This window comes from Tinamus guttatus, unplaced genomic scaffold, assembly GCF_059628265.1.
Source record: "Tinamus guttatus ecotype Peru unplaced genomic scaffold, ASM5962826v1 Tinamus_guttatus_pri_ptg000150l, whole genome shotgun sequence".
NCBI classification, from domain to species: Eukaryota; Metazoa; Chordata; class Aves; order Tinamiformes; family Tinamidae; genus Tinamus; species Tinamus guttatus.
In genome coordinates this window covers 1487107-1631285 of record NW_028288684.1, presented here as the reverse complement: position 1 = coordinate 1631285, position 144179 = coordinate 1487107, and the positions used below count along the sequence as shown (strand labels likewise).

General features: G+C 43.4%; 1 protein-coding gene across 1 annotated transcript; it reads right to left on the bottom strand.

The window, feature by feature from the left end:
• Positions 1–67376: 67376 nt before the first annotated feature.
• On the bottom strand, positions 67377–129107 carry FOXO1 (forkhead box O1). Its single transcript, XM_088522252.1, has 3 exons — positions 128442–129107; positions 71963–73319; positions 67377–71600 (listed from the first exon to the last, which is right to left on the bottom strand). The coding sequence occupies exons 1-2, from the start codon at positions 129030–129032 to the stop codon at positions 71976–71978; spliced, it is 1935 nt and encodes a 644-aa protein (XP_088378378.1). The 5' UTR covers positions 129033–129107; the 3' UTR covers positions 67377–71600; positions 71963–71975.
• Positions 129108–144179: the final 15072 nt, after the last annotated feature.

Here is a 144179-nt window from a genome sequence, read left to right as displayed (position 1 = left end):
CAAATTCTGCTCTAGACTTTACATAAATGAGATGAAAAAAGACTGCCCACACTGGCTCTTTTTCTGATTTATTCTTGTTCCTGATTCAGTCAGATATAAGTGAGATGAAACGCAGAGTCTGCACAACCCACATTTTGGGGAAGTTTAATTCAGTACCCAGTGTCTTTTTCACTGAAGTCATAGCACTGATCTTAAAAAATGTTAAAGAAGTGCAAGGCTGGCATGAAGGAAAGACATTGGAAAGCTAGGGGGTTTTCTCTTGTATTTTAAGGCTCACTTGCTGTATATGAGCATGTGAATCTGCTCCGTGTGTTGTATTGCATAATCCTGATGGTGTTTCTGTCACTTCCTACACTTGGGAAGCCCTGCGCTCACAGTCATGTAAGGGTCAGCCATGAAGCCCCCATTATCCGTATACCATTATGTGTTAATCTGTACCTTACACAATCTATACACTTCCATACTCCGAAAGATGGGGATCCTTGCACAACCTCCTCCAGCACTTCACTATCCTATTGTTGAACTAATATGTAATACCTTATTACTGTTTAAACCCAACCTACCTACCACTATTGATGTGGAAAGCAAGTGACTACATTATGCAGCTGTCTTTTAGGTATCTGAGGTTTGATAGCATCCCCTCTGAACCCCAATGCTCCTTTCTTTCCAATAAGCCACACTAGTCAGTCAGCCTTTTTTTCACAGCACATTTTCTGGGCCACCTATCACTTAACATGCTCCTCCTCTTACTAGCCCAAAGTGTTCAAAACCAGGGATATCTTACAGCTGAGGACTCACTAGTGCTGGGCAGAGCTGATGGTGTGTGTCAGGCCAGACATCTGTGCGCACATCACAACATGCCACTAGATCTCCTTCATAACTACATGCAACTTGCCCTGAGGTCTGCGCTGTTACTACGGCTCTTACAGCCCTGTCAGGCCGTAATGGCAGAAATCAAGTAATATTAAAACAGAGGTACTCAGCTGAGCCTGCCCAGCTGACAAGGGAAACCAGACATGCCATTCAGGAGGGAATGAAGCTTGCAGGCAGTGTGCATCTATTGCAGTGCCATCACAAGGAGCTGGCTAACAGTCTGCAAGGTGAGTTAGGATTAAGTGGGCGGAAGGAATTCATTTTTCACATCACAGTATGTAGAGTGATTTGCCCAGTGAATACCACTGAGGCCTCCTCTGGAAACTGGTTATCCATAGCCATCATCACATCAATGACCCCAGTTACATCCCTGCATTTGGGCCATAATCTATAAATACATAAAACCATGTAGAAGGGGAAATTGCCACTTTTGGCACTTCTGGGGTACTAGCATACTTGATGTTGCTATATTTACTGGTTTTCAGCTTCAATCCTTTCCTCACACCATCCTCCCAACCACAAGGTCTGGCCTAGCTCTGCTTCTGCTTATATAATACTCCCCCAAACAGCTTTCACATTCTCTCTGAACCGCACACAAAACCTTTGCCTTAGAGCAAAACACTTCAGCAGTGAGGAACTAGAGCAGATGCTGAGGTTACACGACCAGGGGCGATTGCCAGGCTCCCGGCTCCGCGAGTGCCCCACGTCCCCGGCGGGGGTTAGCAAGGGACACCAGCGGAAGCAGCTTTTCCCAAACACCTGCTGCTCACCAAAACTCCCCCGCCTCACCTCGGTATACATATAAATTGTTGCAACTATGTCAAAAGACCAGGAATGCATCATGGAAACCCTTTCCCTGTAACCGTAGCTGGGTGTAACATTTGCAAGTGTTAAGAGCTTATGTTTGTGCAATGACGCTTCCGTACACTGTGTTCCACCTGGACTGCAGAAAGAGGAGCTCTCCGTGACCCTTTCACAGCATCATATTTAGACACAATCACGCTCTCCTTCCATGAAGGGGATGAGAGAGGGAGCGGGGAGTTGAAATCTCCTATTTATTGCCAGCTTAAGCCGTAAGTTAAAAAGTGACAAAATTCAGGTTCCCACCCACTTTCTTCTAAATTTGACACTTTGTTGCTATCATTTTCCACAATTTATCTAAGGAAAGTGTACTCATAGCAGCATGAGTCTAATCCATAAAACTCAAATTAAATAAATTATTTTTTTTCTATTGATAGGCGTGCCCAAGCCGCAGCACAAACAGCTCACAGCAGATAACAACAGTTGTGACTTCTGCATCCAGGGCACGACAGAGCTTGGTGTGATACAATTGCAGGAGGTAACAGACAGTGACTTCTGACTGTCAATGAAAACACTCAGGCTGACCTTAAATTTCCTTTGCCCAAGGGAGAATCCACTATTATCCCAATAGGCTATAAATGTGGGGTAAACTCTACTTAAGTAAGGAGTGAGTGTGCAACTATTTAATCAGCACCTAAGCAGAGATAGACAATACTTTTATTAGGTCAACAGTCTCTTAAGTATAGCTATGATGGCAAAAACAAACGGAGGAGAGATCAGGCAGCAAACAAGGCTGGCCACATACCTACCATTTGTATCTATTGTGAGACAACTGTGAGGCAATAGGGATCGTTTTTAAACTGATAAAATACACTGTCTGTATCTGCCCCTTCAGAAATGAGCTCCATAGTGTGAAGACCTGCCATGACCCTACTGTAGTTAAAGCCTGGACACTCACTTCAGTCTTTGGCTGCCTTCAGTTGCTGCTGCTTCTTTGGAGGATCATGTGAGTTTTTTACGCCAGAAAAACAAAACTCACTTTATATTACATCAGTTACCTATTGACATGGAACAGCGCAGTAAGCTTTCTTGCTCATAAATAAAAATCATTAACCTAACTGGCTATTGTATATTCATCATTCTTGATACCTGGCAAGCGTTCTGGTTGTCAAGCAGGTAATATCTGACACATCTGTCCTGTTGTTTATCTCTCCAGATAAACTAAGTTAAGCACTCAGTCCTTGTATTCGCTCCTTGCCTGCTCTCCCAAGAGGTCTGACCAAAAAAGTATAGTTATATCTGGATATCTTTATACACGGTTTTAAACTCTGACAGTACTAGGCTGATGGCAGACTAATACTAATAGCATAAAAGTGCAGCTCATATTTAATCCTGTGATTAATCCCAGCTATTTACTCACTGCTATGCTAAGATAATAAACACTTAGGGCTATAGTTGGACTACCTAAATAGCGCCAAACACTCCTACTTGAGAGCCTAAGCTCAAGGGAACAGGAGCGGTTTGGATTGGCTCACTGTGGAGCTTTCGGAGGTGACAATGTTCACATAAGGCACTTTTAAGCACCTAAAAGGCAGCCAGGATACTGCTTGGAAGGTCACATTCAGATAAAGTAGAATTTAAGATAATTTTGTGTCCAGAATCAATAAAGACAGACAAACACATACAAACTCTCAAGGTGTAAGTAACATCTTGTTATGCTACTGGTATGGATTCAGAACATAAACAGGCTTTCCTCAGGGAAAAAAAAAAGATAATTTCTGCTCAGTTAAACTGAGGTCTAGATCTAAATATAAATGTGAAGTACCTCTGATCCCAGATTTCATCTTTCACCCTAAACCAAGGCAAATATATGGTTCTTCACCCCTCCACCACGTGTTTTAAGAGTTAATAAAATTGCTTTTCAAGTATTAAAAACAAGAACAGCATCTGAAATTCAACCTTAGAATAAAGTTGTTTTATTCCCCAAGTTACTTCAGCAACAACTGAAAAGACCACATGCAACACTAGAGAAGAGCTTCAGTGCTGGGCCTCACTTAGGACTGGATCTAATAATCCCAATACACATGCAATGGCACTTTGTGTGAAACAAACCCTGCACAGCAATGTAGCCCCAAAGACAACAGCATATGTCATATGGGTAAGAAAGTGTCCTTATGTGCTCGGATGGAATGATTCGTCCTTAACGGCCTCTCTAAGCAAGTGGAAGACAAGAAGGTGATCAGGAGTAGTCAGCATGCATTCACCAAGGGGAAATCATGCTTCATCCATCTGAAAGTCTTCTATAATGAAATGACTGGCTGGGTAGATGAAGGGAGAGCCGTGGATGTGGTTTCACTTTACATCAGCAAGGCTTTCAATGCTGTTTTCCATAGCATACTCATGGGCAAGCTCAGGGAGTATGGGTTAGTGAACTGGGGTCTGCTCAGCTGGAGAAGAGACGACTGAGAAGGGATCTTATCAGTTTGTACAAATGTCTTAAGGGAGGGTGTCAAGAGGATGGGACAAGATTCTTCAGTGGTGCCCAGCAACAGGGCAAGAGGCAACGGACACAAACTGAAGCAGAGGAAGTTCCACTTGGATCTGAAGAACCTTTTGACTTGGTGGGTGACAGGGCATAGGCTCAAGCTGCTCAGAGAGGATGTGGAGTTCCCTTCTCTGGAGATATTCAAAATCTGTCTGGATACCTTCCTGAGCAACATGCCTTAGATGATCCTGCTCATGCAAGGGGCTTGGACTAGATGATCTCAAAAGGTCCCTTCCGACCTTAATCATTCTGTGTGATTCTGTGCACTTCTCTAAGGTGGTCATGTGGGGACAGGCCTCATGCTCACTCCCTCTGACCGGACACCTGTCACTCATGAATCACCACTGGCATTTGTGGGTTACAGTGGCCTGGGCGCTGATATCAATGGGCCAGGTTCCACATCTCCTTGGGTGGTTGAGGAGGTGGAAGGTGCCAAGGGCGTCTGCTTTGCAGCTTCACCTAGTGGACTGCAGTAGCGCATTTCACACCTTCGTCTCTCTGATGGTGGTGACAGCTCAAAGTCGGTGGCTTTGAGCCTTGCCCTAGCCATGTCCCACCAGGAAGGAATGATCCACAACCCTGCCAAGACGATCCACTTCCAGCTGCCTGAGAGGCACTGGAGGGTCGAGATGGAGCTGGAGAGGCGACAGGAGGCTGCTGCTCGCTGGGCAGTAGTGTTTCCCTGGAGCTTCTCCAGGTGGGTGGTGGGGCTGCCCGAGCACGTGGACCTGGACTGGGTGCCGGGCAAGACACCAGCCCAGCCGCTCAGGAGTGCCTGGCGGAGGGGCCTGACTGGCGGCCTGCGGGACCTGGGCAGATCGTGCGTGGGTAAGAAAGTGTCCCCGGCCGCAGAACCTGCGAGCGAGCGCAGCTTGTGCTGGGCAGGCGGCACCGTGCTCATGCTGGGCCTCGGGCATTCCTTGCAGTGCCAGCTTTCCGGTCCTGCTCCGGCAGGAGGAGGTGCCAGGACACCCAGGCACCCAAGGACACCCTGGAGGATGTGGTCCTCGAGCAGGCGCAGGAGGAGAGCGGCACCACCGCCTCTGGCCCAGACGGCGCCTGGGACCTGGTGAGCGAGGGCAGCCCCCGGCAAACAGCTCTTCGTGGCCATGGCCAGGACACCCTCCCAGAGCCGCCATCCAGATCCCTTCCCTCCACAGCTGCTCTTGGCCTCTCTCAGACATTCTCTTTCCCACCCTGTCCCCAAAGGTTGAGGAGAGCCTCAACAAGGAGGTTCCCAGCATGGAGGTATCCGAGGTGCCTCCTGATGTGGAAGAGGATACAGTGATGGGTGAGCGTTGAATTGCCTGGGTGTGCAGGGCATGGGGGTGGCAGGATGAGGACATGCTGGGTGCTGGGCTGAGCACTCAGTCGTTCTCCCCTCTTTCCCCATCTTGCTCCCGGTTGCCGTGGCACAGAGGAGCCGCTTGCAGCAGAAGGGCAGCCCACCGAGCCCAGCTGCGACAACGTCATCGACACGGTCGTCCGCTACATGTGCAAATATGTGAAGGACCTGGCCGCTTACATGGACCTGGCCATCTCTCGGGGTAGGCAGCCCAGGCGGGAGAGTGAGGGCTGGAGCCCAGCAGGAGGGGACCAAGCAACAGGGGGCTATGGAGAAGAAAGAGGGACTGGCAAGAGCAGGACTCATGTCTGTGCCCTTCCTGCTCCCCTCAAGGGCTGTGTCAGAGGCTCCCCAATCAGCAGGGTAGTCCTGGGCAGGTTGAGCTCTCTTTCCACCTTCTGCCTTTTCCTTCCAGAAATAGAGCTCGCCGAGGAGCTCCAAGCAATGGCTAGTCGGTTCAAGAAAACAAGCATCAGGAGGGGTAAGCTGCTGGAGACTTTTGGGGAGCCCCAAAGCTCTGGTCTTGCTGGGTCATGTCCAGTCTCAGAAGTGGATGGTTTCTCATCTTCAGCCATCCGAGCTGCCCCAGGAGACTCCTCTGCAGGAGGTTGGGGTAGCTATGAAGGAAGGCCCTCAACCAAAGTATGATGTGCAGCAGGAATGCCTTGAGGTAGGAGAGCCGCCCAGGCAGCCTCTCGCCCACACCCACACAGCGCTGCTCCTGCTCATGCACAGGCAGCTCAGGCCTCACCCCGGTGCCTGGGGCAGTGCAGCGCTGGGCAGCAGCAGTAGAGGGTCCTCAAGCAAACGCTGCTGGTGGGCCCGAAGCTGCTGGCACAGATGGAGCAGCAGTGTGATGAGGCCAAAAGGCAGCTAGTAAAGACCAAGGATTCTCCATGTTTCCTGCCTGGGCACTCCCCAGGATCCCAGTGATTCTTTCCCTAGTTCTCCTTGCTCTTCCTGAGGGATGCTCACTCAGCTCCTCATTCTTCTGCTTTGACAGCAAAAGGAAAAGGCCGAGCTCTTCTTCCTGCCCTGTGAGGAGGAGGAAGAGCCAGCAGAGCCCAAGGCCTCTGGCCCCGCATGCCCTGAAGGCAGCTGGAGGACAGAGCGGAACGGACGGTGAGGGCAGAGCTGCTCTGCACGGGCGCTGCGCAGCTCTCACGGGACCAGGGCTGTCCTGTCATGGCAGCGAGGGCCGGGGCAGATGCCCTGCTGTTTGCAGGGCAGAGGAGGGGGGAGCACAGGGAGGTAGGTGCATGGGCAGAGAGCTCCTCCTTCTGCCCTCTGAGCTCTTCTCCTCTCCTCCTCTCCCTTCTCGCAGCCTGCAAAGCAAGAGGCAGTGTCTGCAGCTGGCAGCCAGGAGGAGGTTTCCTGCCAGGCAGCAGGAACCAAACACATAAGTTTATTGAGCTCAGGAAGAGTGAGAAGGTGGGATGGGCAGCGGCTGCGCTGGCTGCACGTTCAACACCAAGACATGGAGCAAATGGACAGCCTTTTCCAGAGCGGCCGAAGGGGAAGATTCCCCAGCTCTGAGCAACGCTTGGCTCCATCCTTACAGCCAGATTGTAGAAGGTGACTGGTCCTATCTTGGTGTCAGGATGGCCATGAGCCTCACATTGTGCTGGGGAACCCCCTGAGCAATGAATAAAGAAATGAAGCTTACCAGTCAACCAAGGGCCCTGTGTCTCTGTGTTTGTGTGTTAGTGTGTTCTTTAACAAACAGCCCCTGCCCATACACACGCAAACACTCCTGTCTCTGAAATGGACGCTAGGGACAGCAAAGTGTAAAGGTCTGTTGATGATTTATTTGCAAGAGTGAACTCTTGGGTGTGCCACTGGGCTGAGCACCTTACTGCTTTTGGTGGCATTTGTGGTGCATCCCCATCCTCCTCTGTCACTCCATGCTGCGCTCTGTGCAAGCTAAGACCCATGTAGCAGACTGAAAGGAGTCTCCAGAGCAATTAGCTTTCAACTTTGCCTCACTCTGGTTCTCATAGAAGCACAACATCTCATACCACTGACCCCTTCCAGTCACATCTGCAGGCCTCCCACCCATTCCTGACACCTTTCTGACTTCTTGCAAGTTGGAAGGTTTCTCCTTCCGATGCATAGATTGCATCCCCTCCTGCAGCAGGAAAGCTCTTTGGAGATGGAGAAAGGAATCTGAAAGCTACAGGCCAGTCAGCCTCGCCTCCATCCCTGGAAAGGTGACACAACAACTCATCCTGAATGCCATCTCTACGCATGGAGGAGAAGAGGCGATCAGGAGTAGTTAGCATGGATTCACCAAGGGGATATCGTGCTTAACCCACCTGAAAGCCTTCTGTAGGGAAATGACTGACAGGGTAGATGAAGGGAGAGCAGTGGATATTCTCCATCTTGACTTCAGCAAGGCTTTTCACACTGTCTCCCCTAATATCCTCAAAGGCAAGCTCAAGAATTGGGGTTAGATGAGTGGACAGTGAGGAGTGAGAACTGGCTGAATGGCAGAGCTCGAAGGGTTGTGATTGATGATGTATAGTCTTGTTGGAGGCCTGTAGCTAGCAGTGTCCCTCTGGAGTCAGTACTGGGTCCAATCCAATCCTGTTCAAGCTGTTAATCAGTGACATGGATGAAGGAACATGGATTGAATTAACATCCTCAGCAAGTCTGCTGATGAAATCAAACTAGGAGGAGTGGCTGATACTCCAAAGGGCTATGCTGCTCTTCAGAGGGACCTGAACAGGGTGGAGAGTTGGGCAGAGAGGAACCTCAAGAGGTTCAAGAAACAATCTCCTAACAACCAGGTTAGGGGTTTACTTGGTGGAAGGCAGCCCCATCTGCCCCTTTCCCTTTTGAATGGACTCATGATGGGCACCTATTACACAGATTTCATAAACTTCTCAGACTACCAGGATCCAGTGCCATTGCTTTGAGCTTACCCATATGTGTGGAAATCATAGGCAATCTAGTGAACAGAACTATGATTAAGTAAGTAAGTCATGTGCATGGCGAGAGTCCAGCTTTTCTTGAGTAAAGGGAATGACAGACTTTGTAACTACACCTATTTTCTCCATCTTTAAAATCCCTGTTCTTTCCTTTGCAAGGATTTATGGAATGCTTCCATGTCTTGAAGACTGAGATGAACAAGACTGGGGGACATAAATGGAAAGTGTAAAAAAAAATAGAAGGTACAACTGATAGCCAAAGAACAACAAAAAGTCTGAGAATGGACAAAAAGCTTCGGAGAACCTCTCACTTTCCATCATTGAATATGAAAGCGATTAATGAGAGAAAGATAAAGGACAGGAGAACTGAGGTGAACTGAGCAGACTGACACAGGTGCAGGACATTGATATTGGACATACAGCCCCAGAGGGAGACTAAGCCATGGAATTAAGCCAAATAAACATCAAGAAAGAAAAATGGAAACAGAGAATGAATGAATGAATAAATAAATAAATAAATAAATAAATAAGATGACACTGGTGGCAAGAAGAAAGTGCAAACAGGAATGACACCTTACAGTCAAAGCCAGGTGGGGAATTTGCAATGGGAAGTCAATGGAGCACTTGTTGGGTGAGGAAATAATGACTTTGGATAGGAGAGCTGAAGATGAGAGAATGAGGCTGGCTAGGAATGAAAAAATGAACGGGAACAATTAGCCAATTTTTACAAAAGGCAAAGAAAAAGGATATGTTGATCTTGTACACTGAATTAAGCAGTGCCTCTGAGCCAGCTATAAGGAAGCTAAATAGACACAGATACCAGGGAGGACCGTAACTTATAGTTGAATTAAAAAGGCAGCAGAACCTTCATTCTCCGTCTAATTTTGATAAGCTAAATTTTGCAGCCTCGGCATTCTTCTTATATGCTCTGTATGCTTTTTGGTCACAGCAACCCCATGCAAAACTGCATGGTTGGGGCAGAGTGGCTGGAGAGCTGTATGGCAGAAAAGGATCTGGGAGTGCTGGTTCACAGCCAGCTGAACATGAGCCAGCAGTGTGCCCAGGTGGCCAAGAGGGTCAATGGTCTCCTGGCTTGTATCAGGAGCAGTGCAGCCAGCAGGAGCAGGGAAGTGACTGCCCCCCTGTACTTGGCACTGGTGAAGCTGCACCTTGAATACCGTGTTAAGTTTTGGGCCCCTCACTACAAGAAGGACATTGAGGTGCTGGAGCATATCCAAAGAAGGGCAACAAAGCTGGTGAAGGGGCTGGAGCACAGTCCTTATGAGGAGTTGCTGAGGGAGCTGGAGTTATTTAGTCAGAGAAGAGGAGGCTCAGAGGAGATCTTATCATCTCTATAACTACCTGAAAGGAAGTTGCAATGAGGCAGGGGTTGATCGCTTCTCCAAAACCAATAGGACAAGAGGAAATGGCCTCAAGTTGCACCAGGGAGGTTCAGGTTAGACATTGTGAAGAATTTCTACATGGAAGGAGTGGTGAAGCGTTGGAACAGGCTGTCCAGGGAAGTGGTGGAGTCACCATCCCTGGCAGTGTTCAAGAAACGTGGATATGAGGCACTTAGGGACATGGTTTAACAGGCATGGTGGTGATGGGTTTACAGTTGGACTAGATGATCTTGAAGGTCTTTTCGAACCATAATGATTCTATGATTCTATGTGTGCATGCACATCTGTACTTCACCTAGTCCATTCTATGCTCAAAACCAAGAATACAATATCAGCACTTCCCTTCTTTGCGATTTACTGTTTCTGACTCTTCGGCCAAAAACGTTCAGTTGGCCTGTTTTGCTTGTGCTACAGATTACAGCTCCTAATCTCATGTCTGATCAGTTGTCAGGCAAGGCTCACGAGGGCCATCTTACCTCTATTACACATCCTACCTTTTCAAGCTTACTGCTCCACCAGTTTCTCTTTTCTGTGGGAGGAGTCCTTACATTACCTCTAGAGGACTGACTTATTTTTACCTACATTGAATTTCATTGTGCTGTGTTTTCCACACATTTGAAACAATAATGTTTTTCTCTTTTATTGTTTCTGTCATCAGAGGGACTCAAATCTGTTCCGGGTTTAGTTTCCTTTGCAGGTGTCACTCTCAGGCTGTGAGCCACCATTCAACAGTGCCCTAAGCAAGCTACTCAGGTGCACCAATCTCACATAACACAGGATAGCCCGAGACTACTGAAGCAGCAGGAGGAGAGTGGATATGGTGGCAAGACTAGGAAGAGGGCAATAGTACACACATCCCAGCTTTCCAGGCCTAATGCACAAGCTATGCCAAGCTCCTTGAGCAACATCCATTTGTGTGCATAGGCAGACACATCTCAGCTCAGGCTCACTTTCAGTGAGCTCCAAGCAATTCTACACAGATTTAGCTATAGGTTACTGGTTAGCCAATGGTTGTGCCTCACCCTCTCTGCTCCCTACCCCCTTGGAGCCCCAATCCCTCTTCTTGCCCTATCTCATTCTACAAATGCCACCTGGTCAGCCCAGGGTCCCAAGCCATATGTAAGAAGATGACTGCTACTCTCATTCACCAAACACTAGTGCTCCAAAAAAGCCTTAGTTGCTTGATTCCTGCTTGATTCTCAGCTCCTCTTCCAATTACTCCACAGAAGAAGCATTGACTCTCCGCCTCATATCTCTGTGTCCACAGCTCTATTTTCCTACCTTCTGAGCCCATCCAACTCCAATCTCTTCAGATGAAAGATGAAAAATCCAGATGAAATGTCTCCATCATTAGCTGAATTCCTCCTCAGAGTGCTACAGACCAAGCTACAGGGCAGGACCACCTTCCCCAAGACAAAGTTACCATGTGTGAGTTGATCCTTGCTCAGCAATAACAGATCCTACACCCACTCACAGCATTGCTGCACAGAAGTGTCTTCTCTACCATAATGTTAATACTGCTAAGGTCATGAGATCCCAAAAGAGTAGGCAAGAGTAGCTGATATCTGTTGGCCATCTCCAAATGAAGACATACGGAGAGAATCACTAAGAATTTTGAGTTGTAGTGTGTGACAGGTGCTTTTGTCTCTGGGTGTCTGGAATGAGGGGGAAGAGGTGGAGAGGGTCTCAGATGGATCATATGTAAGCTTTCTAGTGGGGCTTTAAATATGCCTAGTCATGACTCATTCTTGTCTATGCTGACCACAGAACATCACATCTGTTGTTTTTATGGTCAAAATAAAGAAAAAAAAAGAAAGTGACTAATACATCCTTGCATAGACAAGTCACTCAAGTCAGGCCTGAAGCAGAGCCTACTAATTGGACAAAACTATGTCTCATAATTGCATTTTAACATTTCTTCTGCTTAATGTTTGTGCCTGGGTTAGTTACAGAAAGGTGTTAACCTGCAAGCGGTCACCACAAGGGTTTGAAGCTACTGTAACACCCCATTAAAAAGGACATGGCAAATTAAGTTCCCACCTGGCTTGCCAGTGGTAGCATTTCATACTCAGGAGGCTGCCAGCCAAGCCAAACAGTGGCACAGGGATCCATGCAATGATTGACAGTTTTACAGCCAGGAAAGCAAGCAACTTTCTCCCATATGTTAAAGAAAGCATGGGGGGATTCGGGCAAAGACTGTAAATCAGCCAGATTTGTATTTGCAGCCCTTCCCTATGAGCACTCGTTGTACAGATACATGTCTGCATGCTCCAAAGCGGTCAAAGGTACCTCTTGCACGTGACAATGGCAGTGGGTAGATGGTCTGCAAACACTGCTTGGATTCAAGTAATACCAAAAGGTGACTCTGAGGTGATAAAAGTATACGGAACACTTAAATTGCAGAAATAGGCAAAATTATAATGTTGGCTTTTAGAATTTGTCCTCTCCTTTCTTTGCCATTGCTGAGGTGGAGCCTATGAGAGTTCATTCATGCCCTAGGAAATGCTTCTGCAACTCCATAAGGCTCATTGTGACTGAGTCCAAGGTTTCCAGCCCTCCTTGCCCTTCTTCCCTCCTAAGATGATGAATAGATTACATCATTGTGGCCTTACTGATAAACCGGTAAGCATAAAACGAAGGGGAAAAATACCTTTCTGTATTCTTGTAGTTCCCTGGGCTTATCTCCAGAAGCCCTCTGAAATAAAGCCAGCTACTTTACATAGACTCTATTCATGTTTTTACTTATGTATGAAAATTTATTTAACCTGAAGGGTGGGGTTTGCTTCTTGTCCACAGAATGGTGCCACCTTGAAATATGCAAACTTGATCCGCTTGCAGCATCCGAAATAGAATTTCACTCTAACAATAATTAGATCAGAGTTTAGAAGGATCAGATCCTCATTAAAGCTTTTCCTCAAAGACTTTACAAGCTTAGAGCTTGAAGCTGATCTTCAGTGTCAGCTGAAAGGGAAGTCGGGGGCTGACAGAGGAAAACAACAACCATATCTTGCATTCATTGAATCAGAGAAAAGAAATAAGGATTTGATGCTGCAAATAGTTAAATCCATCAGGTCCTTGAGGAGGAGATGCAGACTTGATTCTCTGTTAAGTGTCCCTGCTTTTGACAAGAGTTTAGAGTGTTGTAAAGCAAAAGTCTAACTTTGCTCAGTGTCCTCTCTTTCTCACCCTCTGTTTTCTCAAAACAGCAGTCCCTGCAAGTCAGTCACACTGAGCATGAGGAAAATCTTTGGAGGAAAAATCTGTTACAAGCATGCAGAAACAGCTAGTTTTCTCCTGGTCTGACTTAAGCCAGTGTTTCCAAAGCTTCATCCTCTTTTTTTTTTCTCTCTCTCTGTTCTGTCCTGGTTGTTTCTTTCTTTCCTCCAGCCGCATGGGAGCTGTATCTTCACCAACTCATTTCCTAATAGCAAGAACTAGCTACAAAGCATTCTGATGAATCAATAAGGTGTTATCATCCCTATTTATAGATAGGAAACTGAGGCACAAAAAGATTAGGTACCTGACCTAACCAGCTCTATTAACTTTATAGCAGGACAGGGACCCAACCTTGGTCTTAGATACAAAACCATCTTCCTATTTCTGTCCACTAGCGCACGTATATCCCTTGCACAGGCTTTACTTTTCTTTCCTTGTAGTCATTCTAAGTGTGATTTTAGATCTTCTGCTCTAAATCTTTAGTTACTTTTTCCCCTCATTTCTTATTTCCTTCTTGAACTTTTGCTATCGACCTCATTCCCACGTGTTTTTATCAGTATCATAACATCCCTTTACACAGGTTCAGTAGATCTTTGTGTCAAAGCTTTACATACTCCAGGAAAGCATTAAGTTCAAAACATTTGAAAGGCAGCAAGAAACTAACAGAGGCTGACAGATTTACTGCAACCCATAGGGATGATTTTGAGACAAAAGTGAATCTTAGGGGATAGCATTTAATATATAAGAAGAGCTGGAGGAAGTAATGCAACTGATCTAAACTTTAAATATAGTCCAGATCTGCTTGCTAATTGAAAGCAATAATTATGCATAATCTATAAAGGCATTTGGATTCATTTCAATGGCCTTTGCAAATTGCTTTCCTTGATCAGCAGCTTACAGGAGCAACAGATTGTAAAACAAATCTATCACCCATTACCATATTTATTACAACAATTACAGTAAGTTATGCAGGACAAAAAAATGAGTACAATCACATCCATCTCTTTATCATGCTGATCTTCAAATTTCCTTCATAGACAAAGAATATCAATTTCCTCTTTAATCCTGAAAACACGCCCGATCTAAGTCTCACAGTATTAACAACAGTATTTGCAACATATGAATGATTAAGCAAGCTGGTCCACAGGCACACTGATTACAAAAATAAATGATCCAAAGTGCAGTCAATAGATCAGGATCAGAATACCCTGCCCATGAGACACTGAGAACACAGATTGTTACCCCTCGTGTCTTCACATGCCTCTGCTAAGAGGGACACATCTAAAATGCTTTTCTTCCAGTATTGCAACAGTGCTTCCTAGCATTAAACTTCATTTCCATTTCTTAAGATGGGTTATCCACTTAATGCCAAACCCTGGCCTTTTTAGCTGCTAATCAGCTAAATTCCCATCAGACTTCCTGCTCCATGGTTTTGAGCTTTGTGGAGTCATTTAGGCCTGCCCTTATCAGAGTGGTTTCATTGTACAATCAGTCCTCAAAGGTGTAAAAGCATATGAAAGGAAAAATTAAAGTGTTGGCTCACATTGATTTCAATGAGTCCATGGTAGGTCTGAATAAGGGCCAAGTAAGAACCAGGGAAAGAAGCTTAGGCATTAGCTCAACAGAGATGACACTGGCAGTCTGTAGAAACATTTTTTTTCCAATAAAATGAAAAGAGGGCCACTGACACCCTGGGAGAAATATTTTAAGTGCCTCCATCTTAAAACAGACAAATAATGAGAGATTATGCATACTGTCAGTCTAAATACCATTTGTACAAGAAAGTCAAGGATCTTAGATGTCAAAGCAAAACAACCACCACAGGAAAGGAGTTTCTTTTGTAAAGGTCCTCACAATGATGAAGGAGAGGAAGAGCAGTCAGGAGCAGTCCCTCCAGGCTTCATTTTCTGTCCCCCTTTTTCCTCTCCAACAGTCCCCTAAAGAGCATGAAGATTTTGAGGAGCTGCAGGGAGCTAGCAGAACCAAGGATGGCAGATGGCATGGGCAGCCTGGGAAGTCCCAGTGATATCCAGAACATGGGGTATCAGAGATGGGACCTTCAGAATGCTCCAGCAGTGGAGTCAGGGAGTGGGTAAAAGGAGCTGTCCTTGTAGGCAGCAAGTACAAGGAGCCCCAGTGGAAGTCAGGGCAGCTGCATCCAAACAGGGATTTTCCAGAACAGCAATTCAGAGATCACTGCAGGGAGAAAAAGCTGCACACAGGGAAAGGCAGTAAGTTTGGATCAGAGCCTGCCAGCCTTGTGGATCCATGCAGCTTTCCTCCACACAGCAGTGAGCCAGCATAGGGCTCTTTGGGCGAGCGGCTATGGGACTGCGCTGGCTGCTCTAGAGTGCCATGGTGCTCCTGTGCTTGATGCCCATGCGCGCTAGGAAACCTCAGGCTATAGTGATAACTGTGTAAGACACTAAAGATTGCAACAATTCCAAAAGAAGCTCCTCACACTGTTTCCCAGCAGCGATGGCTGCAGCGTCTGCAGTACACCACTCTGGACACGCTCACGTATGTGGGGAAGGGAGAACAGCAGACTCCCGTTCTTCCTCATCTCCCCAAAACATGGTGATAAGCTTTCTATACACCAAGAAATGGACAGTGCTGCATTTATGCAGCTTTCAAAGATCTGGGACAGAAGTCTGGTCTCACAGGTCTGCAAGTCTTCATTAGAGTATTTTCTGTTGAGAAATAGCTATCTTTTGGACAGCCCTGTAAGAAAGTAAAAGGTTTACTTCTGGGGAAACTGAGTCATGGAGCTCAAGCTATTTTGCAGACTTACTATTCTAATAAGAGAAGACATGAATTTCCTATCATGAAGTGAAAGAGATTGAATATAAATGATTTCAAATACACTTTGTTCTATTTTAATGACTTTTAAAAATTACTTGGAGATTGCAAAGCATGGGATATCAGCTGTCTGCAATACAAAGGCACTAATCTAGGAAGACTTTTACGGTCTATACAACTAATCAATTCTGACTGTAGGATTAGTGCAATGGTGAAAGTATATTGTTAAGAATACTGTTTATAAACACAATATCCTGGAAAAATACCTGATATATTCCTGAGTTAACTTTAAACCCACTTTAAACTGGGACACATTGCACAGTGAGGCTTGAAACTATGGTGTCACTGGATGAAGGCAAAAACGAGCCAATGCACTGAGATAAGGAGAGGACAATACTTTAGCACAAGAGGCCCAATGATTTTCTGTATGAGGTGAATTTTATCTCATCTGCCATCGAATTAGTCTTAACATCTGTATTTCAGTGTCACATTTGGGTGCCTCTAAGTTGGTGTAGTGTTTTGGTATGCAAAATGATTTAATTCCTTCTATATGTCTTAAACATGATCCTCATATATAGAAGACCATGAAATAAATTTGTCTTGATCATGCTGTCTTAAATGGGGGCTCTGCAACTCATGAGCATTTGGTCCACTATATCCAAACACTTTGGATTTAAGGTGCAGGGCAGGTATCCCCACGTAACTTAAATATAGCTTAATAGGACATCTCATAAAACTGCATAACTCCCCTTAAGCCCTTTAGGTGAAGTTTCCAGGAAGTATTAGGCTTTCTCCAATTTGCTAGGGGTAGAAGATGTTTCTCATATTTATGCCTAACTTCCTAAGTATGTACCTGCATAGATGCCTCTTTCCATAGTGATTCAGATTTTTTTTTAATGAAACAAACAAAGTATAGTCTAATTTTTTACTTTCTTCCAGTTGTCTAATTGTTGTCTGTTATTGATCAGTTCATGGTTCAGCTCTGGGTTCAGTGATCAGAAAAATCAAAGAGCCTTCAAGAGGTCACCTATCGCTGCCCAAAGGCAAAGCTGACTATATATCAACCATTCCTGACAGCCTCTTGTCTAACCTGTTCTTAAGTCCTCCAGTGATGGAGATTTCATCACTTCCTTAGGCAACTGATGCCAGGGCATAACTAACCTTATCATTAGAAACAGTTTCTTCAAAATATGTAGAATCATCTACTCTGAGATAGAGCAGCTACTCGAAAATGCTTTGAGATAACACTGTGCTGTCATACAAATCCACCAGGAGCGTATTTAACCCTAACATTGGTCAGGATGATGCCATCCTTGAAAGACTTAAGAATCTTTCTGGGCCACTCCCAAGGCAATAGGTGATAGTAACTGACTCAGATTCAGTTAGCTGTTGGCTCCTTAGAGGCAGTAAATATCTTGGCAACTGTCCCGGAGTATCTTCCACAGAATGAGTAAGAATGAAAGGGAATCAGCACATCTGCAAAATACTTAATTCTTAAAGAATAGCCATTAAGAACAAAAATGTGTCTGGATCAAATATTGAATGCAACCAGCCCCCAATGAGATCCAGATGGCAATATGAAACAGATCAGATTAGACTGGATTAGGCCAAATATATATTCCAAGTTTTTACTGCTAATGAGCAAAAACAGCAACTTCCAAGAAAGCTGAGTTTGCAGTTTAAACTGGCTCTCCCTGCAACATAATCACATCACTTTAGTGACAGGCAGGTTAGTGAATGAGAGCTTATTTTGTGTATTACTCTTCTAATATCCCTACAAAAAAAAAAAAGAGCAGCTGTTTAATGGAACTAAAGAAAAAGCTTTTCCAGAGGTGGTCTGACCAGCAGCTCTTGGTGTGCATATTTCACAGTGCAGGGAAACGAAGGCTGGGAGGAACCAACCACTCAATCCATTTTGGATAATTCGATTTTACATGCTCGAGATTCCTGTCTCTAAAAAGAGAGAGAGATGCATCTCATTTCTTCATTAACTTTTGTGAGAAAAATATTGAAGCTGTTACCCTATTCTATTCAAAGAGCTTCCATGGAAACCAGAAAATGAGTTATAAAAGAAAAAAGAAACCCCAAGTCTCGGTCACATTTCCTCCATTAATTTTTTTATGCTATTCAGGTCCAGTACTCGCTCATTTCTCATCCAAATGATGGCTTAGAGTTCCCACTGAGCCACCAATTTTTGCTCCCATTATCCAGCAAGCCTTGTGCTTGTGTGAAGGCTCAAATATGCACAGAGATGTTATGATGTACAGGAAAGTCATTCAACTCCAAGACAGAACCGGTTGTTACATGAAGCAAACTACATACAAAAAGAGCTGAATATGGCAGTGATTTTCAGCATTTCCACTCAGACTTCCAGGGGACTTGTGCCTGCATTCATCCCCTCTAGCTCAGGCACATAACTGAGTTCCCTCATTGCTTCTCAGCAGTCAGTGGTGAGAAACAGAAATTTCCAGCCCACCCAGGATCTTCACCCCTCTCACACGTCTCAGTCTTCAGCTACAGAAAAATCTTGACAAAGAAAGCTTGAAGGTTCCAGACGCTTAACTCAGACCCATCTGTTAAGCGTCCAAAATCAAACAGGAAGCAGTCAGGGCTCACTACGCATTGGGATGCAGACAGAGAATTTTAGTGAGGCACCTTAATTCGATGTACATTGCATGGAGCTCCGCTTCTACTCTGGTGAGGCCGCATGTGGAATATTGGGCGCAGTTCTGGGCTCCCCAGGACAAGAGGAACATGGAACTTCTGGAGAGGGTTCAGCATAGAGTAACAAAGATGATTAAGGGACTGGAGAATCTATCATATGAGGAAAGGCTAAGTGAGCTGGGCCTGTTTAGCCTGGAGAACAGAAGATTGAGAGGGGATCTGATCAGTGTGTATAAATACGTGAGGGGAGAATGAAAAGAAAATGGGGTCATGCTCTTCTCAGTGGTGGCCAGTGACAGGACAAGGGGTAAGGGGTAGAAATTAAAACACAGGAAGTTCCATCTCCATGTGAGGAAGAACTACTTTCCTGTGAGGGTGACAGAGCCCTGGAACAGGCTGCCCAGAGAGGTTGTGGAGTCTCCTTCTCTGGAAATCTTCCAAACCCGCCTGGATGCCACCCTGTGCCATGTGCTCTAGGTGTCCCTGCTGGAGCAGGAAGGTTGGGCTAGAAGATCTCTAGAGGTCCCTTCCAACCTCAACCCTTCTGTGATTCTGTGATTCCGTGAAGTTAATTAGGGGACACAGCAACCCATGAAAAAGTGGGAAGACCCATAAGATGTTCTATAAAATAATCTCTAAAATAATTTAGAGCTTGACTCCTGAATAGAGAAAGGACTTTTTGTCCTTTCAGGATTCCTCAGCATATGGACAATACGGCAATCCTACAAGACTGAGCTAATACCTAACTAGGTGTCTACTTTCTGTCTCTTGCATGTGTGTGTACACTCATGTGTGGTACTCTTGTGTGTGTGGACATATATACATGTCTGCAAGCGACATATCCTGCAGATTACTCTCCAGGACCTAAAAAATGCAAAGGCAAGACTATCCCAAAATGATGCATCCCATGTTTTAGGCTAAACCTCTTGTATTCTGTCGGTAGGACCTTAGCCGTCTGGTAGTGTTCACACATTGAAGACACAATCATTCAGAAAGACCAATGGTTGCCTGCAGTCAGGACTCCATGCCAGACTCCTTCATTTTGCAGCACTGGGGCTGTGGCCGGGAGAGGCTGCGGCAGCACCCCCTAATCCACTCCTGTGCTACAGAGGATGAACTATCACAGATCAGCTTGGGATTCTCTTACTTGAGTACTAGACTAACTTTATTTTTTGCTGCCCTCCTGAAAGTCAACTTTTGAGGCTGCAGTGTGTTTACCTCACAGAGGGCTGCCAAGAGGTCAGCTGCTCATGTGTCCTGGGGGTATCCAGCCTGGGAGGAAACACGGCTCTGAGGTGCTGGGAGAGCTGCTCTCTGGACAAAGGTGCTCCCTGCAGCGCTGGGGCTGACATGTCCATGCAGGTCTGGGTGCTTCTCTTCTGTCATCCTCATCCTTCATCCTCAACCACCTCTTTTTAATCACAAAAAGAGAATAGACCAGAATGTAGGGTAAGTAAAGAGTCCTCAAATCTTCAAACATTTTATTTTGCCCAAATTACAAGGCCATAAAAAGGAAAAATTGGAAATGATTGTTATTTAATTTCAGGTTGTGTATGACTAGTGATTCAGAGAAGCTCTGCTATTACCACTGTGTAAGTTGTCATAAAGGTCTATTTCTCAGTGATAAATGGAACTAGGAATTACAGCCAGACATTTTATTGATTAAAAACATAACTAAAGGTAAGTAAGTCAAGGACTTCTAACTGTCCTGTCTTCCTTGTAGCTGAACAGTAAAAACTGTCCTGGCACCGACAGCCAGGAAAAGATGAAAAAGAAACATGATTGAATTACTTCTGCTTGTTCCTTCCCACCATGAGGTCATCCAGAGTCCATTTGTAATAAGGGCTAGTTAATAACTCATTTTACAAGAAATAAGCATGCACAGTTTTATCTTGCATGCTGGTTACATGCTAAAAATAAAGATAACCCAGTAATCTTTATCCTTGGTGAAAAACAGCCCAGCTGCAGGTCTGACAGTGCTAGGTGGGTGAGCCCCCCTTATTTCTGCCACATGAAAGTTAGAAAAGGAACATTCAAAGGGAAGCCAGTCAAGAGAGAATTCAAAGATTAATTAACAGCACTGATAACTCTCAGGTCCCTTATCCATTGCTAGGCTCCTTTCCTGCTTATCCTTCTAGATACCACATTGATACAAGAAAAAAAAAAAAAAAGCTTCTGTATTCCCTTCTGCTCTTTATTCCTCACTGAAGACCTGAAGACCTGTTCTACATGAAGCTACTTCCCTTGTTTGATGCAAGGTGCTTATTTGAGTACCATTGAAGCAGGAATTAATATTAATCATCCATTGCCACCACACTCTTGACTCATCCAAAACAGGGATGTTTGGCAAGTTTTCTTTACAGCTCCAATTAAAAACAAAGGTGGCCTAATCCTCGAGGAAAGGAACTGTCAGCAGTGAAATACAAGTGACAGATACTTTGATGCCTCAGGATCTTCCACCATTCTCTGCTGTGAAGTTTTAAAGACCAGCAGGTTCTTGTCAAAAGCATATTCAAAAATACATCTACTAAGATTAAGTTTTAGCTACTATAAAAGTTAATGTATTTTTCAGAGATCAAATTGTTGGTCTGATTGGCTGGAATTTGTATGTTTCCAAAATAGACAACTGGCTACATGAAGTGCTCCAGTGGGCAACGGCTGGTATGAGAAAGAAAGACCATTTTTAAATAAAACTATATATTTGTAATCACCTTTTGTCTTCACTTCCAAACCCTGCGGAGGCAGGGAGGGTCTGAGCTGCCGTAGATGCTGCAGCTTGTGCAATATTGCCTGGCAGGAAAACTGAAACGCACGTGTCCCACACTGACGCGGCAAACCGGGGTTGCAGGGCTGTGGTCGGGTTAGACCAGCTCTCATACGAGCTCCCATCACCGTTTCCCCACCGCTTGCCTCACTCCTCCCAGGCGAACGCCAGCTCCTGTGGGTGCTGGGTAGCAGCGGGGACACCAACGCGTGTGAATCATTTTCTCTCTCTGCTTCCTTATTTCCCGCCTCCGAAACCACGGCACCCCTTCCCGCTGCCCCTGCCAGGCCCACATGCAGCATGGCCCTGCTGAGCCCTTTCTAGGGGCCCCGCTTCCTATGAGCGGTGAGCGCCCGGGCTATTACGTGTGAGCACTAACTTTGGCATTTCTCGTGCGTTATGGACACGCGCACCTCTCTTCCTGCACTTGATCTCAAAGCCCAGCTGCTGGGGACAGCTGCCGCCTTTCTTTTTTCCTTTTTGGTTGCTTGAGGAGGGACCACCCTCCACTTCTGACTCACCCCCCTGCAGCCGGGCTCGGAAGGAGTTAACTTCCTTGCGGCCCTCCCTTGAGGTTTCCTGCTTTGATGCTGCAAACACTGTTGGTGTAGCGAAGGAAAAGGGGGGGAAGAAGGCCCTCCTGGTTGTAACACCTGGTCACGATCTGCTTGCGTGAATAAAACTCAAGCTCTCCTTTTTCTCGCACTGGCAACAGTCAGGACTGCTCGCCTGCAACCACAATCAAGTAAGCACAAAGGCAGACCATGTGGAGAACCCGGATCAGCAGTGTCTGAGCTAACAGCAGCTACCTTAGCTGCTGTTGACTTCAGGGGATCTGTCTATATTGCTGCCTAGGAAAGCGCCCAAATAGCACAGACACTGTCATTAGCCCCTCTACTGCAAATAGGCTGTGCTTATACTGCGCACTACAGGACCCTGGATCTCCACCACCGTAGCTCCCCTATGGCAGTGGTAGTATTTTGCACGCTTTTCTTAATCCAAAATACCTGAAATAAAGTGGGGGTGTTGTTTCCCTTCAGAGGAGCAGTGCTTTCAGAGCACGGCCCCAAAAGTCCATGCTGCACATTTCTGGCATGGCATGAGGGCATGTTTGAGGATACAGAGCTCTCTGAGCTAGTGCTGGAGGTGGCATGGCATGAAGGCACCCACAGCTGGTGCACTCCCAGCGGGCAGTATTTGCTCTTGCCTCAGCTCTGCCAAGGCTGTATCTTGGAGACTGATGGCTGAAGCAGTCCAGAGGAGGGCCAGAGAATGACTTAAACAGCACAGTCAATCATGGGTCCAGCATTCAATCTTATTTCCTGGGCCTATGAGTATTTCCTATAAGGCAGAGGGTGCTGAGCGCTGTGCAGACGCACACCTTCCTCTGCAGTGTCCACACCTGCAGCTCTGCAAGACTGCTTGTAAGCAGGAAGCGAGGCAAGAAAGTGAGGGCCAAGATGCATGATCCCCTCAGCCCAATCAAGCTGATCCACTGCAACTATTCATGAGCCTGTTTCCTATCTATAGTAAATGCAAAAAAGACTCAGCCAAACCACAGTGATAGGGGGTTAAGTTGGGTCAGGTTTCCTCACATGTGCCATAGCCTAGGAGCATGCACTCAATTACTGTGCCACAGCTGATGCTCGATATATTCATTGTGCCACAATATGCTGATCATATATCTGAGCCTAAAGAAATGATTACCATTTCTGGTTTGATTAAGTGAAGATCCCTTTTGAAGCTGCAAATGATGCTGCTACAATCTATCAAGCAAATATGTATTTATGAATATTTTAAAATGCTAGTTATGCAAATACGCACTTAGGGAATTTTAAAATACACGTAATTAACTTCTTTGGGGTTGCTGTGATCTGCTGAGTGAATACATATCCAATGAGAATAATCAAGCCAATAAGCCAACAATAACTAGTGCAGATGGATACTCAGTTTTATCTCCCTTTTCCCCAGGTGATGGTAACAGACAGAGGTTCTTGAGTAGACAGTTATCTTATTTTTTCAATCATTTATCTATGAGGCTGCAATAGCTGAGGCTGGCTGAGGCTGGCTGATGATTCCCTGCCACAGCCACACCTAACCAGGGCATTAAGACTCATCATGAAATCATTGCTAAAAAAAAAAAAAAAAAAAGATTTTGTGGCTTCTCTTCTAAATCAAGTGTTTACATTCACATCTTTCACATCTTTCCAGCCTACTGTTCGCTTTAGACTATGTCTTCAAAGATATCCCACACTTATCTTTGTAATGTCTCACTTGTAGGCACACTGCTTTCTAGCAGAATCCTCATTCACAAGCACGTGCAGTGCCCATGTTGTATGTACTGTCTAAAGAAAGGAGTCCTGGAAACCAGCTAAGCTGGAATTTACTTAATTTACTTAAGCTAGTGAAGAGAGACAGAGAGAAGAATGATTTTGTGTTTCAGGTATGTAACAGCTGTCTCCATTATTTAATAATTTAGTTGCTGTGCTCAACAATAATAAACTCCTGGATCTTGGTCCCCCTGCCAGTCATATTACATCTTAATTCACACCTGGGATCTGTTGTCTGTTGGTTTTCTAGAAGGGCATGGCAGTAGCAATGCAGACATGGCCTAAGAAGCCAAATGGATCAGTAATGCATGTATGACTGCCTAACTAGTGCTCAGGTACTCTGGCTGTCCAAATGCTGTCTCTTGACTTGCAGCAAAGCCTCTTAAACTCTGCTCTTGGAGCAAAAAAAAAGGGCTGCAAAAGCCATACTGGGTATCTAGGCTATACACTGTAAAGGTCCACTGAAGGAATTTGCATCTTTGAGACTTCTTTCCCTTTGCTGAATTTGGTTGAAATTAGCTAATGGATTTTAAAGCTATCAGAGCATGGGGGAGAAGGCTGCTTAGCACATACACATAGAGCATGACTGTATATTCTCAGAAGACTTTCATATAATTTTTGCAGAAGGCAGTGTTTAAAATTTATCTTTGCATAGACATCACCTTGGTTACTTACCTGGTGATTTGTGAGAAATTCTTCACCTGCCTAAGCTGGAGTAAACTATATCTCCGCTTAGGCTTTCGGGCATTCTGGAGTGGGCTTCCAGTTAGAGTATTTCACCTCTTTTTCCATCATTGTACGTCTGTTTGGAGACTGCTGTATAACCTGCTGAAGAGGGCTCTCATCTGAGACATAAGAGATTGAAGTTCAGATCCTCCACATAAGTCATATTTGTACAGAATTCAATACTAAAGATAAAGAAAGCCTCACCCTATGAAGCTCCACTTCTTGCTTTAAAACCGTGAGAGGGAATTTGAATCCAATAGGAGGACTTTTAACTTCCAGATTTCCATTCGTCCTGCCTGCCTGATACTTACTCTATACAAAAGACATACTCTGAGGACACATGTAAGGTTTGTTGACTTGGCAAAATACCTACAAGGAGACGTAAACTGCAGGTTCTGCTCAAGAATTTCCACCCCAGGAAGGAGCCAGCTCAGCAGCAGGGGGATAAGGAACCTCCATTCCCCTTCCTGTGTGCTTGCCTAGGGCTGTAATTTTCAGGGTCAGTAGCCATGGCTTTGAAGGCGGCAACACAACTTTATTGGTTAAGTACTTTTAGAGCTCAGGCCTTATGCATAATTGCAGTTTTGGTGGGAAAGGCACCAGGAGAATATTGTTCTGTTATCCCTGTGCATTTTGTGCCACGACTGCTTATGTTATGGTAGAACTTTGGTCCAAATTGGTCCAAACTGATCCCTTGCTGCGATCGAGGTCTATTGAAAAATCCAGATTCATGTTCACAGGATTTCTTCCTCATTCTGGAGTTAGAAAAGTGGGTTTTTCTTGTCACAAAGCTTGCAGAGGATCAGCCTATGGAAGGCCATCATCCCCCTGAGTTACTGGGTTACCACCACAGGCCAGTCCTTGGAGTCCGTCAGTCCATATTGCCAACACACTTAAGTTGTTAAGGTTCCAGCACAGCAACCCAAGTAAATGAACAACCATTTAGGTAGCATTGACTCATACACAGTGTAACATAATGACCCAAATATTATACACTGTCAGCTCTGTAAAAGCACCATAGCTAAACTTTTTTTTCCCCCCCCAACATATCAACATTAAGACAAACATCTTATTTCCAGCTCCCAGATTGTCAGATCTTGTTGGAGACAACACTGAAAAATGAAATGAATCCAGGTAAATTTTCAGTGACAAACCTGAGAATACAGTGCAGGCACTTAAGAAATATCTGCTTTGAAAGCATGAGAGTTGAGTATGTTCTTTCTGGGAAAATAAAAAGGAAGTATATCACAATCCTCCAAAGGACATTTGAACTGGCTATAGACTGGGGAGTCAGAGAGTAGGGGCAAAATTCATCCTCATGCAGATATCCAAAACAAGTTTGCACTCTGCATCGGGCAGGCAATATGAAAGATACCCAAACTGACACAAATACTGGGTGACCCTACATCGCACACATCCTAACGCTAACACTCTGTGGGTGTTGTAGTCACCCCATGCAGGTGCCAGGCTCTCTGTGCCCTTTAAGCTAGTCCAGGCCAGTCCCACATCTGAGATGCAGGAAATGAAAGGGCAGCTGGGTACCAACATGATGCAGCAGATGGTGGTGTGGATTGCTACATTCAGTTAGCAATTCCTTTCCGAAACCAAGTAATGACAGCAAAGCTTTTCACAAAACGATGATATGTGAACTTAGTGCCAGTCTTTTGCTCAAAGGTGAATTTCAGTCTTCAGGCAACATGCACTAACTTCATAAATACCTTTAGTAGCCATTGCTGAATTCACCGTGACCATGCTTATGATGGCAGGAGTAGCATAGGCACCTCTAAACCATGCCTGGAAATGTGGTCAGTGTGAAAGGGGCCAGCGAATCTCAAAATAGTTCAAGAGAACTGGCTAGGGCTTGGGAAATGGCAGACTGCTGCTAATTTCAGACTTCTGTGAGAAAAGGCAAAATCAAGAGCATTATGCTCAGTGGCAAGCTGACTGACATTTTCATATGCTAAGTTTCAGTCACAAAACCACTTATCTCTAATGGAAATATTGACACGGATATGAACAGCAACGTTAAATACTTTTAGAAAACCATTTTATTCCTGAGCTTAAGACCTCCTGTTTCAAGTGGCCACAACTAGCAGTTCTCTTAAGTAAATTAAGTAAATTATCTGGTGTCTAAATTATAATCCTATCCCTCCTCAGCTCCATTTGCAGCAATTTTTAGCACAAGAGCAATAACAGTTATGCACACTTGCCTAATTATAGATAATGATCTTTATAAAGAGCTGCTAGAATATGCTAAGTATCTTTGCATAAACATACTCATTCATTCCTGGAGTAAGAGTATGGTAAAGCTTAGTGATCACGGCAAAACAGTACAGCCAGGGATGCAATCCGTTCAGTACAAAACACTACCTTAGTCAAATGACCTACCTCCTCCCTTTCATCCAACACACCAGTTGCAGGTGTAGGTTCCCAGTTTGGAAAAAAAACATCTCAGACACAAAAATCACATCAAAAATCTTCAAGGAAAGCGTCCTTTTCTGCCTCTGTTTTTGGTGTTCTTTTCCTCCTCACTGTCATGAGGCACACCTGACACAATTGCTTGCCCTCCTATCCTGTTTTGTGCTTTCTTTCAGGTGGAATTGTCACTACCTTGAGATGAAAGTTTAACAGAATGGAGCTAGAAAGGGACAGGTAGTTAGTTTTGGCCTGTTTTGTTCCAGACTCTTCAGCAGTCTGTGACAGTCTACTGTACTATGTCCATGTTAAAGACATAAAATTAATTACCAAATTCTTCTACCACGGCACACTGAAGTCGCCCCTAAATACAAAAAGGCCAAATTTCCTCAATATAGTTGGCATGGTGTATTAGAGTCTCCAGTTCTATCTGCTGCTATTCCTTCACTCTCTTGATCTGTGAAGTCCAATGCTAGACACTGGCATAACATAACAATTAAAAAGTGAACGAACACATCCTTTTAGTGCCCAAGGATGGTGGGTGAAGCTCTACCTGCGCCATCCTCCGTATGTTGAAGTTTACCCTGCATATTGATGCCAAGATCTTTCACAGCCTGTTAGACCTGGTAAAGCCTCAGCTCATGAAGGGCAGTTACCCAAAAGACAAGCCCTGCTCTTGCCACCGTGCGCTCCCATTAGCAAATCTCTGGGAAAAATAGCTATACCATTAACAGCAAGGAGCTGAGGGACAGACCCTGCATATGCAGGAGTAACCACCCAGAGGTGAGGGGGGCTTCTCTGGCAATCTTTGGCAGGACCCAGCCCCTAACGTGCTGTTTCGAGCACACATGTTTTCTCGTATCTGAGGAGCAGCTCTGCAAACTCCGGAGAGGCAGGCTGAGCAGCAAGTGTGTTTCCTCCCCACACTGCCAGCAACCTGATAAACCACAAACCACAGGGCAGGGAGGGGCTGTGGGAGCAACCTCTTCACAACAGAGTGGTCCAGCATTTATGTCTAATGAGAGAGCCTTCAGAGGTAGATTATCTTCTGCTAGAAAAGTTTCTGTCAAAGATGTCTGTGCTCTTGCACTGCTGAGAGCAATAGGCTCAACTTTGTGCATAATTATCCCTGCTGTGCATCCCTGTGAAACACTAGGAGGGAGGAAGGGTAGGGTAGATCCCAGTTCCCAGTTCTGTGCTCCAGACCACCAAATTGTCAGCTACTGTGTGAGGCTTTCAGGCAATGCGGGGATGAAAACACACCAAATTTTGATACCCTCATCATCTGTTAGGAACAGAAACTCCTAGGTAGGACATTGTGAGAACCATCACACTGTAAAAGACGTATCTCCACAAGCTGCTGAACATCTATGCCTTTTGAGCATAAGAATAAGTTCTTTCTATCAAGGGAAACACAGGAGAGGAATACCTTTTTGTGCAATCTGGAGCAAGTAAAGAATCAACTATGAGAGAAAATGGGGGCCAAACTCTTCTCCGTGGTGGCCAGTGATAGGACAACGGGTAATAGGTGCAAGTTGAAACACAGGAAGTTCCATCTCCATGTGAGGAAGAACTTTTTTCCTGTGAGGGTGACGGAGCTCTGGAACAGGCTGCCCAGAGAGGTTGTGGAGTCTCCTTCTCTGGAGATCTTCCAAACCCGCCTGGATGCCACCCTGTGCCACGTGCTCTAGGTGACCCTGCTGGAGCAGGAAGGTTGGACTGCAGGATCTCTAGAGGTCCCCTCCAACCTAACCATTCTGTGATTCTATGAAAATTAGAAAACGGCCACATTATGGTCCTAGCTCTTTGATTGTGCTAGATTAGAAGGTCTAGTCAGAGGAAGGCGTGATGCTGAAACAAAATTACTTTGAGATGCCAATCCCGTGCTTGGGAAAAGCAGCAGATACCAGGTTGTTACAAAAGAAGTACATGTCTGGTGAAAGATCTACTTTATGTGTGGTACACTATCTGTGTGAATATCAGCTCAGACACAAACTCATTTGACAAGTTACTGTACAAAATCTTTCGTAAGTTAGAGGTGAGGTTGCAAGACTGCTAACCTCACCAGTGCAAACCTCAGCATCACAGGCAAACCCATCTTGCTGCTGCTGCTTGCAGTCTGTGACCAAACCTCATACTCCATCCCCCTGCCCGTGCCTCAGCACGAAACAACTGTACAGCATGTGCGTTTTTAGGAGTCACACTAATAACGTGCAGAACGGATGAACGTGAAGCTAGCACTCTTGGTTATGAAGACTTCCTGCCTCCTACCCAGGAAGGGCATGGTCTGCAGGTGTCATACGAGGTGAAAAATAAAATGCAACTCCCAGTGACTTAATCTTAGTGCCTGCTTTGATTTTTCAAGGTTTGTGTTAGAGAGAGAAGCCCTTTCACCATATTATATTTATATTAATATATATATGTGTCTAGAGAACACATGTGGCAGTAGGAAAAAGATGCACAGTATTATCTGGGACAGGCAGAAGATAATTAAAGCTACATGGACACATCCACCCCTACAAACCCCATCTCTTGCAGCAGCAGAGGAACACATGGACTTGTTTCCAGCCGTGCTAGAAACAACTCCTAAAGGACAGCCTACCATGACTGTAGTACCACAACGAGTCTATCATGCCTTCAATGACTTTATAAACAGCCTTTGCCTATGACTAACTCAAAACCCTTTCCTGAAAACTGGGGTCCCCTGTGTGCATATCCTTTTAAAGACCTTTCACTCATAAAGCGCACCAAAGTTTCCCTCCCGTTTCCTGCTGGTATGAGCAATAGTACTTACTCTCTACTAAACAGAAACGTATTGTCAGGGACAACAGGAAGGACTTCTATAAATACAGCAGCAGCAAGAGGAAGCCTAGGGAAAATGTTAGTCTGCTGCTGAATGGGGAGGGTGCCTTAGTGGCAGGGGATGTAGAGAAGGCAGAGTTACTAAATGCCCCGCCTTTGCTTCTGTCTTTACTGCTCAGGCTAGTCCCCATGAACTACTGAGCCTGAGCACCAGAGAGCAAACCAGGAGAGAGGGGGACTTTCCAATGGTCGAGGAGGATTGGGTTAGGGATTATTTAGGGAAACTGGACACCCATAAATCTATGGGCCTGGATGGGCTGCACCCGAGAGTGCTGAGGGAACTGGCAGGGGTTATTGCTCAGCCGCTTCCCACCATCTTCAAGAGGTCATGGAGGGTGGGAGAGGTGCCGGAGGACTGGAAGAAACCAACGTTGCTCCAGTCTTCAAAAAGGGCAAGAGGGAGGACTCGGGAAACTACAGGCCGGTCAGCCTCACCTCCACCCCTGGAAAGGTGATGGAGCACTCATCCTAGAGACCATCTATAGGTATGTCAAGGAAAAGAAGGTGATTAGGAGTAGTCAGCATGGATTCACCAAGGGAAAGTCATATTTGGCCAACCTGATAGCTTTCTATGATGAGATGACTGGGTGGATGGATGATGGGAAAGCTATGGATGTTGTCTACCTTGACTTCAGCAAGGCTTTTGACACAGTCTCCCATAACATTCTCATAGGAAAGCTCCGGGAGTGTGGTTAGATGAGTGGACAGTGAGGTGGTTTGAGCCCTGGTTGAATGGCAGAGCTCAGAGGGTTGTGATAAATGGGGTCGAGTCTAGTTGGAGGCCTATGGCCAGTGGTGTCCTGCAGGGATCAGTACTGGGCCCGGTACTGTTCAACTTGTTCATCAGTGACTTGGACGAGGGCACAGAGTGCACCCTCAGCAAGTTTGCGGACGATACCAAACTGGGAGGAGTAGCCGACACTCCCGAGGGCTGTGCTGCCATTCAGAGAGACCTAGACAGGATGGAGAATTGGGCAGAGAGGAACCTCATGAGGTTCAACAAGGCCAAGTGCAGGGTCCTACCCCTAGGGAGGAATAAGACATCAGCACAGATTAGGGGTCGACCTGCTAGAAAGCAGCTCCGCAGAGAGGGATTTGGGAGTCCTGGTTGACAACAAGTTAACCATGAGGCAGCAATGTGCCCTCGTGGCCAAGGGGCCAATGGGATCCTGGCCTGCATCAGGAGGAGCGTTGCCAGCAGGTCAAGGGAGGGGATCCTGCCTCTCTCGTCAGTTGTGGTGAGGCCACATCTGGAATATTGGGTGCAGTTCTGAGCTCCCCATTATATGAGGGACATGGAACCTCTAGAGAGGATCCAGCTGATAACAAAGATGTTAAAGGACTGGAGCATCTATTGTGTGAGGAAAGACTAAGCAAGTTGGGCCTGTTTAGCCTAGAGAAGAGAAGACTGAGAGGAGATCTAATCCATATGTATAAGTACCTGAGGGGCGATTATAGGGAGGATGGAGGATGTAGGGAGGATTGTAGGGAGGATGCCTGGGAAGAGGCAGACTCTTCTCTGTGGTGGCCAGTGATAGAACAATGGGTAAGGGGTAAAAATTGAAACACAGGAAGTTCCATCTCCATGTGAGGAAGAACTTTCCTGTGAGGGTGACAGCCCTGGAATGGGCTTCCCAGAGAGGTTGTGGAGTCTCCTTCTCTGGAGATCTTCCAAACCTGCCTGGATGCCACCCTGTGCCACGTGCTCTAGGTGACCCTGCTGGAGCAGGGGGTTGGACTAGATGATCTCCGGAGGTCCCTTCCAGCCTCAACCATTCTGTGATTCTGATCATTTTGCAGATTTAGAAACAAAGCCATGGAAAGAAAAGATGTGATTTGCCTAACCTGAAGTCAGGCCTAGCAGTCAGGTCTTGGTCAGTCAAGAGCTTGCACTGTCCACTCCTGCAGTCCAAGACCTTCTCTTCAAGGAATACAGCAGCAGTCAATTTTAATGGTGTAAAATACCCAGGTAAATGCAGAGACATATATTTCGCAGTACCTGAAACCAGGAAGATTTTCTAACAATAGGCTCTGCAAAATTATCAGAAATGCCTGATTAATCAATTTTTTTATTAAATTTATCTTTCAAAAAATAGTTCTTTTTTAGGACGAAGACATATGAAGAATATATTCTCTTCTGGAGATACAGGCCTCTTGCTGCATAGGTTCTATTGGCATTAATGATTCTAGTGTTTACAATGATTTACCATAGACCTAACTTAGAAAAATAACTCTTAGAAGGACCTTGAGTAGCTTCAGCTGATTTACCATAGAGCTAATTATTTACTTTCAGTTACTAAATCTGTTTTTTCCCTAGTTTATAATATGTTTTGCAGAAAAGATGGTATGCCTAATTAGTGTTATTACTCTAAGTATTTATGCAAATGGCACTTTAATGAGAGCAAGATATTTTAGGCACTGTAGACCAGGTCCCCATCTCCAAAGTCAGGACCGTAGAGCACAAATCTCATTAACAGTAACATCTGTTTTACTAAGCAAAATCTAAGCTGTTAAGATATGTTGACTGCATTGTGCATGGGCATGATACATTTTCCTCCTCTTATCTTGAATTTTTTCAAAGGTAAAGCAAATTCAGTATGCTCTTCTAACTAGCAGAAAGAATTAGGAAGTTGTTTAATAGAGGACATATCAGTAGCTACTATATTTCACCCAAGAGCATCAAGGAACATGACATCATTACATCATGATCAGTGGAGAGGATTAAATCTTTTTATCTACTTCTAAGCATGGTTTTCAACTAACTTATTTAGCAAGCGGATTAAATGGAAGAGAAGGAGTAGCACCTGCAGTGATTTACAAATTGCTCATTGATATCAAGTGACATTGATCAGATGATTGATCAGCAGAAGTCAGTGCTGGCTGTGCTGCACTGACTTATTGACACTCCTGGTAAGCACCCTCAAGGCCATGTTTGGTGACCATCACCTACTCTGTCCAGACTATGGGGACTCCTTAGCCTACCAAGGGAGCATGTCCCTTGCTGCACCAAATGGGAAAGTTCCCATTAAAAAAAAAGCATTTTTTTTGAGCTCTCTGGGCACATCTGCTCTTGTACAGATACCTCCAGTTGGAATGTTTTATGTATATCAGCCAATAAAGATCCTGCAAAGACGTGCAGCATAGCCTACCTGCATAATCATGAAATATTTGCTGACCCATTCAAGTGCTCCTTAGCACAGGCTGAACACATGCTCATGGTGCTATTGCTATATTTTGAATGCTCCAGCATATTTAGGCCTTTCCATCTCAAAAAAAAAAAAAAAAAAAGATACAGTAGAACTGGAAAGCGTAAAGTGGGCCACAAGGTGAATATGAGGCAAAGACAGGAAGCAACAACTGTATGAGCAGTGGTTGGAGACAAGTACACTTCATCCTGGAAAGACAGAGACTGTGGGGAGGAGGCAACATGCAATCACATCATATGTAATCACATAAATATCAAATGGTTCATATGGAGAAAACGGGACATTTCTTCATTTTCCCCTTATATACAAAGAACTAATGCACATTATACAAAACTAGCAGATGGCAGATTCAAAACAAGCAAATGGAAACACATACACAGAGTTCAACTGTGTACTCCCCACAAAAGGCTATTGTGGATACTTAAAAAGACAATGGAGCAAATTCAAAAAAAAATTGCAAAAACTTTGAAAACCTGGGGAAAAAGAAAATATCTATTAGGCAAGCTAAAATCTATATAGTAGTTGCATAGACAGATAGTCACTGAAAGCTGGGAAACTTTTCCATGAAAGTATTACCACACACTGCCCTACTTTTCCCCTTTTTAAGGTGTCCACTATGAGCCTGCTGAAGAGAAGCTACCTTTGGTCTCAACATTACACCCATTCTTAAGGACTTTCTTATAACACCAGCTCTGCTTTGGCATCAGACCCTTAGTGAGCTGTATAGCAGAGACAGACCATCCATAGGCGATAGATATGGGACATTGGATACCCTCTTCTTCATCTGGAAGAGACAAGACATTTTTGGGAAGGCCATTCACAGTGTTGTGAAGAGATTATCCACATATCACAGGAGGCCATAGAGGGAAGAGAGGACTGACTCAGATAGAAAGAAATGCTGAAGGACACTTACAAGGCAAAATCCAGAGAAGGGACCCCTACTAACAAGTAGGCTCCCAAGCATCCTCTTGCCTTCAGCTTTGTCTCCACTTGGCTAGCAGGATGAGTTTCATGCTCAGACTTGCTCCACACTGTTTAGATGCACCTGGAGTACACCAAAGGTGGAACAGACCTGGGTAAGATGAGCACAAAGGAGCACTCTAGCCTGGAGTATACTTCACGGAGCAGCCCTTGAGAACAACTTCACAAGTCTGTGTAGATATGGTCATTATTTCTCTAATTACAGCTTAAGCACATTGATTAACTGCATTAATTCCTCAAGTTCTCCATTTATTTCTGAGTTGTCTTAATGTGTAAAACATATATTACTTAAGACTTAGTTTTACCAAAGAAACTCAAAACTTGTTTCCGTCAGATATTGCTGGGAGATAGGTAAGAACAAAAAAAATTGAGTAGGTGATATCTTGAGCTCCATCCACTTTAATTCATTTAGAAGGAGTGAACTGGGGTACACAATAAGCTAGAGGTGATGGCAAGTGCAAAAAAGAAAAAGGAAGAATGTATTTTATTTTCTGCATGAGTCACTTGACTTTGCTAGACCTCTATCAGCCTAATTAACAGAAGTGTAAATATTTACTGTCTTTGGAGATCTACAAATACAAAAGCATGAGATAGGTGTTAAGTATGGTCTAAGGGATTGTAACACTTCTAACAGACCCCTGCACCATGGAGAAACATCCTTTCCTTTTGTAGTGAGGAAAAGCCATTACCATGAGTAGGTGAGGAAAACATAATTCTTTCTCAGTCACTCAATTCAGTCACTCAAAATATAATTGGAAATCACCCTTGGCCAGATGGCATGAGAGGAAGAAATGCTGCTTCTGACACTGTTTCAAAATCATTTTCACTAGTTCTAATTTTAAAACTGAGGAGAGAAATATAACAGTCCTCACCATGAACATCAGTAAGAATAGGTAATATAACTAAATGCCTTCTACTATACTCCCATAAATGCAATGCAAGTGATCGCAAAAGGCTGGATTTGTATTCAATCAGTGAATGCTCACAGTGAGCATAGGCAGTAGAAAAAAAATCCCTTCTCTAAAGGCAGAATGATTTAAGTTATAGACCCCATACTGCTACCTGAACGTGCACATCCCTAAACTCGTGGTTTCTTGCCCATTTATGCCAATGGAAAGTCTATCCAGTTATAATCATTGTTCAAGTCTCTGTAAAACACAAACACAAATATCACAGACTGAAGGAAATTGCAGGTGAGTCATTATAGTGATTAAGTAACTGAGCAACCTTTCGATAAATTCCAAGTAATTTAGTTTTCCCTACAGCCATGCTGTTGAACCGACTGGTTAGCAGCACAGGTAATTCTGGGTAAGAGAGCAGCTCTTTGGTGGCTTCACTCACACATACAAACAACATTTCTACACCATTTGCCTCCTTAACTGCACTTCTGCTGTGCTCACTTCTTAAAGCTACAATTATTTTAAACGTTCTTGCCAAAAAAACAGCTGATACATGGAAAAAAATTAAAGATTTCTATTTGTTACCTGACCACAGCACTGTTGCCAATGTTGCTGTAAAATTCAATTTTTGTTTGGCCACTGTTTGTAGTAAGGATTTCGGGGGTGGGAACATGGCTGTAGGCTCCAGATCAGCCAATTCTCTCTTAAAATTCTACTTGTCAAGAAATGGAGAACATCCTATTAAGATAAAGAGCAACAGTGGCTCTTCTTTATACTGAAGATGCTTCTTACTCCTCTTCTGTAGATCATGAAACAGGATCTTAAAGGTAGGCTGCAATTTAGCTAAGAACGACCTGGCAGGAGAGGCATAATAGAGCATCCATCTCAAATGTCTACGCTACCACTTGCGCCATATGCCTCATGCAGAACCCTGAAATGCCGGTGCCTGAGGACCAGCACAGAATTTCTGCGTGCACAGAAATAACAGCACAGGGCTCGGCTGCACAGGTGACTTAGACATTTTGAAATGTCTCCTAAGAAGCAGAAAAGTACCCAAAAGATTAGAAGGAAGAGAACAGTGTTCAAAGCTCAGAGGCATCCTTTTCTCACTGAAGTCAGCTCAGGTCCCTGGAACCATCATCACATGCCTTGTCCATCTTCACATGATAAATACTTCCACAACTCTGACCCAAAGTGATCATCTAGGGATGACACCCTCACAAGTTCTGTCTTCATCTTCATCTGCACATATAATCAGGTATTACTGACTATTTTCTAAGAGGTGTCTCCTCCTTAAAAATGTTTCTTAACTTGGAATATAGCATCTTGGAATACTTGGAATAAATGTTTCTTAACAGGAATATAGCAGCATCTCTGTAATTTGCCTCATATTACATATACCATAGCAATGAGATTGCAAAGCCTGCAGGCTTTAACCACAGCCTACCAATTAACACTGTATAGGTAAATGTACTTGAGAAGGAAATACTTCGAAGTTAAGTTTTGATTGGAAGTTATCGATGCCACTCTGTCATTTTTCTAAATGAAAGCGGAGCAAACCCCATAATTTGGTTCTCTTGTTAATTTCCATGCTTTTTGATGAAAGAAAACAAATATTTGGTTTTCAAAAAAGACCCGACTGGCATTTTTCTGATATTCATGCTAGTGCATCACCACCACCACCACTGGAGTCAAGGACATGGGAAGACAGCTGTTGAAAAATCTGTCCCAGAAGGCCTTGTCCTTGAATTTCACATTCCCAGGGTGCTCAAAACCAGAGCCCAGATAGCAGAACTTCAAAGTGGGAAGGAAGTAGGTAAAGAAGAGACAGCAATGAGTTAGACAAAAGGGGAAGTATTAGTCTGTACAGAAACTTCTAATAGATTCACCCAAAGAGCAGCCTTGACCCAGTCTTGTTTAATGTTCCCCTAAATGACCTTTACACACAAAGCTACTTTGCAGGTCATCTTTGCCCATCACATGAAGTAGAAATATCCCATTCTTTTCAGGGGGGCTTGCAAACTCAAGAACTGGTGGAGCACTGTGACCACAGCAACAGATGGAATGAAATTCAAAGCTCCTGAAAACAGGATCATGTATTTATGGAGTAACAGTGAGAACTGCTACCATAAGATGAGAACTCATTAACTAGAGATGACTGAAGAGGAGAAGAGGCAAGGGAATATTAATTAATTATAGGATCACTTAAGCTACTGGGTGATGCAACTATGAGAAAAGCAAATGTGATCCTAGGATATGTCTGTCAAGGTATTTCTAGAGGAGACAGGTAATGCTTGTCTTGGCATAAAACAGTGATGCAACATGGAGTAGTAAAAACATAAAAATGGCCATACTTATTCAAACCTAGGGTCCTCCTCGGCCATTATTCAGTCTCGAACAGAGCAGGAACAGGAAGAATAAGAATAAGACAAGCACATATAAGACTTCCCTTTGATAGACTCACAGCCTCAGAACATTTTCATCTGAGGGGATTTCCTTAGCTAGTTGTGGTTTGACTGTTAAGTAGCCCACAATGGATGTCTCTTCCAAATGATTCAGTCCACCCCTGAATCCACAGTGCCTTTCAGCAAAGTTTCTCATGTTTATTGCTCATCTCATAAAGAACTACTGCCATTTTTTTGTTTCAAATCCAGTTCCAGACTGTTTCATTTGCTGGTCCCTAATTCTTGTGCTGGATGAAACAGGGAACAGTCCCATCCAACTTCTCCATGCCACTGAAGTACCCACTGTAGAGCCCTGTTGTATCTTCCCAGGTAGCCTCCCTTGCAGGCTAAGCAGGCCCCTTGTTTAAAGTTACTCCATATCCATGATCGTCCCTACTGCCTTTTGATGAACCTTATCCAGTTTCAGCATACCATTTCTAAGCTAAGGAGAGCAGGATTGCACTGACATGCACTCAACTCATTGCGAAGCCATAGATTTATACAGTGGCATAAACATGTTTTGTTCTCTGTTCCTTTCCAGATAGTTCCCACATTTGATTTATGTTATTTATGTTGCTTTTTTTTTGATTGTTGATGAGTATCAAGCTGACATTTGCAGGTTATTCTTGAATTCATGGCCAAGAAATATTAGCTTCATAGTGAGGAGGTTCCAAATCAGGCTAAGATAAAGAGAGAAATAGACAGTCTGTCCTATGAGTTGAGGTTAAAAGAAAGCTTTGGATTCCTCTCTGTATGCATCCCTGAAGACACCAGACAAGGAGGAGAGTTATATAGGCTAAAAGATACTGTTAGGTAAAAGAGGTAAATGGATTGAAGTTAGGCTTGGATAAATTCAGATTGGTAGTTAGAAGAAAACCAGGGATTTAGTTATTCTGGAATAGCTTTCCAGCTAGAAATGGGACTAAAAAACAGATTAGTTCCAAGATAGGCCATAATCAGTTTATAACAGGACGGTTGTCTACCATCCTGCAGCAAGAGATTCCTCCAGGTATAGATTCAGCAACATCTCAGTGCCTCATACTAGCTCTTTCTATGCCTCCATGTAAGCCATGCTTGGGCAACTTTGCTTCTTTTTCTTTTAAGATGGAGCAAGTTCCTTTAAAAATAGTCATTCAGTGACATACTGGAAGCATACACAAAGAAGTAAAGAGAGAGAAAGAAGGCAGATTGGAAAGTTTGCTCTTATTTAGGCAGGGAGGTTTCCCTGCTTAAACAAGCCATTACCAGACTGAGAATTATCTTGGGTAGGTCCATGGGAGGAGGAAATGCATGTTAATCCTTCCTTCTCAGTGCAAAAGAAACAGTGGGAGGGGCAGGTAATATAATTCCTAGCTCCTTAAAGAATTCAATGCTTACAAAATCCTTAAATCATTTAAGCAATTATTTATGCATTGACTAATCTCCTCATCTATTACTCCTAATGTGGACAAACCCTGAGTGACCATTACTGCAAATACTCCTGTCAGACAACAGGAATGTGGAATTAAGTACTGGATGGATAAATGAAGAGTTTTGGTTTAGGATGAACAGTTTTTGTTGGATTTGGCGGGGGGGAGGGGGTTGTTTGTTTGTTTATTTTTCCAATCTCAATATTTATGAATAACTACCACCACATGAAAAAGAAAAAAATAACCTCCGCAAGTCTTCAGGTCCATCAGATTCACAGTTTTTCTTATCACTTGATATACAAGCAAAACGCTAAGGATATATGCTGAAGAATTAGCAAGTAAAAGCTATTACTATCAATACTGGCATAATGTAAGCAACTTTGAGGCAATTCTTTTCTATTGGGAGGTCAGAAAATTGGGAGGAGACATTTCCATATGTTCAAAGAGAGCCTGTATCACAGGCAAGAGCAGTAAAAAGGTATGGTCTTTCTTACCAAATTGCCAGTAGAGATGGCAATTCTGGTGGTAGTTTCCTCAATGAGTACGTAAGAAGTCATTCAGAAGGCTAAGATCAACCTTGCAAAACTTGCTTTACATCAGCTGTCAAACAGATGCCATTTTTTTATGTCACTGACAATCTCAGAGGTTTCATACTACTAATGTGGGTTAAAAAGCTGTTTTCTGGTGCCAGTCTCCATAGTTGTCCAGCTAATCCCATAGGTCTGGATAAATAAACTTAATGCATAGAACTATTATGTAATACTAAATGCTGTCCCCAATATTTTGTTTATATAGACAGCGATAAAGAAAAACATTTTATAATTACCATTTTTACGTCAACTTTTTGTTGGAAACAAGAATAGGTAAGGATTTTTGCTAATAAGTTGCATGGGAAGAGGTCCAAAAGGACTGCATAAAATTCTTTATGAGATTACTTCGTGAGTATGCACAGTGCTTATATCCATTTTTTTTCCTCAACAAAATGGTAGCCATTTATGTTTTGGCAGCCAAATGCTAGTTCCCTCTCTCATTTCCTTCAAGAATTGCTGCAGACGGATCACAAAGAAGGCTAAAGAGTTTCAAAGGTCTCCCTTCACACCACCGAGACACCTCACTGTGAAGCCTCAGCTTCCAGACAGTGAAAAGATATCAGCACAGAGCAATGTAGCCTATCCAAAATACAGTTCTAGTAAATTAAAATCCTTGAAATCTTATGAGAGAAAACAAAAACAAAAGCAAAAAAAGGAAGAAAAAGAACAACGAAAACCGCCTCAAGTTCTGTTCTGTTCCCACTGGGCCAGTGTCGTCTCATCATCAAGAATAACAATAAAATCAATTCATTATGTTCCATTGAAAGCAGCCTCAGGAGAGAGATCAAAGCATGGAAGGAAATGAAAGCTGACCGACTTTATCACCTTTGGAGTCAGTCCCAAAGATCTCAAATTAATTTAGATTGGTGAGGCAGCGCATAAAAGCTGGCAAGTTCTTTACCAGTGTGGAGCCTTTATACAAATTAGTGAAGCTCTGTGGTCTCCAGGGTTTTTCAGCACGCCAAACTTTTTTGTGAGCGCTAAGTACTTCTTCCTTTGGTCATTTAAGGTTTATTATAGGAGGCGGGGGAAATATTTTCATATTTTCCTCTTGATTCTGTAGGGAGCTATCTCTTTCTCTTGAAAGTACCAGTAGTGACATTTTTGCATGCAAACCACTCCTCGTGGGAGTATGCCAGCCTTTGGCTTTTCCCAGCCTCAACATCAACCCTTACTGGACAACCACCCCATAACAAAGTCCCGAGCCAGAATCCCGGTCTGCCTTCAGCCACTACTATTCACTAAATACAGAAAAACGGTCTCCCAAAGATGCAGGACAGAAGAGTTTGCTGGTGTTGTGGTAGGCCAGAAGCTCTCAGGGAAGGTCCTGCAGAGCTCCATCACCCTTCTGATTATTTTTCCCTGCTTTCCTAGGGATTTGACTTCAGATGTTTGAGAACCACTTACTGGTTTCCCTCCTCCGTCCTTGCAATACTTTGTCATGCTTCATTTTAAAGCCAGATCACTATTTCCTTCTCGGTCTTCGTTTTAATACCCAAGTGCCGGTCTTTCAGACTCAAGATAAGCTCTGGGCAACTGCCCTGACTTATCTGAAGTCAAATTTCACAGCGTCCACGATACCACATGCCAGACAACTTTCTGCTAGACACTTTCCTTACCTTGCTTTAGTGCCAAGTGGCTGCCTGCTGTGACTTACCCAATTAGTCAGTGGATGCCATTAGTCCCTGTGATTCAAAGCTGTGTCATCTGCAGCTGCAGACATACACTGTTGGCTTCCCCTCATCTGCATGCAACCGCCTGGATGGTGTGAAGATATTAAGCATAACTGGCCTGATTTCTTAGCAACCAGTGATGTGAAGCCTGAGCCAACACAGTGGGGGAATTTCCCATGAAATGAGACACACCTGCTACCATGACACCCTCTGTGTGATCCATAGGATATTTTGAACTCCCTATTTCAGACAGGAGGCAGGCTTTAAGGACACTGCTGTTCAGCTGGGCATTCCTCATGACAGAAGTGCCTCATAATCAAAACCCCACCACCGAAACCAAGGCCTATGAAAGGACTCTTCATAACTACTCTGTGAACATCCAAAAAAAAATTGAATTGCCCCGTTCATCCCCAATCCTACATTCATTAAGAGGTGAAACCTTATGAAAAATCAGATTTTTTGGAACAGTTTCTGATCTTCCAAACTAACTTACTGGCTGGGGACTCCCACAGGAAGTCCCACAGGGATAGCTGGCATACTACTGCATTAGCCAATTTCGAAGACTCAGCTCTGAAAGGAAACCAAGCTGAAGAATTAAGAAAAGATGCATTTATCGCCATCAAAGTATAGACTCTTTACAAGCAGCTTAAAAAAATACCACTTGTATTTTCTCATCTTCTCACCACAATGGCTCATTGCAAGGCAGCTAACATTTGCAAAGGGTCTTCCTGCCTGCTATTTCCAAAGCACGGTGGAGATGCATTGTGAATCCACTTAGGCATGAAATGTGTGAGCTAAAAAAAGAAACCCTGTCCCCCTGCCCATCTCCTGATCCACAGGCATTTACATTTACATGCAAATAAAATTAAAAAAATACTCTGTGTGTTGTTTTTAACCATCTGACAGCTGTTCCTGGACTTGCGAGGAGTCATTTGTCTCGGCATAGCTCTTGATGGAAAGATCCACGTGATCTCAACTACTTCCATAAGTAACATGTAGTCAAGCTGCTGGCAATCTCAGAGGACAGGAAAGAGAGACAGAAGGACTTTTCAACTGTTTTTCTCGGTAGTCAGTGCAGCTCAGTGTCAAAGAACTCTGAATTTTAGATACTAAATAAAAGAAAGTTTAAAGAAGAGATGCTGATTCTGGCACATGCTAACCTAGCCTATAAATTGATAAAGGCATCATTTTCTTCGGCTATGAATCTGGCACCTTTCAGCAACACTAAATTGATTTAAAACCTTCCAAAGGAAAAGCCTCAAAGTTTAATTTCTCTGGCTGTCCTGAGATTCTTGGCCCTAATTTTATTTTCCATAATATCCAGCTTATTTTTTTAACACTTGTTATCCTTCAAAAATACTATTGTAATTAGATCATGACACTCCACAACTATCTCCAAACTGAAATATTCCCTTTCATTTAAGACACTTTATGTGTAAATTTCCTAAGATTCTTAACAATGTTATCTTGGAAGTACACAGTATTCAGAACCAGGGTGGAAGGAGAAACCTCACAGAATATAAAAATAATTCAAACTTCTGCCCCCAATTTTCTGTGAAACTCATTTAATGTTCCAAAAAACTTACTTGATTTTATTTATTTTCTCCTTCTTCTCTGCTTCATCTCGTCAGACCAGGAGGGAAATACTGAAATACCACAAGAAAAATATTTTTACTTTATTTCCAGATCAGAGAGAACTGAAAAATTTAAAAAGATGGCACTGTGACCTAAAAGTCATCTCAGTTCATTTATCTCAGGAAAGCTCTCTGGTTAAAGATAGTTTGGGGATGTGTTATCTAAAAGGTGGATCTGTTCATTACAGTCTGATACATAGCCATAAATTCACCAAGAATCAATCAATACTGAAGCCAATTGCATTCTTCATAAAATTTATTTGATTTCAGCCTCAGCACCATCAAGTATTTCTCTTCCCCCTATTTTTTGTAGAGTGTTTCTAGCCTGGAATCAGGCAGATTTGCCTTCTTTTCTTGGTTTAGTTCATTCACTAAGGTAACCTCCCCAAATGCACATGAAACAGGAACTGGCTTTTAAAGACAATATCTCCATGCTCAACCCTTGTCCATTCCTATGTATCTGCCACTGCTCTGGAGACACTGGGATTGGGTGTCATCTCTCTCTAACTGCTGGCTTGACCTTGAGGGTCCCTTTCCAGTACCAAAGATCTTGGTGTGCATCCTTACAATGGCCAACGCTTACCCTCACCTTACATACGGGCCAAAGAGCCCCAGAAATTGTCTTGAGAAAGCTACATGCCCAAGTCATCACAAACAAAACTCATCTCTCTGGACATGGGAGCAAATAAATATGGAAGGAGAATCTCAGAGCTGATGTTGAGCTCCGTAAAAGAAAGAAGTGTCAGAAAAAGAGTATATATATAGGAAAAGATACTGGAACCAGCTCCAATAAAGTTCCAATTGCCTTCGCATACTACAGGCAGCAACATCAAACCTCTGTAAGTCAAGGATGATGTGACGAATAGTGTTATACGGAAGTCCCAAGACAGCAAGACAAACAGCTGAATCCTAGAAGTGGTTCCATTGACCACACTGATTTTACTGGGGTCCAACCAAGATGCCCAACAGACTAAGTGACCTGCATACTCCAAACAGCCCACAGGAACAAAGCCAGCCTGGAAAGGTATTGTGTAGCATGTGTTATGGGCCATACATTTACTGTGCAGTATGAGTTATGTGCCATACGTTGCATAGGGAACTACTTATTGAGGTATATCCATTCTGGGTAGAACTCAGAGTTTTGATTCATGTGCTGGGCATTTAATCTCCACCTAACCTGCTCAAATTGGCCTCAAAGTCATAGACTTACAAGGTGGGCTCCATTTCCTGAAGATTCAGATTTTATACCCATGTTCCCAGTTCACCCATTCCCACATCTCAGTCAACCCACCTCCCAGCAAGTCCTATATAAGTCAGTATCACAGGAGTCCAGAAGGACACTGGGGACTTTTTAAACATGTAAAGGAGCAAGCATCACTAAAATAAGTATCTGTTTTCTTTTCACCTGACTGTGAAGTCATGTCCTTCCCATCCAAAGCAGACTGTCTCTAACACCACGCACCAGGGTTCATTTCCCAAACGAAGAGCTGCCTTGCTGAATCCTCTTCCTCTCTCCTGGCTACTATATCCTCACAGAGCAAGAGGCTTGCCCTGGAGAGCAGCCTGGGACAGTGGTCTTCACTGGCTCTGATGCAACAGTATAAAGAGCTACTGGGTCAACGCCTTGTTACCAGACATGCTACCTCGTGCATATGTTCTGCATTTCTTAAAAACATGGAAAGTGTTGTTTCAGCCCATGCCTGACGTTAAAAACCTTTAAGCATCAAAAACACGAAATGAAATACCCCAGTATGCTATCCAAACACTAAGGAAAATAAATAGTTCAATTTCAGGCAACTTTGGGGCCCTTTTCTGTAAGACCATGGTCACCTGAGGGCCAGCTGGCATCAGAAAAGAAGACTGCTCAAAATTTCACTGGATCACTTTCCTGAACAATTACAATCATCCTTAGGATAAAGCTACATCTGAAACCCCCACCTGTTTCAACTCAGGGGTCAAAAGGAGAGGCCATTTCAGGGCATCTTTGGAGGTCCCATCTTAAAGCCCACTTTTTCTAGACCAGTTCAACCTCTGGAAGCAAACACACACTAAAGCACTAATCCCCTCATATGTTGAACAGGCTTGTTTCCTTCCTTCACTGACACATAACTCCGAATTGCCAACACACCATTGCCAGGAAAAGCTATGTATAAATGGCAGTACCAGGACTACATCTGTTCTCACCTTTAAGGACACTGGGGTACTCTTTAAGCCCTAGGCTGGATATCCTTCAGAGTGAATCCTATAGGGTTTCCTCTTCTGAGAAACCATTTCACGCTGGGAAGGAACAGGTCAGGGCTAAACTCTCCCAGGGTGAAACTTGGTAGTACTCTTGCTTGTTTATGAGAAGACCAGAGTGGGTAAATATATGTGTGGCACCATTCAACTAAACCAAAAACTGTGTGGGAAAAAAAATGAGGATATAAAGTCCTCAGGGATTAAACTGGCTTCTTGCTTCTAGAGTTAGAAGAGTTAAAAGGGATGTTCTTTTTCATTTAAGATGATAATACACCCAGTGTGTCCTAGGGCCAAAATACTCCTTCAGTTCCCGCAAATACAAGATGGAAAGAATTTCAAGAGACATTATCAGAAAGAATTTAGAGTGAGATAAACATTTACTTCTTCCATTTGTTTTTATTCAGACTTGACTTGTCACTAATAATTATGGCAGAGGACGTGATAAATGTCCGCTGAACATTTGTAAGAACAATATACTTTACCCAAACATGACAATACACAGGAAAAAAGGCTAATCATAAACTAATTATTTCTTTCACTAATCATTACTGCTCTGAGTCACTGTTGCTATGAATTGCCTCACACACTTTTTCCTTCGGGAGAAAAGCAAAGGAATATTTCAACTTTGTTTTGTTCCTTACTTTGCATCTTTTTGTTTTTGGGTTTTTAATGCATCTCATTTCTCCCTTTTAAAATTATGTTGATGTTCCAAGCTGTGTTTGAATGTTCCAACCTTTATAAATCTAGTTAATGGTTAAGATCAGCTAAAATACCAAAATAATGAAGCTGACTGTGATTTCATACATATAGAACATAGTCCCATGAAGTTACTTTCTTTTCAAGGAGTTACTTGAGTGGAGTTTGAACAAAAAATCAGACTCATGCCTTTCTCCTCATTCACCTACCATCTTTTCTGTGGACACTGCTCTTCATTCTGCCACAAAGACAACAGATTCTTATTCTTATGAGCCTGTGCTTCACTTTTTCATGCCTCACTGTCGTGTAAAATGTCCTGAACAGAGCACTCTCCCACCATTCCTCAATGAAAAATGAATATGGTGGCTTCAGAGTCTTGCCATTTCCTCCTTCCAGAAGAATTAGCAATGCAGGATAGTCCCGGAGAGCAGGTACTACAGGTTAAGAGAGAAAAGTGGGGAAGGAAAAACCCAAAGGCATGCAATTGAAATTGAAACAATTGTTGATTCCAATACATTTTAAAAAGTCAACTTTCCACTGAGTCAAACTTGACTGGAGAATACGAAGGCTCCTCCATGAACTCTCAAAGTTTCTTCATCAATGGAGCTGCGCAAAACAGCAAAGCTGGGTGTCTTTTAATTACCAGGAGAGTGTCAGATTCAGAATATCTACATTTCTCCTGCATACTTTCCATAGAGCAATGTGGACTTACAAACCCACTTCTAAGCAGTCCAGAAATGGGATTGTAAATCATGCTGGGCACCTTCAGGTTTTCATGCTGACAAGCAGGACTTCTGCCTATCTCAGGGATTCATCTGAACAGCTCAAGAGCTAATTTGTCTTAAAAGACAAATTCCAGATCTTGCAACTAACTTTAACTCCTGTAGTACTCAGCTTTCTCAGCTTCTGTGGGCTTGCTAAAAAGTACAGAATTCTCAGTGCTTTACAGTAGAATCATGGAGTATTTTTAGTACTTAACAGTAGGATCTGAGCAACCTGCATTTAGCCCTTGATAGAAACATAAGTATACTGTTTCTTAGGTAGGAAAGCCAGGTCTGTCATTTACTTAGCACTGAAAAGGGGAAAATGTGAGAAGTTTTGGATATTGCACCATCTCTGGGGAAAAAACAACAAATGAGCAGGGGTAAATTTAACAAATTGCTCTTTAGAAGCTGTACAATCTGACAGTTACAGAGCAATTTGGAGTTATTATCAACAACCCTATCTCCTTGGAGACTGGCTGACGCTGCAGAGAAATATTAGATGGGAAATTAAGGTTAACAAAGGGTTTCCTACTGTTGTTCCTAGTAATATAAGCACTTTACACATCAGTTCTAATTCTGTTGAACTGAGAAAAAAAAGGAAATGGGCAGGAAAAAAATAAATCAGAGACCCTCAGATTCAGCTAACAGAAATCCTCATTAAAATTGGAGGTACCCCATTCTGCATAGACTGATAATCATACCAGTGAACTACGGCTGCATACTGTTGTCTTGCCTGGCTTGCTTAGAGTCAATCTTTTGAATATAATTACTTTAAAGTTCCATGTTTTTGCCATTAACCCATGTTCGATAACTGTTTTCAGTGAGGTGTTGCTTCCATATAGGTAGAAATGTGGCACAGCGGTCTCCTCAGAAGTGGCCTTCCCCAAATGTATCTATCTCAGACCTTACACTAAGAGGCAGTGGGCATGCATGACAAGAGCTACCGTTGACGCAAGGCTTGCTCAGTATGGTTCAGCACCATTTAAGCCAAACGTTTCAACTGAGTACAAATTTAAGTCTTTCCTAGTAACAGCCGTGCTGTGCTCTAACGCGAGTCAAGTGGAAGACACAAGTTCCTGTATCTCTTAAATCAATATGTATCAGCAGTAATGGAAACGTTTCAAGAGGCGTAGGGATTCATTCCCAATCATAGCCAATCTTTTCAGCTGTTTTTGCAATGAATTGCAAAATTGCCATCGTGCATACAGTTGTTCAGAGGCTGTATTGCCAAAGCCACACTACCACAAGTGGTTATAATTCGTCAAGTTCTCACGTGCTTGGAGAAACCTGGTGGCTGTTTCAAAGCAGAAGCCGCACAGCTAGCCTGCTCAGTCATTCTCTCATCAGGATGATGAGGTGGAACAGTCAACACTTCCCAGGTTATGCACACGAGCTGAAGAGAAAGGGTGCACACCCTTCTCCTGATGCACACAGGGAAGAACACATGCAATCTGGGACACTGAATGTCTACTGCACCAACCACATGAACCTCAAGTTTCAAATTCTGCTCTGATTCTAAAAATCATGGCTATCCTGGGAGTTCCCTTCACCTCACAGGGATAAAGAGGTTTACAGAAACTCAGAGGGTGGAAACAAAAAGATATTTGCTTATCTCTTAATTGGCAGGAAGTACGTTGGTGCAAGCTCTGCTTTCACTATACGTGTAGCCATTGCTGCCATGCACTTTCCTGATCCACTTACTGCACTAACCTTTCACTTCACTTTGGTTTTGGACTAAAAGAGTTTGGAGAAGACCCATCTATCTATAGTATTTACTATACACTGGGTGGAGAATTACACACTATGCACTTTCAGATAACAATATTAGCATTTAGCTCTCCAAGGTCAGAAGTCTAAAATTGTCTTGAACTTTTTTCCTTTTTGAACAGTCGGTTTAAACAGAATTGTGATACAGGAGAGATGAAATTTTCTTCAGTCACATATCTGACCTCTCTGCTCCCTGCCACTTACCTCCCTCTTTGCTAATTCACTTGTCCATCAGAACTGATACTACCCTGTTCTGTCTTTGACAGTACATCGCTCCCCATTTGTATCCTTGCAACCGTTACCTCTGTCTTCTGAGGTCTTTATTTTACCCTGCCATGGCTGGAGAAGACTTTTTTTTTTTTTCTCCATACTGCTAGGGTGCCAGGAAAAGATCTTGAATTGAACAGGGGAGCAGACTTCCCGTTCTCACTTCCAGGGCCTGCTGCCAGCTCAGCCCATGGGCAGCTCAGGACACAGCCATGGGGAAATATTTTTCAGCCTGCCATGGACTCAGATGCCCTGGGTGGGGATGAGGTGTGCACGTGAGGACACTGGAGAACAGCTGGAGCACAGCAAGGGAGAGAGATTTCAACTATTAAGAGACCTACAGGTTTTTTCATCGAATTTCTGCAAAATGCAGATTCCAAGTGGCTTCAAGCTTGATCAAGCCCAGATTTTCACAGAGATGGGAAAGATATGTCTCTGCTGCAAAAGCAACCAATTTCTATAGCAGTTTGGATCCCTGCTATGAATGGTCACATGGAAAAGACAGCATTCCAAAAAGAAAACAAAATCACCAAAATACTAACATAATGAAAAAAGAAAAATCTTCTTTTTCACAATGAACTCATTTGGAAAGGGGGGTAAAAACCCATTCTGGCTGCATTTGCCTGCAGAGTTACCTAAAGGCAGCAGGCACATAGCATGAAAAATTTCAGCCCACATAGACAAGTTTTGAGAATGTGCGTAGTAATTAAAAAGTCCTGAACTGCCAAGTATCACATGACTTTAATGCTAATCAAAGCTATTTGCCTCACCTATAATCACATCTTTACAGAACAGAAATGAAGCAGGCATTTCAGATCTCTTTATATTCCTTATTGCTTCACGTTTCTTTTATTTTTTTCCCTTGGTCTGCCACTCTTCTGCAGCTCCTCCCAGTACGTGGTTAAAAGACCAAGGGCAGACCTGGGGTTGTGCTTGTTTTTTAGGACGTGGACACAGAAGATTTCACTACATCTGGTAGTTAAATGCTAATGCACACTGTACAGTAACATGACATTATTTTCAAGCAACTATGTAGTGCTCTTTCTGAATCCGCCAAGAGTTTCTTTATCTAAATCCGTGTGAGAACACAGGAAACTGTGTTTCCCCAACTCCTGAAATATCTGCCTCAGGAAGGAAGGTATATTGTCTTTCTGATGCCTCTGTTTTGCTTGTGAGGTGGTTCTGTGTGCCTGTTTTGCAACGGCACTACAAAAGCAAACCAATTCAAATCTGCTATGGAAATGCCATGTTTGCAAGACAATGTTTGCATCCTTTTAACTCAAGAATGACTGAGTCTTCTATATCTCTAACATTATCAGGACCTTCATGATCTGAGGAGCTGCAAAGTGTGATTTGTTTGGAGTTGCAGTGGGAAATGAACACTATGAAAATGATTCCCTGAATTTCAAATCACAGCATGTCTTTGTTTCGAGAAAGGGAAATATACTTCCTGAAAGTCTTTCACTAAGTCCAGGACAAAAAAAGAAAACCTACTCTAATCTTTTTTTTTTTTAGTGTGTGAAAAATAATATCTGCAACAAGGGGTGATTTTTATGACCTTCAAAGCCATGAAAGCAAAGCTGAAATAATAGTGATTATCCAGACTTCAATCTTCCACATTCTTCACCTTCTTGAATCCTATTCCAGGCACCAGGAATTTGGTCTGACTAATAAAACTTTGAGATTAAGCACAGTTAGAAAAGTAATACTGAGCAAGTGAAAGTCTCTGACATGATAAATCTCATTACGCAAATGTAAATCATCAAAATATCCCTGTGAAGTTTAACTTCTTGGAGTTACTTCAAAATAGTTTCTGCAAATTCTGCTCTTCTTTCTCCTCCTCCTCCTCTACAAACATGGAAGACACAGCCCAGTGAAGTTTCTTTACTACCATGCTTGAAAGTGAGCTTGAACACTCCTCTTTCACACACTGCTTCAGTCACTGAGGGCACAGCAAAGCACCCAAGGAGCAGGGCAGACTAAGCAACCAAGTCCACCAAGGAGACATCTCCCGCATGGCTGCTAAGAGCTTATGTTTTCAAAGCGGGATGTAATCAGGAAAAAAAAAAAAAGTCAGTGGTCAGAGCCAGTCTTTATACAACAGCAGTGAGCACGAGGGGTCCTGAGCCACGTGTTCCATCTGCCAGGCAGACTGGCATTTATCCCTGTAGAGAAAACACGAGGCAGCTGGAAGCAACAGCTCAGCTTTGTGCTGGCCAGTAATCCAGGAAATTTTATCCTGACTGTGTCTACAGCTCTCATATTTATCAGACTGGGAGATTTGGCGTGTTCTAGCAAAGGTGATGGGAAAAGGTAATACTTCAGAAAGGTGACAAAGAGATTCCTCTTCCTGAGCTCATGAGCAAATGCTTTCAGAATGGAAGAAGTTCTTACAGGATACCTTCTGCCCTACTTCTGCATTTTAAACCAGAGAGATACTTCCCAGCAACAAAACTAAACTTACAGTTATCCCCGGTGAGCTCTGATATTCCACAGCATTAATTATTCTCTCTCTCTCAGCTTCTAACTAGGCAACTGAATTTTTGACTACACATATGCATTTTTATACATAGACAGCACTGGCCCACTGTTAGAAAATGGAAAAATTCTCTAAAACATTCAAAGTCGTGCTCTGGGGCCATGTATCAGCTGAGAAATCCCCTCCACATCAATTTACAATAAGAACAAAAAACTCTCTTAAAAGGCTGCCGAGTAAGGTAGCCAGGTCACTCATTCTGGAGTCCTTAATGCGTTTTTTATATTTCCCCATGGATACATTTGTATTTTATAATTCAGTTTCCCTGCTGTCCAATTATCTACAGATAATTTAGTCTTAGATGGATTATAGTAGGTTTTGCTGCAGTTCAGTCAAGACAGACTCATAGATGATACTAGGGCAGTAGCAAAGGAGTGGCAGATTGCTGAAGTATTTTCAGACTTAGTTTTTCTTCTGAGCTTCCTACAGTACATCCAAATATATTGTAACCTTAGCTTCTTATGTTCTGTGCATAAGCAAGCCAGAGGTAGAAATACTTCCAGGCTTATTTCAAATCCCTTTGAGATATCAACTAGCTCATCCTTTGTGTAGTGTGCATAAATCTCCTACTTTCTCACTTTCAGTCCTCTTAGCATCATGGTTTCTCTCAGTTTTTCATGATCATCAGCTAAAGACAATGCTCTCTACCAACCACATTATTTGCCACACAAGAGCTGGGTTTTGATTACTTTATTTTTACCTTTTTTGCTCAGCAAGACCCTAAGTTAAGGAAAATTTTCTTTAAGTGCTTTTTAAAAGACAAGTCTACACTGCACGATTCAGCCAGTGTGATATTGCACGCACCTGGAAATACACGGAAAAAAAAATACAAATTGAATGTGTCGAGAGTTCAGTTATTACAGTGCATTAATACCACAGACCTTAACTTCTCGACAATTCTCACATGCAGCTTCCTGAAGTATTATAAAGTCCCTATTGTCTTCTACAGAACAGAATCTGGTACTTTCCTCCTTTTTTAAAATATACTTGACATTTATAATACCATCAAAAGCTTTGAGGTTTTCTGACAAAAGCTCTCAAAGTTTTGCTTCCTGTTCTGATCTACAGGCAGGCACAGAATTCACAACTGAGCCGCATGGGCATCACTGAGTCCTCAGCTTCCGAAAGGTTTGTGTGTTTGGGGGGTTTTGTTGTTGCTTTTTGCCTCTCCTAACATGCTTCATCAGCCTCTACCCAGGCTAAAAATAACCACCAAAGTGGTCTTATCCCCCTCTCAGCGTGGAGGAAAGCTTTCAGATTACTGTCTGCCAAACTTTTATACAGTGCTTGAATCAGATTCTCCAAGCCTGTGGCCTGTGGCCTGTGAAGCCACACATGACCTCTCTCTGCATCTGAGGTAAGATCTAAGATCTGCTGCCTTGGGGTGCCAATGTCACACTAAACACTGAACATACACAGGTCTCATCCAGGTGATGAGGGTCCTTATCCTGGAGCTCCCTGTCTGCCCCTCTAGTTCTTCCAAATTGCAGGAGTGGAACACCAAAACAGGCTCTGATTCTCCCTTAAAACTCAGGATCAGATTCAGGTGATACCTCCACACATGAAGACCCCAGCTGGTGAGAGCACCCTGGTTCCTAGGTGTGCAGCGTGACGGTAGCTTTGAGGTCTGCCAGCAGAGCCGTGCCTGGAGCCTACCACGAACAGGGACCAACCAAGCCGTCCACAAACAGATATCTTGGAGAGCAAATATTCCACTCCATCCACAGGTTTCTCTACATTTCTGATTTTCCTATTGTTCCCAAGAAATATCTCTTGAATTATAGCCCTGTTTGCTGGAGTACCTCTCTCTAGAGCTATGAATATGTTGATTCTATGAATAATGGAAGGATCTTGGCAATAGCTTCCACCGGATAATATCCATTTCCTTCCACTAAACAACTCAATTTCCATCATAGAATATCCTTAGAAGGATATTTTTCATTTGGATAGTTTTGCTGCCTCCACGATCAACCAGTCAGACAGGTCTACAGGTTTCTTTGTCTCCTAAATCTTTTTAGCCTGATACACCCTTATAACCTAAAGGTACGACTAAAAATCCAATATCCACAACAACATTACATCCTTTACAAAGGTTTTGACTTCGAGAGTAAATTAATGAAGTCAGTGGGCTAACATCAGCTATGTTGGCTTTCACTTTCTGGCTCTGGCAGTGACTCTGCCTGCATTAGTGGGACTGTTTACATCATAGATGGCCTCTTAATTACTTCTCAGCAAAAACTCTACCTTGATCCACACCCGTATTTTCCAGCAAAGTGCAATGCTTTTCAATGTCTCTAAGTGACTGTTCTGGGACAATTACACTTGTTTTGCAGAAGTCTATGGGCTGCAAAGAGCTAATGATACTCAACTCATTCCTCTTCACAGTTTATCCCTATGTTCCATGGCAACCAACAAGCAGCTCTTCAACACATCTGGTTCCCAGAGACTTTTTCCCCATGGACCATCTGAGAGGTGTATAGGTGTGTAGTAGCAAAGCCCAGCCTGTGTGGTGCTTTGGGCTGTGAGTCAGACAAGACATCACATTGCAGCTAACAAATGCAGCATACCAGTGAGTGATACACAGACAACTTAGAGTGGCTTCAAGGACATTTAGTGATCCACACGCTACAATTTAGGAACTCTAAAGTAGGTGTTAATAATACTAAGAGCCCTTACACAGCTTAAATTATTGTCAAAGCTATTTACCTTTATGGATTTGCAAGTGAGCAACTTTCATAAAATCACTGTTTCCATTCTAATGCCTTGCTTCCAAACTTCTGATCAAACATTCGCAAGTTACTAGATGAAGAAAGATCCAAACCTCTTATTATCAAAACTGTTAAGCAACATGATGCTTGAAGAGTAAGATAATCAAGAAATGCCAAATGCTTAGACTTTTCAGTCCTACATGCCTTAACTTCTATGGGACTGTATAGCAGTTGCTACTGTTCTAGAGCATGGTCTTGACTTCTATGTGACTTCTTAGAATATTAGCACCTTTCTGTACAACCATAACAAATACTGAACATCCAGTTCCTGGGTATGTTAATGACAGAGTCACATCAGGACTTCAAACCCCGTGAGCACTCAAAACTGGAAGAAAACTGGAAAAGAGGAAGAGCTTTAACAAATGGGAATGTCATACTGGCACTCATCTAAAAGATAAGTAGGTCAACCCCATTCTGCCAGTCTGACACTGACCTTCATAGGATAACAACTTGACTGATGAAAGCGTAGACAGTTGCATAGCTAATGACAAGCAAAATGAATTTATGGAAAATAAATCTCATTGAATTGATATTCTAATGTAACACATTTTTCATAGAGGTAATAAGGGCACTGGAGCTGCTTAACCCTGTATGAACTATTTTGCTTGATGCTATAAGGCTACTTGGTGCTATTTGGATCAAGAAAGTGAAATATCCAATGCATGATAAGTGTAATCAAAACTGGTAGTACTAAAATGAAATGGGGGATGATCTTAGGGACTCTTAGCAGGGATCCATAGGCAGGGTCCATAAGCAGGGAATCCCCTAAGGCACCCATGACCCTGACAGATCACAGGTCATGATGGACAGCAAACTTCCAGGCCTGCACTTTGACCTGTATAATATCTATATGGGGAACCATAAGCTACTGATGATTCACCATGTCCAATTCAGATGTCGAGTGACATCGAGAGATCAGACAAGAACTCCAAGAAAGACAAATGTATTTTACAAATGCACTTTTCCTGGAGATCACTGCAATTTTCTTCATAAAGAAAATAAGGAGAGAAAGCTATCCCCTCAGGGAACAGAAATTTGTTTAATCTATAATATTCGGATAAGATTCAATGGCTGAAATAAAAGTTCAGACAACTGGTGTAGCGCCTGCATGTGAAATGGTCACTTCAGACTCATCCTGCTCTTGCAGGATGCAGTTCACCTAACCCCTCTTCAGATGTCTAACTAACTTAGGATGTCATAACCTAAGACCTCCTTCAGTGACCAAAAGGAGAATGTGGGGGGAAGCAAGCTTGAATCTAGGTACCTATGTTGTAGAGGCCTGAAGCTGGGAGAGATGAAACCCGTCTGGGCTAACTGAAAATCAGGAGCATTTTTAACAGCTATTAAGCACTGAGACAAGGTACCAAAAGGCAGAGTAGATTTTTCTTCAGCAAAAGCATTTAAATCAAGGATCAGAAGGTGCATTGCCGTTGTGACAATGGCCGTTGTGGCCTGCAATGTGCAAGTGATCAGTGCATCAGTCTTCGCTTGGCTACACTGTGAGGCATCTTTAATTCTTCACATGAACAAGTCCCTTCATTCACTGTCTATTGCGTTGTGACAATGTCTGTGTAATACAAGCCTAAATAAACACTATGTGTGTGTGTGTGCACGCACTCATGTCTGTGTGCACATGAGTGTTTTCACACTTACTCTTGCAATGACCAAACCAGAGCCACCTGCTCATGCCAGTACATTCAGAGCTAGATTCTTGGTGTCTGTCTTTTGCAGTTCCTTGCTTCTGAACAGTGGCAGCTTCCACCTAGAAACCTGCAGAAGGGAAGATGCCACCAGTTTTTGTGGCATACATTGTTAGAAGAAGAGACAGGGCTCATTGATTACTTGGCCCCTGTGAAGGGGTTTCCCTTGACCTAGAGAGGTAAGAGCAACAGAAAAATCATAACCAAAAAAAAAAAAAAAAGCTGTTTTGCAATTTGTCAATTTAGGCTCAGCAGTTAGATGTAAGGTCTTGGCAGCATTTTTTTTTTTTTTTTTGCGGTCTGTCCAGGTTCCTGATAAAACTGAGTTTTTTGAAGCGGGGTCCTACAAGGACTGACCTAGCACCTCTGATAGGGTGCTTCACACCAATTGCTTGTCTCTCTGCTCTTGAGGTTCCGTTTAGGCAAGAAGCAGAGGCCAGATGAAAAGCTGCAGTTAGCTGGGCCAGTCTGCTTCTTGTGTTGCAACTTTGTGGGAGGGAACGCTTGCTCTCCCTATTGTAAATTAGGGGGAATAATTCTCTCATCTCTGGCTGGGGTGCGGCTGCTGCAGCATTACACACCTCTGCTTTCTGACACCCAGCCAAGGGCGATTAAAGTCCCACGTGTGACCAAGAGGCAAACAATCATCCTAACCTGTCCAAGCTGGGGGAAGATTGGGACTCTCACTGTCTCAGCTTCTCAAAGCGTGAAGATAATAAGGTAAGGGGGAAAACACAGAAGGGGATGCAGCTATTTTCAAACTCCCAAGTGAAATCTGTTCTGCAATACAGCACATAACTCAGATTTGTTGGGTCACTGTTATATCAGATAAGAACAGCTGCTGGCCAAGGAGCCAACGCACTAACAAATGGTTGAGCAGCCATAAGGAGAGGATAGTGTTACTAAAAAAAGTTGCTAGGAACAGAGGATGTCTGGTGGCTTTCCGTATTGCCAGGTGACAGAAAATATTTAACTGCAAGCTGAGAAGCTTTCAGGCTGGTTTTTTTTTTTTTTTCCCTGTATTTGCTCTCAGCCCAAAACTCCAAATTAGCTCAAACACCTGCTGCATTCACCAGCTGAATTCCCTGCAAATGTCTGGGAATGGCCAAAGGGCTCACTCAGTTCTCCTGAGCAAGGTGCTTGTACCATGCAGTACTCCTCTTGAAATACAAGTAGGTATCCCCTTGGCTTTGCAGACAATGTGTAGAGGCTTTTTGTTTTTGTTTTGTTTTGTTTCTTTCATCAGCTTACTTTATTTTAGAGTGAGTTGAGGATAAGCAAATGTTGTAGCTGAGACCTTAAAACCAGAACACATTAGTATATTTAGCAGATTAGATTTTCCAACAAATGTAGTTTTATAGCATAAAGTCTTCATGGCTGAAGATCTCAGACCTAAAGACTTCGAGCTTAACCTATGACCAAAGGTCTCTCAACACCTGATAGACTTCACAGCTGCTGAGTTTTACTGCTAGAACCAGACAGTTCAAACTGAGGACATCAGCCAGTTTAACAAAAGCACAGCAAAATATCCCAAGAGTGACCTATTCCGAGTATCATGTGTTATGGACATGCTCATGCCTTATCACAAAGTCATATTTGAACAGGTCATTAGACTGGAAACAGCAGCTTGCAACACCTGGTTTTGGAAAACTCAACCATTGTATTGAGAAGCTGAATCCTGAAAGTGAAATCCCCTGCACATCAACCATAGGTTCCAAAAAAGAACAAACTGAGGAGCCTAAAAATAGAGGATGGAGAAGAAATGGGAGGAGGAGTAATCTCACCATCCTCTCCTCCAGACAGGCTTATTCTAGAATTATTAGGAGCTGGAAGAAAATCTGTTCTTATTCTGCAGAGACCCATCCATGTCCAAAAGGAAAGTTCTTCCTAGAAATCCTTCTGTTTGGCAAAGTCCACAATTATTTGCTTCTGTTGGTGTCCCTAGAGGGTTAAATAGCGGCCCGGAGCCCACAGAGGGTGACAATGTATGGCAGAATGTGCATGTTGAACACTGTGATTTTTCTGAAACAAATGGAAATGTGGTGGCCAGCATCATAAGTGGGGCCCGGGCTTCTCAAGCCGGAGATATAATAACAAGGCATTTCCATTCCAGGACTGAGTTTAGATCCCGAGTTGGATAGGTCTGGGTCTGTGTGTGCTTGGGAAGTTCGGCTGCCCCACAGAGCCAGCACAGATTGAATGGCAGCTGCTTAGGAGCATTCCAGAGAGGAGCTGAGGCCACCTCCATTCCTTCACAGTTTTAAAGGAAGATTTTCTCTAGGCTCACACCATCTTAGTGCTGAGGGCACTGCCATACACTGAGGCATTGTAAACCAGTCAGCAAGATTATGATTTCACCAGGAATCCAGCAGATACAGGTCAAACCTGAAAATGCCAAATCTTCCAGGCATGTGCAGTATTTCGAAAAAGATTACATAAGCTGCCACCTGAGCAACTCTAGTGAGCGACTCTATAACAAGCATCAGTAGACAAGGTTTCCTTCTATACATGTTAGAAATATCACCTCCTTAACACTTGTATACCATAATAAAAGAGGCTGTGCTCTACATGGCAACTCGCCACATCTGTAGGAAAAGCAGCCAATATTATCTCTAGCATCGGATTGAAAGAGAACATCTAGAGCCCCAAAGCAATCACTTCCAAATTTCTGCTTGGAGTTTTCTTAATCAAATGGATCTAGCTTTGCAGAGGAAACAAATGTGGAGGGCACAGGCTGGGTGACACCTGAACTATGGTCCTTTGGGGATTTCACTCGAGTGAAAATTTCTTTGTTTGGCCAGTGGTCTGTCACTTATACAGGAGCACAAACTTTGGTATGGTTCTTGAGACCTACTTTTTAGTCTGAGTAGTGATGTGTGGGGTTTCTTTGTAGGAAGTGTTGGCTTAACATGCCTCCATCTCCCAGCTGCAGCTGCTCTTCTGCAGCTCCATAATGCCCAGAACCTCTTCTCTGGTGACTGATTTTTCAGCTGAATCAGCTTCCTGAGCTGGTCCCCTGAGTAGCTGCCCTGTGTGGTCAGCACAAGGGACAGGACACAGTCAGAGATGCTTATGGCCTGCAGTGACTACGCATGGAGCCACAAACAGCATGGGGTTTGGCTGGAGCCATCGGTTTGCAGAGATCAATAATAATCCCATCCCAAAACTCAGCATTTGTCTACACAAATCCCAACTCCAGTTTCCCTTGAGAATGGCAGAAAACCATCATTGCATTCCCTGCATGTTCCTAGCAGCCTGGTGGACAAATGCTCTCCATACATAATATGAACCATTAATTTTATACAGGACTGTTAATACATTCATTAATATTACACGGTTACACACACGACTATAAATACCTCTACTAAGCTCATTATGTTGGGTTCTTTATCAGCTATGGCATGAATGCCAGCAGATGATACATAATGGCTGAGACGTTGCTTTGCCTGTTCACAGACATGCTTCCCCAGCAATTTTTGCTGTATTTCTGCACCACAAGGACTGTCCAACCAGGGGCATCTCACCTGGCCACTGGTTCAGATGCCTCATAACTCTTCTCAGTTCTCTCTGCTCTGCGCTGACTGGCTGCTGGCTCCAACCTCCTCCCTCAGCCTGTTCTTTCCCATCTCTTTCTCCATCCATCACCTTATCTCTCCTCCGCACCCCTGTTCCATTTGCCTCCATTCCTTTTTGCATGTCATGTCCTTTCAGCTTTATTTCCCCTTAGTTTCCCTCTTTGTAAGTACATCATATTCAAATATAAAAGATCAGAACATTAGTCACTTAGATCATAACATTAGTTGCCAACATGCTAGTCAATCCATTTTTTCCCATTTCCCACCCTGTTTCCCTCCTTGCAACAAAGATCATAAATGCTGCAAATCAGAGACAATTTCCTGTAGTAGTTTTCTGCAACACCCAGTCCAGTGGGGCCCCATTCTTCTGTATACAATGGTGATATGCAGCAGCACAAAACCCTTCGAAAAGAGAAGGATCACTGGGGCATGAATTAACTAAGGGGTCCAAAGGCTTAGCACCGCTTGACTACGTGATCTGTCAAGTGCTCTGTATTATTTATCTTCATCTATGCTCTGTATTATTTAAAAGATTTATTTAAGGTGTCTTTCAGAATTGTCCACAACCCAAAAGTGCATGAAGAATACAGATTTCTTTTTTCTTTTTTTTTTAATTTAAATTCACTGATCAGAGAGACATATATTTGTGCTGTCTTGAGAAAAACATTGTTAGCATTGTTAGAAATTTCTTGTCTTCTCATTACACCCGTTTCTATCAATATATTAAAAACATCCTCTATTCTGAGCACTGAGGATATCATTTTAAAACAGGGTAACTGCACCTTGGCCTTGAAGATTACGCTTTTAAAGTTCTAAAACAGCCCTCCTGTAAAAAGAGAGTTTTCCTTGGTCATATCTTCAGCAGATAGAGAACACAGCCAAGCGAACACAGCTGCTCTCTTCTCATCACTCCCAGTGCCAGTGAAGTTTGGGGCAGCTCTGACAGCTGCTGAGCACTATTTCATTGCATTCACACCACCAGCACTGTTGAAAACCTGAATCTGAGAGCACCTTACATCCTGCCTTTGACGGGTGCTTTTTTAACTGAGTAAACCGAATACTTTAAAAGAAAATCAAAAAAAGGAAAATCAAAAAATCCAAGCTGTCATGTGCCCTACCAGAAGCAGCAGTGAACAGGGATCACCCAGGGCTCTGCCAGGGCACATCTCTGGGCACTCGCACGGGACTTATCTGAGCAGCTTATGTAAGCAGAGCAGCACTGCAGCAGGACGTGGCCAAGGCTCTGGCTGCGGGCTGTGCAAGTGCTGGGGAGACCGTGTCCATGCTCTCCCTCACACCGTGGGTAGGAGTCACATTCCAGCAATTAGCACGGCAGCGCTGGGAATGCGGAGGGAGCAGGGCTTCCTCACGAAGGCCCCGCTCCCGGAGCTGCCAGCTGGATTTCATCCCCTCAGCTGCCAGAAACAGCTTTGTATCATCACTCAGTTAACTAATGCACAAGACACAAGTGTGTTCAGTGTTCAGTTGCCTCTCAGAGAATTATGAGGCCTTCCCCAGACAAATTATGAGGATGCACAGGAATAGTAGCGAGTAAGGGGAGCTGCCACTGTCGCGCACATTATATACATGGTGAAAAGCCCTCAGAAGACACCAAGGCTGCAGCTATTACTATTACTTAGCAGAGCACCAGGAACTGACAAGAATATTTCCAGACCTTTGCCCATGTACATGCAAAAAAAAGGAAAAAAAATGTAGACCCTCCATTCACTTTCAGTTTATTTGGAGGGAGTAGGCCCACATGTTTTAAAATTTGAAAGAGCCTTAGAGTATTTGCATACCTCCTCAAATGGTTAGCAGAGTTTCTTAAAGTTCTCATAATAACCTCATCAACATTGCACATTGATGGCTAACGCGGCTGAAAGGTGGTTCAGGACAAACTATGAAACTTTGGGGAGAGACATAGCTTCCTTCTAAATTACAGAAAAAACACAGTTTACTACAAGTTGTCAGTTATAAGCTATTTCAGAACAGGAATATTTTGTATTGGAAAGCATCTAACTTCTTGTGAGCACTACTGAATCATAGAATCATAGAATGCTTAGGGTTGGAAGGGACCTCTAGAGATCATCTAGTCCAACCCCCCTGCATACGCAGGGTCACCTAGAGCACGTGGCACAGGACTGCATCCAAGCGGGTTTGGAAGATCTCCAGAGAAGGAGACTCCACAACCTCTCTGGGCAGCCTGTTCCAGTGCTCTGCCACCCTCACTGTTAAGAAATTTTTCCTTAAGTTCCTATGGAATTTTTGGTGTTTCAATTAAGTTCCTATGTTTCAATTAAGTTCCTATGGAATTTTTGGTGTTTTGGTGTTTTTGGTGTTTACTGGTAAAAATCTAGCAAAATAGAAACTGCTATATAATAATAGATGCTAATAAAAATAGGAAGTAGGTTGGGATACCCAGTCTCTGAAATTCCACCAATAACTGAGGGTCAAAAAGCAATTACTAAATGTGTCTTTGAGGAGAAGGTGAGTGAGAAAAGTTGGGGAAGAATAAGAAAGCCTAACTAGTGCTTTATGGAACACACAGTGCACTGTTAGTCAACTTGAAATATATAAAAAGCCCAGGTTACATTCAGTTGAAATGCTAAATATTAAATCAATTGAAACAAGCTACAGGTTGCATATTTGGGTCTAAATATTCCCATTTTCTTTTCATGGTGGAGTTTTGGAGAAAATAACCACTAGCACTTGAGGGGGAACATACAGAGGTGACAGATTTCTTAAAAATTCTTTTTGAATATTTTGAGAAGAGTCAGCATTGATCAGACTTCACATTTCAAAGGCTCACAGGGGAAGCAGCTTTGGACACAGATCTAAGGAAATAAAACTAAGTTTGTAATGCATATGGCAGTCCATTAGCATTATATTTTCAATGCTTGAAGTCTGAGTTTCAATGAGTGAAGTCTGTGTTTTTCTGCATATTGGCTGGTGAGCTGCAGCATAAATTCATTCTCACCAGTATTCATAGCTGCTGGCATTCAAGACTCTGTTGTGATCTCTCCTCTGTATCTTTTCACATGGAGTCCTATAATGGGCTCTCAGTTAGAAGCAGAATAACAAGGATTATTCCCTCCTTGCATCTCTAGGTCAGCATTTCCTAATCAGTTCCTGGGAGTTACAACCCTGGTGTTGTTCTGTTAATATAAAAATGAAAGAGCACAAAACTATTGATCCAACAAGCAAATGCCCCTCTATCCTCCAGCAGAATTCCATTCTACATCATTAAAATATTTAGAAAGAGATAAAACTACATATTTCACACACATTTTTCTTCTGGCTGACCTTGTCTATCGGCACTGAAGCTGCTACCACAAGACAGACCATTACTTCTAGACCGGTTCTGTTAGGCTAAGTGCCCAGTAATAGTGCTGACAATCTCTGAAAGGTTTTCATGCAGCCAAATGAATGACTTTAACCCCTTATCTACCAACAAAAGTAAAACCAAAACAAAACAAACAATAAAAAAGCAAAAACTAACCAACAAAAAAAAAACCCTATTTTAATTATAGGAGTATGGGAGAGGCTGGGATTTGTAGAACTTTACTTTTATTCTGCACTCAGCACAGTATCGGCAGAGCTTCTTGGAAAGAGCACAGATTTTGTTTCTCTCTGATCCTGTCTTCCTTGTGCACTTTTTTTTTTTTCCTAAAAGCCTACAGGCCTGACTTAGTACTTTGCATTTGTTATATCATCACAGGTGACAACATAATCTTAGTCAATGCCTCTTAATCAATGGTATCAAGCAAGAATCCCAAAAGCAAAAGAGCACTAGTCGATCACCCCTACCAGATGATGGGACACTAGAAAAGACCATGTCGATGTTCTGAAACTTTCTCACAGAGCAATGTCGGACAGGGCTTTTTTGCTGTACCTGTTCCCAACATTAATTAAGAAGGCCAAGACCTCCATGCCAGGTCAGACCAAGGGTCCACCCACTCCAATATCCTATCCCTGAGAGTGGCCAAGAGGGGATGTGAAGGTGAAAAAAACCTAAGGAACTGTCCATGGCCTGAGTAATCTCTTCCCTGGTACATGCTCCCAGCTTCCAGCAGCTGGTCATTTAGAGACTTCCTGAGCTACTGGTCGCACCCGCATTATTGTCTTTAAAAGCAACTGATGGATCTATCTTCTTTTAATTTGTTTAATCCCTTCTTGAATCCATTTATAATTTTGGCCTCCACAACATCCCATAGCAATAAGTTCCAAAATTTAATTATGCATTGTGTGAAAATGTACTTCCGTTTGTTTTAAACCTGCTGCCTGATGATTTCGTTGGGTCCTTCCAGTTTGTATCATGAGAAATTTTGATTAATCATTTCCCATTCACCTTCTCCAAAACATCTGTGATTTTACACAGCTCTGCCATCTCATATGCATTCTCGCTCATCCCTTTTCCTCTTTAGTCTGTTCCATACTCATACCTCTGTGATACCCTCTTTGTGAACCAAACCACATGCAGTATTTAAGATATAAGTGCACATGTGCGCATGTATCACAGCAGAGGTTTCCTATTCAGTTTTCCATATTTTATATCCACTATGCCTTCTTGTTCAGAGATAATAGTGATCTGACTCTACAGTAAATTTTCCCAGTGACTCCAAGATCTTTCTCATGGTGGTAACAGTTCATTCACATTTCATTATGTATCTGTGTGCTAGCCCTACTTTGCGTCCCACCTCTCCTGTGTGTTACTTGACATTTATCAGCACTTGATCATCTCCACTGTTTTATCACCTGGTCACAAAACACCTCGAAGCCCTTCCACAACTCTTGGCTCAGCCTCACATTCTGATCTCCTGCCTAACGGTGTTCTCGGCAATTTCTGTCATCAGTTGCCTTTCCTGATCATTCCTTGAATACATTCAACAGCACCAGGTCCTTGGAGGAAGGCAGCAATAGCTTCCCTAGCTTGGGAGAACTAAGTAGCTAAATGAAGTACTCTTCATGCTTTGATGGCCCACCTTTTCCACCAGTTGTTAGCAGTGAGGGACCTCCATTATACCCCAACTCTCCCAGGAACTCCAGTGAGGAAAATTGCTGAAGCTTTTGGAAATTCGAAAAGCTTAGTGTGGTTGCCTTTGTCCTCATGCTCACTGACTTACCTCTGTTCATGAGGCACAGCTTCCTTCACAAGTAGCTGGGCCGTTACTCCCCTACATCACTCCATGCTGTTCTGGACTGTAAAACAGATTCTGTGAACTTTTACCCCATGTACAAGACAAACCTAGTTTCTCTGATCATGCTGGGACCCTTTCAAACAGGAATTACCAGGTTTTACTCCATTTATCTGGCATGCAGTCCTATTTAAGCAATGGCCCACACACCAGTTAACTCTAGAATTTTCCAATTCTTTTATTTTGGGGAGGTACTCAGCTTGCGGTGCAGACCATGCCAGGGCCACTAAGATGAAACCACCATCTGCTCAGAGAATTTGTAGGCAGGAGGCCCCCGCTTCTTATTTCAGCCCAAGGAGAAACAACTTCAAAAGATACAGGCAGAGCTTTTCTGTGGCTGAATGAAGTGGCTGGACCAAGGGGGTTCTGCTCAGAAGGCTTTCATGAGGGAGGCTAGCACAGGCTAACTGGACACAGCTCGCGATGCCCAGGCGGGTGGGAGAGGACTGGGGTGAGGAGCTGGCGGCCTGCATGGCCCCAGGTGGAACTCCATCCACAGGGCTTCCCCCACCCCCATGGCCTGTTTTCACATCAGGTCCTACATTGTAGAAACTCCCAGCAGGAGACCACAGGCAAATAAGGCTTCCCACCTCAAAGAACTCCTAGACTCGTCAGTGGAGTGAATTGCCTGAGTGGGTTGGGGCTCATTTTGCTACTAATGCGCTCAAGAGCTCAGCCTGCAGGGACTGAAGGAGGAGAAGTTCCCTCTTGCAGGCCATGTATCACTATTGGGACTGCAGTGCCTTCCTACTCATCTGATCCCAGAGCTCCGTCACCAGCACAGACATATATTAGATCAGCCCATCTTATTCTACTGAGAAGGCTGTTTTCTGTTGCCTCCTGGTGCGATGTCTCAGGCCCTCTCCTCACTCGCCCTGCTGCCCTTGGGAAGGGCGCCCTTGGGAAGGTGGACGCCACCTTCCCACCCTTGGGATGGTGGGCAAATGGCCCAAAGGGCCGTGGAGATGGCACAGGAGAGGCAGTTAGCAAGCCTTAGTGCACACAGGAAAGCTCCTCTGAACAGGGACAGGAAGGAAGGAAAAACCCAAGCAGCAATCATCCTCTTGAGCTCTCTAACTTGATGAGGCGAAGGGGGAAGAAAGGGAGGAGCAGGAAGTGGTAACTTATTTGGACTCCAGAGATGAGACTCCAGCTCCCACAATGCTTCATCGCTCTTCACTTGTTTTCATTTGGTCAAAAAGACCCAAGCAACAAATCGGCCTAAGATTTTGTGTCATCTGTGCCACAGAGGTAGCTAGCAGATGCAATGTCAAAAACTAAGCGAAAAGAAGCTCTTTTCTTCTTGGGCTCAGCCCATCCCCCACAAGAAATTGTGCCCTCTCACCCATTTAAGCCATTTTTTCACTGCTTCATCAGCCACAAAACAGCTCCAAAGACCTACAGAGTTTCTCATCAACCTCTATCCCTTTCCAGTGCACATACACGTGCACCTGAAATGTTTTTTTTCCATGTTACGATGCCCTCCGACTTCAGCAGAATTGAAAATGATCAAATAGTTCATCAGGAATTCACATACTACCACCAAACTTCACAGCTCCCCAGCAACCTGGCAAAGCTCATGTGCATCCTTTAGCCAGTTGCCTGTGCAGGTAACACCCCTTTCAGGTACTAAGTAGGAAACACAACCTTTTGGAAAGGCCACCATCCTTAAGGATGGCAGGAGCAATTAGATGATCACAGAGAAAGGATCCTGAACTCTTTATATCCAAAGTTACAAACAAGCTCTTTGCCTGATTTCTCACTCCACAACTTAATATCCCATCAGAAGCCTCTTGTAGTGCACCTGCAGGAGTACTGCACAAAGCCCTCACCTCTTTTCCCACCTTTCAGTGCTGAACACCCACACAAGAAGTTTACTAGCAAAAAAAAATACATGCAAAATTTCTGAATGCCCCAGGGATCCAACAGCAAGTAGAAAAACATAAGATGGGGCGCTGTTCCTGCCTCCTCATTTTAGCTATCATTTTGGCACATGCCAGAACATTACCTCAGGGAAAACATCAGCAGGTAATGAACAGGGATTTGCATGTAATTCCTGCAGTGGGCATGGCCACAGGCACTGTTCAGTGCAAGCATTTCCTTCTCAGGATCTTCACAAAACCTGGCTGTGCACACCAATTGCACAACAAATGGCTGCAACATCTAATACCATTTGTACTTTTAATTGGATTATCAATTGGTATGTCATGATACCTGATGCTTCTGCAAAAAAAACATGTTTATTACACTGATGCAAAACTGACTCAGAGCACAAGGATGCTTTGAGGTTTCTTTGCTTGATCAGCAGATTCAAATTCCTCGTTGCCAGATTGGCATAATTTGCTAACCAGTCCCTTCCCAAGAGACAAGCTTTGACTATCTTTCCCGACAGCAGTAACCAGTCACGCACCAATCAGATGTACATCCTTTCCAGCAACAGCTTCACAAACACCCAAATACAGAATCTGTGGATCTTACAAACCTCCCATTCCAGAAGTCAGACTTTTCAACATATCCCTGAAGATATCCTCAGTTTCTTGCTTTTCATAGTGTGCAAAACCTCCCAAAGTGTACACAGAAGGAAAATGGCAAAGCTAAAATAATGATGGAACTGCAAAATGTGAGGGAAAAAAATATTTCAAAAATATTTTCAGGTATTTCTGGTTTCATGTGCAACCATACTGTTGCATTCTTCCATTTTCTTTAGGTCCACCTCTGCACTCGAAGATTAAACTGGCAGTTTTTTTTGCCAGCAATTCCTTAGAAGCCTGCTCTCTGCCATCCCTCTCTCCCTCCCCACCTGCAGGCAAGCAGGGACCTGGGCCCCACAAGACTATTGTGGCGTGGGTGTTGCTGGCTGGCTGTTTTGGCAGCCTTTCCTCCTTTCTTCCAGCTCTGTTTTGAAACACAATCTAAATTAAAAAAAAAAAAAAAGGCATTCCAGTGCTCTCCACTCACATCAGCATTCTTGCCTCTACAGAGTAAAACATGGCTCCAAAAGGAGCAGCACTGGGCAGGCTGGCCTAGATAACACAACTGTTTGGCAAAGAAAAATAAAAAAGTTATCTTAGAGGAAGTGTCCTTCAGGAAGGAAGGAGGGGCAAAAGGAGTCAAGAGACAAAAATGAGGGAAAAAAAGGCCAAGAAGACTCTGTGAACCATCTCATTTTTACAAGGGGAGTGGAGGGAAAAGAAAAATGTCTCTCCAGAGCCGTCTCCCTCCCACATTCAATAGCATTAGGATCTAACTAGTAATTTGGACTGAAAGAGTAATTCTTTCCTGGAGTTTGATGGATGTTAGCAGTCCTTTTTTTTTTTTTTCTCTCCTTAACAATGCATTACATAACATTCTGATACACTAATTACCATCTCATGTCATAGCAATTTTATTAAGAGCTTATACTTACAAATACCCATTCTGAAAGGATCTCAGGAATTTTGTAATTTTCTCTGAACTAGGCTTGTTGAAGCAAGGGCAACAAGGTTTGATGCTGCCTAATGCAGCTTCCAGTAACAAAGCGCCTCTACACAATATCTCTTACCAACTCTAAGAGTCAGGCATGGATTCTTCTTGCGTTTAGTCTCGAGGACTTGTAAACAAGTTACTTTTAGCACACTATGTTGTGATAAAACACTTAAAACACAGCCCTATTCAGTTACTGTACCTGATACAGTTCCAATTCCAGAAGCAATTCCAAGAGAGAGAAATTCCTTTATATCAAGACATGGAAAATTTGCTAACGATTCTGCCGTTAGTGTTTGCTTGTTAATATGGCACCATCTTGCCAGGCAAGGCTTGGTACCATGAGGTATTTTCTATATAAAATTGCTAATGCCATCAGGATTGTCCAAATGGGATCATCGTCATTAAAAAGATTACCCAGTTAACGAAAGTGATTACGACAACATCTGAATAGGAGGATTACTAATCACAAGGAGAATCCTGGTACAAATCTCATTCTCAATATACAAGAAAGGACACAAAGCCTTTTAAACATAATTTATATACATTTATGGCTTTATACAACAAACTGTAAGGGATTGTTCTCTTGTGTCTGTAAAAGTACATCAGGCACTTTTTTTTTCTGAAAATATCCACGTATGAATTTAAATTCTGCAATGTTACGAAGAGCAGTGTAGCACTGAAGAGCTGTAACACCACTCACAAACTGAACTAGCAGTATGTACATGCCAATTTCTCATGATATTGCTGGTTTGTAGAACACCCTCAAAAAGGAGGCCAGTTTTAATGCCAAGTAATTTTGTTTGCATAAACCATGCGGCATTTTACATAATGATTACCCCCTCCCCCCCCAAAAAAGAGAATATCTTATTTAAAATCAGTCATAAATTAAGGATCCTAGCAATTTCATAATGAAAATAGGAATTTCGAATCAGTAAAAAAATAGAAAAAAAAAGTACTAACATACATCCAGTGGTTTAACAAGTGCAAATTTTATACTGTTTTATAACTGGTCCAATTTTAACTTCTCCTCTTCTTAGGGATGCTCTGTTGACTTAAGCCAATAATAAGCAATATGACTTTTGCTTATAACTGTAGGCAAATTGTCAGTATATCAAAGCAGAGCTTTCCAATTAATGCATCTACTACCTAAACATATATCATATAGCTATATTATGGAAACAAAACATCTTTATATTTAAAATATCTGAACAGCTCTATAATACAATAAACTTTTAATAACAGTACAAACCAGAGAAAAGTCAAAAACAAGGCTGCATAGGTAAGATCATCTGCACAATTCACAAACCAATCATTTACAACAATTCTGACAAACTAAGTTACTCCAGAAACTTGATACTTTTATTGAAAAAGGATTTATTACTAGAGGTCCCATAATGTTTGTTTTCAAGACAGACACTATGCCCTTCGTCCAACTTCACAGTATATCCAGAATTACAATGACAAAATATTAGAATGGCACCACAGAGAAGAAAATAAATTTAACCACATAACCCAAAACATCTGATTATCTGCAACTCATTTTTTTTCATAATATTTAAAAGGGGCTTCCTACAGTCTGCAGTAATTAAGGAACTGCTACATTTATGTTATTCATAGTTATAAACGGAAATGAAGAAAATATCGGGAAAAAAGGAAGTTATACAGTAGCAGTAAATAATAAACAGGAGGTATATTGTTAAATGTAGCAGGTTCAGCTGCAAAACCATGGAGCTTAATGTTAAATACTGCTTCCTTTGCGAGTAGGGGTGAGTTTTTGACTGCTGTGGCATATGCGTATCAGTGCCTATTTGCAAGCAAATTTTTGCACCTGTGGCAAAAGAAGGATCTTCAGAAACCCATTTGTGAGCTCCTCCTTGTTCCATTGCCAGCATTTGCAATCAAGTCTCAGAGTTCATTAAAGTGGTGGTGAGGATGCTACTAGAGGTGTCTGCCAGTAAAAGCAGGTCGCTTCGCGGAGGCTACAGCACTAAGAACATTTCATTTGCTCAATAGAAGCTCAGAGAGAGATTTCACAGTGGGAGAGATCCTATATTACTGGACAGCTTAACATCAACTTCTGCAACTGCTGACAACCCTAAAAAGACATCTAAAAAAAAGTGGGACTAGCTGTAATTAGAAGTGATTTAAGCCCACCAAGGAGCTAAATGCTAGCACATTGATAAATATATTGTAGAGTTTTAGGAAAGTCATACCAGGATCATTAAATTCATGGCTTATTACTAAACTTTTGCTTTCTTGGCACATTTCAGGTCTTTCTACACCATATTCCATCACTGGAGAAAAAAAAAAAAAAAAAAAAAAACAGTTTCAATTAGAACATTCTCCAGTTGTGGGCCATTTAGAAAAAAAATCAGTGAAAATACTTATTTCTCTTCCTCTTCACAACATACAGTCCTAGCACAAAAACTCTTCATACTCTCAGTGTGAAAAAGAAAAGCTTCAAAGATTTCCGTAACACAAACAACAGACAGTAATGAACATACAGGCAAATGAGGGCAGTGCTCCACACATCCATGAAAACCACGACATGCGACTACAAAAATACTGAAATCATTTATCTAAGACTCAAATCCTGAAAATGCTCAGGTAGCTGTCAGTGTTTGCCCACTCAAACAAGAGAAAAGGTTTTTCACAGAAGCAAGGCCTCTGTCATAAATGCTGTGCCCTCTCCTAAAGCCCCTATATTTGCATAACTTTGCCACTTACTTTTTCTCTCCTACTTGAAAAAAGTGATGTTCTTACCCTGAAAGGGGGAGATCACAGAAATTTCAGCCTCCCATTAAGATGTAGCACTTTCACCTCCTCAAACATACTGCATGACAACAGAAACATTGACAGACCCTAAATCTAGCATGAATCGAGACAAATGACATTTCTGTCATTAATTTTACTGAAATTAATAATTTTCTCCCAATGGTCCAGCTCTCTTGAATGCACAAACGTTATGAGACCTCCACGAAATAAATATAAATGTGAAGCATTGTACAAGCATCTAACAGTGAATACTTAACACTTTGTGGTACTCAGAGTTAAAATGATAATAGAAGCAGATGACATTTCTAAAAATGCATATATAAAACTGATTAAATATTTCCTAAACATAAAGTTGTCTATATTTATACATCACACAACAACAACAAAAAAAAGAAAAGGACAGAAATGTTTTGTATTCAAGACACTTATTAAGCTTTTCCTTTATTAGCACTCCCAAAAGCTAGGGAAATTTATAAAAACATGTACTTAATCCAGTTAAAATACTGTACAAAAATGAGGAGGTTATGAATGCTGCCAGATCTCAGATTCTGTAATTTTAAGTTGCCTATGTAACAAAAGTAGACTTTAATTATAAGAAAAATAGCTTGGAAACTATTCCAAAAATTATCTTAAGTCCAACAGTAAAGTCATTAGTCTGACAATGAAACCCAGGTATATTCTTGCATAAATTTACATGAATACAGGTAACTTATCGAATGGCATTTAACCTGCTGTTTGTTTTGAATAGTCGGTGAGTTTAGTAGGATCATATTTAATGGGCTTTTCTGTTCCCATATGAAATGTGTGGCAATTTTGAGTAAAAATAAAGCAGTTCATACTGCTGCAAAGCAAGTCCACAGTTATCTCAATTCATCAGAACACAGGTAACATCAATGAAGGTCAAACTTGCTTAGGGCATGAGATCATCACAGTATTCTTTACAAAAGCTTATAAACTTTTCTTGGACCAAAACCGATAGTCTTAAAAAACAATTCCTCTACAGATCATACTGTACAAAACCGAAAGCACAACATGATGTAAGAGTCTTTGCTGTGATTATATGGTGTAGTGAATTTGGCACTTCAGAGTAATGAAATTTCCAATGGCACAGTTCTTATCTACAGCAGCACATAACCTGCAAAACTTGGGCAAACATCCTGTACAGGAAAATACTCTCTGCTGCCAACTCTGATGAAAGGTAGAAAAAAGAAAAAAAAAAGACCCCCAAAAAAGCTAGTGCATGGGCACAGCTTCATCAAGAAAATTAAAAAGGAAGGTGGAGGACATCTTTGTACTGCTTTCTCAGTTCCTGCTGTCAGACAAGTCTGGAGAATTTAACTGTAGCCTAGGAAAATAAAAATAAAAATACAATTAAATCAACATTCACACAGAAGAGGCTGCCAATTAAAATATATTCAAACTATCTTTAAGACAACTTAGAAGGGAAACATGTATTTAATAAGTGTTAGTTACCAACAAGATTCTATTTAAGATAGCAGTGGCAAAACATCAGAACTCCACATTAAAGAACAGAAGTTGGTGCATGGCAATCCTAACAAAAACCTGATTTACAAACCAATAAAGGACTGGAAAGTGACTGACAGTAGAGGCACTTCACATGCCAATGTGGGAAACCACCCAGATTTTAAGCACTTGACATCTCTTTTCCCTTTAATCTGTTTTTTTATCATAAAAAGCACAGCTTACCTCCTACTACATCCTAGCCTGACACCCAACTGTGTGTGGTTGTCTTTACGCTGTGCTGAAAACTTTGGTTAGGCAATACACTGTCAAAGTTAAAATCTAATGTTTCTCCATCCATAAGGTCATTACGAATAATCGACTCCATGTCACAGTCCAACCGCTCAATTAACATGTCGTCTAAGTCACTGGGAAGCTTCTCCTGGTGGAGAGAAACGATGCCCACCCTTCCGTAGCCGTTGCAACTGTTAATGGGGCCATACGGGTTCATGGCATTCATCTGCATCGGGTGACTCATAGGCACTTGTAACGAAGTCTTCACTGTCGACAAGCGATTTAGACCTGAAGTATGCGACATGGTGTTCACTGTGTGTGACAAGGCACGACCATTAACTGCAGGTGTTGGTTGGTTATGTCCTTGGTGAGGGCGAGCGTTGGGGTTCATCATTTTGTTGTGGGGTGCTTGACTGCCATATGTTGGCATCACCGAGTTAGTGACCATCAGCACGCCTTGGCCCAGTGCCCTGCCACCAGACTGGGAAACACCAGTGTCTACTGATGCCAAGATATCATTGTGCGGAGGAGAATCAGAAGTCAGTAATTCCTTCAAAAGTCCCGCAGGACAGTTGTATTGGCTCATCGCTCCGTAGCTTGATTTACCGTCTTGAAGAGTCTGCATAGGAATTTGGGGCAAAGAGTTCATGCTAGCTTGAGCGTAAGTAAATTTCCTGTAGTCTGGATTTGGTGAGCCTATACTTGTGGTCGAGGATGCAAATGAGTAACCTGGCGTTTGCTGCATCAGACTGGCAGATGAAGACTGGGTTGACACAGTCATTGATGTATTAGGTGACAAGAGATTAAGGTTATCCAAAAGATTTTCCATGTTCTCAGAATTACTCATCTCTGAAAGACTGGGTAGAGTAGAAGTCATTTTGGTGGCTGATGATGGGTATACCATGGAGTGCACATCCCCATCTCCAAGATCATCTTGCTCTGGCAAAATCGGGGAAAGTCTTCCACTAATCGTACTAGCGTTAGAGCTAGTTCTGGGACGAAATGTACTCCAGTTATCAAAGTCATCGTTACTGTGAGAGCTGGGACTCGCCGGCCACTTTGAGAACTGTGATCCAGGGCTGTCACCATTTCCGTCTTGACCAGACTGAAGGGATGCCTTTTTCTTGGCAGCTCTGCCTCTGCTTTTTGCAAATTTGCTGTTATTATCCATAGATGCTGCTCGTCTCCTGGGAGATTTGCCACTCTTTCCGCCCTCGGGATTGAGCATCCACCAAGAACTCTTCCCTGTTCCCTCATTTTGTACTCTGATGAACTTGCTGTGCAGAGAAAGGTTGTGACGGATTGAATTCTGGGAAGAAAAAAAAAAAAGAAAAGAAAGTAAGTGTAAGAGCACAGGTTTTATTTCTGTTGACATTCAAAGATCAACCCATTCTGATGTTACAGGTCTAAAAGACACTTCAGGAAAAAAATAACCTCATGACTGAATCATTACATACAACTTAATTCCCAAACACCATGCTCCTAACTGTGATGTCCTAACTGTGATGCTCAGTAACATCCTACTCCTAACTGCAATCCTCACTATCACCCCACTATCTATATACATAAACTGAATTACTTAACATGCTCAAGATTACATAAGTTTCAGGAAAGTCCTTCACATCAAGTCACCTTTATAAAAAACCTGCTGTAATGGAAAGCCTTCCACCAAGTCTGCTAAAACCTTTGTTTACATGACTTTAACTCTTTCAGATGGAAAGAAGTGGTGAAGTTGCTTCTCTTCTGGGTATGTTGATACTGATTTGTCTTGGAAATGTACCCTCATTAAGCATGAAATAGCAAAACATGCCTGTGTGGAAATATATTTATCAGCTCACCACTTGGAACTGGATGAAATGAGTTTGCAGAGTTGCCACATAATTTATCTGTCATATGGCCTGTTCAGATCTTGCATTTTGAAAAGTTAAATAAAGTCATGAAATACACATTCCTCCTACAGGAGACAATATCTACCAGACAGACAAATTTCAAAGAAGATGCAGTTATCAGCTTCACTCTAAGAAATTTCAACTGATTGCATTTGGGCAAAATTCTGGAATGCTAGATCCTGTTTAATGGATCTTATAATGGGATCTCATCATGTATACTCCTAAATCCTGCCAACACATCAGCACATCAACACATCAGTATTACCACTGAACTTCAGTGAGATTCCTATTAATTGTGTTATATGCGAATATGCATACAGAAAATTATCTGAGGATTAAGTTCCAAGTATATAAAGCATCACAAATTGCCTAATTGTGAGGGAGAAGGAAATGCAAATGGTATAGACAAAGTTGCATTAAAATTTAGTCTTAAAACAATCTTTCTTCTTCAAAATTGGTATTTTAATATGCAACATTGACTGTTTCATAACTGAGGGCACAAGATAAAGATGTCTTGTACCAAGACTAACTAGAGCTACTAAAGCTCTTCATTATCTCCTGACTCACAAGTAATGTTACATGGTTTTTTTCTTAAATAAAAATAATAAAAAAACAAAACCTCAAAACCAAAAATTAAAAATCCAACCCAAACAGTTAACCATGTTAACAGGAGACTAGGCTTTGCTATATCGAGTTACAGATTTTTTGTAATGTAATTTCTTGCACAACAGAGGTAAAGAATATAGCATCTACAGAAAAGTTGTTCCAAATTTTGAAATAATACCTAACAAGAGGCCAGAAGTTCAAAGAGTGTTGAAATAGCCTACTACAGATATTTTTAGGAGGGCAGGACGGCAGCATAATCTACAAGGTTTATGCTAGGACTACAATCTCTGAAGAATAGTAGAAGGAAACTACAAAACAACACATGAAGTTGGAGACACAACATGGGAATAGCTCAATGCCATTAATAAACATTTTTATCTGGTTCCCTAGAAAATTATCTAGGAGAGCAGAAATGGAAAGACAGATTTTGAAAGACAGCAGAAATGTCCCTCGTGACCAGCAAGCCTTGCTAATCACCTTAAAAAACAAACTGGCTTCTAAACCAACATAACCCTACACTGCAACATCTGCAGAAATGCATCTTTTTCCACCTTCCCTACTCTATCTGTGCATTTGTATACATCTGCTTTCCCAAACACATGAAAAACAAGCATTATTCAGAATCAGACTCCAAGTGGGACATTAGACTCCTAAGAATAATAATTTGACAGATCAGACATATTTTCCCATAACAGGAGGTTTTATTCAAAATTTAAGCTAGTTTAAAATAATAATAGTTTTGAATGTTCTGCTGCATATATGCTTTTCTTCTTGTGTATCATAAGCAGTACTGATTTTCAGTGTGTGACAGTAGACATGCCAAAGTTTTTGTCTCCAAAGCTGCATTTTTTTTCAGAAGGTCACCTTGCCTCATTCCCTGTATATTCAGAAGAAAAGGAGCAACAGGAAGGAGTCATGCCAGTTGAAAAGAGTTATCTCAGAGAGCCTGACTGAAATTAGAGACCACAGACTCAAAATCCCTGGAAGGATCACACCAAGCTGGGGATGGTGGAAGGCCAGCTGGCCTAAGCAGGCTTGGCCATCTGCATAGGTAGGTCACCAGAGACTGCCACGTTCAGGCCTAAGAAGAAACCTCCAGTAGATGAAGGCAGGAAGAAGGTAGTACAGGACTGTAAAAACTTATACTTCTTGGGGACCTACCTTGTTCCCCACAATGCAACCTTAACCCCCAAAAGGGGAGCAAAATGCTCTTTGACAGCAAAAGGCAGCAGAATGCGGCCTTATGTCAACTCAGGCTATTACCGGCACAGCAAGGAGTCCAATCGTGCTCCTTAATTTTGAAGTCTTTCCAATCTCATCTTCCCTGTCTAAAGAATTAGTTTTAAAACATTATCCATGCTAAATAAATACCCACAATACTTTGAATTGTCCTCATTCAGTTTTGAAAGGAAGCCAATCTTCTAATGTTAAGTAATTAACACAGGTCTGTATCTTTCCATTGCAGGTAACTTATGCAATCAAAATCTCATCTTCTATCTAGTGATAGGACACTAAAGAAGGCCTGAAAAATTTATACTCATGAGGTTCAGTCCTGCAAAACACTGCTATCTGGGACTTCCCTCGCTTAGGGGAAGTTTATGGGTCCTTGGCCACGTGCGTGGCTCAGATCCGACATCCGCCCTCCAACGCTCCTGATGCTTTAGGTACTGGCTAAGGAGGAGCAAGGAGACGAGACCTTCCGTGGTGGTGAAGATGCTGCTGTCCAGCTGACCCATCTTGCTGCTTTAACATGCTGCCAGCTATGGACGGTGTGGCGTCAGGAGGGCAAGTCTGAAAGCCCATCTTTGGGCTTCCGTATGGCAACAGCAGCAACGTCCAAGGGCTGGGACGCGCGGGGAAGGCCCTTTTGTTCTTGCTGTGGGGACACAGCCGAACACAAGGCTGACACCACTCCAGATTTAGAAATGTCGCAAGAAAGTTGCTCCGCGCCACTGCTGATTAAAAAACCTCCTGCGCCAGTTCATGTTTTATTGTATTTTGTAAACATGCCCCGTTGGCTCAGGCTTACTGTTTACTATCAAAACAAGCATCTCCAACACGCAAAACCTTGGATGTGGAAAATAGCGTGCTACGACACAATTCCTTCTCCTCTGCACAAGAAGTGTTAAATATTTTAGAAATTACTGCTATTCCTTAGTCATCAAAAATATTATAATCTGGTATTATTGCACTGAGGACATCTGAGGTCGCTCTTTGAGTAACGGAGCTGTCTCCTAACTCTGCCAACAATGAAAAAAAAATTTTCCTAACAGGAAAAGGTTTGCGGCCCAGAGCTTGTTACATAAATTCCTGTTTTTCACGCAGCCAGCAGGACATTAAAGAAGCTATGATTTACTAACTTGGAAAAAGTGTTGAAGAGGTAAATCTTGTGAAAATATGCACCACTGTTAATGATGTTGTGTCTACAAATCTTTGCCAGACGCAAACATGACCCGATAAAAAGCAGAGTTGCAGCAGTGGGACTTGGCAGCCGGATGAGCAGCGCGGTTGTCAGCAGCCCGGGTGCTCCCGGGGAGCACCAGCCCTCGCCGGCCGGCAAAACCTAACAAGCCTCCATTTCCAACAGGACTTTGGAGTGAGCGCTCCCAAAGCGGAGGCGGATGACGTAAAAAAGCATGAGGCTGCGTTGGAGCCCTGTGTTGGTGCCAGGTCACTTCCCCGGTGCCCAGGATGGGGTTTCACCAAAGCCTTGTTGCAGCTCCAGCAGGACTGGTGCCACCTGGGCAGTGTTTCCCAGGTCTGAGTTCATATATTTGACATAAAGTTCAGAAAGCCTCAGCTCCTATTTGGCCCTCAGCTTAACAACCAGGAATTGTGAATATACTTATCACTCCTCGCTGATTTAAGAGCCAAAATATACAAAACCAGGAATTGCTAAACACAGTGTGATGAGCAAATACCAGCTAATGAAACTAATGAAGCCAACTAAATGATTTATTTGAAAATGCGTTTCTATCATTCAGCTGAGCTTCCAAGTTTTCCTGAAGCCCAATCAGACTACTTGAAAAAACGCCCAGCTTGGAATTTTTCTTCTAAACAACAAAATCCACTCAAACCGCTTTGCATTTTAAAGCATTTAAAGAAGTAAACGTCTCAGCCATTTATTCCCTGGATGCAAGTAGCTTAGCTGATACCTAACCCTGTATTTAAACCCAAGAGATCATTCATATTAAAACAACAAATCTGACTACTGAAAACATACCCCGTACCCCTCAACGTTAGAGATATGCATCTGTTTTTCAATAAGCTGTTTTCCATGCAAATTTATTTCAAGAGAAACAAATGAAAACTTGTCTTATGAAACTAGGCAACACTGTAGTCCTGTGCCTAATTGAGAGGCGATACAATTATGTTGGTCATCTTTTTTCCATAAAAATAACTGCAGTATGCACAGGACATGGGAAGCAGAGAAGAACCGCCACTTAACTCTCCAAGGCAGATTGTGTGTCTGCAAGACCCAAGTCCTGTGAAAGCATCGAGCACTGCCCATGGCTTCTGCCCTCCCTCACACGCAGATACTGATAACAAGGCAGCTGAAAGCCTCCTTCCTCTCTCTTTCCACCAAAAAACATCAAAAACAGAGGACGAGGAACGGACTCAAGCCCCTACAAAAGCCAAGCTTAACAGAGACCTGCTACAAATGCCGATGGTATCACAATAAAGCATAGCATGATACTAGCAGAAATTTGCTTGTAACTACTAACTAGATTTGGTCTCTGGAGGTGGAGGCAGCCATAAGAAGTGGCAGTCCATAAGGAAAGAGCAGCACTTGGTCCACAGTACACAGGCCGAGAGTTTGCCATTACAATCAATGTATTGACTGCCCACCAATTTTTCATTCAGAAGGTATCTCGGAAGTCCACTGCTTCCTACATCTAATGCAAGGGTACAGTCATCCATGTTGTCAGCCAGCTAGCACTATTATCAGCTGAAATGGCTGCAGGTTCCCAGTAGGAGACGTTATCTGCCTGCAGCTCTCACACCTCTCCAGACAAAATATGAAACAGATTTAGAAGCTTGAGAAAGGCTTTCAGGGAGTAGGGCAGTCGAGATTGCTTTAGCCATAATCTGTATCACTGTGCACTCCCAGTAAGAAAATCAGGCTCAAGGACTGCTGAGACAAAAGTCCTGAGACTCATCAATTAGCAACATATCAGCAGTGTTGAAAGTTGTCTACCACGATCACTAGGGGCTGGCACACTAGTCACCTGGGTTAGTCTTCCACGCCACCGACAGCTTACAGGAGGATGCTGAACCAGACAAATCACTCTGTGGAGAGAGTACCAAACCAAAAGCTTGACAGCAGAGATAGGAAGACCCAAGGATTTCCTTATGCCCAGAGAGGTTGTGGAGTCTCCTTCTCTGGAGATCTTCAAAACCCGCTTGGATGCAGTCCTGTGCCACGTGCTTTAGGTGTCCCTGCGTATGCAGGGGGGTTGGACTAGATGATCTCTAGAGGTCCCTTCCAACCCTAAGCATTCTATGATTCTATGATTCTATGTTGTTACACAGAACACCAGGCCTGTCTCACAAGGTGTGTGCAATGGGATTCCACAGCTGTTCAGGTGTTTGACTTGCCCTAAGCTACAAGCACCAGTCTAAAGGGAAGTCATAAAAAGTAGGGTAACGACTTTCACTGGAAGTCCACCACCACACTTCTTCAGCAGGCTCTGAGCAGTATCAACCAGACAGCAGCAGAGGCTAAGTCTAGCAGGTGGCATCATGCAACATCTGTCCCAAGTTATGCTAAATTATGCCTAGTGAAACAGGTAAGACTGCTCTGAATAGCGATGCTGTCTGCACTTGTTCTACTTTAGTTTCCAGCCATCCTGCCAAGTTTGCAGGAACAGGGTGAGAAGGTTAAGAAGGAAAAGAGCATTGATAACCCCAGACGTGCTGGGATTTTTTTTCGTACAATACTCTGTTGTGATAAGGCAATCCTGTTTGTCTGGTCTAATGATTATGATACATGAGTAGTTCAGATGTACATACTGCAACGGAGTTTCCGAGTTACTGTTCTATGCCCCAAAATGTTTGGTCAACAGATAGCACACATGTTTATAAAACAGTCCTAACTGCACTTCTCTATCAGGAGTATTCCTGACACTACAGTGCTCACCAACACGACCACACATTTGGCTGCAGTGTCAGAGGCTTCAACTGCTAATGAAAGAGACATCTTTGCCACCCAAATGCAGCACTCTTTGATTACAGCCCAGAAACCTTCCCTGCTGTCAGATAAGAGCATGGACAGAAAGCATGTCACTTAGCCTCAGGTCAAAGAGTCATAGTTAGAAGAGGTTGGCAATTTGCCACCTGCAGCTGCATGAAGGTGGAAGGGCAGGATTTCCTCCCAAATAGGTCATGCTTTTTTGGGTCCTTTGTTCTGAGGGGGTGCTTTTGTTTGACTTCATTTTTTGTCCTGTGCTGTTACATGGTCAAGAAGTGTCAGCTGGGAAAAAATGCAGAAACACTTGAAACCTAGTAGTGGGACCTTATATTGCTCCTCCAAGCTTTTCACTATGGGTGGTCCTATACCTAGTATATAGGTCTCCCAGAACACCAGTTAGGAAACATTATTCACCTTTCAAACAAGCAGAGACTGCCATAGACCACTTCTTTTGAGGGTTTTTCAGTAACGTATCCCTTGTGCGCAGTTCAAGCATATAAGAATGAGACAGATTACAAGCTATCTACTATAGGGTCACTATACATGCTCTCCTGGACATAGGGTATCTCTTGTGCCCTTATTTCAGTGGTGTTACTCCAAGTCCTGCTCTTTCTGCAATTAAGTCTGCAGATTTATGATCTACTGAGTTTGGTCTTCACAGCTATAGAAGACCAAACACTTTGGACACCAAAGGGGTTGCCCCTCTCCCAGTTCAATCAAGTTCCTGACACAAGCAACCAGAGGGAATGAGGTTTCACAACCCCGGTAGCTTTTTCCTCTGGAATGCAATACGCAGTATCAGAAAGGACATGCATGGCTCCGGCAGACACTGCTGCTGAAGTGACTTGGCTCTGCATACCTGCATGTCAGAGCTGGGAACTCTGCTGGCATGTATTTGCATAATTCCCAATGGTTATCCCCAGATATGTTATTAATCTCCTTTTAATTATAGGCAGAGTCCTTTGAAGCACTTTTCCATAATGGCAATTTGGACATTTCCAGTGAGATGATAACGCCTGCATACTTTCTCTACATGAGGTTTTAGAAAATACGAGTGTAAAAACATGAACAACATAAAGCATAAAATAGAAAGTACTGAGGGCAAGCGCACACATCTGGAGACCATTCCAGATGTCACAATCCTAACAAAACTCCTTATAACCACCCTTATTCTGTACTTCCAAGGGAAGGCAGAGCCACAGTTTAAAGATCATCTCTGTCAGTGCCAACGCTCTGTTTCGTAACTACATTTATTTCTGTAACCACAGCACTGACACAGTACAGTATCAACACAAAATATACCAAATACATAAACATTTGTTAGCATTTCAAAGCTGAGGAAAATAAGTGACACTGATGAGGAAAAACAACAGACGATACATATGAAAATTGTGGGATTTTTAAGAGAGTTTTATCAAATAGAACTTCCTCCCTCTCCGGTAGTATCATTTGAGAAGCAAAGGCAGCCAACAGGCTTTTCAAAAGGAAATTCATTTTCAGTGGTGAAAGGAAGGCAACGAAAAGAAGAAGCAATAGCAACAAGCAAACAGAAAAGCAAATAGCAATCACTATAAAACAAAAGCTGAAGTGTGGAAAATAAGGAAAGATACAAATACCAGATAAAAAAAAATCACAGCTGATAGGGCTAAATTTGTATTTAGGGATCCAGACAAATCCTGGTATTTGCCATTACAAAACTGAAGCTAAATGTTTGCTATTACAGCAGACAGAAAAAGATGAGTGTTCAACAGACACATGGATTTGGCATTGGCAGAGAAACAGTCCAGTCTGTTTTCCACAAATACGGAATTTGCAGGTATGTATGCAAATATACATATATACATATATATATATATAAAGTTTGTATATATCCTATCATACACCGTATGACATACGATATACATATGATGAAGGGGAAGCATTTCCCAGGTTCATCAGTGACACAGGAGGACAACAAACAGCAGCACCAAAGAGGAACACGTTAAATGTGGCGAGCCCTGATAACTGGAGCCTTCTGGCCCATCACTGTGAGCGTTCTCAGACCTCTGGCCTTCAGAATGCGCCCATGCTACAAGTCATGCAGTCATGCAAAAGGAGCAAAGCAGGATGATCGATGCATAACCCGGGTGGCCTGACATCAATCCCAGGTGATAAAAGAGAAAAGTTGATAAAAGATTCAATTAATAAACCATTAGAAGTCAGGCATATAATTAATGACTTTCAAAACAGTCATACGAAGTACAGGTTATCACATATAGCAAAATATTTTTGAAGAGATTATTAGTTTACTTGAGAAAGGTAAATCTAACATCTGTAGGTAACCTGATGTCACACTGAATGACTTTACAAGCAAGATTAACGCTGTGCATAGCACCAAGGTGTGCAAGGCCACAAGGGCGAAAGACAGTTAGAACTTTCCACAGTGAACTAACCCGTGGCCAAGGCTGCAGAGATTCCTTACGGACAAGCAGCTCTGTTAGTCACAGTTACTCACTGCAAGCGTTCATGCAGCAACCACAAATGCAACCATATGGGAGAAACAGTAGCAGCAACTGCTTGCAACAAAGCCGATGCCGAACGCAGAGCACGAGCGGGCCCTTGTAAGCTAAATATGAATCACAATTATAAGCAAAGTTTATTAAAACAAATAAAAATGTGGGCTAATAAGCCAGTAGTTCATCCATACGGTGCCAGAATGACTAATAGTTTAAAACTTTATTCTGTGTGTATATTAAAGGGAGACTAAGGGGTGTTTATTTTTTTTCAGCCAGTGGGAATAATTATGATCAGTAGGACAAAAAAATGTTAATCACTCATTTCCTGTTTAACAGACAGCCGGCTTCACCTCTGCCACTCTCCACGGTTACACCCAATTCATCACAAAGACTGCAGCACTGTTTATAGAGAGCTTCCCTCTTTCTTCTTTTTCAGATCTAAGCTGCCTTTTACTGACATTTGTTATCTCTAATGAAGAGGTAGAAATGTGTTTATGATAAATATATCAATACTAATTAGACCAGCAGAAAATAGCCAAAGAAGCATCTGAAATATGTTCTCATCACTAAAAAGCAGCAACGTGAGAAGTAGGCCAACGTTTCAGTGTAAACGACTGCAATCAAAAACCTATTGAAGTCTGACAATAAGGCTCGATTTTTGCGTGAGCCATTGTGGGCATTTGGAGAACTTCCAGGAAAAAAAGCAAAAGGGATAAGATTAACTTATCCCATTAAAGCTTTAGGAGTAAACAGTTGAAAAGATACAATTCTCTTCCTGAGGAATCACATAAACTTTACATATTAAAAGCCTTGGATAAGGACCAAAGCAGTCCTTTGCTGCTTTCCTCTGTAAACGCACATGCAGACCTGACCCTAAACTTTTAGGTTAAACTAGATGCTTTACCAGGGAACCATGCATCTTTTCTTGATCTTCATGGATCAAGGCATATAAAGACCATTGCTTTCAAAAAAAAAATTCAGTTATAAGCTGGAGGGTTGGGACGACTGTCATGAATTGCTGGATTTGCACACAAGGCGTTAACCGATGGAAAATTCATATTAAAATTGAAGCTGGCAGAGTATGGTGCACTGATGGCATGGACTGTGCCCGTGGCCCTTCCTTGGTGGCCCACAGGCTAGCGGTGGTCACAGAGGCTCCAAGACGTGCTTCATCCACAGCAGCTCCCACGGCATTTCCATCTCGCAGCCCCAGGAAGGAGATGCCGATGGCTTCCCCACTGGGAAGAGAGCCGAGGGCACCTGCAGCCCCACAGAGGCCTCCCGTGACACCCCCATCCCACCAGCTGTGCAGACAAGGGCAGCACCCAGAGTCCAGTTTGCCTGCACAAAAGCCACCGAGTCCATACATATTCCTTATCCAGGGGAAACAACCTACCACGGGGGATGCACTGGTGCAATAAATGTGGGAAGTTGTTAACTGAGACTCTGTGCATCTGTAAGATAGGAAACACGTCTTCTCATGACACCAGCAGCGGCATAGCAGAGGGAATGTTTTCTTTTCCTTCAGCAAGCAGGCAAAGGAGCCAGATTCTCCGGACATGGGTGTCACTAAATACCAGCTTTTCAGAAACAAAGAGTCAATGAAAGCAGCAAGCTTCCTCTGCAGCAGGGTTAGCTGTGCCCCACAGGAAATCCCTGGCTGAAGGAAATAGCAATTCTTGTAAAGAGAAGGGCAAAGCCTCCCATGTACAGACGGAACAAGCTCTTTTGCTACATCTTTTCACAACATGTTTGATCTATATTTTCAATACATAAAGTCCAAGGGAAGGATATCAAAATTTAAAGAGAGTTTTCAATTTTCTCTATTTAAAATAGAGTTTTTTTTTTTTAAGTTATTAACTGGTCTTTAGAGATTCTTTAGTGCATCTGTCAATAAAGATGCTTAAAGTTTCATAGGTCTAAGAGGGCAGTGTCAATTTTTTTAAAAATTCCTCTGACTTTCAGTTGTAATTATCAGTTGTTGCTGTAGCAACCAATAGGAATTGAGAGAAAAGACAGGGTCAGTTCTCTTCTCTTTGGTATCTTTTGTATACAAGTACAGTTCTATGTATGAAGTCACTATTTTTACTGTTTTTTCCTCATCAGTCCTCCTTGTATACGTGTATCACAAAAGAAGAAAAGAAATGATATTTTCTGTTAACAAAAAAGTTAGCTGAAAGACAAGCTTAATAAGCTTTTAATTATAGTACCTTGAATAGGATTAGATTTAATTTTTTAAAAACTACTGCAGGATCTGCAAATATACAGTTACAGAATATTGCTTTATTCAATCAACATTCATTCATTTTCCTGTACTCTGTTTTTTTTCCATACTTGTTCTTTTTCTCTTAAATTACAAGAAATTACCAATTTCCAATTACACCTTTTGGTGCATCTTAAAAATATAGCACATATGCTACATATTATGTTTCTACAGAGCTTATCTGACCAGTTTATTTGGTACATTTTCCCTCCACCACCAGCACAGAAGCATGTCAGACCACCAGCACTCTCTTCTGGAGAGCTCTTTCCAATTAAAAGTTGCTCTCATGGCCTACTGCATAGCATATTTTTTATATATAGTATAATTTATTACTACAATGCTTGCAGAAACACTCATTCAGATTTCATTATGTCCTTGAGCCCGCAAGTATCCTGTGTGCGCACTGTCCCTCTCCACCGAGTAACCAGCTAGAGGCTTTTCTCTTTCAAATAAGGTGTGGTCTGTACTAGTTTTAGTTTATTTTTCCTCAGATAGACCTCCTATCTTGGAGAAATGATGACGAATGACTGTACAATTAATGCCAGTGTCGTGAACGCTGCTTTCCATTATGTTCTTTGGGCTGAAGGTTCATGAAACAGTGTCATTCATTGCTGCTTTTTATGCCATCTGTTCAGCATTACAAAGCTATGATCACCAAATCTTGCAAAATATGTACCCCCAACTCCAATTTACCCAGTTTTCAACAGACTACAGGAGGTAGAATGCTCTTCTCAGAACAAACTGTACACACAGAGAAGGGAAAGCTAAAGGAGAATTTCTTCCCTCACATGAGTTTTGGAAGCGATCCTATTCCTTCACTCTTTTAGGTTGTGCTCCATACTTAACAGACCCTTATTAAATCAAAGGACTATTTACAATTTACATACTGGCAAGTCCACATTCCCATAGAATGTCATCTGGCAGCAGTGACTTAAACTGTTGGCTCTGTATTTACTTGCTTTCCTCCTTCCCAAGAACAGTTAAAAAAAAAAAAAAAAAAAGGAAGGCATGATTTCAATGCTGAGAATGGAATAAATAAAATGCAAGAGTTTTGATGCATGAGCATTGATCATAATACATAAATACATTTTTTAAAATGAAAATAATTGCCATGAGGAACATAAAAAGGAAAATGAGCCGCAGTGCTATGGCCTGGGACTCTTACATATGCACCTGATAGTGCGTGTCCCCTGTGGTTCTCCATGGCTCTTCCTAAACGTACGATGACTCCCCAAAGTGAGATGCTGTCCTGTTAAAATAAGCTTTGCTAGGCATTTTTCTGCTTCTGTTTCTGTATTTCTCCTGCTAGCCAGATCTCATCTGTCTTTCCCCCTCATCCATTACTGTCTAACTTATATAACCAACTAGACTGGCCTCAGCAGAGGTTGCTCAGAGCAGACCTCATTTCTTCATCAGCTCAGAGGGAACCTGGCATGAGGTGGCTCTGGGTGTACAGGGAACACCCAGGTGCAAGAGGATGGGTGCTGGGGAGGACGCTGCAGTCACTATCACCTTGAGTGCTGCCAAGAAGGAAAAAATGATTGTTCAGATGGCATTCAAAGACAGACTGCAAGTGTAAAATAGTTTCAGCAAACACCCATTGGTGTCCTCTACAGGACCCAGGCCTTCCATGTATTTTTGAAAAGGGACTACAGAATCACTCCTGTATCCCAGTGACTCTAGGACATCAGATGTGGGCTTGAGTCAAGGAGGCTGGACATCCAAAGCTACGCTAGAGCATCGCAGGAGAGAAGAAAGGACTGCTTTAGGAAAGCCTCCTGCTTCTCTCCTCCAACCCCACAAGCTCAAAAAGCTCTTCTCAACTTTCCAGCCAGCCTCTCTCCTCCTGCAGGTCACAGGCATCGCTGGGTGCAGACCTCACCATCCTTCCTCCTGTCCTCGCTCCGAGAGAACCCCCTCCCTATCACCAGCTCCATTCGCAGCTCAGAAGATGCACAAGCTCTTCCCTGAGAGCAATCACACTTGCATTAAAAAAAGGACAGAAATGGACAGGACACAGATTCACATCACATTAAAAATAGCAGGAATGTCAGCAGTAGGAGCTGTCATTTGCAATAGCTATCAAGACACAGGAAATTATTTATTCTAAGGATCACATAAGGGTCTCTCTAAAAACAAGGATGAAACAGAGAAGAAGCAAGCATGTTTACTGGGGCTTGTTTTCCAATACTATTTATCCAAGTTTGTTTATCAAGTTTTATAATAGTTTGTCATTGATATGGGTTTATATCCATGGATTTGTTAAACTTCTGACAAAATCAAGGAGACATTGAGCCCTCATCAGGCTCATTTTATTTTTAGGTTATTCTCAGTTTTGAAGGTATCACAGGAATGCTTCCACATTTTTGTTTTTAAAATAAAGTGTTCCCCCTGGAAAGTCAGGTGCTTAAGTATTTTGTTTGTTGATCACTCATACTGCCATAAATTACTCATAGTATTTGGCAGGCCATACTTTTTTTCTGCTAAACTTTTTGTTTTCACTTTTTCAGTTATTGTTTAGACCCTGAGCATAACATGCTTCGGGTTGTTTTGAACAGCAAAGAGGAAATAAGCAATATTTTAACTTATATCACCCTGTAACAACGTTAAGTGCCTACACAGCAATATGCCGCCTATTCAGTATTTTCAACTTTCTTCCTGTCCACTGCCGGCCTACAGCAGCAAGAAGATAATTCACCATTTTACACAGCTTTTCAGTATGCAACTGGACTCACATGCACAGGCAGGACAAAACACAGGCCAAAAGGAGCAAGAAGCAGGATGGATAAGGAGTGGATTAAAAAGCATTTGCTGCAGTTGATTTAAAAGATCACAGAAAACCCAAAAAAACTCTTCTAAACGCTGCTAAAGTGGTTGCATGCACATGAGTATGGCAAGTAAACAGGCCAGACATGAAGAAAAGTGAAACATTGCAGTTACATTAGATATTCTTTTGGCCATCTTTGGAGAAAATCATGTATCTATCTTCAGAATTTAAGAGCCTGAGATTACACCTAGCAGAGGGGTGCTTCAAGTGCTTCAAACGCACACAGCAAATAACCAGCTCCTCCTGCTCTCATTGAGTAGAGAGAGTGGCCCCATCTAAAAAGACCGTAGTTTGGACCACTCTTCTTCAAGCTTTAAAAAATGTCTTTCTTTAGGAAAACATGGACTTCTGACTCACCAAAATGAAGGCACTTGGCAGGATAACTCCCCTTCCCCTCCAAATCTGCAATCCACCCAATCGAATCACAGTTCTCTGCAGCGATCCAAAAACATCCTTTGTTTGGAACAGGAATACATTTACCAGCTTCTGTGCAGCATATTTTGGCAGAACAGCAACAACAGAAGAATCCCTTTCCCTCTACCCCCTAAATTCAAGGAATTCACTAAATAAAAGTGCAAGAAAACTTGCAAGAGCGAGCAGACCTCCATGCCTGTAGAGCAGAAGGGCTGCTGGACCTTTTCCATCAGTAAACGTACACAGCTGATAGAGCAGCCTCTGAAACACAGCTGCTGGAGATCAGCCTGAGCCAAATTATTGACAGCTGGGCCATAACAGGTGAGGCAAAGATCATTTTGCTAGAGATATGACCATGTCCATCAATCCATTAATTTTCCTTCTTCCTCCACAAGCTGGCTTGTGTCACATGCCAGGCTTGACATCAGGCATCACTTTTCAATTTCATTTTAAATTTAATTAAAGCACGCCAACTTGAGAAAGCTCCATCAAAGGAGCCCCTCCAAAAGACCATTGTATTGGAGCTGCTGTCTGACAAAGCAATACCTGAAGCTTCAAAAAAGCAGTGGTATGAGCTGAGGGTAAACGTAGTTTACCTGCTTCTATATTTGAGCAATAACAAATATACTCACTTCACAGTGCTTAGCCTTAAATAATAATGGATGAGCTTATCTACCTTATTCCTCCTCCCTCCTTTACTCTTCCATGCCCCATTTACTGCTCCCCCACCAAAATAAAAATATTAAAATTGGAAGAGATAGCTACAAAATCATGATCTGCTCACAGAGCAGAGTCGTTACCAGATAGCAGTTGTTTCCTCCAAGCTCAAGTTTATACATCTTCAAAAAGCCACAGTTAAAAACTGCTCTTATTTAGCTACATGTCCCTCATAAGGAGAAGTGAAGGACAAAAGAACATTTCTCGTAGGTATGGTACTGTAAAAAGGTACTTTCCAAAGTCAGCTTTGGCCCACTGAGCCACAGATCTGAAACTAACACCACAGAGATATCAGGGCAGCCATTCGTATTTGAGATTTCTTTGTTTCTCCCAACACGTTTCTTTTAGCAAAATTCTCATGGCAGCAAGTGATTTCCTCTTAAAAGAAAAAAAAATGTATTGCATGGGTGAGGCTCGAATAGTGGAAACTGGAAAAACGGATGTGGGCTCAATTCATTTTTCCTCCCCAGTTAATTATACAGGGACTCCCAGTGCACTCCTCCGCTGCTGCCTACTTCCTTTAAAGACAGGCTTCTCTTTCTGGGACATCTGATAAGGAAGCTTGGAGTTATCTTGCTCCTTGTTTGTTTAACAACACCAACGAGCTATTCCCCACCCCTCATGCACAGATGTATATCCAACACATTTGTTTTCCAAGGAGACCACTAACTGAATAATATCGAGAGCAAAATTTACAAAATTTCCTTATTCAACTTTTTTTAATAAAAAAGTGATATTTTAAACAGATTTTTTTTAGTAATTTTCACCTATTTCAGTCTCTGTTGTTGTTGTTACATATTCAAACACAAAACTATTCAGTGATAGACAGGATCAAACAAAGATCAAATTAAGATTTACAAATCAGCCCCATGGAGAGTCTGTAAATCGCCCAAATTCCAGCTGCAGGAATATCTGCACATTACGGCTGGCTAACTAAAAATCAGAAACATGTTTAAAGAAGGCTGAAGGCCTGTTTACTTTCAGAAGGAAATTGTCAGAGAGCAGCAATGACAGTACGCTTGCTTCCTGGCACACTTAAGGTCACACTGCAATCTTTTAATGCCTCTCAGCTTTCCTGACTTCTCTTCACTGTCACCCTACACCTTCACAGAGGTCACCCACCTTGAAAGCAAACACTAGGTTTGTCACCTCTCAAGTAGTCTTAACTATACAGATTTTTTTTAATCAAGACTATCAGCATTTTTTTCCAAACGCCTCATTCATCCTTTTGAAAGATGCATCCTTTCTACTGCAGTTGTTTTCAACCTGAAGCCCGCAGAGATTTGAGGCCCCTGAACCTCAAAAATCAAGTCTTCAAGATGCAGCCAGGAAGGTAAATTCAGTCCTATGTCCTCTTCTACAATTACACTGGTGTTCTTGTAATCCTTCCTTAAGTGTATGTGTAACACCAGGAGAAAAAACTGACAAGTTGGAGATGCTGACTGTAGAACCAAACTGGAGGGAGAGCCCCTCAGCTCCCAGACTTTGTCAAAAGGCTGATTTGGAGGGGAAGCAAGCCTGGAGGAGATTAACACAAGTAAGATGTCAACGTACATTTAAACAGCAACAGCTTCTTGAAAATATTAAACGGTAAAATATATATATATATATATAAGAAACCAACATTGCAGAAAATAAATCACTGTGCACCAGGGAAAGCTCTCTTGTTCTTGTGCTCTGGGAGATGGTAAACTCAATAATATATTTTCTGTTGTAGCAATGCAGTTGTGAAGCAGAAATACAACTCTGTGAGACTGTAACCAGAAATGTCAGAAATGGTAAAGGCAGAGATCTAACTGCAACCAATTCCTTTAAGCTTAGAGCTGGGGAACTCTCCTGGAAGAGGCGGGTGTTGCCCATCAGAGGAGGGGACATTACCATCCCTCTGCACTCTGGCAAGCGTTCAGTCCCGGCTTTCCAATGCAGTAGTCAAGACTGCATTAAGAGGAGCAGTAGTCCTCGTTTCAGTGACCAGAATGGGAGGAAATGATTCGGTAGAGAAGAACTTCACAGTTTAGAAGGGCACATGCAAAAAAAAATCAGTTGACAACACTGACGCTGCCCTTGCAAAGGCCACGGATTTGGAAAGACATGGACTTATCAGCTCCAGGTCCTGCCTCCCGGGTGAGGAAGTTTTGCCAGTCTGTGATGACTTCCAACACCCCATGTGCTCTACTGTTTACACGTAAACCCTGCACACAACAGTCTTTGAGAAACTTCATCTTTTAACACTCCAGCAAGTGCCCTCATCCCAGGTGCATCAACTCTATGTAGCCACTAAGATTTCACAAATGTACCAGCATCACCATCACCACACGTCAAAGAGACTTTCCATAGTCCATCACATCAGATATCCTTCAGTAAGGAATGAGCAGCAGCCCAGCGGAGGGGGTTCAATGAGCACCAATATGGTCCACGTCAAAGGCCCAGCCTGAGTGGCGTTTCAACACACACAGTCCAAACATCCCCGCTGCAGAGGACGCAGGTAGCAGAAGGGGGCACAGTGGGAAGATGGGGACCATAACTGCTTCAGCAGTCCCAGTTTCTCTGCATACGCTCTTGCACACAGCGCTCCACCAGGGCTTCCATGACCCTCGGTCAGTGGGTATTACCAGCCATGTACTTTGGACTTAGGAAAATAAATAAATAAATAAAATAAAACCAAACAACCATCTAAAATAACCCAGGAATAATAGATGTACTTAAACAAAAGCGAAAAGCCATTGAAAGCAAAATCCACAAGAACAGCATTAGCAGAGGGGATTCAAATAAAAACAGCTCATATTATCCAGGAGTTTCGTCACCGCTGCTCTGTGAGTCACAGCACATAGTAATATTTTGCACCCTTTAACGTGACATCCCCAGAGGGTTTAGTTGCTCAAAGCTACACCAAGCAGGCCGGGGCAGGAAACGGGGAAGATGTTCGAGCACCACGAGGAGAGTCCCCTGGCGTGCTGAATTACAAAAGCCTAAACTGGAAATACAGCTGAGGCGCTGCAGTTAACATTTCTGGTCTTGCAAAAAGCTCGCCACGCTGAACAAATGTCTTTCTCGCTTTACCTCCCCTGCCGTATTGCTCATATAGCAGACGTGACATTTGCGGGATGACGCTGAGGGAAGGAGTGCCGGCTACTGAATCAAGCAACGCTTCTCCGAGCGCTGCAGCTCCTCCGGAGAACATCGCCGGCTGAGCAAGAATGCTCCCTCCAACGGGGTGCCAGGGACAAAAGCTGCTGCTCATGAATCGACTTGCTCCGTTCAAGTGAACAAATGGGGAAATTTAAGTGGTAGCAGCTTTCACAGAAAGGCTGTTTCTCCAAAGGAGCATCCAGAGAGCATCCCTACAAGATCTTCAACTGAATATAATCTTCATTTCTAAACGCTGCTCGCCAAGAAATTGGGCCACTATTACAACAGTTTCCTCCTGCAGAAGGTGCTCCTTCACCTAAACCGCCACCTGCTACATCTGCCAGGGAACTGACTCAAGGCTTGATCAAAATCCTTGTCTTCCTCTGCCTGCCTCACTCCAAGTTCAGAGTATTCCTATGGAATGACAAGGTCTCCAGCACCAGAGTTGTAAGGAAATACTTTCCCCAACAAATAAATCCATTCCCCTGTACCAATTCCCAGGAACAAAAGCTGCCACTAGTCAAGAAAACTGAATGGTTTCAGCCATTTAATACATTCTTTATGGACAAAACTCTTACTCAAGTCAACAGGGGGACACACGAACTTATTTTGCAAGCCCTATGCGAAAAACAAAAGGCTGTAAAGGCAGTATGTATCTGCAGAGCAAGGGCAAAGGTGGGACACAGGGAAGAGCAGCAGAGGAGATGAAAAGGTTCGCCAGACACTCAGAAAACACCCTTTGCTCCATTGCAGCGGAGGAAGTGAAGCACAGGCTCTGGCGGCGCGATGCACACGCACTTGCACACGCATTTCCTCCCGCTGCAAGAAAACAATGAAGCGTGGGGAGGCCTGCCCTCATGTAAAAGGACGAGCTGTGTAGGTATAAAATTAGGAAAGCAGCTGCTTCAGAAGCCCGGTCACCCTTTTATCATCAACAGGGCTTTAATTAGTACCCATCTGCTTCCTGTGTTATACTACAGAACTCACTTTCACCTGCTGCAGCAAAACACCCCTTCCCCCAAATGCAAGTGCGTATGCTTTCACATGCACACCGTTAAACCCCATATACTTCCATATACTGCAGGGGTGAACACCAGGAACCCCTGTTCTGAGTATCTGGGCCAGTTATTTGCTTTCCAGCATGGCTTGACCTTGACAAAATCCTCAGATTTCACAGCAAACACAACACACCTTTAACCCATGCATGCCGTCGTTACGCTGCACCGTTAGCACTAACACCAAAGCAGTGGGGGACCCCAAATTAGGGTGACAGCCCAATTGTACGATGCAGAGCCCGCCCAGAGTGTTCACCATTGAAGTGTTTTTCTCTAAAGCATCCGTCAAACACATGAAGGGATTTATGAATAAACAATGGCCAGGCTGATAGTTAAGAATGGATTCAAACTCAACCCCATTGTTTGGGGAGAAGAAATAACACGCAGAAGAAAAATATTGGCTGGGGAGGAAATAGCTTCACCTTTGAATTTCCTGACATTTTTCCTCCCACGCTTTTCCCCTTCACGCATCAATTATTTATTTATTTTTAACAGTGAAGACAAGTGAAAGTTAGGAAGCCTAGCAAAGCTACGTGCTGTCAGACCTGCCGACTCTCCTGCACGGAATTACCAGAGCTTGAACGTTTGCCAGGCACATGGTAGCCAGAGAGCAGAACAAGAGCAACTGAAGCACAAGCAGAAAACATTAGGGACACCAGTCAAGCAAAAAGCGACGCTTACCTGCTCTTGGGACCATCTTAAAAATAAACAGAAAGGGCTGCGGGTCCCTAAAGGCACAATACATATAAGGACCATAAGTTAAGTTTGAGTATATGATGCTTTCTCAAACTTAGAGCAACTCATTGAGGAAAGGTGTTCTTAATATGGCTTTAGCATGCAACACCTCCAATACATTTCATACCAAAATAAACTTGACATTAACCCTACTTATGCTCCAGTTTTGGAGCAGGAGGGCATCCTCTCAGTTAACAACAACATCTGCAACTATCTTTCCCAATGCAGGAAGCTGATCAAGCTCTTTTTTGAGAGTTTTCTCCAACAACATCTTGGAGGTCCCTCCAGGAGTGCTGGAGATGCGTGTCCAGAGATTCAGCAAGATTCACATTCAGAAGGTTGCTTTGGAAGGCTCAGAGGTCTTTTCCATTCATTGGAAATCTTAAGCTATCTGTTAAGCTGGCAGTTTGATTTTTCAGAGCTTGCCATATTTACCAATATCTACTGTCCAATAACATCCATGACAAGTGCATTTATTGCCCTTCCTTCACCATACCGGGACAAAAAGAAAAAAAGTCTCCAGACAAATAAATGGAATATCTCAAGATCAAAAAATAAAAATAAATCCCAAATTTAAGAACAAAATGAACCAAGAAAAGGCACTTTCAGACCATGTGTTTATATGGTATCAACATCACTTAAAACCTAACTGAAAGTCTAGTTCTGTTGCATATCAGCTTGGGATACTTACTGGAATAAAATATTCCAGCAAACAGAATTTCACCAGTTATATACGCTTGTGTGTGTATGAAATGGAGGGATTTGTCCAGTGTCACGATAAAGACCTAGAATTGCAAATCAAAAGTAAAGATTTTGCCTTGTTTTAAAGCCCAGATTTTTAAAAGTTCTCATGAACTATTTTGCTATATCATCATGCATCAAAGAAGGTGGCACCATGCTACAAGCAAGTTAAATCGCTGAGAAAGGCTAGAGCAAAATGAACACCAAATTTCAATTGTTTCCTTCAAAAAGAAAAGGTCGCTCCCATCTTTCTAGATCAAGTTGTATAATCAGATAAAGAAATAGAATATGGCACTGGCTTTGGGTTTTTTCCTTTTCAGATTTTTTTTTTAGTTTTTATGCATTGATAAAACCAAACAATTAATTTTCCCACTAGAAAACCTATAAGCTCATGTTTTCACATAGAGGATTACACCCCCACTTAGATCTTTTTCCACGATATCTCAAGCACCATATTACAAAACTTCGTGTGGGACCGAAACAACAGATTGTCTCCAGAGCAAATGACAAAATATTTGCAGCCGAAATCCTGGCAGGGCTGCACGCAGATGGGTTTCTGAAAAACGGGGTTCCAAGAATAAGTCGCCCGGAGATCCAAAAACGAGAGCTCAGCTCAAACAAGACGCGGCTGCTCACTTCATGGGGCGCCGCAGGGCCCCCGCCTCAGGCGCTAACCACAACCCTCCCCGCGACGAAGCCTTGGGAGATGCGACAGACTCAGGAAACGAAACCCCAGCAGCGTCCAGGATGTCTAACCCAGAAAATGGCCAGGCTCCCACCCTGCGTGCAAGGCTGCCCCAAAACCAGATGGCCACCACCCACTGCTCCAAAGCGCAGAAACGTGTCACGGTCTGGGGGCGGCCGCCGGAGCGCGACGTGTCGAGGCAGAAGCAGATGTCTGAGCACCTCTCGCCAACCAGGCATGGAGAGACACAACACTGTAGACTTGTATCTCTCCTGTTGTATCTTCCTGTCCCCTTTTTATAAAAGGCAATATCTGCAGTGAAGTTCATTGGGTTATGCTGCTTTTTTTAAGGATTCCTGTGTCTGGGGTGGCATTGCTTCCAAGGGTTAGATGGGATGGTCTCCAGATGTCCCTTCAAACCTCAGCTATTCAGTGACTCCGTTCTGTTTGCTTTTGAAAGCCTTAAATACTGCTACGGAGCCAGACAACCATGCTCACTGTATTTTAGGTTTTCACTGTCAATAGGTGCTGAACCTACACAGAATTCCAAGTTGTTTTGAAACAAGAGTAAGAAAAGAGGGGCTTGTTTGAAAAGACATATTTAGCCAGATCCCTGGTATCTGGAGTTTCCTTTAACATGCTTTTTCCTATGAGCATGTCTTCCTTGTCAACGGCCATCTTCATATATAAATACTATTCATAGCGGGTATGCAAAGCCAGTAATGTTTGGTAGGAGAAAAGCATATATTAACATAGAGACAAAAATGCTACTGTAAAATTTTTGAAACTTGGCACTCAACCGAGACCAAACTTTTCAGTTAAACTATTAAATAACTGGCTTGTCATATTTTGCATGCACAATTTAAAAACGCAATATGGATGAGGGCAAAGAAGAAGTGAAACACAAATGGGATAATGAGATTTCATGATAACAAAGAGCATTACAGTCCAATGCACATAAGCAAACAGGGTCCTTCCCCTTTTCCCCCTCCAGGTTTCTTGCTGCATACGAAGCTGAAGAAACTATTTTGCTTTATTTTATTAATATATTTTAGCATAAGATTTGCCATAAAATCAGGACTTAAACTAAAAGCTTGATCATGCTCAAGAGACTCCACAGGAGTGTGATAAGATGAACAGAAAACAAACATAACACCTTATAACATCAGCAGGTACAGACACACCTATATTTTTTGTTAAAAACCCAAACACAGAAGCTTATTCTGTATTTGATACAATTTAGCTCTTAAGTCATTATGCTGCAATTTTAGGAAAAATAAGCACCAGTGTTGTTACCATAGGAATATTTATTACTATTCTCAATATTTAATTTGTTCAAATGACAACTGCACCAAAATTTAGTTCCTGGCCCAAAAAAAAGTCAACAATAACATATCAAGTCTGAGACTTAGCAACCCAACTACTAGTATTTTACTGCTTTCCATCATATTCATTTTTCCCAGACCAAATCTAGTCATTCATCTAGGATACTCAAGTGCAAATTTTTATTGTTCCAACACAGTGAAGAATTATTTAAACTGCTCTGCAAACTCCTCTTAAATACACACACACACACACACAAATGAAAAGGCCTGAATTCATGCTCAGATGATATAAGTTTGTTTTGAGCAGGTCAAATCACTGCACAGAATCTGGAGAGGCTGCTGCCAAGAGGTTCATCTAAATTCAAAGCATTTTGCCACAAATACTTACTGTGATGTTATTTAAATAGGTATTCATTGGATTTATTAAACAACCAGCTTACTCGGGACTAAAAATATTACATGCCAATTCAAAGTTCAGTCAAACAAAAGAAGACAAAACTTTCTATCACACAAAGATTTTTCAAATAAATTTTCCTTTTTCTCCAAATTGAAAAAAATAGGCTGAAAGAGAAGAAATGTTCAATAAATGTAGAAGCCAACTGAAAACTGAAAATAGATATTTCAAGTCACTTTTATAATCCAGTAAGTAGAGGTTTGAGCTCCCAAGCACAGGGAATATTCGTGCAATTCCTTTTATGCTCGTCCCTTTTGTAATCCACAGAAAGGGCAGTAGTTCAGCCAAAGTATACGAGCATTTCCATTTCACACTGCTACATACCCATGCAACCAGAATCCAAAACCCATGCTACAAAATACTCAGCTTTGCACATAGTTCAAACTTCAACAGCACGAGAAAACCTCACGGACCCAAAAGATAAACAATCAATCAACCTTAACTCCACCTGATCAACTTTTCTTTAGAAGAGAAGCTATGGGAAGGGCTCTCCAATACAAATCCGAATAAAGTCACAGGACTGCAGTCCTACTGGAAGCCGCATAAATTCGAGCACTGTTTTAGGAGCTGTGGTTTCCAAGGGAAGGGAAAAGAAGGATCTCCAGCATACAGAAGGCAATGGAAGAAAATAAGACCTTATTGTAAGTTGCTTCCTCTATTTCCACCTAGGGTTAAGGTTCAGCAAAGCTGGATGAGCTTAAAAGCTACTAAATTGAAGATTGTCTCCTTCAGTACTAGTAACGGCAGAACATAGACTGCTGAAACATGTGCATACATGCAAATATTACCTGTAAGAGGACACATGCAGGTTTATACTCATTGTGGAAAATCCTGTTTCTGGAGTAATACAACAAGTGACCTGCTACATGCTGAATTTCTAATGGAAGAATCACTTTAAAAACTTTCTTAATTTTGCTTCTGTGCATTACAAGAAGAAAAATCACAACAAAACCCATTTCTTAGAAACTTCAACCCTTAATACTAGAACCTTTAATACCAAGACCTTTAATACAACCTTTAATACATAAGAACACTAAAGCTAGCATTTCTGAGCCATCATCATAATTGTGCTCTTAATAATAAAGCACCACTAATTGCCTGTTCAGTCACAAGGTATTTCATAATGGAGAATAATTAGTATGAAAGAAATCAAATACTCAAGGCCAAAATTTAAATGTTAAAGAATAAGCTGTGCCCATGTGATTACTAATGTATCCTGAAGTTTCATTTACTGCTAGTGAAACTCTTAAGCAGAGGAGCGATAAGAGGTCTATCTGCTTCCAAGTAGAAAATCTATTTTTTAAAGACTCATTCACTAACTCCAGCATTACTTATATGGTATCTCAGTCCTTACAAGAACACAATTCCAAGAACAACAGGCCACTGATTGGCAGCTGATGTATTACAAGAAGGAAGAAAAATCATTTGTTTTGTGTATTAACATCTCAGGTTAACTCCCTCCACATATGTAGAGATGCTACCTTAAACAAGGGAAACAAGTCTTCTACCAAGTAACAACAGCTATCACTCACAGCCACCCAGTATTGCTAGCTGGTAGGCATTTTGTTTTATGGACATAACCACAGACAGCACAGGGTTACGCCAATGGTCTCCAACTTCAGCTGGTCAGGACAGCGAGCACGACACCATGTAAACCCAAGCAATCATTACTTCTCCTGTCCCTCCAGCCCAGACCACAGGCAGCTTCTTGCTGCTGCAAGCACAAGAAGGCTGATGTGGCAGAGCATTGCCCAAAAGGCAGGGACTGAGCACTCTGTAATACAGAAACAAAAAATGATTCCAAAATCCTAAGTAAATAACCTTGCGCTTGCGGGTTTCATCCGACTGATGTCCCTCAAGAATCCTACCAGAACTGATTTCGAGCGGCTTTCTGGAAATCAAATCACCCCAGCAACTGTTCCCCTTCCAACCCAAACAAAGGCCCTTTTTTAAGGATTCAGACCTCTGCATCGGAAGGAGGCTGCCATGCAAGATTACTCACAATTTTTTCTGTTGTTCAATTTTATGTTCTCACTTTAATCCTTAAACCTGACTGTACCCTTTGAACTACAGGGTCTTCTTCACTTGGCTATCTGTCCAAGCCCACCTACATAAAAATTTAGGTCTCTACATCAGTGATCTACCATTATTTCCTTGCATTAGTGATTATCTAATTAACACATTTTATTACACCTTCGGCAGAGGGGGTAAAGGAGTGGTCACTCAGACTAGGATTTGCAATCTAAGATAAGAGGACATAGCTATGGACAGACAGGGATGTGGGAGCAGCGCCATTAGGAATCAAAGAGGAGACACTCATTTGCAGGGGCAAGTAGAAGCACATTAATGACCCAATATACTATCAAGATCTTTAAAATCCTATGAAAACTTTAAATAGGAATGAAAATAATGAGGCAGTTTTGCAGACGAAGTAAGTGTCCGTCCAACAGATGTGGCTAGCACTGATGCTTGTGATGCATCAAATGAGCAACAGAGACAGGTCTAACAGCCCAAATAAAGTCAGCCATGGACATCACAAGAGTGAGCAAAACCGAGAGGGAAAACAGTAATAGGTTAAACAAAGCCCAAGAATTAGAGACAAGACACCGAGATCTGACATGACAGATAAACAACATGGGCACAGGCTGCCCATAAAGTCTGGGGATTCTCCATCATTGGAGATGCTTAGCACCTGACTGGACACAATCCTGGCAACCTGCTTTGAGCAGGAGGTTGGACCAGACAATCTCCAGAGGTCCCTTCCAGTTTCAGCCTTTCTGCGAGCTCTGCTTCATTCCATCTCCCCTGATGGTCTCTGCAGATACCCTGGAGGTTCTGGCACTGACACAAGGGGGGGATAATCAACAGAGAAATCATGTTCTCTGTATTTTATGAATACGTCCCCCCACACACCCACAAAAAGAAAAACAATAAACAAAAAATCCCTTTCAAATACTTAAGTGAAAAATAGGAAGAGGCCATCTTGGATACCAAAGCATTACTGCCTGAGCCTTCCAAAACCATTTCACTGGGGCTTTTATGAACTCTACCCCCTGAAATAGCTTTTTTTTTTGCCACACAGCTTTTGCTTATACTCATCTAGAGCAGTTTTCAGATTGACAGTGGATATTCCGGGCAAAATATGGTGGTCAAACTGTATTATTGTATGGCCAACTGGCCAGCAACTTCTCCATTACAGCACCACATAGACAAAGGAGCAGATACATTGAGGAAAGAAATGTTATTTTCCATTCTACATAGGGGACCAGTGTGCAGTCACTGCAATCTGCATTTCAGCCACTGTATAGATAAGGTTTACATCATCTTAAGAGATCTAGTCAACTATGAACATCACAGAATCACAGAATGGTTGAAGTTGGAAGGGACCTCTAGAGACCATCTAGTCCAACCTCCCCTGCTCCAGCAAGGACATGCATCTGCCCTGTTCAAAACACCAGAGAGCCTCTCCTTGCTCCCTTCATGTCCAGGAGATGTCCATCAGCTGCAAACCTGCTCCAAGAGTGACTAGAGGTGATTCCTATGAGGATATCTGGCACTTCCACCTGCAACCTAAAAGGAAGGTATTAAGAGGACACTGCTTCTGGGTGACATTATTTTCTAGCTGCAGGACAACTGCATGGTTGCTGGCTCTTGTTCTGACTGAAGAAAGACTGCAGAGAAAGGAACATGCATCAGAGAAATAGCAAAGCCATTAGCTAAGCAACTGATGCTTTGGATAAGAGTGTGAAAGATAGCAAGTATCAAGAATATATTAATATTTCTGATGTTTATTCTTCTACACTTTTATGTTAAAGGAACTCCTATCCCCCAAAGAAATTACATGGGCAGAAAAAGCAGAACTATAACCAAGAGATATCCATTGATAAAAACAGAGCAGCAACTCAGACCAACTCTTGTGGAAAAAAGCACAAATAGATGTCAATTTTCATAATGGACTAATTTCTTAATTTATTTTTGAAGAAGACCATAGGAGAGAAATTTGTTCAGCACTGAAATGAATCAAAATATCATTTTGACTAACCACAGTTAAGCCTGCACAGTATTACTACAGATTTCTGAAAAGAAAATTCCAAACATGTTCACAAAATCAAGCTATTCTGATTTTTTGCCAGATAGGCTACCTTCCAAGAATAAAAGTGTGGGAAAAATGCTAGTACAGTGACAGAACAACATCCCTACTTCTCACTCCTAAAAGGAGACCAACTGAAGATAAAATGAAAGAGCTGACAATTACTGGGTGATGGTGGAACTTAAAGCACATATATTCCAAGAACAAATGTGAAATAAGCAATATAAACTGTAGGAGGAGGGAAAATCACTAAAAAAGCATCACAGTTTTTCTAAACATTTATCAATGGCAAATACTAAAAATATTGAATGCTGAAGGCATTTTTAACTGCTCTGAAAGAAAAATCTTACGAAATTTCAAAGCATTCTTCCACTAACAAAGTTGGGATTGGGAGAGAGTGATAAGGTAAGGGTCCTGGTAAATTCACTTTTCCTGGGCAATAGAGACACATCTTTAATATGCAGGCTGTATAGGTTACACCAAAGCAGGAATCACTTAATGTGATTTTTTTTGTTTGTAAGGAACCGGGCAGTAGTAGATGATGTAAACATGGCCACCTGCTTCCCTCAGAGAGGTCGTCACATATTGTGTACAAGCCAGTGTGAACATTTGTTACACTAAAATGCCTGGCATATGGTTGAACTGACAATTTAATAATATCTTGATAAGGACGTTGCCAGATTTTTGGCAGGAGATAAGCATGTTTTATCATTAAATATTTGTACTGCAGCAGCACCCAAAGACCTTGATCTGAAAGGGGCCTCCTTGTGCCAGGCACAGCCACTGACCTAAAAAGTTGACAGCCCAAGACAACCAGGCCACATATTGAGACAGTGGAGAACATATTCGCTACAGAGAAATAGCACCTTTATGTCATGCACTACAGCTGTAATAAGTTGTCCTCAGTAAGTACATCTACTTCTCCCCATTGAGACTTCTCCTACAAGTCATAATTGATTTTGAGGTAGAAGTGCCATGGTGTTGTTCCCCCCAAATAAATAAATAAATAAATAAAGGTGCAGATGATTGATTTATCTTCTAGACATTATCTTCTCTGTGGATCAGTAAGCCACACTTCAAAGAAGAAAATCCAAGTGGACATTAGTCTTTTGGAAAGCTCAGCTAGCAGCTTCATCCACAACTTCATCCACTGAAGCTTTGTTTCCTGCAAAGATTCCTTAAAATTTTTACACACCATCATTGCTTTGGCATTTCAGACTATCCTGACCACAAAATGTTATAGCTTACTCTTATTTATGGCACATGATCCAGAGAAAATTCCTCTTCTCTCCAATCTCATGAATATGACTTCTGTTTCCATAACATCTTCTATCCTTAACGACCAAGTGAAATGCGGATAGAAGAAATGCATTAGGCATGAAATTGGGTCTTGGAATACCTTAGTTTCATTCACACTGCTAAAGCAAAGCTACTTATGTAGACATTACTGATGACAGATTTAGTGCACAACCCATGAGATCTAGCAGGAACCCAAAAGAACAGAAAACAACCTCCTGTCTAGTACAGCTGACTAAATGTTACCCTTTAAACAGCATTTCCCGCTTAGACTTCCTATAAAAAATGGCACTTTATTAATAAACATATTGGCTGAAACCAACTATGACACATGAGAGGGAGAAAAGATGGGGGCAACATAAGTTTCTGTTCAAAAAGAAACTGTGCATGGAAACTTAGCAGCAAGACAGCAGACAAGACAGACCTTGTTTCCAGTAGAAAAATCTCAAGTCTAGGTCAGATTAATCTTTAGACTCTCACACAAGATACTTGATGTAGCTTGCACATCCACAACGAGAGAATAATTGCTGCAGAAACAGGATTTTAGCACATGGATGTCTCCCATCTCCTAAAGGCTGCAGGCAAGTAAAACATCTTCCTTTGTAGCAGGATCGTTATTTTTATATCAGCTATTCTGCATGGGCTTGTTTGTGTCTTTTCTTAAAATACACATACTAAATGTACACATCACACACACGTTAGCAACAGAACACTAATATTTTCCCAAAACCATATATTTTTAGATGTTTAGATGAGGCAGCCTGCAGACTTGTATTGCACAGCAGCTGGAAACTCTTCCTCCATCCCTCTCTACCCGCAAAAGAATAAGAGAGGGGCAGGCTCACATAACTTACTTTCACCTAAGGTTCACACTGACACACCAATATTAGAATATCTTTGCTTGGTGCATGTTTTCGACTGCTTTTTGTACATAGCACTTGCTCCGAGTTCACGTTTAACCAAAGATTTAAATTAAATAACCAGCGGTATTTTAGTTCATCCTCACAGTTCCCATTTGGGGCTAATAAACGAATTCTGGTCTGCCTGCTATTTGCAGACACACTTGCACACACAAATCAGCCTTTTTCTATGACTTGAGATAACATACACAAAAGATCACATCTAAGAAAGCTATTGTGGCTTTAGTGAAAGTTATGCGGCAGCACCATGGACTCTTGCAGCATTTTTTGGCTTAAGACACCTAAACAAATTTTTTTGTTTGTTTGTTTCTTTCTTTCTTTCTCTTAAGAAAGACAAACGAAAACCTCAGCAGCAGCAACGCTTTCCCAAAAACGACTTGCAGGCTGTCAAGTTTAATAAGGATTATTTCATACACACGGCTGGGAATGCTAATACAAAGTCCTTCCTCATTTAGGAGCCCAGTATTACACCATTTGCCAGATATTTAATCTAACTATTACAAATTAAGAAAACAAAAATATTTATAAAGATACACGTGCAACTTGAAAATTCAAGGTGTTCCATTTTCTTGAAATTATAGGTACAGGCTTCCAAAAAATGAATGTCTACCTCTTGCTTGAACGTGAAGGTGTTCTGCTAGACAGACGCATGCCTCAATATCTTGAACTCAAAGTGCTGGAGGCCATTGATGAAGAAGATGCTGATGAAGTAAAAGGACCTTAAGCCTAATTCAGTGTATGCCATCCTTACATTCTTAAATTAGCTTTAAAATGGCATTTGAGGAGGGTGAGGTACCAAGTGTACCTGCTTGGCTGTGAGCAAATGCAGATAAATATACTCAAACAAATTGTTTTTAATTCTGGCATTCAGCACCATGGGCCAAATTTCTCCCATTTGCACCAGCTCTGCTGTCTGGGACAGATCCTCAGGTGAAAACTCATTTGACTACAAAAATATCTCCCTTGTTTCCTCCCCGCAACAGAGGGAGCATTGGATTTGGTGCACGCTCAAGGGGTGATTTAGGGACGACCATGGCCGGATGGGACCTGGTGAGCACTCGGCTGAGGGAATGACACCAACCCCCAGACCCAGCCAGGCTTCACATGGGCATCTAGAGGCCTTCGGATTTGGAGAGAGGAAGCAGAAGAAAACATATTTTGCTCCTTACAGTTTTAAAATAATTGAAGCATGTCTCATTGAATCAGGAGAAGTTTCAGCACCAGCTTCAGCAAAGGGAGGACTTCTCCTAAGAGTATTTCCAATATCAACAAAAGGTCTGTACATTAAAGAACAGCATCTAACCAAAATGCATCCTTCCAGTGTCCTCAGCACTGAAGGCATTTGCGGCTTGCTGCAGCTGGATGCCATTAGACTTCCATTACAGTAAAAATAGTTGCAACAGAGAATGGACTTAAACATCTTTGAAAAAAATATATACACTGATTTTAGGTGAGTCAGTGCAGTCTAAATTAAAGCAAAGCTTGTAAAGGGATTTCATTTTGCTTTTAACCAAGTTATTTTCATTCCTTTCTGTGACCGTGCTCTCTCCTCACCTTCTGCTGGGGGAGAAACAACAACATCACATGCTGTGCGGCAGGTCTGGGATGGGGTGGCTGCTCATAAACACTCCGTCATGTGTCTATCCTGTTTTCCACGTTTTTAACTTCTATTTATTTATAGTTTTTTGAAATTCCAGTATAAACACATGTTAAAAAGCGTCTCCAAAAGCTGCCCTTTCTGACAGTAGCAGAGCTTCAGAGCTGCTTACCCCTGCATAAAAGTACACCTTGCATTCGCGTTTCTCTGCCCTGCTTCAGCCAAAACTCTTGTTTGCTCAGGCCGGTCACGACAGAAACGCTGGCCTTTAGCTGAGCCTAATCACAAACCTTTGCTTACTTTGGCCTCTGGCATTTTCCAGTCCCTCCAGCTCATTAGAGCAGCCGGTGATGGCGAGGGGGGATTGGCTTGAGCCTTGCTGCATAAGCGTCGCTTTGAGGAGCTCCGTCCGGGCACGGCTTTGATGCCGGCACACGTGATGGAGACCAAGTCTGGCGGGAGCAAAGCCCAGGCAGCTCGAGCACCCGAGGGAGGAGAAGGACCAGCCTCCTGCCCACACATTTCTAGAGGGAAAAAAAAAGCATACCCAGACTTCCTGATCCGATTAGCATCCTGGCACCAAACCCTGACCCAGACAGGCGACATATGACTGATACTTGCCTAGGACCTGCTCAAGGTTTCTCAACAGCGTAGGCAATGCTGGGCCTCCTGACAGTAGCACTCTGGCAAACGGGAAGCCAAGAACGGCCCCAAACAGCGGTACTTTCCGCCCCTTGGGGCACCACATCCTTTGTCCCACTACCTCCTGCATACCCACACGTCCCCACTGCTGTCCCCAGGTGCAGCCCAACAGATGGAGCGCCTCGCTCCTTCGTGGCACAGCTATGGCCCACAAGGCTCAGTTCCAGCTGGGCATTTCTCGGGCACTGCTGTAGCCTTGGGAAGAGAAGGGAGAAGCACCAAGATGCAGCAGAGTGCACCTCAGCCCTGTAGGGACTGTATTTAGAAAGGATATTTCCTAACAACAACAAGGCAAACACCAATAGTTGCAGTGCAAGAATCTCTTTCCAGGAGGGTTTTTTTTCAGGGTGTGTATTTGATAAAGGAGGGAGAAGAAAGGGAATGCTGGGGCAGGGAAGAACAAGACCCGCTTCAACCAAAAAAAGGGTTTCCAATTCTTCAAAGCAATTGAGTTCCCCATCCCAAGAAAACCACTGGGCACGGGCACTGCAGTCACCAAAAGGGCTGTCTGTGTCACAGAAAGAAAGATGACTTGATACCACATCTGTCTGCTTCTTGGGACTTCTTGCTGCCTTCTCAGGTTTTCCCAGGGATGTCACCTCAAGGGAGTGAGGTTCCTTCAGGAACACCCAGCGCAGGTGCAAGGAGCAAATGAATTGCTGGGAGAAAGGAGGTGCCTGGACATGCCAAGTCCTTTAAGGACCACGGTTAGGGGTAGGGGTAGTGAGCTCAGTGCTCCCACTGTAAAGGTTTTCTAACCAAAAATTACATTCAAATTCCCCTCGCCTTTCCCACATCTCCCCAAATACACAGTTTTTCTTTTCAAAAGATGTTACATTCAGCTACAGTTTGTCAAAAATAATCATATCATAGAGAAAATGGCTTACGAGGCCCACATACCTGAATTTAATACAAATCTAGCTTTAAGAGCTGATGGGGAGATAGTGTTTATGGGATGCCACTCACTCTTAGCCTCAAATCATTCTTATTACAGTAAGAAGTGTGAAGCTAATCATATCAAATAACTTTAGTAGAAAGACATTTGGCATGGGTAAAGTACTGTTAATCATCAGTTCATTCCTGCTTGACAATTTTAAAGCTGATCCTTATCAAGCACCGTGCCATAAGGGAATATATCACCCAAAATCTGGACTAGTAAAGAAAAATTTAAGCACCTAGAATTTAGCCTCTGGAGTTCTAACTTATCCCCGTTTTTGTAGCCATGCTTTTTTTCCCCAAAAACTTAAACAACTGCATCTTTGCCATTACATAACATGTAATTACTTGCATCTGTCTTTTGACAGATCAGATGACCATGTTAATTCTATTTCTAGAAATGTCTACCATTGTCAAAAGTTAAAAACCTTTATTTATTACAGCATTTAATCTACATTTGTAGGAGAATACTTCATAAATCACTGCTCTTCCTCCCCGCCCTAGCTGGAGACTTAGTTGTCTAGAAAAGGACTGTGGTAGCAAGAGTGCTACGGCCAGACTCAGTAACAACAGAAAAGAAAATACAAAGTATTTTGACAACAAACACAACCATCTTGCTACCAAGAAAAAAAAAAAAAGCACATTGTAACCTCCAAAGAACATCTACTTATACATTCTTTGTTGATACACATACACACAAGACTACTTTCTCACTCTGAATACCCGATTAAATCAAACAGCTCTTCCTACTTCCACGTTTGTACGAGCCCAAAGGATGCACTTACACATCACAACCCTGTTTCCAAACCTTTTCTTGAAGCAAGAGCCCCAATTTACCTCCTATGCTAACCCCACACTGGGAGAAGGGCTCTGATTCACAAAACCTGTCCCTTCCAGCTCTTCCTTCAACAAGAGGCCAGGCCAAAAAAAAAAAAAACACAATAATAATAAATTGTTAAAGGAACTAACAGATTACTAACATGCTTCATATGACAAAAAAAAATGCAACATGCATCCTCCCTTCAAACCCACACCATCAATCAACTTGCTTATTTTTGTGCAACCTCTTCCCATACTTGATTTTTCAGATTAGATATGCCACCCTGTTTTAGCCTAGAACCTGGTATTGCTCCTTCATCTCAGGACGTCTCGGCAGACCTGTGGAAATCCTGAAGAAAACGACAGCACAGTTGTGTGTCGTCCTTGGATAATTTTGGGAGAACTGCACTGATTGCATTGTTTAGTTTCTTCTACATGCAAGTACACCAAGACCAAGAACTTTATTTGCTTCTTTTATCTTAAGTAGATTATGAAGTCTGGTGTTTGCATTTGCTTACCAATAAAATTGCACACTCACTATCAGATTCTTTCTAAGAAAGTCCATGCATTCAGCCATAATAGTTTCTTATGGTCAGAGAGCACCCAATTTTCTTGGTATTGCCCATCTTCACACACTACAGTTTAAACACAGTTTAAGAACACAACTGAAGGCATTTGTTAAGGGAACCTTATGAGCAGTTCTTTTAATGGCTCACTCATTCTGCACAGCTAAATGGGCAACCTGCAATCGGTTAAGAAATCGACTCTTTTGACTCCAAGTCTGGCAACACTCTTGGATCTCTCAGACATGGAGAGAAAAACAAATAGTAAAATGTGTGTTTAACTGAGGATTTGATGGTTAATTACATAGTGTTGTTAAGCAGCATCCATCAAAAGGTGTAAAGGTGTGTAGTTTCCTGGTCAGTAAGAGAAAAGATGAAGCAATTAAAGGGGGGCTTAAAAGTGAATCAGAAAGCCTGACTTTTTCAGAAGAAAAAAAATAATGGCAAAAAAAAAAGATAGCTGTCACATGCATGGGAAGTATCATTGAATCTTGATTTGGTATTCATACTCAAACACATAATACCTTGCAAATGAAAGATTGTCCAGTCTGCACCAGATGAGCTCAACAGCAAATCTCAGAATAAATTTTACTTTGAAGGTAATTTCTCTGTCTTCTTCACAAAAAAAAAAAAAAAAAAAAAAGACAATATAAGCTCTTGCACACAAGAGCTCTAGCACAAAATTCAGAGGCTGTCATCCCCAGCCACATCAATCAGATCTTCTACCTACAGTTTCTTTCTCGTAAGTGACTGTTGCTTGTTTAAAATGCATAAAGACAAATACAAATTACATTCCATTTGTCACCCACTGGCAAAAATCAAGTTGACACAAGAGGGTTCTTCTGTGCAGCTCAGGAGATAGGGTAGCTCACGCACCAGATGAACCCAAGGGAGCCGAATGAACAAATGCCTTGGCTCGTTGGGCAGCTCCTCTCCAAGGAGCACCGCAGCTCGAGTCACCTTGTTATGGGCAAGAGTGACCAAACACTGGCAGCCCCCAGGCATGGCACAGGACTGGTCTCCTCACTGAGTTGTCCTCCCAGCCCAGTGGGATGAAGCCACCTGGGCAGCCAAGAGCTCAGAAGAGCCTCACAACCTGCACACTTGGACTTGAAGACACTCTCAAATCAGACGTCACTTATCTCTCTACTTCTCTGGTCCACTGTGTTTATGTCCCCCTGGAACTGGGGGCTTTAGAGACATTCAAGTGCAGGTTTCCACCTCCAATCTCACCAAAGAGTAAAAGGCTGCCTATTATGTTTAAATAACTATGTGGGAAGAATTTTCTTGGCTCATCCTTCAGTGAGGATCTCAACATCCCTTTCCCACTCATCTTTCAACATCTAGTTGTCAAAAGACCATTAACTTCATATGTGCCCTGGTTTATCAGCAAATGCAATAATATTCTGAAGCTGTTAATGGAAAAATACAGTAAAAGATGATCCATCATTATTTCATGGTAAAAAGAGCATTTTGCCATGGCTCATCCAGGCAAACATTCGAATTCCATTTATTTTTATTTTCAGGCCATACATTTTGAAGTTATTCATACAACTGCCCAACACGATGGGACAGATGCTTTCAGGAATGCCAAGGATTAAGAGCGGTACTTATCACCCCAGACACAACCAGAGCATCTCGCAGGCTGTGCACAAGTGTAGAGTCACTCACCCAGCATCGAAGTGCAGTTACCTCCAAGGTGCAAAGTAGCAGCCACTCTGCATTAACACTATGGATTTGTTTATAAAAAGGGAAATGAAGCTTAACATCTTCAGCTGAAGCTACAGAGGAATTCCAAGCAGGCACAAAGCAATTATTCAGCTGGAGCTTGGCCAGCACACAGGAGTTAGCACTGCTATCCTCGCAGACCGTGTCAGGGGACCACATAATGACCACGAGAGCTGTCTACTGACTCATCAACACCGCTTCCCGCAGAGCCTGCCTTCAGCTTGGACATCTCCCCTTTCCATACTGACCAAGTCCAGCCCTAATTTGGGGCTGTCCAGTTTGGGGACACAGCACAAGGAGGATGGGTTAGAAGTGTAACTATTAGCGTCACTTTCAAGAGCAGTAAAATTTACATGGATTAAAGGGATGAAATCTTTATATAGAGTAAAAAGGATAATTATAATGAAGGCATCTGTCTAGCTGGCACCACCTACAGCAAGACCTGCAAGCAGTAATTGTACAGTAACAACGTGGTGTTTAGTGTGAGGTTTAGGACATTCTGCCAGAAAACCTAAAGCATCCCAGTTGTAAAACACCGTAATGAGTAGGTAATCCCCAGCCTGGCGTCCAAGTTACTGCCCTAACCTGTTCCTTATGATTATAAAATGTCTCAATGTCAGCAGGTTCACTGTGAGTCAGAGCTGAAATAATAAATGGCTTATTTTCCATCCTGATGGAGGAAATACATCACGGCTCATTGTGGCTCACTTACTGAGGCTGTTTTTTTTTTTTTTTTTTTTTACTTTTTTCTTTTTCTTAAACAGGAAAATGCAAAAATAACCAAGTCATTCTGCCTTATTACACTTATTTTTGATTAACAAAGCCCTTATTACAATCAAATTAGAAAAGAAAAAAAAAGCAGCATGTTTTCAACATGGTCTGCAAAAACAATACCTTAGGAAAAAATACAGAAGAAAAAACACACCACACAAACAGCCAAAGAATATGAAATTTGTGACAAATACCCTCTTTGCCAAGGTGATTCCACTACTTTGTTATTGTAAACAGGTGGTTGCCTGAGCCAAGGTAAAGATCTCGCTCCATCTGCACTTTTGCTCCCAAAAAAGTTGTCTTTAATCAGACTCTGGTGCAAAGTGCTCAGAACACCCCGGCCAGGTGTTTGCACAGTTGGGACCATGGACTGCACGTGTCCAGGCTCTCCATATGGACCATGCAACCTGTTCCACTGAAAACTGTTGGGAGACAGGCAGAGCACCAGCATCCTGAAAACACCCATCCCGAAATGTGCAACAGCAGTAGCATGGCAAGCAATGTATACTCATTTCTAACACCTTTTACAAGCCAAGAGAACTATAACAAGAAATGAAGGAAAATAACTATCTCCAAATTACAGACGGAGACCAAAGACACAGACATATTAGCTCTTTCAAGTACAAAGAGCTCACAGTGTGTATGACACACATACATATATATTTATATGACTTAAAATAACAGAACAGTACAGAAAAAATAGAATATGAGAAAATAGAAAAATCTGTAAGTATCACTCTTAAAAAGGAAAGACAAATACCTATTAAAAAAGAAAGACAAATACCTAACATATTAGAAAACACAAATGCACCAGAAGTTGTACAAAATGAAGAAGAAAACCTGGTGTGAATATCATGAAAATAGCCTGGATAGATATTCCTCTAGGAAAAAAAAAAAAAAAACTCAAAGAATTGCAAGCTCTATGACTCTGCATGTTTGCAATAAGAAGGAGGCAGTATTTGGACATTTGGACATTTCAAAAATGAAGATTTATTTGAATGAAAATATAGAGAGAATATAAAAATCCTTCAATACTTGTAAGGGAAAAAGAACAGCTTATTGCCTTAAATGTAGAATAACAAATTACAAAGCAAAGCTCAGAGTAAAGTACAAAAAGTCAAAAAGCAAATGTTCATTCAGTACTACCACAGTACTACTGGCAGTAAGGTAGTAATCAGTAACAACTAAGTTAAGATCAAATGCCTAATATGGTACCAAAAACACAGATCAAAGTTACTTTTAAAGTTGTGTCTCTTGAACAGAAGTTTTTTTAAACGTACAATTTAAATGCACAAATGAACAATTTCTTCTATTTCTGCAGCTTCTTCTGTGTGCAACAACAACTTACATTTATCATGACCTTTAAAACCACAAGATCCTCCGGGTAACAGTGGTCAGGACTCTACGCTACCAGTGCACTAGGCCTGGCTTTTTTCTCTCCATGCACATTTCACGGCGCCTGAGTTTGCCTCACAGAGAGGCTGCAGTGTTACCTTCTACCCCCTGCCACTTTCGAGCTCAAAAAACCCTCATAATTTGGCTCCTGTTCTGGTTCTCCCCATGGTAGTCCTAATCCTTGGCAGCCCTTAAAGCAGCTACTTAGAAAGACTAAGGGTCTCGCATGGGACTTGCATGCTGGGGCCGGATTAAGCTCGTGTCAACAGTAACCTGTCCTTGCGGCTCCCCTCTCATACGGACTATATTTATAAGGCACTTACTTAGAAGTTTCTGATAAATTTGGCGTTGCTTTTGCTTGCAACTGTCCTTCCCAGCTGTCCTTATTTCAAAATATACATCAACATAAGTATAATATTAAAAAGTGACTGGTTGCTGCATAAAAGCTATGCACACCCATGCAAGCCATGGCACGTTTCCTACAGGCCTGCACCCAAGTCCCACCAGCGCAACCTCAATCCCACCATCTGTGTCTCCTTGGCATGTAGCTGCTTCCCCTTTTTTGTCTTTTGCAATCCCCTGAAAATGGGCAGCACCTGCCCCAAGCTTCCTGGCCCCTCCATCCCCATCCCATGGCCATCCATGGGTCCAGCTCCTGAGTAATCCCAGGAAATACCACATCTCTCACCATGCAAAGCAGGACCACAACCATGACCACCCCAGCCTGGCCAGACAGCTACTTGCTCCCCATTAGAGAAGAAAAAGGAGACCCCGGGCAAGGCCACTTAATTCATGAGCAGATTTAAATATATATATATATACACACATATATATATGTGTGTATATATATATATATATGTATATATATAAATAAAAATAAATTTGACTCCTGTGAGCCATAATACTGAATATTACAGTGATGAGCACAGAAGTCAGATTATTACTGCCTTATGACTCATTAAACTTTTTTTGTTTTTTTAACTGAATAAAGTTTCCATAATTTTCAGGCCACATTTCACATCAGAGCTACACTTCAAAAAACGTTACAAATCAACACAATTTCAATGACAACACTACAGGGAAGCGCAAACAGCCAACATTTGGAACAGCAAGAAATTAGAATTTACAAATATTGCAGAGACACATATCAATTAGCCTACATTTCCAATTTCCTAATCCCTTTCACACTTCAGATTTCAACCTGAAACAGCACAGGAAGAATGCTTCCTTTTAAATTTCTGGGGTTTACTTGTTTATTTCCATTTTGGCTAGGAATAGGAGCAGACCCATTTAATTACATTATACTACACAGCAAAACAAAAGTCTGCCCTAGCATACATCAATAAGAGCACTAATCTATTCTTTCTGCACCAAAGATCATAGAAAAAAGTACCTATGTTTAAAGACAAGGCTTTCAGACAGAGGAATATCTGGACAACTAGTGAAGTTGGGAAAAGCAGACAGCTTTGAATTAAACAAGATCTTCCTTCGACTCTTATTATTTTAATTAATCTAAGGTGGGAAAACCACTTTCTTCAATAAACTTCATAGCAAATTAGCTTCCATTTTAATTTCAGTTTGGTTATAATACTCATTTAATGCTACTTTTTTTCCCCCTCACCTGCACTTACAATACTATTGAAGAGGTCATGCTTCCAAGTAGAGATTGTTTTTGTGAACAAATAGGAAATCCTGTAGCAGCTTTTCTCCATAACAAAATCTTCCATTACATAACAGACCATATACTTTTAAGATAATCCTTTTATGACACACATTGCCTTCTCTTTAGAAAGAGAAACTTTCCTCATCAACAAAGGAAAGCTGGATTTTACTAAGCAAAAACTGGAAAAAAAACACCCAGCATCTCATGCCATCCGCTACTTGACTTCACTTTGCAAAGGTTTCTCACTTCCTCCCTTACCTTCCTTTATAAACATGGCCATCAAAACACTTTGATTTGCTTTGATTTTTCCATGCTTCCAAACAGGAGGAAATTTTGCTGTGCTGAAGTTTCCAGCACATTGAAGCCTTTGGCCCCAGACCAAAACCACCCCGGCTTTGACGGCTGTCCAGGACCTATTTGCCTTCTAGGTGAAGGTCTCCTTGTGATGCCTGTGCTCCTGGTGGAAGCAGGAACCTACTTTGTGCTGCAGAAGGACAAGCCACCTAGCAGCAGCCTCCTAAGCTAAGAGCAGACCATGCTACCCTTTCCTTAACACCTACTTGTCTCCACTCCCTCCTGCTGCTGCTCAAAGACTTGCACCAGTGAGAGGGACTTTGACCCACAAAAGTCAACGTGTAGAAACAACACCAGGCTTTCAAACCCAAGGCCCCTTCTAAGCAGCTTCCCCAGCCTCACACGAAGTTCAGAAGAGGACTCTGACCAAAACACCAGGCGGGGACAGACAAGAGGCCTCTCTTTCATGATTTGAGCCTGCAGCAAAGGAATTTTTCACAGCCTCATCAGGCTTTCGCACAACTAAACCAGCAGATACACACATGATCTTGGGCTACAAGAACAAGATGAAAGGTTTAAATCCGAAATGTAAAGCAGCATCTGCTTTACTTATTGGTGCTACTCATGTTCTTAGTGATACTACCTACATGAACATCAATACAAGAATTACATAGAAGGGAAGAAAACTAATTTTAAGAGGGGAGAGGGAATATTCAGCTCAGTACAGGCATGTTTTCCTCCTCTACTTCATGTAGAGATGAATTGAGTGAAGAGTCTTGTATTGAATCAAGAAGATTCAATACAAGATATATTTTAACAAACTGGCAATACAAGCAAAAAAAAAAAAAAAGAAAAAGTGAGAAGTTTTTAACAGTAGAAGAACCATGGTCCTTTCTGAAGCTTTTTCTTGCATTTGGAAGTATTTTTCACATTTCAGTACAATCCAGAGCACATTGAAGATATTTCTGAGGAAAACAAACATTTCCTACAGCAGAGCTCATTTATCTGCCACTTAATAGCAACAAATTCAAAGTCTAGGTTGGAAATTTCAATTTCTGTTCTTCACGATTCATTTGTCTCTGGGATAGACCCAAGCAAGAGATTCTCCCAGCAACATGCAGGCTGTTCAAATTATTTTGGTCATCCAAGTACTTGATTTAGAGTCATCCAGCTCCAGTGACAGAATCTCCCAGCAGAAAAAAATATATTCATAGACTAAACACTAGCTAAATCAGAGTCAGAGACAGCGCTCCTACAGACAGGAACATGTGAAATATTACCCTTGTCTCCTTCCCATTCCTAATCTTTCACACTGTCTTGGAGAGCAGTGCATAGAGGATGTATATATATATTATTTTCATGCATATACATGACACTGAGAGAGCACATAACACTCACTCACGTGTGCAATACAGCACTGCCACTTTGCATCCCAGTAGCTGGCATAGAAAGGCCAGGTTTTCACAAGAAATATACTTAGTCCAAAATAGGAAAATCCTGCTGCCCTGTTTCCTTGAGTTCTTCCAGCAATGAAGGAAGACTGGGCTCAAGGCAAGACCCACAGAAGACGCCTGGATACCGGTACTGACAGTGTCTGCTTTTTCAGCCTCTCCCAGCTTCTCTAAGCTCCATCAGCTTCAGCCTCTTTCCCTTGGGACATGTCTTCCTCCTCACCTGATATTCTTTCTCAAGAGATACCTGCTGTGGTCTCACTCAGATTATTTTTAAAAATAAAATTAAAATAGAAACATTTCTTCTTAGCTATAAACAGTTTTGAATTCACAGGGTTTTTTTTTTCTGATTTCAGAAAAAAAATGCCACATTTTGCTCAATGCATAACTAACCATTGGAACCCATGGCTGCAGGATAACTCCAGGAAAATAACTTGCAGTGATTAAAAAGGGATTAAGTGGATTTTATAAACAACGGTATCTGTTGTTAACACGCTAAAATAAAATTACAAGAGTTAATAACCCATTTGCTTCAGGGCATAAACTAATCCTCTTCTAAGGGTAGCAGAGATCTCCCTGCATGTCAGCTCGGTATCTGGTGCAATACTTCTCTCCATAGGCAAGCAAACTTTGCTTTTTACTCCTGGCATTTAAATGTCTTGCTTGACTGAAAGAGAGAATATGCTTGGGCCTTCAACTGACCTCCTGTAATTAATTCTGGAGTTTACCAGATACACAGGTCCCTTGAACAAGGAGTGGAGGAAGAGGAGTAAAATGCAGGGAAAGGGTTTAATTGCTGCCTTCCTCAATATTCCGCTCTAAATTTCTCAAATATAGTTTCTCAGGCCACTAAAAACAAGTACATAAGATAAAATTCTAATAAAAATCTCAAAATGCGAAGAGAATGCAAAATCTTAGTACTTTTCAGTGTAACAGTTCGCCAGCCAAATCACTGTGTACAAAATTAAACATCTAGGACAGATAGCAAAGGAAGATTTTCAATATATCACAAGAAAAATAATTCAGACTGCTAATAATTGAGGTACTACCTAATATTATATCCTGCTGTCAATGCTGGGGCACAGCTGAAGTAGTACGAGCTCTGTGACCACGATTCAGCCCTTTCCAACAACATCACGCAACTGCCAGGCTGCAAACCCAGTTACCTTCCTGCCAGACTGAAGAGTCACCAAAAACGTTGGTTTCTGGACAAGATAGAAGGTGGGAAACAATGAGTTTTTTGCGCTACCCTGGATATGTGTTTTCGGTTTTAAATGCCAGACGGGAAAACGGGCGCATCCTGGGGATGCTCCGTGCGAGTGCAGCAGCCGCAGCCTAGAAGCACCGTGACAGGACAAGCGTTGGACCAGACGTACACAACTCATGCCATGAGTGACTCTTCCCAGTATTCTGCCACTGTAGCTGTCACTACAGCCCAGTTTCACTTAACCACTTAACCTTAGCTCTTTTTATTTTTTCCTTTTTTTTTTTTTTAGCATGTGGGGAAGCGTGGCAAATTACATCTAGTTCAGTTTGGCAATCCCAAGGGTCAACATTTGCACCATATTTTGGGGAAAAAAAAGACTTTGCAACACTCCCCTTTGCTTCACCAAGAGCGTGGATCCGGCATATCTGTAACTTGCGGGTCTCAGTGGAACAAGCAATCAGTTAAGTTTGGCACTGACCAAGCAGAGCAATTACAACGCTGAAGTCACCCATTAATCTGATAACCAAAGCACAGAATAGAAAATGCCTCCAAGAGAAAAGGCTCTGCAACCGTAATTAGTTCTATGGTGAATCCAAACACATTGCTTCAGATGACTGTATGTATATATCCATCCCATCTCCTCCCCTACTGCTGAAGCAGCAAACCATGCATGGCAGATGGCATGATTCATCTTAAAATTACTCCAGCAGCATTCTCTCTATTAGTCTCTAAGGAGTAAATGAGGATAAAAATATTCTGAAAGTTAACTCACACTGAAGAGTTGTTGTGAGGAGTCATCAGGTCATTTGATTTGCTTATTTTGCAAAATTTCTTTTCTTTCAATCAGCAATAAGCATTTGTATGGAGACATCATCATTTATTTGCTCTTCCTATCAGGAATTAATACAAACAGAGGTAGGAAGGGGAACAGCTGGGTGGAGGGAAAAAAAAAAAAGGTTTATTGCCCCACAGATGAGTAAAATAGTACCAAAGAAAATCAGGCCAAGAGCCACAGTACATGGCATTAACAAAGACACCAGCCATTTCTGGAGAGATGTGACAGATTCCGTTTCCAGAGACTGCACATTTTATCTGTAAGAACGATTTCCCACAGGCCCACGAGCTGAAAATAAATCTGCTCACTTGAAGATATGTAATGGAGCTTTTGTCATCTTGCTCTGCCTACCATAAACAGGCCATCTGTAACCAAATATATATATATATACACATACACACACACACACACACACACACACGTATGTTGCCTCATCACTATTTTACTGTGGGATATACACCTATAACAGAAGTCCCTATCATATAACCCCATAAAAAGTGTAAATACACCCATAGAGAGTTAGGGTTGGAAGGGACCTCAGGAAGCTCGTTCAGCCCAAACCTTCACCCCAAGGCATGAGCAAAAACGTCAAGGACGTTTGCAAGAAGCTGTTAATGCATCCAGCAAGGGAGCCACCACAAACCCTCAAGTGTAGCCTGTGCAGGTGCTACCTGCAGCTCCACGGAGGACACTTGGAGCACTCGGGAGTCGCAAGGAATTGATTTAAAGTGTCGAGAAGCAACCCATCTTTTCCTGCCTATGCTCCGCTAGGTCCCTGCTTGGGGACAACCCTTAGTCCCCAGGCGCTGCCTCCCAAGCCCAGAGCAGAAGCACCATATGAGACTGGGTTTCAGAAAAGCCTTTACAGGCATCCTACCCACCTATCCACCATCCATCCCCGCCTCTGCGCAAAGGGAAGGAGCCAGGAGCACTCTGTGGCTGCTTCCAGAAGAAAAATAAATCACGAGAAGGAACACATTAAGTTCCCGGCTGCAGCGTTCATTCGAGGAGACCTGTTAGATGAGTTCACAATGCCACCAACTGAAACTCTACCACACGTTAAAATAATTAAAAAATAAAAAAATAAAAAAACATGTGAAAGATGTTTAGATTGTGCTGACAGTACCAAAATTTACTACAGCGCAGCACCCTTCTCCAAGACTGACTGCTTGCCTGGACTCAGGGCCTCAAGCTAAAAGGCTGCTTTCAAAATAAACATAAGAACCAATTTAGTTTTTGCTCCATCAACAAAAAGCCTCAGTCAACTAAAGCAGAATATCTTATGTTCTTTAATACTCAAGTTCACTCACCAGGGCTTGCAGCCAACAACACCGCTACCCTCATCATTGCAAAGACTGTGGTGAAACTGTGCTTAATCTCATCTCTGCAAAAAGGCCTTTTCCACATATGTATATATTACCACGTCAACTTTGTTGCATAACCGGATTGTGCAATAATTGCAAATTCATTTACATCTCCATTTCTTGTTTCACTGCTTCAGATGGGGAAGGAGGGATTGCTGTCAAATAACGGTATGATTTTTGCAGGTTTCTTCTTCTTTGCCATGGGGCTGCAACAGAAGGATGCTCCAAAGAGTGGGCTAGATGTGGTAGGAATGTGTCATAGCCTCAAAAAGACACGTATCTCCCCTAAAGTGGGCATTGGAGCAAAGCTGAGTTAAAAACCTCAATGCAAAGGATGACTTCATAGCATTGGGGAATTAATAGTTCAGGCTTGGACTGTAAACAGAGAATATGGTTTCTCCTTTTCATCCTTCTTACAATATAATTGCCATAAAAGTGTAAAGAAGAAATAGGTAAAGGTGCAGTATCAGGTTTTCGCGAACTAAATGAACTGGATTATTGAAGAGCGACTCAGGTTTCCTAACAAGGGTGGAAAAGTCAGCGTTACCACAGCTCCTCCTTTTTTCTCAAAAATCAGTTGCAACAAGCTGCTTTTTAAAGTTCTCCTTTAAGCTCCCACCCTCAATCTTATTTCAAGAACATCCTCATCAGGGATTTGCCACCTCTTGTGGGTAAGGGCACAGCACACCAGCTACATGGGAGTGAGACCCTCAACCCAGGTTAACACTCCGGTTGTTCCAGCTGCAAACACGAACCCTCAGACACAAAAACTTGACAATTTATCTTTTTTGGAGAGTGTGCATATATTAATTAAAAAAGAAGGAAAAATAAGGGAAAAAAAAAGCATTAATCATCAAGCTTGGGCAGAAAGAGAAAGCTCTCAGTTTAGCCCTCTCCGGCATTCCCACATTTTTTTCCGAGCGCTGTGTCACCCGCTTGCAAAAGGCGGAAGCGCCTTCCCACTCTGCCTTAACGCCAGCAAAAGCAGACTTCTGACAAGGACGTGGGGCCAAGGTATCACAACAACTAAAAAAAACCCACATTGCTCTGACTGAAACACACTGGCACATTCTGGGCTTCCTGCTGCTGACAGCAAACTGAGCGTGCTGCCTAGTCCTTCCTTCGCTGCACATTTCCAGATACTAATCCAGATCTAAATTTGTCCACCCTGATAAGAGATGGATCCTTATGTTGGAGTTGTTATACAACCTAATGGAGAAGGTCGCATGTTAGCACGTATTCCCAACCAAATTCCCAATAGCTGCCGATGGAAAACCGCAGATTCCCCCAAGGAGCACAGCTCAAAAACACCAGAGAAGTTCAGCAGACAGGCGGTAACTGCGAACATCCAAACCAAACCGGGCTCTGGAAACTTAACTGCATTGACATCAAATTAACACTTCAGCGCAAAGCTCACTTAAGGGGAGGAAAAAAACAGAAAGAAAGAAAGAAGACAACACCTGAAAGATTCGGATCAATCAATGTTTATCCTGGGACTGCAATTCTCTCATCAGTCTTTCACTCAAGCACAACCGCTGCTTTCCTCCTCTTAAACCTCAGGGACGGTGGAAATGCTAAAAAATAAATACAGCAACAGCACAACATCCCCCTGAAAAACCAAGGGTACATATACCTTACGTAGTTTGAAACAGGGCTAATCTATATGATGAACCACTATAGATTACCCCCTGAGAGCAGCAAATTCGATTCCCTTCTGTGACCTCCTCGGCACACATCAATAACAAACATCAACAAACTAGCATAGTAAATAAAAGGTCTTCCCTCCTCAAAGTGCTCCTCGAGCTAGACAGCAGGCAGGGTAAGAGATGGGCCAATGAAACGGATGTTCCCCTTCACCCAGGGATCATAAAGGCAAATTGAAAAATGAAAAGCACCTGGCTCAAGAAACCCAAACACCATGTGTCCAAAGCTAGCCAAGCACCCAAAAGCACCAAAACTCATGCCTAAGAGCAAAGGGAGGAGGAGAGAAGAGGATCGCTTAGATCACTTAGCAGAGTGATCCGAATTGTACCTGTCGAGGGCAAAGTGCCCCAATCCCAGAGGGGAGAGAATCCCTATTCCTCTCCATGTGCTGTCAGGATGCCTTCAGAGCTGGGTTTCCTGGGAGAAGGAGTTGCAGGGGTTGCCAACGATTACATTTAATTTGAAGGTTCACATCTCAACGGAGTATTTTTGGAAACCAAAAGTCAACACGTAACAAAAAGTGGGAGCAAAATCCACATAAGCCTCTCACACCCTGACAGCAGAGAATTGCGGAGGCCTGCTATGAAACACCTTTGAATAACAGCATCCTCGGTTTTTGACTAGCTAATTAAGAGTTTCTATATATTGCAAAGCATTGCTATAAGATATAATTTAGTTGGCAAACACCAAAGATCTTTCAGTCTGCAAGTATGCAAAAAAAATTTAATCTCAGTATATATACATACATGGTAAATGTACTGCACAGGCTCTTTTTTATACTAGCAATTATATTCTAATTAGCAAATTACTTTAACAGTTTTGTGCAAATGCAGCCTACAAGCAAATCTGTCCCCCTCAGTAAATTTTTAGATTGTGAGCGTCCTTATTCTTGTCAGTTGTTCAAATACACATAAACTCATTTTCTGGGACAACGGACAAATCAAAACAACTTTGGTCTGAGCCTAAGGATGCTACAGGTGCCAGAGCATAGCACTTGAGCTTGTAAACCTCCACAACTTGAGAGCTGTTTGCAATTGCACTAATTCACATCATGGGAGCAGAAAGACAACTTCACGTAACACAGCGGGCAACAAATCCATTCCTTTAATTTCAGTCGCCAAATTTTAATTAATTTCCATCCAGGCAAACATTAAGCCTTTCTGCTGATCTTGCAGGCTGGAGGCTCATTTGCACAACAAATGCGGTCTAACAAGTCACCACATTTATAGCAAGTTGCTTCAGCCTTATCTAACTGCAGAGTCTGAAAAGTTAGTGATGGGTAAGTGAAACTCCACCCACGTTAGCACTTACGGAGGCAGGCGTCAGGAAGCTTAAGACACAGCTAACTTCTCACTGCAATGCAAGACTGCCAATAGGGACGATTAAGGAAAAGTCCATATAAAAGTCCATATTAACTATCCTTATAGGCTCTATTTGGAGAATAAGCTCCCCACGGGCATCGCGCCTTGTCCCACGTGCTGCGCTCCTGCTCCGCACGGGCCACGGAGCGGCCGGAGCGGCGGCGGCGGCAGCTGCACCTGCCATCTGGCTCCTGCGCAAACCCTCCAACTTCGCCCAAAGTTACCGTTTCCATGGAGAGCAGAGAGGCTGCTCACACGCATGAATATTTCATATATGAACACTGGGAGAAAAAAAAAAATCACTTCTAATTTCCTGGTCACCAGGCACAATTAAAATCCCACGCTAGTGCTAACGGTTTAAGCATGCGAGCAGGAGGAATGAGCCTTTTTTGGGAGGAGAGACCAGCATGCAAGCAGGAATGAGTGCAGTCCACCTAGTCCTCCCCGCTCCCGACACAGGAGCTCTGGCCTCTGAACAGTTTTTCAAAACCAAAAAACGGACTTGCTAATTAAATAAGAGCTCTAACATATTGCAGAGCACAGCTAGGAAATATAATTTAGTAGGCAAATACTATGTCTTAAGGACAGCTCTGTTTGCAAGCACCCTTTTTTTGGCTATCAATACAGATTTTCATCTGAATAAGGCTGTTTTAAGGACTGTACCACATACACACGGCATGTTCACTCACGTATGTATGTGCAAAGTTGCAAAACTTAAAATCCCCCAGAACTGTGGCATAAAAACAGCCTCGACAAACAGAAAAGGAGCCACCACGCGCTCCCACCGCCACAAGCTTTGGCTGCGGCCGATACCAGGAAAGTGCTGCAGCAATTCCTCACATTCCCACAAAGGAGGTTTCAGAGTCTAGGACAGGAGTCAGCCTGCACCTTTAACTTTAATCAGCTCTAAAATAGCAGATATTTTCCAACAGGATCGTAACATCCTTGACACCGCACAGAAGTGCGGGATGCTGCTAGCAAGCTGCCAGAGCAGGATGCATGGTCCTCTGCTTCTCCAGGAAAACTCTCCTCTCCCAGGCAGAAGCATCCTGAGAGATTTCAAGGGAACACATTTCAAAACCTAGCAGCTTATGGCCTGATGTATCAGGAAGTGAAACACACCTGAACCTCTACCACTTACTGCACAAGTGCTTCAAAGCTCAACTAAATTCAGTTGCTTTGGATACCATTTTAAGTGATTTTGTAAAGCTCAGCATAGCTACTAGCGAAACCTAGACAAGGCGCTGGGACTGCTGAAGTCCACAGTTTGAGATAATCATCAGTGTGATGAAGGCAGTTGATTTCAGGTTTTTGTTCCCCCACCTCCCACACTAGGTATATCAAGAGCAACTGAGAGGTGATGCACAGCGTAGCTGCTATGCTGCCCAGCTAAGACGTTTGCACAGCACACAGTAAAGTGTAGGAATGAAGCAGCTTTGATTGATGAACACACATGACTAACATTTACTAAGTATCTTCAGAAATAATACTTCAATGTGGACAGCACAAATACAATTCAGGCTGAAGCCTCTTGAGGGGCCATGCGGATGCAGTTCTGTGAAAGGGGCCTCTTTTCAGTGCACTTTTTTTTCCACTTCTGAAGTGCAGCTTATCGTGATGAAGAGCAGCAAGTCCCCAGTGTTAAACACTCACTTTGGCACTGCAAGGTTACAAATACAAATTCCCTAAAAGATTAGTATGTGCTATCATATGCTTATCTGAAATTAGTTGTAGCCAGCATCGGTAAATTTAAAGTTCCTTCTTCATATGAGATAGAGACAAAGTGGATATATCCATCTCTTGACATATTTCTTAAAAAACCTATTTGCTGAAATAAAACAGTGAAGATACCAGGAATTCACTACTGAAGGTTATTCGGTCATTTTCATTAAAAATCCTTGTTTTCTAGTGTTTTCTCCCAAAAAGAAGAGACTGCAGTAAGAACCTCTATGGACCACAACCCTACGTATTTCACATATCTGGGGCTGCAAAGTCTAGCGACATTTTGCAAAAGCCAAGCACACATTTTACAAAATATTCATTAGTAGTGTAAACAGAGTAGCATGTAACTGGGTAGCATGTAGCACGATCCTCTGAAACTGAAGAAGGCTGATAAAATGCTCAAGAGTGTATCAATCTGAAGTAAAAAAAAAAAAAAAACTGTTTCACTGCAGATCATTGTATCAGAAAAACACAGTTAAATATTTCAGTAAATATTTTTACCTTCTTATATATATGGTTCCTCCTTCCAACCTAGGCATCGAAAGCCCCAGTCCCCTAACTCCACCAAACACTTGCAAAGTGCAGGCAATACAAGAAAATAAGTATTAAGAAAAAAGCCAACTGCTCTGTAAGGAATACAGCAGAAAAGGGAGCAGCACCTCCTTTTCTACTAAACTTCTTCAAAGAGCAAGTTGGGCACTTCAGGAAAATTCAGCTCATGATGTTGGCTTACTGAGCCACTCGGGTGCTTCGTTTTTTTAATCCTGCCCACGATGCTACCGACAACTGGATGGACATCACAGCAAAACAGCAAACAGAACACAGACAAAGAAAACACAGAGGATTTTTAACTTTTAATTCAAGACTGGAAGCTCAAAACCACCAAAGGACACTGGAATGGTAGGGAGGAGAAAGGTCTTGCACCCTAGGGAGATGCTACCTGCAGTAGCCTGCAAGTCTGAGGCCAGAACACACGTTTCCTTCAAGCAAGCACTAAGGTTGCCAAAAGTGCAACCGCAGAAGGAGAATCAGATTTAAATCCAAAAGGAGCAAACAAGTAAGCGCCAGCATTTAGGTGCAGCCTTCCCACTTCCAAAAGCCATTGGGGCTCAGGCTGGAGGAACACCTTGTGCCTGCAGAGAATTCGCTGAACTTTCACACACGAGTTTTCTAACTTACTAAGCAAAAATCAAGCTGGTGACTCACAAGCAACACTGGAAGTTAACTATTACAAACTACTCAGTGGCACTAAGGAGCAAAACCCAGAGCTGGGTGTCTGTGGATGGAGCTGGTATGGCCCTTTCCCGGCATCTGGCAGCAGGTAGCACAGAGGGAACCCAACTACCTCTTAAGGTAGTCAAGCTATTACTAGTGTCACAGGCAAGGAGATATGACTGTGATAGGATTTAAGTTGGTGGAATTCATAAACAGAAAAATACTTCATTTATATAACATATATATAATATATACATATACATAGAAATAGGAGAGAACTACAGATAGATGGATACACACCCAAATGAATGTATGCACAATGCAACGCGTGATGCTAGTGATTCACAAATCTCCTGTTACAAAGGGAAAGAGTTAAGCACCTTAAGCCTCATGGAGGGAACACAAAGCAAATCTTCATGGTAATGTTCAACCATCCTGATGTTTCCATGTGGAAGAACCACCGCGTGATAGAAAGCTACCGTTTCCCTTTAAATAAGTCTGGACAAATGCCCGTCCAGACATTATTCACAGACCTAGAATCAAACCCTTCAGATAACTTCTATGAAGAGTATTCTTAATTCCCCAGAGTCTGGCAAACACTTTATAACACATAGGACTATACAATCAAATACAGCACACCCCAAAATTTATTTTGTATGGGGACCAACTCATCACAGAGCAAGTCATGGCTGCAGAATACTCTTACAGTCAAGCTACCCCACACATGAGCCCTGTTTTGTCCTCAGACTAACACCCCTTCATCCTTCTGCAACCAGGTATCACCCAATCTCATGCAACAACAGCAACAGAGAAGCTTAGATGATCAGACTTCCTTGGGACGAGAAGTCAAAGCAGTGAAAATAAGTGTACACACCTAACACTTGCCACTGTTATTTATTTTACAACAGCGGGATGTTGCTTACTTTACATCACTAGCTGGAGGTGAATGCCACCAAAACCTCACACTTTCCAACAACCAGTGATTTTAGCCAACATCATACTCAAATTTTTGATTTGTTTTTCAACAGCAGGAGAATAAAAGTGTCAATGGGAGTTTAACTGGTGGTTCCTCTGTGATAAATCTCATGGTTATTCCCACATCAAGCAAAGACACCTGGGAATACCCATGCCACATGACTGCAGCATTTTTTATACACAATGATTCACCAAAAGCCACCAGCTCCAAGCAAAGTTACCAGGGTGATAACAGCGAGCGCTGCTTTCACTGGGCTGCTTAATAAAAGTTTTGCTCTTCCATGCAGCTTTCACAACAGCTTCTCAGTTATCTTTGCAGCAGATCTCGTTCTTGCTTCTGTCTCCTCCGAGCTGCTTCGGTTGCTGTCGGCCCTCGCTGACGTCCAGCCGCGGGTTTCGTCGCGCCGAGCTCACACGGACTTTGCCCCCCTGCAGCTTGGTGCTGGAGATGTTTCTTTTTCTTCTTAAAGCAGAGTTTGTGCTAAGAAAGCCCAGAATCAACTGCTTTGTATGTACAACTGAGAGCAATTAGGGAGCTAATGCTGGCGATTTTGAGTTACTGTCTTTGGCCCCTACCTTTCCTTCTTTATCGGGAAGGAAGCAAGAAAAGGTTGGATGCTATCCTGAGCTCCCAGCAGATGAGGTGGGCACTGCTGAGCGCTTCTAGTTGATGAAAAATAAAAAAGTAGATCAACATCAGCCACTATAAGGGGGCAGCCCAGATCCACCTGGAGAAGAGCAGCAGCTCTCAACTTCTGCAAGACACACACAGGACTGTCGCCACCAAGCAAAAAGGCACAAATTATTTTTAACTTCTTTGCAATTTCATAGATTTTGGGTGCAACTGCAAGGGACCTGGTTAACACTTACAAACATGGGAGTTGCAACACGATGGAGCACCTTGAAGTTTAACACAGGGGGAATAAAAGCTCCCCGATGGCGAAACAGCCCCGTGCAACACCCGCAAGCGGGTGCCAGGCTCCAGGGCAAACCCCACATCATGGTGTCAGCAGAAAAGGCTACTGCCAACCCCCACTCCCAGCGCCCACAACTGAGTCACACTTAAATTGGAGCTTAAATTGCAGCTCTGACCACTGCTCCGCGAGCAGCCGGCCGCCGCGGCAGGAAGATCCCGAACCGAAGAAATCCCTGTTACGGCTGGGCCGCGCGGATTCAGCACGATGAGCAGAGCAAGGGCCCGACGTCTCCACCAGGTCGGCTGTAACATTGACCCCCAGTGGCCGTCGCTGGACTCGGGATAGCCCAAAAAAAGTGACTGGAGAGAAACCTCCCCCCTCGAGCAGCAAAGCTGCGTAACCCCACGAACATCGTCTCAGCCCTGCACGTTGAAACGAGATGTGCCTCTTACAGGCTAAACGCCACGGGATCCCCATGGCACCGGCAGAGAGGGGCGAGAGGAAATGCTCCACATCCAACAAACTACCAGGAGCAGCTTTCCCTATCCCGAGAGGTTTGTAGGCATCGCGAGTGCCTAGTGTGCCAGAAAAAAAAAGGTATGCCAGGCTCATTCTGCAGTGAAGCAGCATAGGAAGAAGCAGTAATAAAATAAGAAACACCCACTAAGCTACACTGCTGGCAGTTTCTTCTTTCTCTCCCTGGATTTGGGAGTCCTCTGCTTTGCTTTTATTTTTGTCTTCATTTGCTTATGCTCTTCTACTCATTCTGAAAAGGCACTTGATATATCTTGACTTTCTTCCAGGAGGATGAACTATCACTGGAAAAGCAGCGTTTTCAAGTGACAAGCTACTTTCTTCCAAAGTTGTCAGATATCAATCATTTCACTTTTGTTAAACTTCCCCAAGAAAGATGCCTGCACACAATTATCCTTTCAATCCTCTATTCAAACTCCCTGATGGAAGTTAATAAATTATTTTTAAAAGCCTTCAGTTAAAAACTAGCTTAGGATAACATTGCTTTTCCTTAAAGGGACGCTTGGCTACCTGTAAAAAAGGTTAAAATAAAATAAAATCTACAAAGAAGAGAGATAACAAACACTCTTAGCCATGCAATTAAAGCCTATGCATAAAAACACACATTTTGGATGACATCCTCTTTAAACCAGAAGTATTACAGACACCAGCAAGCGAAGCATAACACAGCTCAAAAACAGGCTGCCCTGCACCACCGCAGAATTTGACTTTCCCTGACGGGAAGCCTGAACGCGGCAGCCCCACACGCCGTTACGGGAGAGCGCTGAGCACGGTTATTACCCTAATTTAATCAGTCGCAGGAGGCTCTGCCTTTACGTACACAGCTAAAGCAACAGGGTAACGCCACCGTGCCAGGACACCCTTCACCCCAGCTCCATCCCCGAAGCAGGGTCAGGTGGGAAGGAGCTTCTGGACAGCAGCCTCCAAGGAAGACGCGCTGGCGGCAGAGCTGCCTGCTCCGCTGCCTACGGAGATGACGGGCTGGTGGAGGAAGGTCCTGCTGCCTCGGGACGCGCAGGCTGGACCACGGGCACTTCATGATGTGGCAGCGGCACCACGAGCGAGCCGGGTGGCGGGTGCCCACGGCCCTCGGGGGCTGAGCAGAAGGTGCCACTCGGCTCCGGTTGGCGCAGGGCAGAGCGGGAGACGCTGCTGCCAGCGGGTTACAGCCGGGCAGGCAGCTACGTCCCGGCCCGGAGGGGAGCCCGTGCCGCCCGCGGAAACTCCTGCGAGCCAAGCTGGGCGAAAGCATGAGGACAAACAGGGCGGCTTACTGATTAAACACGCGCTGCTTCTGCAACCCTTGTCCCGCCGCTGCTCTTTCCCCATCCCTGCACCCTCCTTCCCTCCCCCCAGCTCGCGGCACCGGGACCCGGCACCGGGGCCGCCCCGGCGGGACGCGCGGCTCCCGCTCGGCTCAGCCCCGGGCGCTGCGCGGCCGGACCGGACCGGGCTGGGCCGGGCCGGGCCGGGAAGGGGGCGGCGCTGCAGCCCGGCCCGCCGCGGTGACACGGCCTGAACTTTTGCTTTCGGCGGGGGAGGCGGCGAGCGGCGAGTCCCGGCGCGCTGCCCCGCTGCGGGGGGAGGCGAGAGGCGCCTCCTGCCCCGCCGAGGGAAGCCACAAGCGCTTGCCTATTTTAAAGATATATATATATATGTATGCATGTATGTATGTATGTATAAAGGCAAATAAATAACTAAAAGTAGAAGCGCGCGGCCGGAGCTCAGCAAGCGCCGCTTCGGCACCGCGGCGGCTCCGCGCCCCGTCGGATCGGGCCGGGCCGGAGCGAGGCTGCCCGTGCGCACCGCCGAGGGGGTGCCCCGGGGGGTCCCCGCCGCCGCTCACCTTCCAGCCGGCAGAACTGTTGCTGTCGCCCTTATCCTTGAAGTAGGGCACGCTCTTGACCATCCACTCATAGATCTGCGAGAGCGTGAGCCGCTTCTCGGGGGAGCTCTCGATTGCCTTGGTGATGAGGTCCGCGTAGGACAGGTTGCCCCAGGCATTGCGGCGCGACGAGCTGCTCTTGCGGGGCTGCCCGGTCACGGGGCCCGGGGACAGCCCGGTCACGGGCGGCGGCACCGGCGGCACCGGCGGCGCCGGCGGCGGCGGCCCCGGCGGGTGCAGGCGGCAGCCGGGCTCGGCCGCCGGGAAGTCCCCGCAGCGGCAGTCGGCGGGCGGCAGCGGCGCGAAGTCCTCGCTCTCCTCCAGCAGGCTCAGGTTGCTGATGAAGTCGGCGCCGAGCGCCGCGGTCCCGGCCGGCCCTGCCGCGGCCCCGGCCGCCCCGTCGGGCTGCCCCCCGCACGACGGCGCCGGGCTCGACGTGGCCGAGCTGGGCGCGTTGAAGTCCGGCCGCGGCAGCGGCCACGTGCATGAGCGGGGCCGCGGCAGCGGCTCGAAGTCGGGGTCGATGTCCACGAGCTGTGGCGCCTCGGCCATGGCGGCACCGGCACCGGGACCCCGCGGCAGCGGCGGCGAGGGCGCCTCAGCGCCGCCCCATGCGGGCCCTGCTGCCTGGCGCCCTCCGGCCCCGCCGCCCCGCGCGGCTGCGCTGCCCCCCGGCCCCGCTCCCTGCCCCGCGCGCGGCTGCAGCGACCCGGCCGCCCGGCGCGCACCGACTGGAGCGGCCGCCCCGCGCCGCGCCGCGCCGCCCGCCCACGGCCTTCCCCGCCTCCTCCTCCTCCTCCTCCTCCTCCTCCTCCCGGCGGCGGGGAGGGACGGAGCGGCCCGCGCCAATGGCAGCGCCCGCCGCCCGCCGGCCGCGGCGGAGCCTGCCCGTGCCCCCGCGCTGCCTCCGGGCGCGCTGCCCTCCCGCGCCGCTTATTTTACTCCTTTTTTTTTCCTTTTTTTCCCCCATTTTCTTCCTCTTTTTCCTCTTTCTTTTTTTATCTTTTTATTATTATTTCTTCTTCTCCTTTTCTTTTATTTTTTCCCTTTCTCTTCTTCTTTTTTCTTTTCTCTTTTTTCTATTTTTTCCTTTTTCTTTTTTCTTTCTTTTCATCCTTTCTTTCCTTTTTCCTTTCTCTATTTTCTCTTTTCCTCTTTTTTCATTTTTTCCTTTTCCTCTTTTTCCTTTTTTTCCCTCTTTTCTCCCCCCACCACCACCCAGCCCCATCCCTCGCCCCACGCACAGGTGGCTGACTAGACTCTCCTCCACATCTGCCCAGGGGACAAACCCACCTCTGGATCATGGTTCTCTACTGGGCTGCTGCACGGCCTGAGGATAATGCACTCTTTAAAGCAACTGTGCATTGTTTGCCCCAGCACCCCCAAGGCCACGCAGGACAGGAAGGGGTTGGTTCCCCCCTTCCAAAGAGGTAGAGGTTTTGGGACGCACCACTGCTGCCTCCCATGCCTATGAACATGCAAGGAGACAGGTGTGTGTTGAATGCGATGCACAAGTTAAGTCCTCCTTAAAATCCAGAGGAAGACATTTGCTTGATCTATGGACAAGACAACCGCAAGGATGAGGCACAATTGCTTTCCATCACCTTGTGGCAAAACCTCCTTTTTAAAAGTTCTGTTTTCCTTTTCTTTCTTTTTTTCTCCTCTTTCTAGTGGGAATATTTCAACAGCGTGCTTAGATGTGGCCTGGTAAGTCACAAAATTCACAGCTAGCTGTGACACTTGTCAAAGGACCTGCTAGAGCAGAGTAGCTGCACCAGAAGCCATTGAACACATTACTCTGCCCCTGTCCCTGCACCTGGACAGATGACAGTGACATGATTTACATGCAGTTCATTGTTCCTATAAAAATGTTTTCTGAAAATGAGTAACAACAACGAAGGAGGTGAAGGAGGAGACTGCGTTTAGGCCCACAGCATTTAATTCAGGGACACACCATCCGTCCACATGAACGTGCTGTCTGTTATGAAACACTGCCCAGGACACATGGTGACACGCAGCCCTGTAGTGAGTCCGCATCTGCATAAGTGCATAGTAACTGATCAAATTTTAAAGCAATGCTTTTGTCATGTGTTTATTTTCCGAAGTGCCAAAGGCGATTACACCCTGTGATAGGCGGGCTGCTTGTTAAGCAGCAAGGGTGCTTTGCCTTTAAGTTGTCTTTGTGTTATCCAAGTCTGTAAGGGACTCACCCCGCGGATCTTTATTGCTTAGCCCATGGATTGTGAAACAGCAGGTGGGGCGGGGGGGTCAGCTGGAAAAGGGCAGCTAGTCCCAGCTCATCCTAATATCCAGCAGGCCAAGTTTCAGCTGGAGCAGATCTATCCAGCAGCATTAGACGCAGCCGGTGCCTGGGATCAGGGAGAGCACCCTGGCTCGGAGCGGCAGGGACGCACCAGCCCCCTCCTCCTCCTCCAGCCGCGCGGTTACAGCAATGGCTCAGTGCAAGAATTTTTTATCGCATCTACAAATGACAGCGTTAAGTTTATCTCATCTCCCGCAACGCTGAAATGCTGATGGATGCGCCGCGATTCATTTTCTACTCCCACAGCCCTCCTCCTACACTCCACCTTTGCATTTCTCTACTCCTACTCCTGCTCCCATTTCCCACTCCTCTACCTTGCAATTTCTCCTACCATCCGTAGCATCGTCTTGCATTATATATATACTTTTTTTTTCAAATTAAAGATAGCAAGATTGCCTTTTATCATTCCTGGAATAAAGCAGCACCTTTTATTCATATTCTCGGTTTGAAGCAGCCAAAATCCAGAAAATTCAAATGCAGATTACATGAAGTTGAAAGTGCTCATATTCTATGAGCAGCACTTCTTTTTTCCCCACACATATCCCTACAGCGGGAGAGCAGAAGCTATTTTAGCAGCACACGAAGGCTCTCCGTGCCCACCTGAGGCTGCCTGTGCAACGCGCATCCTCCTTGGCTGCCCAACTCCGAGCAGCAGCTCCCTTCGGCACTGCCAGTTTCCTTCTGGAAAGGGGCACCCTTCCCCATTACCCGCAAGGGGGGTTTAAGGGTCTTCTAATCCCTCCCAAAATCAGCTGGCACCACCTTCCTCCTCCTCCTCCTCGAGGCTGCAGGAGCAGCAGGTCTCCAAACCGGACAGCAACAGCTGCCCGCAGCCAGGCCCCCCTCCTCCTGCCCCAGTCTGGGCAGAGCAGCCCCGCTCCCGGCCCGGCGCTGCCAGCGGCCTCCCCGCATCTAAACGCAGACCTAGCGGCTGCTGAGGTGGTGCTACCCTGGACTGAAGAAACACCAAAAGGAATACTTGGGTTTTTTTTGTTTTAGTTAAGTTTTATAGTTTTAGTTTAGTTAAAAAAAAATAGTAAATATTTTTGTGCACTTCCCTTTGTCGACATTCATGCTTCATTCGTTCTCCGCACCAGCAAAAATGCAAACTGTTAAGACCTTCCATGGGGAGGGGGATGGAGGTTCATGGAAATGGTATTTCCAAGTTGCATTGTTTGAAGAAATCACAGTTTAAATTGGTTTATGCAAGAATTCACGTCAAGAAGTGCTCGTAAGCTTGCCCAGTCAAAGAAGCAATAATATGGCTTTGCTGCTTGCTGTGATTAACAGAGCTCAGAGTCCTGCTGACTATGTGGCTATTTCTTGATTCTCAGACAAAATGACACTACTCAGATGAGGCATAAGTTACTAAAAATCACAGTCTTCATGAACAGAAAAATCAGGCAAACTGAATGGAGTATTTGACTCCTCTTCCATCTGTCCGTTAGGGTTCCTTAATCTAGGCTCAAGACCTACGACTTAAATCCGTGTCATCTCATACACACATATATATACACATACGTATGTGACAGGCTGAAGTACAATATGCCCCCGCCGTGACTGCCGTGATATTCTGCTTACCAGGAATTGATATAATAAATACCAAAGGTGATGCCTACGTAGTTACATCTGTTTTGAATGTGTCATGTGCAATCACTGAGTGTGATGCAAAAACAGAAGGCGAGAGTTTATCGGGTTTCAGATTCAGCTGAATCACCCGGCCCACCCCCATGCAAAGGCCAGCGCGCCTGGAAGCAAACATAGTTCAAGTAGTGTGTGTGTTTTCCAGGGTGTCGGGTTTCTGTTTTGTTGTAAATATGATCCATTACAATATTCTCCCACATCCTACATGCACCGTTTCAGCACTTTCAGGTGCGTTTCTCTCTGGTTGTTTTCCTTTATATACGGCTCGAGGAAAAAAAAAAAAAACTTACCTCGCATGATAGCTTTTGTATATTAAATAATTTTATTGTGTTTGAGCAACAAACTAAAAACAGGATGCTTGACAGTTATGGTATAATTCAGCAGTTCCTCTCCAGCCTGCATGAAGGAAAATTCACGGTATTGTACAATGCAGGGCTTGACAACTATTTCATCTTTTTTTCCTTTATTTCACTGAAAACCGATAGCTACCTGTCAACAAGGAGAAAGAGAATGCATACTCAAAATCTGTGACATAATAAAGTTCGCTTTTAAAACCAGATATATTTTTCCGTTGTTAGTTTCATGCTCGAAAAGTTTGCATGTCATTAATTAGCATATTTATATACGTATGCAATGGGGTTTGTACACAAATGTGCTCCGAATGTATATGCTCCACATGTGCATAGGCATTATGTACATTATGCTACATCTATCGAGCAGGAAAGGCTCTTGGAAAATAATAGCAAGGCGATGTTTTGACATGCACGGGTATATCCCCGGTGCACTGGTGATCAGGGCTTCGTGGCAGGCGGTGTTTGGACAGGATGCTCGGAGGGGAGGCGGGGGGATATGAGCACGGATTGCACCCGACCTGCCGCGTTTCTACGGGCTGCGAGCTGGGGCAGCTGGACTCTCCCCTGTTGTGAAACACGGGGGCTCCGCGACTCTGTTTACCTGTCTGTAAAACAGGCAGAAAACCTGTGTCTGACTGCTCGACCCTCGAAGTTAAAGGCTGAAAGGCTTGGTCTGAGCCCACGCTGGAAATGCAAAACTCCCCCATACGAGCCAGCCCTGCTCTGTGAGGAGGAGGCACCAGTGAAACCGAAAGCAGGGGCTCAGCAGCAGGTTCTTCCTAAAGTCAAGAGCGCATCACATACTGGCATGAGGGCAGATAAGAGCAGCAACTGGTAGTTTCAATTTTCCATTTGTGCATGCCAAGCAGTGAAGCTCTGCTAGGATTCTTTGCACCTCTGCCCTGTGGTAGCAAGACGAAGGCAAGCACAGGACGTGCCTCCGCTGCTCCCCTAAACCAGTGGGGTTTAGGAGGGGCTCAAGGCTGGGAAGAGAGTGGGGCGCACCTCGAAACATCGCTGCATCCGCAGAGAAATCAGCGGTGGCTCCTTGAAAGCCACTCACTGATCCATCTGTGGCTACTGACCTGACTGGTGCAGGCACAGCTTACAAGAAAAGGACCAAGTGGAGGCTCACATGGGGACCTGGAGCCACTGGTGTCTCCCTCTAGGTCCAGGGGACTTTGCTCGTCGGGGCAGAGGTTCACAGGACACCTCCGCCTCACGATGAGCCAGAGGTGCAGGAAACACCACGGAGGACGAGGAGGGGAAAAGGAGCAAAGAGGGAAGAGATAAGAAGGGTAAGGTGGGGGAGATAAGGAAACTGCCCAAAGAGCTCACAAGGGGAAAATAGCAAGAAACGAAAGGGGGGAAAAAAACACAGAAAGGAGGAAAACGGCCAAGGAGCAAGGACAGAAGCATAACTTTGCAGAGCATAAAGAAAGAAGGCAGAGGAAGAATGCAGAAAAGCCCCCCAAAGAGGAACTTTCGCAAAACAGCCCATGAGAATGTGGAAAAGGCCCTGAGCAGCTGCCACCAGCACCGTCCTGCACCCGCAGTGAGGTCCATGTGCCCAGGCCTGAGCTGCAAAGCTGCTGCTTCACCTTGTGCCATGCGCTGGTTTGCCTTGGCCTTCACTGCTTGCTTTCAATTTAGTCCCAGCCTATGGTTCGCATTGCTGCGCTGTATGCACAGCCCTTGTGTTTCCTAGTGGCGTTCACAACTAAAGCAGGCGGAGATGGAAAAAATACAAAATCCAGGGGCAGTCTGCAAAGAAGCCCTTGTCCAGCAGTGCCCCATCCCAAACAGGTTGGGAAATGAAATAGGATAGACAAGGGATGAAAATGAGTTTAAAAGAACTCCCTGACAGAATTGGGCTTCTTGGAAACTGAGTGTTGTAGAGCTCTGTTGCAAAACTCCATTTCTGCATTACAGGAGATGCAGTGCAGAATTTTTCCAAATTTTTCAAAATCTGCCAAAAACATTTTCCTTTCAGCTGATATTTTTATACATATTTATATTTTTTTTTCAACAAGCTCTTCACTCAAATCTTTTTTTTTTCTTTCTTTTGCCCATACATCTACGCTCAGTCTTTTAAAAACTCCATGGCATGGCTGAAGATTCACTTTAAACACAAGAACGAACACATTCCTATCACCAGACTCAAAAAACCTCATCAGTTCTGTGCAAGAAACCTGCTGCAAAACAGCACAGCAACCTCCTACCATGAAAAGTAGGAAATTCAATTCTAGGTCCCGAGAGTGTTGTTAGGGGTTTGACATGGCCAGGCAGACCTGCCTTCTCCACGGTGCCTGAACAAGCATCCATGCCCTTTCAGCTACTTGCAGTGTCATGAGGCAATTGAATATATAGTAATCCACATCTCTTTGAACTTGCCTAAGTACCTAAACGGGTGCTTTCTCTGCCACTTCTAGGGCCTTTTCTTTTAATATTACGTCTAAATTGGGAGTGCAAGCATAGGTACTCATCTAACCCCAGCAGCTCTTGCCTCAGCCTGCCAAAGCTAGTGCACAAGCTCAAAAGGGATTTACCATCTTCAGAGCTCCCTGAATCATGGTGAGGGAGGGTCCAGGGACATCAGCCTGAATATTCTGGGAGAGGAAATTAAAAAAAAAAAAAGAAAGAAAGAAAAAGAAAAAACAAGTTATCACCCTGGAGACTGAGCGATGAACGTTACATACCTTCTACGCTTCTTAAGATGTTGGCACTCATCTCCTACAAGCCCCTCCAGGGCACTGATTTTAACCAGCACCAAGCATGTGGCAACTTGAGGACCGAGAGGAAGAGCGAAGGCAGGAATGCTCAGACATTGCTCTGAGAGGGGTAGGAAGATGGTTCAAGAATGGTATTATCTGCTGAGATAAAAGGGGAAGATGATGGAAGAAGACAAGGACAAAGAAGTCTATTCCTGCACCTGGGGAGGAATAACCCCATGCACCAGGACATGCTGGGGGCTGACTTGGAGAGCAGCTCTGCAGGGAATGACCTGGGCATCCTGGTGGACAAGCTGACCATGACACAGCAATGTGCCCTTGTGGCCAAAAAGGCCAATGGTATCTTGAGGTGCATTGGGAAGAGTGTTGCCAGCAGGAAAGGAGAAGTGATCCTCCCCCTCTACTCAGCTCTAGTGAGGCCACATCTGGAGTCCTGGATCCACTGCTGGGCTCCCCAATACAAGAGAGACATGGAAAGAGTCCAGTGTGAGGCTATGAAGATCATCAAGGGACTGAGGCATCTGTCCTATCAGAAAAGGCTGAGAGAGCTGGGCCTGTTCAGCCTAAAGAAGAGAAGGCTGAGAGAGGATCTTATCAATGTGTATAAATACCTTAAGGGAAGGTGTCAAGAGGAGGGGGCCAGTCCAGACTGTTTTTAGTGGTGGCCAGCAATAGGAAAAGAGGCAACAGCCACAAACTTGAAGCCACAAACAGAAAGTTCCACCTGAATTTAAGGAAGAGCTTTTTACTGTTAGGGTGACAGAGCCTGGAATAGGCTGCCCCGAGAGGTTGTGCAGCCTCCTTCCTTGGAGATCTTCCAAACCCGCCTGGATGCCACCTTGTGCCACGTGCTCTAGGTGGCCTTAATTAAGCAGGAGGTTGGACTAGATGATCTCCAGAGGTGCCTTCCACCCTTAGCCACTCTGTCATTTGGTCATACAAAGATATTGTGGTATTCCTTAAAAGTTATCAAAATCTGCTAGTGAGAGAGGAGTTTGTAAAACATTCTGCGACTAAACTGAGTTTTTTAGCAGCTGGTTTGTTAACTAGGGTTGGAGTTTTCAGACAGTGATGGCCATATATATCCAACATGCTGAAAGAGCTCTCATTTTGTTCACTTCCCTCACAGATCTTCAGGAATATGTCTTTGTTCTGTTGCAGTTTTGCAGAATTTGCAATATAGTCTTTTCCCTCAATTCTCATTTCTCTAGGCCCAAGGCAGTCTTCTGTGTACTGAAGCAGCCCAGAGGAAAACACCATCAGAAGCAGTTTCCCTGATCACCTTCATCCACTCTTTGGTTTTCTGTCTGGTTCACTTGCAGATAAGAAAGGAGACTCAGTAGTTGCTGGTTCTATGAAAACAGCAGCCAGAATAGCTCAGCAGTTAAAGGAGAGATTTAGAAAACATCAGCTGTGGAGCAGCAGTACATTAATTACACAACTCTTTGTCCCAAGCACCATTTTACAGCAAGGGTAGCTACTATTCCATGATCAAACACAGCTTTTTTTTTTTTTTTTTTTTCTGGTGGTCAGAGAAATCATCAGTTTGAATAACCCCATAAAGTCTTGCAAATGGGTCTGCAAACACACCTGCATCCATGGATTCATTCTTTGATATCTTAAACAAAATCATGTGCCGAAATCAGATAAAATCAGCAACCTCTTCCTCAGTGGGGTTACTGTCTAGCTGATGAATCTACAGTAAGTGCAGCAAAGCCTGTGAGCCAGCCAACGAGATCTGCAACTGAGCAAGGAAGTGGGTAAGTGCCCTTGAGGGAAACACAGGTCAAGGAAATGGCTACAGCAAGTGCAAAGATAAAGCAAAGCAGCAAAGTAATAATCATCCAGAAGGGATTTTTTTTTCTCAAATGTGATGGCATGCTCTGTAGCACAGCCTGTAGTGTCCCCATAGATTTTGAGTGACAGCCCTCTACAACAAATATTTTGAGAGCGCTTTGCAGAAATGGAGGCTGCAAGGTGCTGAATCTGCACTGGCAGAGTCAAGTGCCAAAAGTGGCAAGTGAACATTTTCCTCTACAGATTGCACCGCAGAATAACAATTTCCTGATTTGCAGAGGCTCTGTGTATCTTTAATGTCACACTTCATGTCCTGGGCAACCCTGCAAAAAACCAAAGTTGTTGAAAAACTCCTTTGGAAAACCTTGGCGTTGTACCTTGTTTGAAGCAACTGGGACAAAAGACGCTTACCAAAACTTCTTGAAAACTGTGTAAATGACCCAGGAAAGCTCTTGAGTGCTTGTGTTGGGCACGGCCTGACATCAGACGAGGTGAGCAGGCTGGCAGCTGCTGTGCTCCACATGGCAGCACAGCCCCATTACTCTCTCCCGGATGTTTCACAAGGACTCGGTGAGGGGAAAGGGTAGTTTCCACCAAGAATTCCTACTAATACAGCAAGTTTGGTCAGAGACCCAAAGAGCAGCCCAGGGCACCAGAAGCAATTCAGAAATAGGTCTGTGCTTTTGTGAAGATAACTGCACATAGAGCAAGAGCACAGCAGAAAAACCGTATTTCTCAATATAGTGCATGTGGCTTGTACAAAACCTCCTCTTGGCTTTGCTGGGGGAAAATGGAGTTAATTAACTTGCTGTGGCAGTAAAACAGGCCTTTGCTGCCTTCTAACAACACCCCTAGGCAAAGGGGAAAGTACCTGCAACGTTCCCAGGCCTGAGGTGGAAGAGCAGCTTTCCAGTCGTTTCTGTGCTAGCCAAGACTTCTGGAGAGACGGGCGTTTCAGAGTCCCTCCGCGTCCAGCTCTATGCCCGTCACCTTCAACTCTGCAGCTGAGGAGAAAAAGCAAGTAGAGAACAACCCGCTTGATCCCAACCCTGGCCCAAAAGCCCCAGCAGCCAAGTCATGCCCTGACAGCGCCTCTGTCTCTGCCTCAACTTGAAGGCAACATAGAGGAACTCGCTCAGCCTTGGACACTGGTTACCTTCAAACCTCAGCCTCTGGGTGCCAAACCTGCCCTTCATGCAGACCGCTAGAAACACGGACAGCTGCTTCTGTAGCAAGTGCCAGTGCTCCAAGGGCAATCCCAACTTGCACACCATCAGACATCGGAGCATGCCGAGGAGAAGTTCGATTGGGAAGTTTTATCTCTGGCTTAAACTTTACAATTACAGATCCAAAAGTACGTTCATTAAGGAAGCCCTCTCTCAAAGCAGCAGAAAATAAATGCAATTTGCCTTCAACTGTTGTCAATCTGCTGCAATTTTTCTTTTCAGGGCATGAAAAATTCTGGATCTGATCAACGTCAAACACCAATAGTCATTTTTGAGGAAATTCCTGTGTTTGAAGACAGCACATTAGTTAGCTTCATCGCTCCAATTTTGAAAGGATGCATTTTATAGGTTGCTAAACTTGAAGTGATTTACAGGTGTCCAATGGCAATGAGGACAGAGAAAGCACTTCTTTATGCAGAAGTGAATCAAGGCATGCCAGACAAGAAACCAAAGACAATAGCCATACTCTATATAACATTACTTCTTAATCAGGAAGACTTCATCTGGAAGTACAAATCATCATCTTTCCTGTTAAATGAATGAATAGCTAAATTTTAAATTGCTAAATTTAATTTAAATATTTGATAGTACAGTGATTGCACTGTACTAACAATAATAGCATTGAAGATGTTAATAATAGACACTGTTATTTGAAGGCACCTGTGTACTGTGCTTAGTAAAAGCCACATAAATCAGGAATCCGTGAATATCATTCAATCCCTGCTACTAAATTCACTTCAAAATGCCATGCAGGTTTTGTAGGCTTGTTAGCAACTTAAAAATAAAGCATCTGCCTGAAAGAAGACCCATAGCACCCAAAAGAGAGGTCGTTAAAGCCTGATCTCCCTGCGTGGGGTAGAGTAAAAGCTACCGATGGCCTTTAGGGGACCAGAATATTCTTGTCTGGAAGGACTGCAGATACAGCTGGTGTTATTATCTCAGCAGAATAAGACGTATTTCTCCCTCTCACAATGCTCCCTTCACCTGTTAACCTGTTGTTATGGTAGAGATCCACCTTAGTTACAACCTCTGCCACGGGACTCACCTTATCTGCCCGTTTGGTACCAGGAGTGGATGTGGGGCAAGGAGCGGCCGCGCGAGCGGCAGCCGTGTGGGAGGGAAGGCGGCTGGGGAGAAGCTCGCGCAGCAGCGACCAGAGATTCCAGCAGAGCCCAAGCATCCCAGGAATGCACCCATGGCTGCAAGAGGATTTTCTGTCTTTCCGTGAAGACAGGGAGAACTACTTTAAAGCGACACGCACAGAAAGTGACTGGAGAGGAGATGCCTGAAGAGGCAGCGAGCACAGATGGCGAGGAACAGCGCGAAAGGCCATCTACAGTACGGGCAGAAGCATACCTGTTAGCAGTGCCTGGCTCTCCAAAACAGCTGTTTGATTCTGAAGAAGCAAAAGCTTTTTGCAAGGATTGTCAGACAAGGACTTCTCGTACCTCCTGAGACAGGGGGTGTGCACATTCTGCACCCTGAAGCAGTGGGAGATTAGAGAGGAGTGCGGGAGACTTTTGCAGAAGACAGCTCTGCTCAAAAGCTGAAATATGAGTGGGACACTTAATCCTCAAAGGTGGGCCATGATTCACAACCCAGTGCTGCACCAAACACTGCAGGAAAAGTTTGCAAAGGTTTTGCAGGAAAGAAAAGAGAGTTCTGTTGAACATAGCACCTCATGGTCAACTCAGAGTTAGGGGATCATTACTGTTGTGAGCACGTATCAGCTAGGCAGAAAGGCAGGACACAGGTTGAAACATACAAACCATAAAGCTGTCACCAGAGACAGAGGAGCCATGTGATGGTCAAACACTAGGGCTCTCCAAACGAGGTCATCCCTTGGGACAAGGGCTCAGGAAGGTAAGGAGAAACATGGACATGAAGGGTCTCAGACAGCTGTCCAGGTCACTTGGGATGAATGCTGGCAATGAGCCCCTCTGAGGGGCATCCTTCTAACTAGCAGCTGAGGATAAAAACAAGGAGCTTCTACAAACAGTGTGTAAAATGGAGGAGAAAGTATTTTGGGCTGCCACACAAGCTGAAACTCCAGCACAAAAAAAATCATATGTGTGCTTGTAGGGATCAACGACAGCCTTAGAAAAGCATGATTTGTTTGTAGAGGTGTGCCTGATTTGTTTTAGGTGCTTATTAAATCAAAGCAGACCTACAGGAGGAACAAGCCTTCAACTTTAACAAAAGGAGAAAGATGATGACCCTCCAAGAGCCACCTGGCCCTTTTAGGATACCGAAGCTCTGGCTTGAGGCGGCCCCAGAGAGCATCAGATTTTAGTCAAGCCCTAGTGTCCCAATGCACTGGGAAATACAGGTTCTTCTTCTCTCCTCACTACTTTCTTCCTCCTCAAGAGTTTGCTTATCTGCTGCTGTAAAAAAGACGCAATTATCAGCCCACCTCATCGACTCCATAACCACCACCAGCACCAGCAAGAGGTTTCTGTGACATTTGACCGGAGCCCGAGAGGCCATCTCTGAGCGCCTGCGGCTGATGGCTACACAGAGGAGACGGGGAGGCTCAGCGGGGAGCAGAAGCTCTTCTTCATTAAACTTCACCTACCTCAAGAATAGGTGACTGCATCAAGAAACACCACTTTGCAGGAGCCTCCTTCTGATGTGTTGCACTGGATCCATATCCCTTTTCCTGGCTTGGGAGGGAAGTCTGTGCTTTTGGGGTGTATTGGAGGATCCCAAAGCAGGTGGTGATGGCTCTCCTCAGCAGTGGCCTTTTTCAGGCTGGAGGAGCCACCTCAGCAGAGCATGCAGCAGCTGCGTTGCCCCAAGGACAGTGCCACGGTGCATGGACTTCCCTGCATCCTCGTCTCCGCCTTTCCCATGTGGAAGGTCATGGCACAATGCTACCCGGCTGCAGGTACACTTACGGTCCTAAAGTATCTCCCTTTCAAACTGGAGAGGGGCTTGGAGCAGATTTGGGGAAGGATCCCAGCACCCGATGAATTTGTGCTCACCGTTGAGTTACACCACAGCTCTCGTAGGCTCGTGCACCAACATCTTTGCTAACACCTTTCACCTTCCAGACAGAGCAACCCAGATGCAGTAACATCTTCCAGGAAATCTGCAGGAGAGTGTGGTTTGTTCACCACCTCACTTTGCAGGGCAGAGGGATCAGTGCCCACTTCTGTCTTGGAAAGGCTCAGATCCACAGTGGCCCCACCAACTGCATCTGCCTTTCCAAGGGGATTCAAGTGGATTTTCCTTTTAATCCCCTTTCCAGGTGGATTAAAGATCATGTTTTATGGTGCCTTCCTAAGACACTGACAGCCCTGGACAGAGCAGGGGCATCGCTCCCCTATGCGGAGAGCTGGCTCTGTCCTGCCCCAGGAAGCACCTTCCGGCCTTGGAGTCCGTATTTAATCCCAGCAAAGAGCTTAACTTCCCGGCCAAAGTGGCCTCCGCAAATGATACCTTCCATCGCTGTGGTTTTATGCACCTTATAATCAACATAAAGTAAACATTTAGCTGGAGGAATAAGTAAATTGTCTTGGACTAAAAAGAAGAAAAATCCTTTGCGGGTGTTTTCTTAGGAGATTATTGTAACACGTCACCACCCATCAGCACCCAGACTTATTAAGCTTTAGAGTATTGCTCCAAATATCCCCCCCCAAAGATAAATATACACTGCATCAGTTTATTCACAGCTGGAGTGAGAAAGAAAAACTCTTTGGCAGTGCAGAGCAATAATAATACCAGCAGTTAGGCACAGGAAGTTGAGAAGAATACCACAGACAATTTAAATGTTAAGAGATAACTTCACTAGCCTGAAAGCTTTGTGTTTTTTTTTTTTTTTTACCTGAGTCGGGGTGTGATTAGTATATAGCGGTTAACACCCATTTTACAGTATGTGAGGAACAGCTACCATGTCCTTCAGCCCCTGCAATATTCTCATCTTTCTCCAGGGACAAATATTCCCCATCCACCTGTGGAAATTTCACCTGGGAAGGAAAAGCCATTTGCCAGGACATTGGCTCCAGGTGAGAGCAGCAAATTCACTGTGCAAGCAGGTGGAGAAGAGGCAGAAGTCTGAGCGGCACTGAGAACTGCAATGTAATTTCTGTGCAATTTCTAATTCAGTGATGCAGTTTGGGGAAGGATTTGGGGGCCTTAGTCATTCAGATTCATTTTGATTAATAATGATTTGTTTCAGTGGTTTGCAACAAACTGGATTCTGTACAATTCCCTTTAAGTACAAATCCGCCTTGACACTTTCTGCATAATCCAGATAGCTTATAAGGTTTCCTCCTGTGGGAGCAAAAGGTGGAGGAGGTAACTCTAATTTCCATATCGAGATTATCTTTTAATAAATCAAAATAATTGTTTTCACTCAGGTCCTTGCACTGGAGCGATAACGGTTTCTCTCCCGGTTGCTGAAAAACTCTGACCCCGTTTTTTAAAATGCCGATGGTGACAATAAAATTGCCACATAAGCTCTAAAGGAATGAGTGTCGACCAGCTTGTCATAACACAACATTCATAACACCTTCAGGGAGCAGCGCGAACGGTTAAAAGGAAAGTTAGCTGACTCATTTCGTGAGTGGCTGGTGTTAGCCGTAGCGGCTTGGAAGTTAACAGATAAAAATGTTATCACAGCCAGCAGTAATATAGTCCTCACTACGGCAGGGGCTTCTGTACAGAGTAAGCCAAATTCGTTGCCCTAAATATATGTGCAATTTGTATTCGTTAATCAATAATATTGCAGTTGTAGACTGGAGCTTAGTTGTAGTAAGCTATAGAAAAAAAAAAAGTCTTGCATTTCCGTAACTTTCAGAGGAGAATCACTTTATTTAAAGAAATACTGTGACTTCAAAGTGGAAGCATTTTCTGGTAACTAGGCCAAATTTTGTACTCAGTCATGCTGCCGTAAGCCGAGTTTACAGGAACTCCATTGACTTCATCAGCACTGTTACCATTGGAACCACTTACCCGGCAGAGCTGTGGATTCGCCATCCCTGGAAATTACTAAGCTCCAGATGGCTGGTTTGTGCTTGTTTTCCTGGAAAAGAAAAGAAAAAAGAATAGAAGATGCACTAGCGGAAATAAATAAAACATGTGGCGTCAGATTAGAGGATGGTGCAGACTCACTTTGACTTCACAACCTGTGGACCTGGGCCCTTGGCTGTGCAGTGAATTCAGCAGATTTGCAGTGCCATGAAGCTAAACCCACATAGGACTATTTTAATTGACCACAGCGGAGAATCCTCTCACAGATGATCCTTGTCAGGGACCTATGCACCGAGTTGAATTATTCTTCGACAGCCTGGACTCAAATCTTTATCTCCATCCCTGTTAAAACCTGAAAGATGCAACTTGATACTCACAGTCCATTTGCCATAACCAGAAAAAAGCATTTGAGTGCCTTCCTGCAGGTTTCTAGGCAATTTTTCACCTGCACCCCTGGATGACCAGCCACCATGGAGTATTTGTTGCTACACTCAGCCCCTGTGCAGCAAACTCATCGGTCGTGGCTCGCTGGGCTGGGTTGGGCTGGCAAACGGCCCAGGGAAGAGCAACATCTTCCCATAGCCCAGCTTCAACACGACTGCTACGAGGGCTGAGGGCAGCTGCAGAAACCATCCGGGTCAGCAGCACCT

What these genes read in the sequence shown, in the direction of transcription:
- FOXO1 (XM_088522252.1), bottom strand. Translation starts at nt 129,032, where the DNA reads ATGGCCGAGGCGCCACAGCTCGTGGACATCGACCCCGACTTCGAGCCG. An exon ending in ACAGTTCTGCCGGCTGGAAG is followed by an intron (nt 73,320 to 128,441) that starts GTGAGCGGCGGC and finishes TTTTCTTCCCAG; the next exon opens with AATTCAATCCGTCACAACCT.